Source organism: Dipodomys spectabilis, unplaced genomic scaffold, assembly GCF_019054845.1.
Source record: "Dipodomys spectabilis isolate Male_0828 unplaced genomic scaffold, ASM1905484v1 ptg000032l, whole genome shotgun sequence".
NCBI lineage: Eukaryota > Metazoa > Chordata > Mammalia > Rodentia > Heteromyidae > Dipodomys > Dipodomys spectabilis.
The window spans coordinates 31,822,775-31,966,953 of NW_024870709.1; the positions used below are offsets into that span (position 1 = coordinate 31,822,775).

A 144,179-nucleotide genomic window follows, 5' to 3' on the forward strand; every position below is an offset into this window, starting at 1 on the left:
CACTGCCATTGGAAAGAAAATAAATTACCACTTTGATTAGAAAAGAGAAAGACAATGCAGCTAAGGAAACATATTCCCTTAACATAAATCTATACAAGCTACGTGAAAAGAAAAAAAGTAGTTTTGTTGTGATATTTTAATATGTTAACAAATACACATATATCTAATCTCTGTCCCTTTTTCTGGCACAGAATTATTGAAGTGATGTGTCTGTGTGAATACTAATGAGCTGACTGATGGCTGTACACTCTTTGATACCCTCAGGATGGTTACCAGTTGCCAGGGAAACCAACTCTGTGAGTGGCATGTTAGAACTTAGCACCTCACCTCACCTCTCAGCTTCTGTGAAGAGGGAGTGGGACTAAAGGTTGAATTGACCAGTTCTAGCTAACAACCTATTCAATCATGCCCCATATAGAAATCCAAAAGGACAGTTTAGGAAACCTTTTAGGTTGGAGAACATGTGGAGGTCAGAAAGTCCTATGCCCAGAGAGGGCATGAACACTTCCCTCCCCTTTCACTACATCTTAACCTATGTATCTCTTCTGTCTGGCTCTTCTTGAGGTGTACCCCTTTATAATAAAGAAGTAAAAGTAAGGAAAGTGTTTGCCTGAATTCTTATAAATAGAAAAAATGTCTTTTTAAAAATTTCCTGTCTGGGAAATTTCCCTGGGTCTGGGAAGGTTGCTCAGTGGTAAAGCGCTTGCCTTGCATGCCTGAGGCCCTGGGTTCGATTCCTCAGCACCACATAAGCAAAAAGAAAAAAGCCAGAAGTGGCGCTGTGGCTCAAGTGGTAAAGCGCTAGCCTTGAGCTGAAGAGCTGAGGGACAGCGCCCAGGCCCAGAGTTCAGACTCCACGACCGGACCAAAAATAAATAAATAAATAAATAAAAATAAAAATCTCCTTTCTTCCTCTTTAGTAAATAGCCTTAGCTTTAAAAAAAAATCTAAAGGTCAGATACAGAAATGAGCACACTTACTAACTGATATTCTACTTGGAATGATAAATCATAAAAAATACATAAAATAAATAGCATATCGGGTGTCAAAATCTGTTAAGATGAAAAATAAAGTCAGTTAAAGGGATGTAAAGAAAATGTGATATGGACAAAGAAAAATATATTTTTATGCAGGGTGGATAGATAAGGAGAGCAGGAAATATTGTAAGACAAGCAGCTTTATGAAGAGAGGGTTTGGTAGTGAGTGATAGGAGTTAAAGGTAGCCAAAAATTAAATCATTAGGCCAGTTCAAAACAAGTATAACCTTTTGCATTTCATCCCAAGTGACACAGACAACATTGAAGTGTTTAGAGCAGAAGGGTAACATAGATTTTTAAGTGATCAGTTTTCTGTATTAGTGGCAAAGTTGGAGAAAACATCAGTTAGGTGAGAAATTTCTTCCACTATTGCCATTTTCATTAGTGGAATATTTTTGCTCCAAAGTGGCACAATGGTATTTAAAGAAGAAGAAAATTAAATCACATCAGGAAAATGGATAAAATTTGAAATCATTATGTTAAACAAATAAGCTGGAGTTGAGAAGGACAAAAATCACATGTTTTCTCTCAAAAAAGACACAAATACAAAAACGTTACTGTTTTGGCAGGGGAAGGGGAAAAAATCAAGCTGAAGGAGAAAGGATAAAAGAAAAAGGGTCATGAAGAGGTGAATATAACAGAAGGACTTTCTATGGAGGTATGAAAGTAGAATAATAAATCCCGTTAAAATTGCTTTTAAAGAGAGAATAAGAAAGAATAACAGAGGGTGGATTTGATCAATGTACATTATATATGTATAATGGAAATATTGCCACAAAGCCTTTCCATAGTTATTTTGCACTAATAAAAATATTTAAAACCTTTCTATATGATTTTTATCAATAAATGATGTATAAATGTCATCTATATATATTTCAATACTACCGGGAAACTAATTGACTTCTGTTTGATTTTACTTATTTTAATATTTCTTATATGTTATTACCTTCTAGAATCATATCATAGGCTACCAACAGCCTCATTTGAGATAGTTATGGTTTAAGATGTTACATCCATGTGTATACAAATAGTATTTACAAATAATAAATTTTAAATCACTACAAATATGGTGAAGAAGACAGAAGAGGCTTTAGATATCTCAGAATATAAACACATTTTCTCTGAACATATATACATATATATATTTCATCCCATTAACTGTGAACAAGAACTGATGTTTATTTACATAATAAAAATGTGCATTTTGGTTTTCACACAGCTATTTTTCCTCAATTATTCATGCCATTTCAGCTATCATAGCATGACCTACTTCAGAGTTAAGAAACAATGGCCATTTTCTTCCAGCAACAAAGTGAGAATTACATTGTTTCATGATGTGATTTTTCTTTCAAAGTTCTAAAAGCCTTGTTGGTATGGATGAATTATTTCTTAAAACCTTCACAGTAAAGACAGAATGAAAAGGGAAAGAAAGCCCATCAATATTGTGCTCTTTTCATATAGTATAAGAACAATGAAAAGAAATTATGTTCCAAATGTTTAAGACAAACTTTATATAATAAGTGGTAGAGCCACATTAATTCACTCTCATAAAAGAAAGTGAGTCCCATGTGTTAGGTGAAGGAGTATGGATGAATGTTATAAAACCTTGTTCATTTGAACCATCATATGACAATTAGGAACCACAGGATATTATAAACAACTGCTTATGTGTTCATCCTGGATGATATGCCAGTGAGCTTGTCATAGTGAAAAGGAATAGAAAGAACTACTTTCACAAAATCTATAAATAACCCAAAGGACTTCACACTGAATTTATAGCTTAGCAAGGATTCTAGATGGATTTACAAAGTAGATGAATGTAGCTAGTGAATTTTCATGAATAACTCTCAAGACTGCTATTGATATGAAATAACGATATCAGTTTCCATCCTTTCCAAATACTAGTAGTTTCTGAGATGTGGGCAGAATTTCACTTAGATCCACGTAGCAGATTCCTTGAGTATGTAGCTTATTGGTCTTGTTCATCAGTATATCACTAACTTCCTGCAGACAAATATATTCAACACATGATTTATTCTACTTGAGAAAAGCAATGATGCTATAGCTCCATAGCTTTCAATGCATAATGGGTGCAATCATGAACCCAGTATGCATGGGAGTGAGCCAAGGGAAAGATTATGTGGAAGTGTTGAAGTTACTCTCTCTAGGATCAATTAAGGAACTTCCTATGGTTGTATTTGCAAGCTGAAATATATAAAAACCGATGTTAATAATTCAAATCTTTGAACCTGACCATGCACAGTTGGTGTCCCATTCATATTGCCGTAGATGTTTTTTTGCCTAGTGAGTCTTGAACTCAGGCTTTAGGTGCTATCCTTCGTTATTTTTGCTCAAGACTGGTGCTTTACCACTTGAGCCACAGCTCCATTTCTGGCTTTTTTTGAATACCTAGGATTAAAAGACTAGCCCATCAATGTCCAACTTTCCTTGGATTTTTATCACCCTAGTTCTCTGCAGTCTCTAGCTACCATGATCTTTATCTCTTTGCATGAAGGCTTATCTGGCTAGCAACACCAAGATTGGCTTCATGGGTATATGACCACTTTAGTGCTTAGTTTCAGATAATCTATGTTTGAGGTTTAATTTCTTCAGGTACTGTACTGAAATCCTTCATGCTTATCTTCAACTCTTCATTCTGTGAATAAAATCCAGGAAGGCACTAGGGCAAGAGGCAAGAGACTTAGTCACTTCCTCTTGCTGCCTTCCTATCTCTCCTATCACCCTAACCTAGTGCCTTCTTATTCCCTCTGTCTGTCCTCCAGAGGAAATCTAGCACAATGTGGGATGAGCCTGGGTCATACGTACCTAGCACGTGGTATGTGCCCATTTTTGGAGCAAGTTAGTTTAGAGACCCATCAACTTTATGAATGTAAAAACTGCACTTGCCTATGAGTATCACTGTGGTGGAGGGACTGTGACTCTAAAGAGCAAACATAAACATACACCATGAGATGGGAGTGGGGTGGGGTAAAGGAGAGAGGAGGAAAATGTAAAAAAATCCTTTTGCCATGGGTATCTCACAGTCTCATTTTGATTTTTCTCAGCCTCCAAACAAAAGTTAGCATGGTAGACCAATAGTAGCAGCATATAAATTTGTACCTTCCTCACTTATATCTGATGATGTGCGTTCGTCAGTATTCTAAGACATAGTTACACTGCTTCCCGAGTTATCAAACAACATAAATACTTTTATCTTTGGTGATCACTAGCTTACTAAGGTAGCCTTCTTCCTTTCTCTCTGACTCCCTTGCTTTTCTACTGGTGTTTCCTGTCAGCAACTCCAAATAAACTACTTGGGTTCAAATCCTTACCACAGGGTCTGTTTTTGAAAAAAAAAAAAAAAAAAAAGTAAGAGGAAATTTATAAGCCAACGTTCAAAAGCATCTTTAATACCCTTGATCATTGAAAAATAAACACTTCCAGCAGAATGGGGTGCTTTCTCCAGGCTTCTCTGTAATTCAGAGTCTTGGAGTTAGGTTTTTTGTTTATCTTTTACTATCATACATGCACAGTCAACCAACTTAATTTCTTCCTGTGTTTACTTTTTCCTTCTCTGATCTGAATAAATAGGATTTGAGTGTCCAAAAGGCCTCCTCTACTTTAGAATTGTACATATTTTCTGAATCCGTCCAGAAAGAAGAAAAAAGTTGTGTTATGCCCAAAACTATACAATAACACACTAAAAATAGTATAATATAGTATAAAGTGGAGAACGATGAAAGGCATGCATGATCAAGATGCATTGTAACTCATAAACTGATTTGTTGAATTGAAACAATTTTATACAATTCTCAAAGATAATTAAACATATATAATCATAGTATGATAAACAATTGCCTCTGAATTTCTGAATTCTTGTATGAATTTTTTTGTAAAATATTCTCAAGTCACAAAGAATGTAATGTATGTTTCATGTTGTCTGTAAAATAAACAGGTTAAAAATGCATCTGAAATGTGACCGTGATGTGATTCTTCCAAATAGAATTGGAAATGGTGGAAAGATGATGAAAGGAGTAGGTGGGTATGGGGAATCTTTAATGATAAAATCACGTTTTATAACTATAGGTTTTTTTCTTATTTAAATCTTTATCCAGAAGTTTAATATTTGTACTATGAAATTCTATTTTTATTTAAAATTCTATGCTCATGGGCTTTGTTGTTCACTGCTGTGTGTGAGTATGTGTGTATGTGTAAGAGAGAAGGAGAGAGAGAGGAAGAAAGAGAGATGAGAAAGTCCAGAGGGTCTTGGTCAATTTTCCCATGTAGGGAATTGCTTTAGAGGAAAAAAGGTATAATGCTAAAAATTTGCAATTAATTTCCACTTGCAGTTTCCTTTCCTTGTAATACTTATAGTCACCTTCCTTACCACAGTCCTAATAAAACCAAGCTTGGGCTGCTAAAGAAAGGTAATCATCTAATGTTAGTACTTATTGAAACATCAGCCCTTCTAGGTACAACACTGACTACTAGGCCTCTTAAATTTCACCTATCTGCTCTACCTAACCTCTTGATTCTTCAGGGACTCTAGGTTTGGTTTGGTTTGGTTTTGTAACACAGCTTTTTACTGTTCAGCCCAAGCTGGCCTTGAGCTTACTACATCCCCAGGCTGTCTTCAAACTCACAACTTTCCTACCTTAACCTCAACCATGCTGGGATCACAAGTACATAGCACCATACTAAGTCTGATTCTGCAGTTCTAACCACCCTCTCTACTTATCACACTATTCTATTCCAAGTCCCTATTCTGAAGAAAGTTCATTCGCTCATTCATTTGTTCATTCTTTGAACAAAAATGAATTGAAAACCTTCTCCCTCTCAAATTGAAGTTCAATTTCAGTTTGTGGAATGTTAGCACCATTATTACCCTGGAATTTGTTAGAAATACAAATTCCTGGTCCTCACTATATGACAACTCAAAATCTCTGAGGGAAAGATTCAGGAATCTTGGCTATAACTATGTGTCCAGGAAATTGCTGCTCACTTAAAGCTTGAGCAGTTGGTATTGTTATTTGAAAGATTGCTGTTCACCTAAAACTTGGGAAGTCAGCATCCATTATTATCTTCATTTTTGTTTCATATGTTTTATTAGAAAATCTGGGTACAAACTTAGAATTAAAAAATCTTCCAGGGATTTAACTATTAATTTACCACAATAACTGTATAATTTTGGATAAGTCACTTAACATATCTGAAACTATTTTCCTTATCTGCACAATAGAAATGAGATTGTTTAAAAGAAATTTATATGTTTGAAAGATGCTAGCAACATGATCCGGCATATAGTAGGTATTTAGTAAACAGCATTTAAATGTTTATACTGTAATATTCATTTCCACCTTTAATACTATTTGATACCAGACAATGACAAGAGATATTCTCAAAATGGTTAGCTTTTCAATCTTTGTCTTTATATGTATGCCAGTATTGGTGTTTGAATTCAGAGTCTTGTATTGTCACTCAACTATTCTGCTCATGGCTAGTACTCTACTACTTGAGTTATGTCTCCAGTCTGGCTTTATTTTCTCTTTAGTGGTTAATGGGAGATAGAGTTTTATAGATTTTTCTTCTATGTCTTCCTCAAAAAGCATCCTCAGATCTCAGCCTCCTAAGTAATCAGGATTTCAAAAATGAGCCCCAGCCATTTGGTTTGCTTTTGAATCTTGTATATGCCTATAGAGAACGTTTCCATTATAATTAAAATTTGATTTAACTTTGTTGTCTATATTTTATTATGCCTTCATGTTGATGATTTCTACAAAGTGCACAAATGCTAATTTCATTTGGATTTAAAAATATCTAAAGTTTTGAAAGTTGAGATAGACTATAATAGAATGTCACAGTGGTAGTTTTAATATGAGGTTTTCTATACTTCTTATTGCCCAGTGTCAAATACAAATCATAATTAAATGTACCATAAACATCTCATTAGAAAAGAAATGCTTCAACACAAAATCTTTTTATCCATGTACATGAATCCATTTAAAGGCATTAGCTAATAATTCAAAAAAAACCTACTATCAGGAAAGTGAAAATTAGAACACAGATTAAACCACACAAGCTAGTTTAAAAAATAAGGGCTAATCCTCTATCCATCTGTTTTGTTCCTGGAATCCCTAATTATTTTATTTTGTTTATAAAGTATAATACTTTATTGGATTTCTTGCTGTAGAAGAAATTTATATGTGAAAAAATATTTAAAAAACCTTTATAAACATTTTCAATTTATTTTGCTGAATTGCACCATATGAAGTATTTTTTAAGTATTTTTCTCTTCTACCCAAATCACAGGATGTCTCTTACTCCACTGTCTCTTCCCTGGGGCTGATGCTCTCCACCCAGCCACAGAGCTGTTCTGAAACTACTTTTCTTGGCAGCAACCACTATTTTGGGGGCTTCATGTCTTTCTATTACTGATTGTTATTCCCTATATTAGATTGGCATGTGCTTCACTCTATCCTCTTGTAATGGTTGAACTTCAAATATGTATTTTGGCATTACTTTAATACTACTGTTTAATATAAAAGAAGTCATATGTCATTATTGATCATCATAACCTGACACTCTAAGATAATAGACTTATTATTGAAGTTTTATAAATCTTCACCGTACAAATAACAGACTAGGCAACACTTCAATATGGGCCTTACAATGTAAAAGATGAGTAGTAACTAAGTATGATTTACTGTAATTGGGCTGTTTTTTTAAATGACTGGTCTTTACCAGTCTCAAGCTCTATTTATCCTAAGTGTGTGCAGATACTCTATTTTAGTGGTTGGATCCTGGATTAGTTGCTAACGTCCTCACTTCCTATTAGTAATTGTAGTTCAAATGTGGTCTGTGGAATGTTAGAATCTATATCACCCTGGAATTTGTTAGAAATAAAAATTTCTGGTCCTAACTATATGATGACTAACTGATTCAGAATCTCTGAGGATGGGATCCAGGAATCTTTGCTGTAACTAGCTGTTCAGGAGCTTGCTATGTGCCTAAAATTGGAAAAGCATGGGTGTGAACATGGGTCTGGATGGAGGCCCATGAATTTGCATTTCTAAGAAATCACTTGAAACTCAATACAAATAAAATAAATGTTAAAAGGATTACTTGAAAGTAATATGCAGCTTTTTAGTGACTCCTGTTGAACTTGACCTGTGGAGCATTGTTATTATGACCAACAAATCTGGGCCTTTGCATCTGGCAGAGGTTTGACACTGTAACATGGACTATAACAAGCACTCCCTGATTCTGTGGTTAAAAATCTGGACAACTTATGTACAAGCCTGCTGTAACTAGCTGTGTCACCACCAGCTTGAATGTTCCAATCCCTGAGTAAAAAATCTAAAGCTACACTGATTAGCTGTGGGTCATTTGGGTCATTATGGTCAGAGTAATTAAATTAACCTAGGTTGAATGATATTTCATAATAATGTGATCTCATTTTCATGATATTATAGCAAGAAGATGGACTTGTCACTCAGGTGTGCTGTCCACTGACACTCCAAAATTTGTTGTCTTTCTTGCTTATGGTTTTTAAATAATGTTTCTGAGTCACAAGGAAGTGAATGAGAGCATATTTAGATACTGTTGTGCTACACATTTAGAATATTGGAGTATTCAAACTTCAAAGAAGTGATTTAGTTATTCTATTCCAGTAGATCTTGACTGAGAAATTTGTACCATCAAACCATTTTTAAGAGTCAGTGCTACAATCCAATTTTTTCATTTTTAAGATGAAGACACTCTTGTTCAAAGAGATTGATTGATTGGTCAAGCTCTTTAAATGTAGTTCTTTTTTTTTTTTTTTTTCGGTCGTGGGGCCTAAACTCTGGGCCTGGGCGCTGTCCCTCAGCTCTTTAGCTCAAGGCTAGCGCTCTACCACTTGAGCCACAGCACCACTTCCGGCTTTTTTCTTTTTGCTTATGTGGTGCTGAGGAATCGAACCCAGGGCCTTGAGCATGCTAAGGCAAGCGCTCTACCACTGAGCCACCTTCCCAGCCCTTTAAGTTAGTTCTATAATTGACCTCAGTTATACTCTTTTATTTTTATTATTTTTGTCTTGGACTCAGAGCCTAGGCACTATCCATGAACCTCTTTGTGCTTAAGGCTAGTGCTCTACCACTTGAGCCATAGCACCACTTCTGGTTTTTGAGTCAGCCTGTGCTGGCTTCAAACCACAATCTTTAGATCTCAGCCTCCTGAATAGCTAGGATTACCGGTGTGAGCCACCAATGTCTAGTTCCTCAGTTATACTATTATGTGTGGCAATCTTCCTTTCATATTACCTTTCCCAATGGTCAGCTGATTTAGCTCTGTTTATTCTTGGACTATATCAATCAAAGCTATGTTAAAATATGAAGATCTCTATGGTTCTTTACAGATCCTAAGATTATACAATTAATCAGTGAAAGTGTATGGGTAGATCTGGGGTTGGTGTGAGGTGGATGTGGTAGTATTTGGTCTCAGTCTTTCTTTATTTCTCCTTCCCCTTAACTCTAAAGCAAACAAAAGAACAGAATATATTTTTCTTGCATGCCTGTAGTTGTTTCAGAAGATGACTTCTAGAGTCACCCTGTGTATCACTGTGACATCATGAAGCTGTCCTGAAGTCTTAGGTTTTTCAGGTAGATCAGCCTTAACTTCTTACTTTCCATCCAACTACTCCCCTGAAATTTCAGTTAACAAGATGAATTTCAGTTAAGAAAATGAATATGAAGTCTTAAAGTTCTGTTTCCGGTGTACTCAGGTTGTAAGCAGCTGATTGAGCCAATCTAGCCTCCTTTACATGACAATGATTTTAAATAATTATCATTGTACAAATGAAATGTTGTATGGCAGTATCATCTCTTTCTTTTTTAAAAAATAAGTTTTTTATTGTAAAAATGTTGTACAGAGGAAGGGTTACAGTTACATGAGCGAGGTAATGAGTACATTTCTTATCAAGCATTGTTGTCTCCTCCTTTGTTTTTCACCTACCATCCCTTCCCTCCCATCTCCACACAATACAATTTAATTTTCCTTTCTGCCTCATCAGGTTTAGAGGAGTTTTGGGATCACCTAAATTGCTCTGAGTTTTTCACTACATGTTCAGCCACATGGTTTATATTCCTAGTCATAGAAAGGAGATTGTACTTCCAATGTTGAGAAAAATGAACTGCTAATGACTGAACTAATGCTGTCACCAAAGACAATTCCTGACTTCAGTCCTAACTTCTCTCTGCAGCTCTTAGAACTATGACAGTTAGTAGCACACAAGATCACTACAGGCTGTCTTGCCTTGTGAAAAGGCCTTTGAGAAGATATATTTTCCTACTAAACCCCTGAGTTAGAGAGTATGGCAGGAATTCTTACAAAATAAAGCATGTTTCAAATGCCAAGTTTTATAATATTTGTGTACTATTACAAGAAATCTAATGTTCTAATGGGAGGTGAAACCTTTGACTATTTAGAAATTATTCTTTAAAGAGGATCTCCTTAATGATCAACGTATCAGAAGTTGATTATTTTATAAACATAGGAAAGTGACTCAGTTATGATTCATATCATTAGAAATCAATTTTGAAGAACTATTACTAATTCCATTTAAGCCACAACGTTTAACACATATGTACAAGAACATTCACTTTAAAAGAAAAAAGAAAGAAAACATTTCAGACACACAGACACAGACACATCAATAATAATAACTAGCAAGACAGTCTTGTTGGAAGTTTCAAAAGAATCAATTTTGCAGTTAACAGCATCACCTTTCTTTGGGGAACTCTTTGTTTGAGGTACAATGTGCTCCTGTTCTCACCAGGGCAGACAAAGGAAGCTGAACAGAGAGAACGAAAGCAATGCCTGTCTGATGGCCTGATCTCCATGGAAGGGAAGGGGAGTGTAGAATTAGCGAGCATTTACACCCCACCTGCTCCCAGATACCCTTTACAGTTTTGCCTTCTTTGCTTTTTTCCTTTTGGACATTCACATAGTTTGGCACAAAGGTATGTCTAATCCACAAACACTGGATAATAAAATTTGACTTTTCAGAACCGCTTAACACTACTTTCTTCGGACTAGATTTTCAGGTTTCGGATCTGCGACTTGAAATTTAAAGGAAATCTCAAGCAAGAAAACCTTTTAAATTGTTCCTTATTTTCTCTTCTTTTCTTTCTTTCTACCTCTCATTTTATGGAAGGGAAACATATAGTAGTGAACATAGAATGTATCCATCAAACAATATCATTTTCTATTATTTGCTTTGACAATTTATTAGCAGTTGAGTCATTATATGTGGCTATATATGTATTAGGTAAGTGCTCTCTTTATATATACTGGTCAACAAAATACACAATGCCTTAATAAGTCTATCATCTTCTTCAAAAGATATGAAATCAAATTTGTTATTTAAAGAAATAATCATTTAAACGGGGGAGCCAGGGAAGTCTTCCCAAAGGGAATAATATACTAGTATCTGAGAAATAACTGAGGATGCTTCTATGTATTCTGGATAAATTGTTCTTTAAAATTTTTTAATACAGAAATATCTCTGAGTATATCCACATATCTGGAAAATAAGTGTAATTGGCAATTGTGAACACTTATTTCAAAGTACAGATATTCATTTTTTCTAAGACTGAGTTTTATTTCATCCAGAGAACTTGCATTTCTAGCACTCAAAGAGGAGATTCCTCACAAAATGCTTTACTATTTGATGTTAATGAGACTTGCTAAATTAACACCATAAAGACAACAGCAATAGCCAGATACACCTTCTTGTATATAAAGGAAAGGAATTTTTTTTAACATGGAATAGTTCAACATTTAGTTAAAATTTTGATTTCATCTGAGTTTGTGATTTTCTTCTGAGTGGATTTCCTTCCTATGGATCTAGTTTATATTTTTTATTTTTTTATTGTGAAAATACTGTACAGAAGGGTTACAATTACATGGGCAAGATAATGAGTACATTTCTTATCAAGCATTGACGCCCCCTCCTTTGTTTCCACTTCCATTCCCTTCCCATCCTTCGCCCCCCCACCTAATCATCCTCCCTCACACCATCAAAGTTGTAAAGTTCATTTTTCCATGTAACGATTTGTACATTTCATTGTTGCAATGGATCCACCTGTATCCCTATGTAAACGATTTGTTTTTTTCCCTTCCCCTCCACAAATTATACAACCTCAAATACAGTGAAAGCAAAGGTTATACCATGGAGGAGGGACATACAAAGCAACAAAGAAATAATCTTATAAATGTGTTGGAAACAATCACCTGAAAGAAAAAAACATTTGAATATATATCTTAGGGTTCATTTCACCTAACATCAACTTATCTGACCTTTTCTGCTTGACTCAGACATATACTAGATATTGCAAATAAGGGAAACCATAGACCTAAGTTTCTTTGGTCCTGGCTTACTTCACTTAATATAATTTTTTCCAAGTCTTTCCATTTCCTAACAAATGGGGCAATGCCATTCTTTCTGATGGAGGCATAGAATTCCATTGTGTATATATATATACCACATTTTCTTGATCAATTCATCTACTGAGGGGCATCTAGGTTGGTTCCATATCTTAGCCATGGTAAATAATGCTGCAATAAACATAGTCGTGCTGGTAGCTTTAGTGTGGCCTTGTTTGTGATCATTTGGGTAAATGTCTAAAAGTGGGATTGCTGGGTCATAGGAGAGCTCTATGTGGAGTCTTTTGAGGCACCTCTATACTGCTTTCCAAAGTGGTTGAACAAATTTACACTCCCACCAACAATGCAGTAAGGTTCCCTTCTGTCCATCCCCTCCAGCATCTATTGTTATTAGAGTTCTTGATTAAAGCCATTCTATCAGGTTAAGGTGGTTTCTCAATATTGTTTTGATTTGCATTTCTTTTATGGCTAGGGAGGTTGACCATTTCTTCATGTGTCTATTGGCCATCCTTCTTTCCTCTTCAGAAAAGTTTCTCTTTAAGTCTTTAGCCCACTTATTTATTGGGCAGTTGTTTCTTTGAAGATTTGTTGTTGGAGGATTTAATTTTTTGAGTTCCAGGTATATTTTAGATATGAGACCCTTGTCTGTTGTAAGGCTAGTGAAGATCGTCTCCCAATCCGTGGGCTTTCTATTAATCTTGCTAGCTATGTCCTTTGCCATACAGCTCTGCAATTTCATGCAATCCCATTTGTCCAAACAGGAAAAAAAATTTATGTGAAAGAAATTTCAAATTGCAACATGAATGAAACATAATAATAATTAACATATCCTTAGTACATTAAAAGGAATGCAAAGGAGACAACAAAATGGAGTAATTTCGCCAATCACTATCATGCTTAGACTTTAGAGCTTTGTTATAAATCTATAAAGTACTATATCTCAAAGGACAGCCATGTTGACTCTACTTCTGACATTTCTGAATTAACCAGGTAATGTTTATAATTTTCTTTTACATTTTTACAGTTGTTATAATACATACATTAATATATCACATTATTATCAAACTAAATCCTTGATGCAAATATTAAAACCTCCATTCATTTTTTTTTGGGGGGGGGTCCGGTCATGGGGCCTGAACTCTGGGCCTGGGCGCTGTCCCTCGGCTCTTCAGCTCAAGGCTAGCGCTCTACCACTTGAGCCACAGGGCCACTTCCGACTTTTTTCTTTTTGCTTATGTGGTGCTGAGGAATCGAACCCAGGGCCTCATGCATGCAAGGCAAGTGCTCTACCACTGAGCCACTTTCCCAGCTGCCCCCATTCATTTTTAAAATAAGAAGCATTTAAGTGATTTGCTCATAGACAAATAATGAGTATGGAAAATCCATTTTCTGATAGCAAATATATGGTGATCCTTTTGTACCACACTGTCAGCCCTCACTATGAGTCAGAGACCATGAAACTGTCCCAAGAAGAGTGACTGACTAAGGTTGCATGCAATCAAATGTCATGACTTTTTGCCATGTTGCCTCCAGGAGCCCAGTGAGTCACAACCATATCTTATCCTTGTTTTCATCAGAGCCATCATATAGAAACTCATCTTTTGAAGTAAAAGGGCAGGTAACCTTTGGTTTTCAATATAGTTTTGAAATACTTTGTGACTTGCACCTAGAGAGGTAAATCTGAACCAAGTGAAACCAACAGCCCCTATAGGTGCATTTCTGCTAGTGGTATTCATCATAAAGAGACACACAAAGTGGTCCCTGAAGAATATGAGAAATAGCTGTTACTTGTTTACATCTTAAAGGGTTATACAGTTTTAAGGCAAAATGCTTTGTGTCACCATAATTCCTTACTAGGGTGAGTCTATCAATACAATGGGACTTTTGTATTGTACCATGTAGAAAGTCAGAAGTTTTGGTATTATAAGAATGTACAATTTATATTCTCCCATTTGAACATATATAGAACTATTGGCCCATCACTGAAGAGTATCTATTTTAAGAGAACTAAAACTTAATTACAAAGGGCCTATCAATCAAGTCCTTACTCTGAGCCCAGCGCAAGGAAAATGCCTTTTCCAGTGACAACTATGAAGAAAAAGCCTTTTTACTGTTGCTATTTAAAGATCACTATGGGAAGTAATGCTTGGCACTGACAAAGAACTACTTCCAAAGGCATGAGTATGGATAGAAAGGCTTTTTTTTAAAGCACTTTTTAAGTAGATTTGTAACAACAGACTTTCAGGAAATGAATATTACCTTCATTTTCAATGGGAGGCTATGCTATCATAATAAAATGACTATTGTGTCTTCTTACACATAATTTTAAGAATTCTAAGTAATGGAAGGGCCTTAGCTATATCTAAAGATTAATTTCTTGAAAAATTATATTTCTTTTTAATTTTAAAAGGTGAGATTAAAAAACAGCTCTAGTGAGCAGAATCAAAGTGGTATACTTTGAGTTTAAAAGCTTAAAAATAACATGTTAGTCTATGTACTTCAATTTCTTAAGAGTTACTATGCCAAGAATAGTAGATACATGCAGCCTTCTACACTTAACACTTTAATCATTGTAAATCAGCATGATTCAAGACCTAGTTCTACTTTTACAAGTTACTTAAATGGTTGATGTTTAAATCCTATTAAAGTTCAGTTTAATATGCAGGTGTACTGTTCTTTTTAAAGTTGTTCTTTTCTTCTCTTCTCTTCTATTATCTTTTTTTTCTGTGTTGGTGCTGGGCTTGAACTCAGGTCCTGAGCAGTCACTGAGCTTTTTGGTTCAGGGCTAAGCACTCTACCACTTGAGTCACAGCTCTACTTCTGGATTTTGGGTGGTTAATTGGAGATAAAGAATCTCATGGCCTCAGCCATGAGATTCTTTCTGGCCTGAGCTGGCTTTGAACAGTGATCCTCAGATCTCAGCTTCCTCAGTAGTTAGTATTACAGCTGTGGCCCATCAGTACCCAGATTAAAGTTCCTTTTCTCACCTCTTAAAACAGAAATCATAATGTCAAATTTAATATGAATAACAAGTAAAAAAAAAAAAAGAGTTTGTACTGAGTTGACAGCTTGTTTATGATTTTTGTATATGGAGTTTAAACTTTTTGTGAGGATCCAAAAACAGCTTCTGAGAAGTTAAGAAAATCAGTTACATTCTTTGTCACTTCTGTGTAAGCAAATCCCTATTTGTTCTTGTCTGTGACAGATGGTGGCAAACTCTTAAAATGGTTTTTTTCTCCACCAGTGTGACGTTGCTTGACAGTTTAATCACTCATTTGGGGGTATCTTTCCACTCACAAAGATCATCCTGTCTTCAGCCCTCCTTTTAGCAAGAAAAGTGAAAAGTTAAACATCTTTCTTTCACTAATCCAACCAGCTAAAGGTTGGTGGGACAATATGAGAAAACAGAGCAGATAGGAATGTTTAACTTCTACTGCAGAGTGCCTTGCAAATTTACACATCCATAGTTAATCCACTCTTCTGTAGTCAGGTGATGTTTTTACCCCAACTCTTCTCAGAATCCATCCTTGCAATACACACCCTCCCGATATTGCAGCCTCCTGGAGGGAAAACAAGGATTTTTTTTTTTAATGCCACATGTTTCCTCTGTTCTTTCCTGCCTGTAAAAATGGAGGAAAAGTTTTTTGTTGTTTTTCAAAGGCAATCTCTTCACATATTCTGTGCACTCTATTTGCTTATATAGTCCTGAGAAACTCACATGCTTCTCTTCTTAAATTTCTTTCTTCTTCTGAAGTTTTAATTGTTTTGTAAACAAGATATATTGAAATGGTTCGAAGTTCAAGTGTTATAAAGGAGAATTTTCTTGTAGGAATAGGTGCTGCTAGAGATATTCTATACAGACACCAATAACTGTATGCAAACGTTCTTTTCTGAGTACTAAAAAAAAAGCAATATACTTTAAGCAGAAACATCTTGGTTTTCTCATTTAAATCTTTATATTAAAGACAATACTAATTATAGACCATTAGTTCAATCTTTTTCAACAACACTGCATAAATTATGAATCTTTACTAATTTAAACTAACTGTGGTAGACTTTTTAAAAATAGTAAAAGTTGTGCGCCGGTGGCTCACGCCTGTAATCCTAGCTACTCAGGAGGCTGAGATCTGAGGATCACAGTTCAAAGTCTCCATGAGACTCTTATCTCCAAGAAACCACTAGAAAACCAGAAGTGGTGCTGTCGCTTAAGTGGTAAAGGGCTTGCCTTGAGCTGAAGAGCGCAGGGACAGGGCCCAAGCTCCTAGTTCGAGCCCCACAACTGACAAAAAGAAAAAAAAGAAGTAAAATTCTCCAACTTTCTTCTATTTAAATATCATAATTAATAACTTTATATATTATTTCAAATATATAAATTTATGCCTATAAATTTCTTACTAGTGGGATTATAGGGCTAAAAGTTAACTGCAATTGTAAGTTCGATAGTCACAATATTTTATAGAAAATCATAACAAAGCTTTTTCTGATCTTGTAACTTTTATTATTATTTTACTTAGAAAATTAGACAGCTTCAAATAATTAGAAACTTTGTAATTCTTTTTCTATGAACTGTGTTTATAGCCTTCTATTATAAAATGTCATCTAAAATTAATTCTTTCAACTTGTTTATATATACAGATAATTATAATGTGTTTTGACACTTTATATTGACCATTTAATTAAATAGCTTCTAGTTTTCATAAAATGCCTGGAAATTCTTTTCCACTGTTTGAAGTTTTCTTCATAGAGAATTTACATACTTAGAGATTGTTCCTACATATTTATTATTTCATTGTATTTTAGTGCCTATACTTACTGTTTATATATATCAGGCTTAGTTCTTTTGTAATACTAATTTTTTAGTCAGTCACTGAATTCTCTGATTGGGTTTTAATTAATTACTTTGGGATTTTCACATATACAATTATATAAGTTAGGTGTAACATCAATTTATCCCCTTTCTTATATTTAAACCACTAAAATTCTTTATTTTTTCATTGTAGTCCCAGAATAATGTTAGACATTAATGTGTTAATAGGTGTTTTTGTCTTTTTTATCAGTTAATATTGTACTTTCTAATGTTTTCAGCTTCATACTTGTTCAATTCTTCTGCTCTCAAAAGAACTTTTGGGGCACCACATTGCCTTATAACTTCTACAGTTTTCTTGCTTTCTCTTCATAGCCAAATGCTTTGACAAAGTTTTCTATACTTGTTCTTTTTTTTGTGGGGGGGAGGGGGTCCGGTTGTGGGGCCTGAACTCTGGGCCTGGGCGCTGTCCCTCAGCTCTTCAGCTCAAGGCTAGCGCTCTACTACTTGAGCCACAGCACCACTTCCGGCTTTTTTCTTTATGCTTATGTGGTGCTGAGGAATCGAACCCAGGGCCTGATGCCTGCAAGGCAAGCGCTCTACCACTGAGCCACCTTCCCAGCCCCTCTATACTTGTTCTTTCCATACCCTCACTTTCCATTTATTTCACAAGCACTTCCAGCCTAGCTTCTGTGTCTAGCACTAGGCAAGTTATATGCCTTGGTTAATGAGTCACATGATGGTGATAGTGGCAGCCATGTACCAAGAGAGGATTAATGTACAGCTTAAGTCTTCTCTTTGGTGCCAAGTATGGCAGTGTCCAGTGCCTGCATCAATAGTATCTTCCCCTGATTGCCTCTATTGTGTGATTTTGGGGAACTGATTTTGGCTGGGGCACTCCCCTACTCTGGTTTGCCAGGGACTATTCATTATCTTAAATTCACTGTCTATTTTATTACTTGGTCTTGGTGTTGGGTTTTGGTACTTGGTCATGCTGAGATTATCAGTAATCATAGCAACCAACTCAATTTGTTATTTTCACTTTCTAGCAACATTGTCATCCTTCAGTTTCTAACATTACAATATGTTTCCTTTTTCCTTCTTTGACAACTTCTCATACTCTTGTTGGCACTGTTTTTTCTTTGAGGTGATATTTAAATATTCAGAATAAAGTTTTATCTTTGCATGATATAGTGAAGGGATCTTATATTTCTCCATAGTTTAAAATACAATGTGTCAATTGCTTCTAAACTTATTTTCCCACCATACATTAATCCTAAGAGTTCTATAACTGCATATTTAACTGTGTCTCACATGGAACTCAAAATCAAAGTTATGGTATATGTCCCTAAAATGGTCCTATCTCAGAAAATAAAAGGTCCTATCTATGATCTAACTAATGCTAATGTTAGAAGCCTTAGGATTGTTCTTGATTTTTTTCTCTTACAGCGTAACTCAAAACAAGTCCCACTAATTATTCTTTTTAACTATGTCAACTTCTCTATTTTTAAAATGTTAGCTATAGTACCATTACTTTGTACTTAGATTACTCTATTTATTTATTTAGCCAGTCCTGGAGCTTGAACTTTGGGCCGGGGCGCTGTCCCTGAGTTCCTTTTCGCTCAAGGTGAGCACTACCACTTGAGCCAGAGCACCACTTCCAGTTTTTCTGTGATTTATTGGAGGTGAGAGTCTCAGGGACTTTCTTGCTTAGGCTGGCTTCAAATCATGATCCTTAGATATCAGCCTACTGAATAGTTGGTGTAACAGGCATGAGCCACTGGCACCCAGCTAGTAAGGCATTTTTTAACTTTTCATATAATTTATATCTCTCAATATATATGCTCTGGTATACATCTTCTTTCATACCACTAATAAAATGAACTAAACAGTTGATTTCATTTAGTTAATTTAATTTAATATTTGCCTCCTTTGCTAAACTAAAAACTCACAGAGAAGACCTTTTTCCTTATTCTTTGCTACATCTTCACTGAATAGAAGTCCAGGAACAAATGGTGGCTGAGTAAATGAAGTGTGTCTTTAATAATACCATTCAAAAGGGTAGTTTCTTCATAAATTGTCAATGATGTCTCCAGGAATAAAACATTTATTAGTTCTGAATGCTGATTTTATCGTTAGGTGAAAGGGTCAGTTTCTCAGGGATTTCTTTCCTATAAATACAGAAACTGACAGAAATGACATATTAGTTTCTCTGGTAAGTTGTGTTGGAAGTATAAATGCCTAGACAGTTTCCAATGATCAAAAATGCATATACTTCACAGAAATTTAAGTTACCAGAGCAAGGGTTATGGAAACAAGAGAAGACATTCAAAGAGTTCAATGTATGAGGTGTGTGTGTGTGTGTGTGTGTGTGTGTGTGTGTGTGTGTATGTGTGTGTGTGTGTGCCCATACTGGGACTTGAACTCAAGATAAGCTTCCTTTTTGAAAGATCAGCTGAATAGTACCCTTAGACCCACTTACATACTTAATTTGCCTTTGTCCTGTATCCTAATGTGTTCATAGGTTTGGAAAATTATGATGTGGCCATCTGTGCACCTCCAGAAGTAAACTGCAGATGTTAACAAAGAATCCTAAATATAATCTGATTAGTGGAATGCAGTTTATTGGAACTGGCTTCAAGATTTCAGTTGGATTGTTGGGGATAAGAGCCTTATCAAAATCTACTCCCTGTCTGCTCCAATTAATATGCAATTTCCTGGATGTATATATAAAACACTAAGTATTCTAACAATAATAGAAGTACCATAATTAATCTCTCTCGGGTTTTATGTTTACGGTCTGTTCTTAAGTTATAAGGTTGCTTAAATTTAAGATTGGGAGGAAGGAATTATCATTTACCCATTTTTACATGAAGAAACTAACCAGTAACTTGGACGGTAACAAAGTGAAGGATTTGAACTGAAACACAAGCAGAGTGCTTTTAATATTACATTATCCATCCTTCTTATATCCATTTCTCTGAGTTGAGGGACATGCGGCTGAGTATCATGAGTCAGATACCAAAGGCTAAGTTGGAAAAATGCTTTAGGCACACAGGTCAGGAACTGCTGAAACATGTCTGTAGTACAAAAGTTGAACCTACACAGGTACAGACATCAGGCTTCCTTATGTCAGTATGATATAAATACAAAAGCGATTCTATCTTATTTTTTCCTTTTCATTTAAAAATGCTCATTGCTGGTAATATAAAAGAAATCATACTGTACATTATGTTAACCTGGTTAATTGAGACACTAGATACCAATAGTGAAATATCATTATAAAGGTTTTCCTCAATGATTTATAGAATCAATTGCATTCATACAGTTTGACATTAGTTCTCCCCTTTTTTTCCCCATGTTCTTTCTTTTTTTAATTCCTTTACCTCTATCTAAATTTTGTTACCTTCTTTAAAAGTTTCTCTTTTTACTCTTCCTAGAAAAATTTTCATTCCTTTCTTTTCACTTTTTGCCATCTCTCAGTTGTTTCTATTAATATCTCCTATCTATCCACACCATTATTCAACTGACTCTTGTTGAATTTCTTTAAAAATATTAGAATTCTCCTGTATTCACTCTCCACATTACATTTACTTTATTGCTTCATTCCATTTAAAAATGGAAACTCAGATCTTCATTTGCTCTGTTCCCTACAATTTTCTAAATTCCTGTTTATAATTCTCCCAAATCTCCTGACAATTCACTTTCACACTTTTCTGACTTTTCTAGAAATTCTAGCTTTGTCATTCCTCTGCTGAGATTTTTAAATTCTTTTCATGGTCTACCTGATAAAATCTAAACTTCTTTGTAAAGGTCAAAATATCCACACCTACCCATCTAACTTCATTTTTACCTTTTCCTCTAGTTCCCTTTTGCATACTATCCTTTACCAATATGAAAATACTTGAGGTTTCCAGAATATATATGTATTGTGTCATTCTTCTGCAATCTCCCACAAGTCATTCCCCTGTTTCTCTTACTCTGTTGCTTTTCCTCATCCAAAGGAAAACTTGTCAGTCTTTAAGACTGTTCAAATGCCTCTGATGCGAATTCTTCCCAGTCCTTTGTAGGCAGGCCCACAACTCCTTCCCTGCTGTTCTCTTTATACTGTATACTTTGTGAAAATATTGTCATTTGTATTTGTGATCAGGATGTGAGCTTTCATTCTTAGTACCTACATAGAATCTAACACACAGTAACTGAATGATATTTGTATATTTAACCTTCCTTATTATTTATCTGATCCAAATACTTTATTATAGCTCTTCTTTCTTCCTAAACATCAGTTTTTTCCCCAACCTATATTCTTAGGAACTCTGACATTCCTTCAAGAAAGCTGTATATCATAAACAAAGTTTTGTTTTAGATGGTTATATGAAAGGTATGTTTGTTCACATGGGGTTTGAGAGAGAAGTCCAATTCTGCTTTTCCAAATAAAAGTACCTTACCTTCTGGCTCCATAATAATTCTCAAGTATAGCTAAGCTATAAAAAATAAATGTCATCTAAACCAACTAAATTGAGAAATAACATAACCATCTCCAAACCTAATTTTGTTTAGCCCACACTGTTGGCTAGGAAATAGGCTTTGCTCATTTGACTTAGAGCTTCTATGTATATTAACTGATAGATTGGTGATATATGATTTTAAATAGCTCAAAGTAGCAGCTTTTATAGAAGAAGTTTGTGGGGAAATAAGCAGTGAGAAAAAGAGCTTCAACTGAGCTCTCATGAAGAAAACAGAAACTACACCATCTGAGATTGGACCTCTAAGAAATGGGAATATCTTAGCTGGACTGGTATCTTTCAAGGGTTGTGATGTGATGAGTCTGTGATGAGTATAAAAGAAGGAGGCTGGAAGCCACTGCTAAAGACAGGGTGACAGGCTATTACTGCAGAGGTGATGCTGGCAGCAGCTAAAACAAACGGAAAGGGACAAGTCCCTTCTCCCCTACTTCAAGAGAACTTATAAAAGAGATATGTAGTTTGCAGAGTCCCAGACCTAGTCTTACAAAACCAGAGTATAGAATTATGAACACCAAGCTGACTGACAAGACTTAAAAAAAAAAACAGCACAAATTAGCAAATTAAATTAGTCTTAAGCAATGGACAAAGTAACCATCTTCTGGCTTAAAAACTCAATATGATCAATCATATGCTGAAGATCTTAAAATATACTCCTTTTGAATTTGTCATTAGATAGGCATATATGTCACAAGAGCTATCACTTCATCATAATTTGGAATCCATATGGCATTACTTTAGGCTCTTGTATTTTGTCAGTGTAAAAATAGATACCCACTTGTCTTTATAGACCCTCCAGTCTAGTGAGTGAAAAATACAATAAATATAGAGATGACATGTCAGATGGCAAGTGCAATGAGCAAAACGGGATAGAGTCTGGAACAGGGTTAGCTCTTTCACAAGGGGCAATTCTATGAGAACTCAATGAAAGAAATTTGAGCAGAAACCCAAAGAAAATATGAGGGAAAAGTAGTATGATTTTATGGGGAAAACATCTTCTTAGAAAGAAACAGGTGCATCTAAGTGTAAGGATAAACATTTCATTAAGTGGAAGGTGTGGGGTTGGGGAAGGTTTGTAGTTTTTCACTATTTGCATCATTCTCTTTTAGAATTCTGTCAACTATAGTACCAAATTGAACATTCCACAAGTATGGTTCCTTTCTTCCACTATGGAGAAGCTTTTTTTCTTTTCTTTCTTTCTTTCTTTCTTTTTTAATTCCACAGGACAGAAAAACTTACTGGTAGTAATGGGAATTAACTGAAGTATAAACTGTCTAACCTGAACTTCATTTGTTTCAGCCAACTATGAAATTCGAACAATACTTTCCAACTTTCAACTTAAGTAAATGGAAAATGTCCAGTACTGTGCATGATTCTTCTTTGTTAAGATGACAACTTTTGTTTTTGAGGTAAGGGTTAATGAAACTTGACAAGTGGTAGTTCTTATAGCTGAAAGTGGGGCAGACACTATCAATACTCTTAGTCTAGAACAAAGAAAGTATTGTTGGCATGAAGAACACATAGCTTTGTATTCAGACTATTTCTGAAAAATAAATGTATACTGCATTATTCAAAGTGTCAGAAATATTAATTTTTATTAAATTAGCGATAAATTCAAATTTTAATATTAACAAATACTAATACATTAGCCATACTCATTCCTTCACCAGATATTCAAACAGATAAATGTCAATTTATCTGTAAAGTTAAAAAATCAAAATTGGTAGAATATCAGTATTGCTCTTAGGTCTACAAGATCACCAGGAGCCAGTGGCTTATAACTGTAATCTCAGCTATTCAGAAGGCTGAGATCTGAGAATCACAGTTTGCATTCAGCCGGGCGTTAAGGACCAGGACACTCTTTATCTCTAACCACCACTATCTCTAACAACAACAAAAGCCAGAATCAGAGCTGTGGCTTAAGTTGTAGCATGCTAGCCTTGAGCAAAAAAGCTCAGGGACAGTACTCAGGCCCTGAATACAAGCCCGAGGACAGGGACATACAAAAAGTTTAAATGATTAACATGAATTCAGAGTTCAAAAAGGAGTTATACTATGTAAAGTTAGATTTTATTTTATTTTTGGTACCTAGTAATAATTTCCAACAGAAATATTTAAGTTGGTTGGTTGAGTTTCATTCATCCAAGGCAAATGTAATTTAAGACTTTCTACTTACTTTCGTAAGTAGAAACGAGATAATTCAGTAAAAATTTCTTTACAATTCATTGTTTCACTACGTATCTCAGGCTGGTCTTTGGCTCCTGAATACTGACTACATGTTGGTGACCCAAACCTTGCTCTATATTTCAAGACAAATCTGGAGTGATCAGTGGTGTTTTTTGGGAGGTATGACTTTGGTTCTGTTAGGAAAACCTCTGCACATGGCTAGCAGTATTTGCAAAGCACTTAACCTCTTTGTCTAGGCTCCTCTAGCTGTCAAATGGATAATAGTAATTGTTTCCTTGCATGGAAAATACGCTTTGTGCTTTGACATGTGTGGTTGAAGATGCCATTTCAACACAAATCATTACTATTATCATAGAATGCATGTATGCATGTAAAACTCTAGCATAGTGTTCTTTTAATTATATCACATCTATAAACACTAGTATTCCATGCCTGGCCCTTTTTTTTTTTTCACTTGAGGTGTGAGAATATAATTATAGCATGCCACCACTCAATTTCTTCAGATATGGAAGCAAAAACTTTAAAGCTGCATATCATTCTCTCAAGAAGTACTAAAACTGCTAATTCCTTATAGACTCTGTAGCAAATTGCACAATAGACCCGATATTAAGCCTTTGGCACCTTTAAAAAGACTAACTATATTACTTTTCCTGGAGGCTGGAATCACCAGGGAAAGTCTAGGGAAATAAAATTGGCTACCAATATTAGAATTTTGGTTGTTTAACATTTCTGAGTCTCAGCAAAGTGTTAAAGTGCTATCTAAACAGATAATTAGCTAGTAGTTGCATGCACAGTGGGCTCTGTCTAAATTTAGCAGTGAAATTAGGTTTAGGGAATGTGAAAATAGAAGCATTTTTTTTTTCCTCAAGGGAAACGGTGGTGTCAGCGCAGCCCCGGCATGTCACAACAGTGGAATGTCACAATAGCTACATTTCGTCAATTATTATCATCATCAGGGGATTTCCCTGAGCGGCAGAGGACAAGGTTTATTCATAAGTGCATCCTGAGGATAGGAGATAGAAAGCAGTGCCTGTCAGGAGACAGGTTTCCCAGAAAGCCAGACTGGGAGGCAAAGGGAGGATGAGAGAACACCAAGGGGATGAAGAAAAAGAGGTCCTAGACCCAGAGCTCGGAGACAGAAAAAAAAAAAATGATATGCATTCGAGAGGGGTAGAATGCCATGGCACTTGGGAGGTGAGTCAAACCTTGGAGCCCAGTGGATGGGAAGACCGGAGGACTAGAAATTAAAAGCAGAGGACTGCGTGGTCTTGGCTTTGGGCAAGCTGTAGCGTAGCTGCAACAGGCTCATCTCTGCGTGGCTGAGCCTCGTTCGTCGCACGGAGCACAGACTGTGGCTATGCCAGGGAGTTGGGCCAGGACCTCCATACAGTGAATAGTGTCAGGCCTCGGGACTGGACTTCGTCCTCCTCTGCCACATGCGCCCCCCACGGACAGTTCAAGCTGTCCTTTCCCCGGACCCCCGCAGAATAGCGAGTGGGGGCTTCAAGGTCAAGCCACGTGGGCGACGTCACGGGACAGGTGGACGGTGTAGTGGACAAGGTAGTGGCGAGGTGAGGAGGGTGGCGGTCACACACACACACACACACAGAAACATTCCTCTTTTACAAATGTTTAAATCCTTCCCCGAGATCGCTTTTCTGCAAGAAAGAAAATGACACGTGGGCGAACATGCAAATGACCAAAAAAAAGAAATCCAAGAACAAAACAACCCATCACCACCACGCTGGAAGCCCTCGGAGAGGCGTCGGCATGGGGATCGGGGCTGGGGTGGACACCCGCGGCCTCTGGGGGCCGGGTGTCCGGCGCGGGACGTGGACAAGCCCGGCAGCCCGCCCGGGAGAAGTGAACGCCAGGGCAGGGCGAACTCCTCACCCGGCTTCGCCGACCCTTCCAACAGCTGCTGCCCTCCAAGAGAGGAGGAGCAGGAAAAAGACCCGTTGCAGACCTCGGTAAACAGGGGAGAAATAGGGGAAGGACAAACAAAACAAAACACAAAAAAGGAGGGATCGGGGTGCACGGCGGCGCCGGGAGCTGCCAGGAGAAAGTGGCTGCCCTGGGTCCCCCAGCGCCCCGGCGGGCGAGGAGCGAGGCGACGGGTCCGGCCGCGGGCTGCGCGCGCCCAGCTCCCCGAGCCTGGAACCTTTAGCCTGGCCCCACGGAGGAGCAGCCTCCTCCGGCCTTCCCCTAGCTCCCCACACCGCCTCCGGGAAGCCCCGCCACCGGGAGAAGCCGCTCCGCTCCGGAGAGACCCGCGTCGAGCCCTCGCGTCCCACCGCCCTGGCGGCTCCGTCTGCGCCCCGGCCACGCCGGGGACCCGCGAGGGGCGGAGTGGGCGAGACCATTGGAAACGCCGGGAGGGGGGGGAGGCGCGAAGCCGGAGTGAGGGGCGGGGCCAGCTAACCTATTCCAGATTGTCCTGTCCTTCCCGAACCTCTTCTGGGGGGGAGAAACCCCCGGTATCAAAGTGGATGAAGGGGTTTTATTTTTTTATTTTTTGCAGCGGGGAGGAGCGTCTGTAGGAAGGGATTCGGCTCGCACCCCGGGATCAGAAGGGGTTGCCCGAGTTGCCGGGGAGGGCGGGCGAGTCCCAGCGCCGGCTCCGAGGGTCGGCTCTCTTTCCCTGCCCCCCCCTCCCGCGAGGGCGGGGTGGTGCGTTCCGAGTTCCCAGGAGTTGGAGGCGGGCGGGTGCCGCGGGGGGAGGGGAGTGGCAGCGGCGGCGGCGGCAGCGGCGGCGGCGGGCGGCTCCCGCCTCAGCTTCGGCAGTGGCGTCGGCGGCGGCGGCGGAGTCGAAGCATCCGCGAGCGCTCGGCAGAGTGTCAGCCGGCGGCGACGGCGCAAGAGCTGGGAGTTAGGGGACACGCGCGCCGGACCTTCCACCGCCGCCGCGCAGCGGCCGCTGCTGCTGCCGCCACCCAGAGCCGGAGGCGCCGGGGCCGGGGCGGCCGGGGGGCGGGTGGGCGAGCCGGGGGGAGGGTGGGGGATGGCGCGGACTCCGGGGCCGGCCCCGCTGTGTCCCGGAGGCGGCAAAGCACAACTTTCCTCCGCCTCTCCCCCCGGGGCCGGGCTCCTGCTGCCAGCCCCGACGCCACCGCCGCTGCTGCTGCTGCTCTTCCCGCTGCTGCTCTTCTCTCGGCTCTGCGGTAGGTGAACGGCGGAGGCCGGCGCGGGCGAGGGGAAGGCGAGACCCCGGGTCCGGGTGCGGCGGCCGGGCCGGGCCGGGCCGGGCGGGATGGCGCGGGCCGCCGTCCGGGCGCGGAGGCAGTTAGGTTCGGCAGTTGGCTGAACCCGCGGGTGCCGCGGACTTTGGCTGGAAACTTTTCGCCGCGCCCCGGGGCGAGGCCGGGGAAAGGGGGCCGAGCCGGCGAGCGCCGCGCCGGACGCCGGCGTCCCGCTTCCCCCACCCCGGGCCCCGGGCCCCGGGCCGCGCGGGTCTCCGCGGTGGGGGGCTCCCGGGGCGGGGTGGTGGGGCGGGGGGTGCGCGGAGCTCGGCGCCGGCTCCCCGGGACCGTTACTTCCCCGGTGGAGTGAGCGGGAGCCGGGGCGCGGACTCGGGCTTGGAGTTGAGATGCCGGGATGCACGTTTGCCGCCTCTTTTTCCTCTCTTTCTTTTAATTTTCCTTTCCGTTCCCTTCACTCCCGCGAATCTTGAGCTGTGAACCTGGGGACCTGAAGAATCCGAGCCCCCGGGAGCGCAGCCTCAGGGGCCAGCCCTCATGGCCTTCCACCCGAGGGGAGGCTCCATCTTAACCCACCCTCTGCAGCATCCTCTACTGCCCGGCTGGCTGGCTGGCTTTCTCTTCCTTTCTTCCTTTCCTTTCCTTTCTTCTCTTTCCTTTCCTTCGTCCTCTGGCCACATTTTTTGGATCTCTCTGGATCAAGCCCTGAGGTGCTGGGTTCCAATTGTGGGACATCTCTACCTACCTTTGCTTATTTTTTTAACAAGCTCTGTTTTGTCCCTAAGACCGAGATTTATCTTTTAAATACTTGGTTGTGAAGGCACCAGTCGGGTCCTGACGGTTCTTAGCCAAATAGCCATGGGCTGCTTTCCCCAAGTCTGTCTTTTTCCTTTTTTTTTTTAAATTTAAATTACTGGATGGGAGGGGGAGGGAGATAGTTTTCTTGTCCTGTCTAGGAGGTAGTCTCTTGTTAAGTTCTGTTCCCGAGAGCTGAGGCCTACCTTTTAAAGAGCACGTAAAAGGGTCGGGTTGGGGGGGCGGCGGGGGGGGGGGGGGAACTCCTTTTCGTGAAAGAGAAATATAGGTGATAATCAGTGGACAGGGTGGTGATTTGGGAAAAGAAGACCAAGTCTTTGGTGACTTAAATATCTGGGTAATAGCAAAATTCTGCAGAACATTATTCATTCAAGATATCTTACTTGGTGAGAAAGGTGGGCTTGCTCAAAGACTGATCATGAAATCTTAGACTAAAAGGAGAGATGTGTGCAAATTTATTGGCTAGAGAGATTCAGAAGATAGGCTCCTCTTATTGGTGAGTCAGGGTAGTTGGTTATGAAGGAGGCAGAGGTAAGAGACCCAGTGAGTGAGTGCCCCTTATGGGCAGATAATTTCCTGTTCCAATTCACCACCACGTTTTCAGAACTATAATGAAAGTTTCTGATTTACTTGGAGTGTAGTATTATAAAGGGCATGTTATTTAAAGTACACCACATCTCTGATGTTTGGTCCTACGACAAGGTTCTTAATCTATTACTCCTTGGATAAAAGATTCTAGATTGAATTTGTGTGCTGTTCTTAGGTTCCATTAAGATTGTAGATCTGCTCACAGTTGAATTGGAGGGTAGTTGGAGGAAGTGTTAACACTTTACTATCCTTACAGTTTATGTTAAGAAACTCCACAGAGTTGCACTTGTGTAGTTGGACAAAAGCCATGGGAGACAAGGTAGGTGACAACTGTGGTGGAAGATAGAATTTGCAGTAGATTTCATAGTGGCTGTGTAAATGAGCATTGGTTACTATTTGAAGAAATACATGGTTTCACATGGAAGAAAGATTTTTGGAATCCTAAAAGTGTGATATTAGAGAAGGTGGATGTATTATTTTACAAAGCCTAAAATCTTAAGCAGTTGTAGTCAAGTGGACTTTGATTGGGAGAAGGTGTTAGAGTTTAGAGTCAACCCCTGGGTAGTTGTAGACATAGACACTAGCTTGTGTTGCTGTGCCCTGCTCATTTAAAGAGTTTCCTTATTTGGCTCATAGTGTTATAACACCCTAATTTGTGAACACTTATGGCAAGTTCCTTTTTTTTTTCCATCAACTTCTATTTTAGAATTCAGTAGGGCACACTTGTGATTTAGGGAGGCTTAGGGAAAATGGAAATAGAATTTGCTTCATCTTATTGCCCTAACCACTTGTTGATCTAACCATTAATATTAGTAATATTAACATTCATAGTACTATTTACTGCATGTGGTATGTACTCATGTTCGAGTAGACACAATTTTAGAGTTGAAAACATTTTTAGTCTCTAAAAAGACTACTCTGGTGGCTTATTAATCAGAATACTTATTTTTTCATATAACATTTTTGCTACTATTTTTTAATAAGTGTTTTACACTTGGCTTCACTGTAACTATGGTTTATTTTTTATCATGTTATTTTGTTGTATTATTCATACTGGTAGACCTCATTGTGAAAGCTATGTACAGTTCATGTCAGATTTGGTGTTGAGCATATGAGTATACACTGTCTTATTTGAAGAACTTTTCTTTTTTGGCAGTATTTGGTTTGAACTCAAGGTGTTGCACTTGCTAAGCACGTAAGCAGATGCTTCACAAGTCAAGCCCACACCCTGAGTCCTTTTCGTGCTAGTTATTTTTTGAGATAGAGTCTCACTTTTTGCTCAGCTTGGTCTGAACCACAGTCTTTCCTATTTACACTTCCTGACACAGCTGTGAGGACAGGTAGACACCAACATGCCTAGTGTTTTCTATTGAGATGGTGTTTTGATGGTGGCTTAGAAACTTGGTCCTCCTGATCTCACTCCCTGCGTACCTGGGATGATAGACACTCTTGTCACTGGTTGAGCCAGTCTCCCAACGTTTTTCCCTATCTAGTTTTGAAACTAGATCCTTCTGATCCTTGCCTTCCAAGCAGCCAGGGTTATAGGTGTTAGCCACCAGCACCTAGCACCTACATGATAAGCTGAACTTTTTGGAAACAGTATCTTACTACATAGCCCAGGCAGGCCTTTCTGCATCAGCGTCCTAAGTGTTGGTAGTATAGCCAAGTATCACCGTTCTAGTTTAAGATTAAATTTTTATTTATTTATTTAATTTTTTGGTGCCAGTCCTGTGGTTGTAACTTAGGATCTGGGCATTGCCGCTGAGCTTTTTGTGCTCAAGGCTCTACCACTTCAGCCACAATTCTGCTTCTGACCCTTTTGATGGTCAACTGGAGATAAGAGTCTCATGGACTTTCCTGCTTAGACTGGCTTCAAACCATGATCCTCAGATCTCAGCCTCCTGAGTAGCGGTGATTACAGGAGAGAACCACCAGTGCCTAGTAAACTGAACTTTCGAAAGGACAGTTTTACAGATTGACAAACTGCCAGTCTTTTTAAGTTTAAAATTCCTTGATATTTGGTTAAAGAGGCTAAGTAATTTCATACAGTCTTTAATAATGTTGTCTGTGAAGTAATTCATATAGTGTGTGATTTTCTATTTGTGGTATTGTATTGCCAAAGCTTTTGATTTTTGCAGCATTTAGTATTTTGGATTAGACACATTACCTATTCTTAGGTGTATTTATATATTTGTAATTTTAGTGACTCAACAGCTGATATGCATCTTGCTTCTGAATAGCTAAGAAATATAATTTGTCAGGTGTTGCAGTTATTTGACAGTCAATGAAAAAGAGGCAGTGACATCCTTGCTAAAAATAGTTTTTCATATTCTTTTGTTTACTTGTCAGTAAATAATGTTTCTGTAGTATATTTTGTAATCTGTTAAAGTCTTCATAAAAGTTATCACTAAGTAATATATGACTTGGGGAACATGTGCATTAGTATATAAACGTAGGCACAAATAAAATAACATATCAGATGGAACTGTGAAGATAATCTTGTGTGTTAATCATTCAGATCCAAAAATTGACCATTGTTTGCAGTGAATTTTACTATTTAATATATTTTTGTTTAAACTTTCCTTTAGAAGTTTTGAGGCATTCTTTCTTGAAATTCATTTAGCTTATGATTTTTATGTTTGTAATAAGCTCTGACATAGTTGAATCAATACTGTATTTTCCATCATTTTTATTTTGGTGTTACTAAGGGTTGAATGGAAAACTTCCAACTTGCTAGGCAAGTGCTGTGTCAGTTGAGCTATACCCCTAGTCTTTCCACTTTTAATATTTTCTTTTCTTTTTTAGGTACTGTGTAGATCTTTTGCCTGGGCCTTTAATCCTTCTACCTCTACTTTTCCTAGGATAAGAGGCATATATTTTGCCCTACTTGGCTTATTTTGAATACAGCTCACTAACTTTTTGCCTGGACTAACTTCAAACTGATATTCTGTCAACTCAGCTTCCCTAGTAACTGGAATTGCAGAAGTTTACTACCACACTAGGTCATAATTATTATTTTAAATAAAGTTTGTATCAAGTCTTTTTCAAGGGTAGACTTCAAATTTTTTTCCCTAAGTGGCTCATTTACAATGTAGGTCTTCAGTTTAAAATTTAGTGAGTCTATGTATTACCCATATTGCAGTTACTGTTATTTATTTTAGTAACGTTAATTTATACTAGATTTTAATTTTTACTTGTTTTATACACCCTAGGTGTATGAAGTATTTTGTACAAACCTGTTAATCAATAGCCATTCATTATACTAAGTAAAAGAAGGAAGAACTCTTTCATTATGTGTAGATGTTCATAAACTAGAATTTGATCCATGATGCTGTGAATAGCTAAGAAATGACAGTATGGTTTTAGCACTTCATAATTTGTAGGTTTATACATCCTATGTATGCATGAGACTGTAGATAGAAGTTATAATAATTGTATTTTTATCTTACTTTTTTTTTTTTTTGGGTCCGGTTGTGGGGCCTGAACTGTGGGCCTGGGCGCTGTCCCTCAGCTCTTAGCTCAAGGCTAGCACTCTAGCCACTGCGCCACTTCTGGCTTTTTTCTTTTTGCTTATGTGGTGCTGAGGATTGGAACCCAGGGCCTCATGCATGCAAGGCAAGCGCTCTACCACTGAGCTACCTTCCCAGCCCCTTAGTTTTTTTTTAATAGTTGAAAACTAATCAGTCTTGTTCTTATTTTAAATAGGCTACTAAAACCAATAGAGATTTTATTACATTCACAGCCCAGGTTTCCTTAGAAGCAGTAAATTAACAAAGAATGGATAATCACAATTCTAAGATAGTTAAAAAAAGCAGAGTGTACTAGTTTTGAATCATAGTTACCAGGGAATCTTTTTTAAAACAACGGAGTCCTTTTTGTGTTTACCAGTTTAACAGTTTTTGCATTTGTATTTTGAGAAACAACTTCATATAATTTTCTTTTTCTTGATGAGTCCTTTATAGCATTTTTAATGTATGATTTACCAGATGTGACCACTTACACTCTTAACTCCGCCCCTCACGCCCCATATCTGTCCTCATATGCTTGGCATGTAGAACACTGATTTATTTATTGATTTTGTGGACTGGAGTTTGAGCTTAGGGTATAGGCATGCTAGGTTTGTGTGGTAAGCTTGCTTGCTTGCTTGCTAGTGCTCTACGAGTTGAGCCACTCCTCCAGTTCTGCTTTTTGCAAGTTATATTGGAGCTAGAGTGTCTTGGGTTTTGTTTTTTGTTGTGGTTTTTTTTTTGGGCTAGCTTGGAACTGCCATTCTCCAGTCTAAGCTTTCTGAATAGTGAGGATTATAGATATGAGAGCCACTGATGCCTGGCTCAGATTTCTTTATTTCAGAGTTTAACAGCAAAATTGTTTAGATTAAACCAGCCTTGTATGATAGGAATATAATTCAAGCTACATAGTTTTGTTTTTCTAATGTTACATTAAAATGTAAAAGTGAAATTTTAACATGTGGATAACCAAATTTACATTTTATTTTTTTAGTACATTTTTCAAGTGATGTTGATGTTTTACACTTGTTGAGATGATTGTAGTTTAGACTAGGCACACCTAAGCACTTGATAGTCAAGTGCATTGTGGCTGGTGGCTACCTCTGAAAGTAGGCTACATTGCTCTTTTTACCTAGTAAGTCCTGAAGTGCTTGGTGAAGAATGACTTTATCCTTGAAGGCTTACCTTCCTACTTGTAAAAAGTAAGCACATTTTATGCTTTTAGTTTTAGAACAGTATTTGTCAAAGTGTTTCTATACACACTAAGAAGGTATATTGTTGGAAGGAAGTACCATGATTAAATACATTTGGGAATGGGAAAAATGAAATATAATGAAAAGTCACAGTGTGCCTAGTTTACTATGGTCTAAGAAATTCTTTAACAAATTTTTCACTTGAAGGATTTTTTTTTTAATTTTGCACTTACCATGTTGCAGAAATTCTGTTGTGCAAAACATATTATGGGAAATATATCCTCAGGAGGTATGTTTTGATAATATTCCTTTCTTGAAAGACATACATATTTTTAAAAGTTGAGGTAGAAGCTCAAGAAGATTAATAGACCTAAAGATGTTACCTGAACTAGTTTGTATATGATTTTTATTGTTTACAGAAATTTTTATTCTTTATTCCCTATTTTCATACCCAATTTTAATCTGAAGTTTTTATCAATAGACCTTTCAGGAAGAATGCAAGTCTTTTTTGTTATTGCAAAATTACTGGTATCTAAACCATCATATAGAGTATATGAGTACTTCTGTGATATATATCTTAACCTAATATATTATGCACCTTACTGTGGGCTTGAGTTTTAGAAATGAGTGAGTTAATCTAAGATAGCTAGTTTGTTTTGTGGTGAAAATAAGCCTGTGGTGCTTATTGAGACAAAACACATGAACACACAAGGGGCAAAGAGTTAGGGCTTCAACTCTGTGTGTTTGAAAACATTAGATATGTTTTCTAACATTACCATGTTAGAGTCTTTTGAAGATAATAAAAATTTAAATTTAGTTATACTTACTTTGATCTAGTTTAAAATTCATTTTTCCAAAGTCCCATCAGTATGAACTCAATCTTACTAATTTGATTTAAATTAATGATAACCACTCATGACTGTAAAGTTCAATTTAATGCTAAGATCATAAACTGCTTAGTTTTAAAACTGGCTTAGAATTATGCTAACTCCTTTAAGTGCAAAATTATAAAAATGGTTCTTAATTTCTCTTATTTGTTTTGGAAGACATTCAGGTGGGAGATGGTACCTGGATAATACTTCTTTCCTTGTTAAGTTTATGGAGCTAGAACATTGTCATTTTTCACTACTCATGTTTATGTTAATGAAGCCATTCTTAAATCTGCAGTTCTACTTTGTTCAACTTTTATAGTAGCATTCTTATTCCTGGAAGCAGTGTTATGATAATGAATTATGTTAATAATACAGTTTGCTTAGGTTTTTAGACACATTGAACTTCAATATTAAAATAGCAGTAAAGAACCTGCTACTTATTACCTTCTGCTTTTTTGTTATTAATATATTGTCCAGAAAATTTTTTTTTTTAAATTTGGTTGTAGATTTGTAATTGATTGGCACTTTTAAATCACAGTAAAACATCATGACTAGAATTAGTAATACTAATGAAAACATCTATTTTTCTTAGCAGGAGACAATACTAATTATTAGGCTATCAACTTTCTTTTCTGTATTTAAGAAAATAAAATTAGAAAGGATTGTTTTAAGTTTTCTGAGAGAAAACATTTTCAAATTTAAGATTGTTGAAGAGTGAACAATTATGATGGCTATTTTGAAGCCAGGCATCACTTCTCCAACTTAGTTTTTAACCTGTATTTGTCTGTCTATATCTATATGGATTTGGGTGTGATATATTTTTGGTATCTTTACAGTTGAGAGTGAAAATGCATGTATAGAGTGTGAAGTTTGTTACATTCCAAAAAAATCTCCTGTCCTCAAAAAGCTTTAATCCTGACTTAAAATACGAAAATAAATCTGAAGTAAACTAAGACAAGTACTTGGTTTTCTTTGTGGATACTACTGTTGCTTTGCTGCCCTCTACAGTCATCTTAAATAGTCATTCTGTATGTAGATTTTTCTCCTGTGAAAGGTTAGAATACTTGACCTGTGAACTTAAATTTCAGGAATGGGTCAAGAAATGTTTATTATTAAAATATGGTAAAGTTTAGTTAATCACAACAATTGACCTCTCATCTAAAAATAAAATACTTAGAAAATGGAACTGAGAATAAATTGAAGATAACTGAACATTAATCAAAACATAGATGATTGAGTTCCAGCCATATATATGCTAGGTAATATAGCAAATACCACGGTAGACAAAGGCATGAGGGCTACATTAAAGCTTGTAAGTAGCGTAGACTACTAGCATACAAATCAAAATACGTGTGCAAATACATAGATACATATATGTGCATACATGATGTATATATGTGTGTGTGTGTATATATATATATATATATATATATATATATACACACACATAGACGTGTGGCATTTGTAACATCAGTATGATATAGCTTTAAAAAAAAGATCACTAAGTTCTGGAAAAGTCAAGGAAAGCTAATGAGAAGAGATGAAATTTGGAACTTCTATCTTTTAAGACCAGAATCCAGTTGGATTATACATGGTTATTTCAAATAGGAAAGAGACTTTTTTTAAAACACTAAGTACTTACATTCAAAGGTCTGTGATAGATTTCCTGGAATTTTGCCTTTAAGAAATTCAGACTTTCTTCTTCTTTTTTTTTTATACTCTAAACCCCAAGAAATGTGAAATTTAATTGTCAGGAGATCTGAATTAGCATGTATTTCCCTCTCTTTTTATATGGTAGATCCATTTTTTTCTTCAGTCTTTTTTATTGGCTAAACTATTTCTTTCATAGAGTTGCTGTGAAAATTAAATCACAGTATATAGGACTCTCTATAAAAATTCTATGAAAATGTCCCATGAGATCATTGAAGAGAGAACAGTTTCTCTAGGGATAGAGACTGACTTAAAGAGGTGAAAATTTTCTGTCTTAATTTTGAAGGAAAATTTAGGTTTCCATATGTGAGGGAAAATTAAGAAGGATCATTATAAGATATAATGACTACTAGATGAGGACTCTGTAGAAGGAATTAGTGTTCAAGCATAAGTTTCATAAGTTTTACACAGGGAAGTCATGTTTTTGTTTTATTTGTTTATGCTATTTTCTCAGTAGGTGGGCACATGGCCTATCCCCAGTTTTGATTTGAGCTGGACCTCCTTTATTAAAGGCCTCTTAAGGGTACTGGGATTATAGGTATGTACTACCACATACCAAGTCCACAGCAGTGAGAAGCTTTGAAACTTAAAGCAAGCTTTTTAATTTTTTTTTTTTTTTATATTAGAGCTTGAACTCAGAGCTTCATACACTCACTTGGACTTCTTGCTCATGGCTGGTGCTCTACCACATTTCTAGTCTGGCATTTTGTTGTTTGATTAGAATGAAATCTTACAGACTTTTCTGCCTGAGTGAACTTGAAATCTTGATCCTTTAGGTCTCATCTTCCTAAGTAGCTTATTCGATAGATGTGAGCCAGTGGAGGCAGCTTGAAGCAAGCTTTTGTGTCCACTTTGTGATCTGAGAATATTGTATAGCTCTTGTAGCTAAGTATGGCATGTATTTAATTAAGCATTGAATACTAGCCAGAGGCAAAAAGGGGTTCATAAGGAGAGAATTTCAGGGCAAATGACAGCTAGGTTAAGGGAGGAATAGAGCTGAGAAGTAGATTACATGTTTAGATACTGTGAATGAGAAAGAGTAAGTTAGATATGAATGAATTCAGATTTCTTGAATGAATGAATAGGAAAGGAATAGTGAAGTGATTGATCAACCAAATCGTTTTTTGGAGGCATTTTAATTGTGATGCCTCTCAAGCATCTTGATCTGTAATTGGAAATGAGAGAGAGGGGGAGCGATGTGAAATTGGTAACTATCAAGACTGTGGTATTTAGATTGGATGAGATGAATTGTTTGAGAGGAAAAGGAACAGAAAGGGAGGAGAAACAACAGGAGAAGAAAAAGATTGGGATATTTTAAATCAACTGGTAAAAGGAGGAAAATATACTTGAAAAGTAGACATATGCACATGTTGAGAAGAAAAAGTCAAATCCCAAGGAATTAACAATTGAGGAAATTGTGAAGCATTAAATTGAAGAATTTTTATGAGACTGTTACGTATCTTTGTGAAATAAATACATTAACATGAAAAAGTCCAGGAACAGGAAGTAAATAGAAACAGTTAAAAACAAAGGGAGGCTAGACTTTTAGTAGAGAAAGACTTTTTTGCCGGTCCTAGGGCTTGAACTCTGGGCCTGGGTGTTGTCTCTCAGCTCATCAGCTCAAGGCTAGCGCTCTACCACTTGAGCCACAGTGCCACTTCTGGTTTTCTGGTGTTTAATTGGAGATAAGTTCCTGCCTCGGCTGGCTTTGAACTGAGATTATCAGATCTCAGCCTTCTGAGTAGGATTACAGGTTTGAGTCACTGGCACCTGGCTCTTGAGAGACATTTCTTAAGAAAACTAAAAAGAGAAATATAAGAGAGGAGAGTTACAGAGAGGCCTTGATCTTTAATGACTTAAGTGATATATTTTGAGAATAAATGAATGTGGATGTTGTTGGGGCTTAGGCTAGAACTTTGCAGGGAAATGAAATATAACATCCGCTAATAATGAATTAAATGATAGCCTCACATCCAATCTGACCTTTTGCTGGATACATGGAAATGAGTTTCTCATACTTTTCTGCCTAAGGGTGGCTTTGAACTGTGGTCCTCTGTGTCCCAGCTTCCTGTGTAACTGTGGATTACCCTACTGACATAAAGTGTTGAAATTGGGAAGTATTAGTTCACTGACCTTGTTTTTGTTGTATTTTGAAGTTGGCTGCTTTTAATCCCTTTCCATATACTTTTAAGGTTCGTAGATACTGTATTGAATTGAATTTTTTTTGTAGCTAAGTAGAAAACTCAGTTAATTAGTCATATATAGCGCTTCGCTGGAATAGTGCTTTCTAAGAAATGCTAAACTGTGTAAGACTAATTAGAAGACTTCATTTCTAGTTTAGTTTTTCAGTTCTATTGCTATTCTTTCCTTAATTTTGATTCAGTTTTCTTTCCCAGTTTTCTTTATATTTTTATATTCTCATACAAGATCTTTGGTTAGCTTGGAGTAGTCTTAGCCTGTGAAAATTTTAGCTTTCAAGGCTAAATACCTAACATGCTATCAATTGCCAAGCTTTTCTTGATTCTCTGGATTATTATGTCTGTTGTTATTTATATGACCTAGAACAAATCTTGATTCTTAACCTCTCACATGGAATAAATAACCTGTGTATCCCACAGGGTGAAGTGATAAGAGGTGAGGATGAAATGTATGTGTGTAAATGCTTTTTGAGTTTTAAGAAAGTATACTTTTAAGATAAGACATTTTATACATGTGAAGATTGAGTTCCAGAAAAATTGACTCTCATCACCCAGCCATCATTATGTATCTGCTTTACATAGAACCTCAGCTCCAATAGTTCTTTTAAAATACTGGTTTCTATAATCTTTACATTCTACTTCCTTTTCTTTCCTCCTTTACCTACTTACATGCTGTAGTCTATCATTAAAACTACTTTTTTGCCTACACCAATTCCCTTGGTTATTTCTCTTATAATTGTGTTTGCCTTGTGTAACTCCCAACACAGCTTATATCTTGTTCTTTGTCAACTTCATGCCTACACTCAGGCAGCTGAACATGGATTGATATTGCTGTAAATCAGAATTAGTAACTTCATGTGGCTGTAAGTACCACCTTGAAATCCTACATTTTTTTAGCCAGCAAGTCTCAAACTCTAGTCCCAGGATCTTTTTTACACTGAAAAATTGTTGAAGACTATACCGAGTGAGCCTTCATTAAAGTAGATCTTATCTCTCAGAATTTACTTGGTTAAAAATTAAAGCTAAGAAATTAAAGGAGGAAGTAACAATGCTTGATAGGAAATGTACTCATTACCTTGCTCACATAACTATAACCCCTCTGTACAATATTTTTACAATAAAAAACATATAATAAAAAAATCAAAGGATGTAAAACTTCTAATCCTAGCTACTCAGGAGGCTAAGATATAAGGATTGAAGCTCGAAGCATCCTGGGCAGTTCATGAGATTTTTATCACCAGTTAACCATCAAAAAGCTAAAAATGCAACAGTGGCTCAAGTGGTTGAGCACTCACTGTCTTTGAACTGAAAAGCTCAGGGACAGAATCCAGGTCCTGAGTTCAAGCACGCACACACACACACATGCACACGCACGCACACGCATACGCACACGCCCGTACGTCACCATTATCATCATCAAAAAAAATCTAAAGATGTTTGCCTAATCATTCAGAAGCACTAATAAATCTATTACATGCTAACTGTTATTTCTATAGGAAGTAATGTTTCCTAGAAAACTAGTAGCATTATTTTATACTTCGCAAATCTCTTTAATGTCTATTTTTTCTAGAAAACAGCTGACTTTTCATGCTTCTTCCATATTCAGTCTATTGCATTATTATGTAGCTCCTAGAAAATTTATGATATACTTATGGCAGAATGAGATCTAAAAGGACAAATAACATTTCAATATGACTGTGAAAGTAGTTTAGTTCATTGAATACTGAAATATTTTGGAGATCCTCAAGTGATCCACATGTACTTTGATTACTGTAGGTTGAATGTCTCTAATGTGAAACTACATCTGAAACTCTTAAACACGTAATTAAAATTTTTGTCAGATTAGTGGTGGTCAACTGACAAATATTCAAAATTCTGAAAAACTGAATTTTGATGTATTACTGGTTCTATGCATTTTGAACCATGAATAAAAACTACATGACATCATCAGACCATTTACTCTTTCCCACAACTGCTGCTCACCTCGTTTCCTTTTAAGACTCTAGAACCTTTTCATTCTTAGATGACATTTTGATGTACTATTTCTGAGAGCAAATAGTAATAAGAACATTTGCTGCCGTTTGTCTACCTGTCTGTACTGCTTCAGTCACTCTTCTGTAATGAATATACAGTGGATGACTATCCCCTCTGTATGGTATTATATACTGCTTCAATACATCATTTCAGTATTTAGCCTATCTTTTATAGCATAAGGTTTCCTTTCAGTCATCTGGTTCAGCATTCAAATGTACTATGTAGCTTTCATTAAAAAGAAAAAAACACGTATCTTGTCCCATAGCCTTCTTTGAGCTATGTTTAATCTCTTTGCTTTCTTTCACAGTAAAAGTCTTCACAACTTCATTAGGGTGGAAGATAGACTATTTCTGAGTTTTGACATAAGTATGTACCAGTAAAACTTTCAGCACATTCACCATGGTGAGTGTTATCCATCATCCCAAAGTTTATGGATGCCTTCTGATCCACAAAGCTAACACATTTCAATACCACTTCTTCCAAGCAAACACTGTTTTGTGTTACTGTAGTTTACATTTTCCAGAGATTGATGTAAATGAAATTATACCATACCTAGTTTTTCTATCTGCTTTCAACATATTTTTGAAATTAATCTTTATTGTGACATGTTACCAACTTATTGTTATGTGGTATTTTGTTATGTGGTATTTCTTATTTTCTTCTAAATGGTCTGTGTTTTTAACAGTTTTATTTTTTGTATGGAAGATTCAGTGTTCCCATATTGTTTTCCCTCCCCCAGCACCACAACATTCCTTACTATCTGAGGGTTAGAGCAGAGTGTTAAATTTGTTATAATTGAGGAGCCTAAATTGATACTTCATTATTATAATCCATAGATTAGATTAGGGCTGACTTCGGGAGGCATACATTGGTGAGTTTTAGCAAATGTATAATGACATGTATTCACCATTAGAATATCAAACAGAATAAATTTCACTGTCCTAAAATTTTTGGTCTTCTACCTATTTATCCCTACTTTCTGCTTAACCACTGAAAACAATTGATCTTTTAATTCTTCGAAAAGTTTTGCTTTTTTCCCAAAAAATGTCATAGGATATATAACATGTATTCAAATTGGATTCTTTTACTTAGTTTTATGAATTTGAATTTTCTCCATGTCTTGTCCTTTGATAGCTATTTAATTTTAGTTCTGAATAATACCTATTGTCTAGCTGTACCATGTTTTATGCATTCACCTACTGAAAGATGTATTGGTTGATTGCAAGCTTTAGATGTTGTGAATAAAGTTACTATTTTACATCTACATAGATGTTTCTGTCTGGACCTAAGTTTTTAACTTGTTAAATACCAATGCAATTGCTAGTTTATGTGGTAATAGTATGTTTTATTTTATTTTTTTTAAGAAACTGCAACTATCTTCAGAAGCAGATGAGTCATTTTGCTCTCTCACAGCTATGCGTGAATGTTACTGTTGTACCAAACCTTGTTAGCAATTGGTGCTTCAGTGATCCCAGTTTGGTGATTCTACTGGGTGTGTGCAGTGGTATCACATGGTTTTAATTTGCAGTTCTCTAGTGATGGAGAGTGTTGAATATCTTTCCATATGCTTATTTTATCTTTATATATTCTTTGTGAGATGTCTATTCAGGTGTTTCATAAATTAAAAAAAATGATTTTCTTTTTCTTTAGGTTTTTTTTGAGGGTGGGGAGAGGGCAGTACTGTGGTTTGAATTCAGGGCCTTCCACTTGTTTGGCAAGTACCCAGCCACTACTTGTATATTAGAAAATAAACAAGTTTATTGAGTTATAAGAGGTCTTTCTATGTGTTAACAGTTATCAGATATATTTTTTTGTGAACTTTTTCTCCCAGTTTTTGGATATACTTTATAAAGCAGAAAGTTTCAGTTTTGATGACATTTAATTTTAACATCAGTTGTTGCTCTTATATATCATGCCATTGTCATATCCCCATTGTCATGTAGTTTTTTAGATTTTGTCTCATCAGTTTTTTATTCTTATTTTGTTTTATTTTATTTTTTGTTGTTCGTGGGGCCTGAACTCTGGGCCTGCGCACTGTCCCTCAGCTCTTCAGCTGAAGGCTAGTGCTCTACCACAAGCCACAGTGCCTCTTCCGGCTTTTTCTACTTATGTGATGCTGAGGAATTAAACCCAGGGCCTCATGCATCCAAGGCAAGCACTCTATACTGAGCCACCTTCCCAGCCCCTCAGCAGTTTTTTAGTGTTGACTGTTATATTTAAGCTTAATGATAGATTTTAAGTTTATTTTTGTGTAGGGTTATTTCTAACTTTATATCTTTGCATGCAGGTATCTAATTCTAACACCATTTGTGAATATATTTTTTTCTGTTGTGTTTATTACCTTCACCCCTTTATAAAAGATTGACTGTATTTGTGTGGATCTACTTTTAGGTCCTCTACTAATCTGTCATTGTTTTGCCAATGCACAATGTCTTAATTATTGTATCTTTATAGTGTAGCTTGAGGTTAGATAGTGCCAGTTCTGAGTCTTTTGCCTTCCTCTCCTTTCCCCCAATATAAACTTTAGAATCAGTTTGTTAATATCTGTAATAAAAGTTACAGAGATCTTGATGGGATCTATATACCAATTTAAGAAGAACTGACATCTGATTGTCAGTATTATGTCTTCCTATTCATTAACATTTGTTTAGTTCTTTATTTCTCATCATAGTTTTATATTTTTCTGCAGATAGGTCTTGTATGTGTGTATTTTACTGGCTTTATACCTGGGTATTTCATTTTTAAGGTATCAATGTAAGTGATACTATTTTCAAATTCTATACATTCATAAATATTATTTTGAAAAGTGATGAAAGTACTATTAAGTTTGTATCCTGTAATATTGGTATAAGTGAATATATTAGCTCAGAAGATATTATTTGTCCTCTTCTAATTAATATACACCAAATGGTGATCTTCTTAATATATTAGTGAGGACTTTGAGTAAGATGTTGAAAAGGAGAGGTGAGAGCAAACCTCTTTGCCTCATTCTTGATCTCTTAGGGGTAGTATGTAGATGGTTCTTGTCAAATTAAGTTGTTGACAGTCAGCTTTCTATTCCTTTTTGTTACTGAGTGATAAATCATTGTATGCAGATATTATAGTTTATTTGTTAATGAGATATTTCTAGTTTGAGGTTATTAGGAAAAAGCTACTGTGAACACTTGTATTATTTGTGTTGGTATATGGACAATGCTTTCCTTTCAAATGGGCTAACAGGGTAATGTGGCCAAATCCTAATACTTGTTTAACTTTACAAAACTGCTTACTGACTTTCAGTGCAGTTACATAGTCCAACCAACATTTCAAAAAGCTTCCAACTCACCTGTGATTTTTATAACATTTAGTGTGGTGAGTCTTTTAATTTTAGTTGAGTATTTAGTAGTGGCTTATTTTGGTTTGAATTTGTTACCCTAAAGATGTTGAGCATATTTTTGTGTACTTATTTTCTTTGTTTCTGTTCAGCTTTTGCTCACTTAAAAAAAAAGATTCCTTTTTTTTATTATGAAGTTTTTGTGGTCTTTTATGCAGATACATGTTTTGCACATACTCTCTTAGTAGTTTATCTTCTTTAACTTGCAGATTTTGAAAAAAAAACTATAAAATTTATGATGCTTTTAGTAACATATCTAAAAAAATAACTACATGACCAGTATCACACAGATTGGTGTTTGTATGTAAGTTTTAGAAACATTGTCAATTTCTGTTAAAAATCAGATGGAATTTTGATAGCATTGTACTTATGATGTACACCTTAGATAGTGTACAGGATATTTTCCTGGTTCTTTCCTTCTCCCTGGTCACTTTTTTGTTATCTCTGTTGAATTTTATCTACTTCGAACCTTTAAGATGTTTTAATGCATCACAGATGCTTGATCTTCATATAAATCTTTGCTATCAATACTCTTGATTTCATGCAGTCTCATAACTGTGTGTTGATTACTCTAAATTTATATACTAGCCCATCACTTTCTCCAGAAGCAGCATACTTTTATATAATCCTACTGCTTATTCAGCACACACCCATTTGGCTGTGAAGTAGCCATGTTAAGTGTAAGATTTGAACTTTTTTCTACCTCTAACTCTTAAAAGTCCTACATACTAGTTCTCACTTTGGTAAATGGAACTCCGTTATACATTTTCAGACTAAAATCCATGGCTGCTCTGTTTCTTACATTCCTTCACCAAATCTTGTTTGCTGTACCCTCAAACTATATAGCATAATGTGTCCATAATCTAACTTCTGTTTTAAGATTTTCATTGTGATAAATTTGGTTCAAACTTCACCTTCTTTGTTCCATATTAACATTATAAATCCTAGCTGATACCTGTGGTTTAGTCTTTGCTTTCTTGCTGTTGTTTCCCAACATGAGAGTGATCTTTTTTGGTTGTTATTAAAAGTTTATAATTTTTTTATTATCCTGTGTAGCTGTACAGAAGAGTTTCAATTCAACATGTCAGTGAGTGAGTATAATACATCTTGTTCAATGTCACCTCTTTCTTCATTCTCCCCATCTCACCCAGAGTGATCATTTAGAATATGTCATGTTTCTGCTAAAAATTCTCCTGTGGTTTCCCACCTTCTGCAGAATGGAAGCCAGTGTTTAAAATGTCCTCAGTTTGTGGTGCCTGCTGCCCTTGTAGCATCATCTCCGGTTGTTCCTCCTCTCTTTTCACTCCAGGGACACGCAGAAGTCTTTATTCTCCCATACTTTTGTAGTTTTCCAGTGTCCTCTTAAAAAGACCTTTTGGAACTCATCCTTATTTCAAAACACTTGCTGCATCTACCCTAAAGCAATACCTCTTAACTTGGTTTTATTTTCCTCCAGAATTCTTACTATTTGATAAATAATATTTTATTTTATTAACACTGTTAGAATGCAAAGCCCATAAAGACAGAGACATTTGTTCAATACCATTACCAGCACCTTCAACAAGTCTAGTATAAAGTATGCACTTTGTAGATACTAGTGAATGAATGAAGGAATAACTGCTTCTTTTTGGCATTGGACTGATTGGCTTAGAATATGGAACAAAATCTTCTATAATCCAAGAGTTATATTTTCTAGTGACCTGAGAGAAAATTAGAGAGTCTTCAATATGCTAATACTACTTAAGCTTCTAGTTTATAAATAATTTCACAAGTTATTGAACTTACTTGGTTGTTCTTTATGCTTATTTCTATTTGAACGTTTTGTTGGGAAGCACTTTTAAAACTTAAGTTTTGAGCTTAACATGACAACTATTTATCAATTTATAACATGGATAATGAATTTGACTTACCAAAATGTGTGTTGATCTATACAGAAATAATTTGTGGATAGCTGGATGCTGTTATTGTATTGTGTTCTCTTAAAAAACTGTCCTAAATTCTGAGAATTCTAAGGATCCATACCTTTAAAGATCTTTGAATCTTTTTTCAAAATAATCCATAGTAGCTGGGTGCTTGGGGCTCATGCCTACAATCTAGTAATAGCTGCTTAGGAGGCTGAGATATGAGGACCAAGGTTTGATGCCAACCTGGGCAGGAGGAAAGTCCAATAGACTTTATCTCCAGTTAACTACCAAAAAGCCAGAAATGGAGCCATGGTTCAAAGTGGTAGAATGCTAACCTTGAGGACAAAAGCTCAGGGACAGCATCCAGGCCCTGAGTTCAAACTCTCCCCCCCTCCAAAAAAAAATCCATAGTAGTAATAATATATTAGATATTACATTTTCTTTTCTTTCACAATTATTTTCTTAAACATACTTTGAAATGCTTTGTGTCATCTAGGCTTTCTGTAATACTTACTGAATGACTACTAAAATACAGTTGAAGACTCCAGAAAGTTGTTTTTTTGTGGTTGAGTATTTTCATGGAATGCTAGTATTTCTTTTTTTTGTTTGTTTTTTATTTTTATTTTTTTTATTTTTTACTTTATTTTTGTTTGTTTTTTTTTTGGGTCCGGTCATGGGGCCTGAACTCTGGGCCTGGGTGCTGTCCCTCAGCTCTTCAGCTCAAGGCTAGCGCTCTCCCACTTGAGCCACAGCGCCACTTCTGGCTTTTTTCTTTTTGCTTATGTGGTGCTGAAGAATCGAACCCAGGGCCTCTGGCATGCAAGGCATGCGCTCTACCACTGAGCCACCTTCCCAGCCACGGAATGCTAGTATTTCTATGTCTGTCTCTTAAAGAACAATAAGTTCAGCTCAATTAATTAAATAAAATGACATAAAACTTAATTGTAATTTAGGTAGACTCAGAAAAGAAACATTTTAGCATGGTTTTCCTTGACTCCCATAGTGAGCAGAAATCTCTCATGACTGGGTTAGAGTTCTTAGTGGATATATGGAAGATCCATTTCTTTACTGTTTGTTAGCCTCTGTATTGCAGACTTACAAATGATAAGCTTACTTTAAATACGTTAGTTATTTTGCAATAAACATTTATGTGCGTCAAGGACCCTTAAGCTCTGCAGTGAAGCTCTATGTGTGTGTATGTGTGTGCGTGTGTGCACGCATGCGTGTTCATGTGTGTGTCTGTCCATTTGTCCATGCCTGTTTGTGCCTGTCTGTACCTGTCCATGCCTGGCCTGGGGCTTGGGTGTTGTTCCTAAGCTTTTTTGCTTCAGGATAGTGCTCGACTGCTTGCACCACAACTCCATTTTGGCTCTTTTGGTAGTTATTGGATATGAGAGTCTCAAGGACCTTCCTACCCTGTCTGGCCTCAAACTGTGATCCTCAGACCTCAGCCTCCTGAGTAGCTAGAATTACAGGCATGAGCTACCAGTGTCAAGTGTGGAGAAAAGGAAACTTGCACTGAAATTAAGGTTTAAACCCAAGGTTTGGGTGTGGTGGGTGGGGGTGAGGTAAATATGTAGTCCCTAACTGTTCTCTTATCCCATCTTTTCTCCCACCTCTGTCTGTGATTTTGTTAATCTTTGTCCTTCATTTGTTTTTAAAATTCTTTTTTAGGGATTTAATATAGGGATATTCCCAAAGAAATTTCTATGGTATTAAAATTTGTTTGAAAGATATTACATGGATGTTACCTTTTTCTATATAAAGTTATCCTAAAACTTGATAACTTTTTTGTTGCTGCTGTTGGTTGGGGGGCTTGAACTCTGGGCTTGGGTGCTGTCCTGTGCTCTTCAGCTCAAGGCCAGCACTCTACCACTTGAACCACAGTGTCCCTTCCGGTTTTCTAGTGGTTTATTGGAGATTAAGAGTCTCATGCCTTTCCTGCCCAGCCTTTCTTGCCCAGTCTGCCTTTAAACTGTGATCCTCAGATCTCAACCTCCTGAGTAACTAGGATTACAGGTGTGAGCCACTGGCACCGGGCCTAAAACTTGGTAACTTTTAACATCTACGTACTGTTTCAATTTCTGTGGGTCAAGAATCTAGGCATGGCTTACCTGTATCTTCAGCTTTCGATCTTCACTAAAATGCTTTTTCCTTTGTTTTTCCATTGCAACATACATTGGCATAAACTTTTTGTACCTCACATCCAACCTAGATGACATTCATCCTCTTTTTTGTTCCGTTATGAGAAAGGAGGGAAGAAGTGTGTGTGTGTGTGTGTGTGTGTGTGTGTGTGTGTGTGTGTGTGTGTGTGTGTGTGTGTGTGTGTTACACCTATGGGGAGGAAAGGGAAGAAGAGAGACCATATGTAGCATAACGTTTCCATTTTAACAATTATACTATGTATTTTCCCCATAGGTGCCTTAGCTGGACCGATTATTGTGGAGCCACATGTCACAGCAGTATGGGGAAAGAATGTTTCATTGAAGTGTTTAATTGAAGTAAATGAAACCATAACACAAATTTCATGGGAGAAGATACGTGGCAAAAATACACAGACTGTTGCAGTCCATCATCCTCAATATGGATTCTCTGTTCAAGGAGAGTATCAGGGAAGAGTCCTGTTTAAAAACTATTCACTAAATGATGCAACAATTACTCTACATAACATAGGATTCTCTGATTCTGGAAAATATATATGTAAAGCTGTTACATTCCCACTTGGAAATGCCCAGTCTTCTACAACTGTAACTGTGTTAGGTAAGTGTGTTTGAATTATATATTTGGTGATGGTAATGAGGATCATAGGAGAAGTATTTTCAAGCATTTAAAATGAAAGTTTTCTTTAGGTTTAAATAATTCAAATATGAATTCTATCTTATAGTTTTATAAGTCCAATAATAAACAATCTTATCTATGTCTGCCTGATTATATGTTACATAATTTTGCTCTTAACTTTTTTCACAAGAGTTTTAATTATAATAGTAATGCTGTGACATATTTTTACTAATTTCCCTCAAATTTTTAACCTTAAATTATTTCATGTTAGACTTAAGTTTTTCCTTTTCATTTCTTTTTTTTGGGGGGTGGCAATAACATGTTTCAATTTGGCACATCAAATTTATAACTCTATTGTAGATTTGTGTAAACATTTCATAATTATTTTCTGCTTTTTCATAAATGCTGTAGTTTAAGGTGAAATATTGGATAAGCTTATAAACTTTAAGATAACTATCTGGAATGTAAATCAATTTGAAAACGTTGATGAATACTTTTCCAGAGTGATACAGTAAGAATTCAGATGTAATACCAACTGTGGCTAACATGAATATATACTGCCTAGATGCTCTTTGAAAAGGACCACTGCTCAGCTACTGGGAAATAGAGTTCACTAATAGCTTTGCAGAAAGCCTGTGAGAGTTCTGAGTAGAATATAGGAATGAGTCCTAGTGAACATGGTAGAAATCCTTGTGTTAGTTCATGAATGATGGTAGGGTTGGAGTAAGCACAAATGCAAGATGATTTCAGGAAATGTTCTAGAATTGAGGGTTAGTGAATCCAGATCAGGAGGCAGAACAGAATGTCCATTCAAGCAATCCTCACTTGTTGAATTTTTAGGGCCAAAATTATGTGTTGTGACAAGCTGTCTTTTCTATTGTAGACTTTGGTGACATCCATGGCATCTAACCCATCCTCAGTAATTGCCAGGTGTCCTTGTGAAAGGCTTTTAGGATGATGGGTATCATCTGTTCAGAACTTTGCACAGTGGAAAACTTGATTTTGAAGAATTTATATAAAGTACAAGGATTTTTAAGTTTAGTAAATTGAATATTGACATAGGAAATTTGAGATTGATATCATATGAATTTAATAGCTAATGATTGTACCATTTCTTCCCTGTTTTACTCTCAGACCCTTGGTGTTTAAAATCGTCCAGCAGAATTAGTATTATTCTGAGATTTTATTAGAAATTCTGAATTTTGTTTTTTTTCCAAAACTGAACAGTAATAAGTTTAAGAAAGATGATCTGTTGACTTGCATCCACAATATAGTTTTGGAAACATTTCTGTAATTAGCTTCTCAATTACGTAGAGGTATGCCTTACTTTTGGTAGACTTGGCATAGAGTAGGTGTAGTGAGTTACGATTTAAGAAGATTAGCTTGGTGTTTTTGACAGATTGCTTATTATAGGGTATTTAGTTACTCATATTCATATTATACCCAAGGACTTCTATTTTCAGAATAGTTATAATAGTAAGTAGTGGTAAACTAGAAGTGAGAAAGTTAATTAGAAGTGAGAAATAATACAGACTTCTAGATTTGGTTTATATCACTTGCATTATAGTCTGAGTGGAAAATCTTGGCCTATTTAGTGTTTTCAAGTGGTACAAGAAAACAAAGATTCAAATAGAGTTAAATAGTCTCCTTGAATATTTAGGTGTACAACTAAGTCCCATAAGCAGGAACCTATATGAATAAGGAAACAAAAAATAGACCTGAAACAATATAAGTGGTTGGAATTACCAAAGATTTTAAAATGTACTTATACCACTCGGAAAAATCTATAAATTTTCTATGGAGAATGAGAAACAAATCACTAGTGGTTGGCCTCAAAGTAGAGAAGTACAGAATTTCTTAGGACATAAAGCAACTACAAAACAAAACAAAGCTGATAACTGTTAGTACATTTGAATTAACATGTTTATCAAAACATCCACTTGCCTAGCACACAAGAGGCCCTGGGTTTGATCTCTAATAATCCCAACTCCCTTCTCCACTTGTATCAGAAAAACTAAAAACATAAGACCTAAACTTATAATATATATAATTTTTTAAAAAGACTTTACAAAATTTAATAAAACTATATATTTATAAGAAAAAAACCAGGCACCTACTTTTAATTTGTATTCCTCCGCTAAAGAAATTCCACATGACCCTAAGACACATAAATTCTCACTCTCCTTCACAATCTGAGGTAACAATAAAATGTTATCCATATGTTCTTACATTACCCCTGGGACTGACAGATACTAAGAATTGACTGTAGTGAGCATATGATCCAAGAAATCCTCTGATGATTGTGAGTAAATTGATAACTTTAGAAAAGGTTTTAGCATTGTTTGAAAAAATAGAAGTAAATGTAATAATTCTTTTTTGGTTTTTTCAGTCATGGATCTTGAACTCAGGTCCTGGGCATTTTCCCTGAGTTTTTTCAGTCAAGACTAGTGCTCTACCAGTTGGAGCCACAGTGCCATTTTTGGTTTTCAGTCTTGCCTGGGCTGACTTAATTGAGATCTTCATCTCAACCTCCTGAGTAGCTAGGGATATAGTCATCAGCTACTGGTGCTTCCCAGTAGTAACAGTTCTAATACCAAGGACAAACTTAAGAAGAGACTTGTACAAAAAAAGAAAAAAAATCCAACATATAGGAGTGATAATGTATCTTGTAAAACAGATTAGAACACAGAAGAAACAATCCTAGTGTTCACCAGTAAATACATGGTACAGCAGTTAAAACTGATAATCTTTGCAATTCCATATTTACCTAAGTAATTTAAAAACACGAAGTTAAGTTGAATTCCAAAGAAGATAATTGCTCCAATATGCCCAGAACAGAAAGTTGAGTCAGAGAAAAACCATACAAATAGGTATAATCCAATTATAAAGTTCAGGAATAGATGCAATGAGATTATTTGTTTAAATTTGTACTTACTGGTTGTAAAGCTATGATTGATAAGTTTTTAATCAATAAAATTTTCAGCTGAGCTCTGGTGGTTCACACCTTTAATCATAGCTAGTCAGGAGGCTGAGTTCTGAGGATCATGGTTCAAAGCCAGCCCAGGTAGAAAAAGTTGTGAGATTCTTTCTTTTTTTTTTTTTTTTTTTTTTGGTCAGTTGTGGGGCTTGAACTCTGGGCCTGAGCGCTGTCCCTCAGCTCTTCAGCTCAAGGCTAGTGCTCTACCACTTGAGCTACAGTGCCACTTCTGGTTTTCTGGTGGTTTATTGAAGAGAAGAGTTTCATGGACTTTCCTTCCCGGGCTGGCTTTGAACTGCGATCCTCAGATCTCGCCTCCTGAGTAGCTAGGATTAAGGTGTGAGCCACAGGTGCCTGGCTGTGAGATTCTTATCTCCAAGTAAGCACAAAAAGCTGCACGTGGAAAAGACACAAGGACTATGCCCAGGTCAGGAGTTAAAAGCCTCATTACTGACACCAAAAAAAAAAGCCCAAAACAAAAAATTCACCAAATTTGGCACTCCACTAGTAGCTCATTCCTGTAATCCTAGCTATTATTGAAGAGGCTGAGATCTAAGAATTATAGTTGTAAGCCTATCTGGGCAAAAAAGTATGTCAGACTCTTACCTCTAGTTCACCACCACTTGAACACTATCCTTGAGCAAAAAAGTTCAAGGACAGTTCCCAGGCTTGTGTCTAAGCTTCAGTATCTACACACACACACACACGCACGCACGCACGCACGCACGCGCACACACACACACACACACACACACACAGATTATTTTGAATATAATGGTCGATTGAAAGAAAAGATGATCGAGAAAAGGCTTGAAGAATTTCAAGATGTTGCTGTTATTTGTTATGATGTGTGGTGTAGTTACATAAATGTTATAAAATTATTCATTATATCGCAAATACTGGACAGGATATGGGGACTTAATGCAACTGCTATGGAATGAAGTTTAGAAATTCCTTAAAAACTAAACATGTAACTGCTTTATGATCCAGTAATTCTTGTCCATTTATTCAAAAGATAAGTCAGGATAATTTGCACACATATATTCACCATAACCATATGATGGAAACAGCTTAGATGGCTTACAGTAGATGAGTAAATAAAGAAAATGTAGTATATATATATATATATATATATATATATATATATATACAATGGAATTTTATTCATCAGGAAAAATAATATGTCATTTGCAGAGAAATGGATGGACTAGGAAAAATTACGTTGTGATTTCTAGCTCAGGAAGACAGAGCATATATTTTCCCTCATATATAGATGTTAGATCTAAATTGTAAAACATGAATATATATATATATATATACACACATACACATATAGCTATATATACATAAACACAAGTAAATAGGATACAGTATAGGTAGAGGAGGGGGGATTCCAATAGTGTAACTCCTTTGAACAATGAATTTACAGTCTTAACTTAGCAGTAAGTTGAAATATGTAAGGTCAGCAGGGATGGAGGTCAAGGGGAAGAGGCGGTATAGACAAAAGGAGACAGAAATGGTGGAAAATACAGTCATATTCAATATACATATGTGAAAATGGAACCTGGTGACTTGGGATAAGTGGATTTGGGATAGATGTGGAGGAGAATGAAGGAAGGGGTATCGTTGATCAAGACACATTGTACTAATAAATTGACATATCAAAGCGAAACGTGTTTGTACAACTAGTTAATGATAATAGTAAAAAAAGAACCTAACATTAAAAATTTAAAATAAATTTTTTACATGTGTTTCACATTTTTTTGTTATTTTACACCAATATCTTACAAAGATAAAGCCTATAGGGAGAATATTAATCTTAAAATAGGAAACAATTGGCAACTATTTTAAATCAAGAAGACTGCACAATTGTTAGTATAATTAAAAGTGTTTGCTTTACATTTTTTTGCTACAAAATGAAATGCTATATATTTGAACTAGTTTTTTTTTTTTTTTTTTCTTCAAGAATAACATCCTTAACCTCAAAGGGCATTGTGGTCAAGGTGACATTTTTATATATACTAAATCTGAGAGAGCTCAACTGACCCCATAATGTAATGTATATCTGTGTCAAAGAAAACCATCGTAGTGAGAATATAAAATTTTGACCTTGTTTTTGTCCTAACTAAATGTTTCTGTTGTTCTAAGAATGAAGTTGATGTTGGCATTGAATGAAGTTGGCATTACCTAAAAAGTGTGTGGGTAGATATTATATGCAAGTGTCCCTAAGCTTATGAAATATGTCTAGATATGACTGTGTGACTTTACGTATTTTCTTAATTGAGATATAACTTTTTTATTTAAACAGTTGAACCTACTGTGAGCCTGATAAAAGGGCCAGATTCTTTAATTGATGGAGGAAATGAAACAGTAGCAGCCATTTGTATAGCAGCCACAGGAAAACCAGTTGCACACATTGAATGGGAAGGTGATCTTGGTGAAATGGAATCTACTACAACTACTTTTCCAAATGAAACAGCAACAATTGTCAGCCAGTACAAGCTGTTCCCAACCAGATTTGCTAGAGGAAGACGAATTACTTGTGTTGTAAAACATCCAGCCTTGGAAAAGGACATCCGATATTCTTTCATACTAGATATACAGTGTAAGTAATTTACTTTTCAACTTGTGATGTATTTTTATTTCATATTTCATCTTTTGGAATATATCTTTATCAAACTATTTTTGGTTTGATAAACCCTATAGCTTTTTTTTTGCTTTTTTGTCTTTATTTTTGTTCATATTTTCATAGAAATTTGATCTAATTAGAGCATTTTTTTAAACAGTAAATTTTCCCTTCAACTTAAAAATATTTTAATTGCCCTTTAAATACTGTAGACTGAAAGGAGATGTGAAAATTTGTGCCTTAAAATCTGGAACACGTAGAGCCAGATGCATTAATAAGCTCAAGCCTGTCATTTTAGCTTTTGAGAGAAAGAGATTGGGAGGATCTTGTTTTGAGGACATCCTGGACAAAAATTTAGCAAGGCTCTGTAAACATGTTAGACATAGTGAGTTATTCATTCCTGTAATACTAGCTGTAGGAGAATTACAAACTTAGGCTGATCTTAGACAAAAACCACAAGACCTTAGCGGAAAAATAACCTAATTTTAAAAGAGTATAATGGAGGGAGGGGAGTGGGCAAAAGCACACTTTACATGGAAAACATTTGCCTAGCAAGGTTAAGGGTCTAATTTTTATTCCTGAATGTGAAGGGGTGGATGTATAATACTTAGAAACAAGTAGCTCCAATCTTTTTAATTTTGCTGTTTTTCATTTTTATTTTTTTTACCCATGTTTTATTTCCCTAGATATATTTTACCTAATTTGAAAGTCTCTCTTCAGTCTTATTTCGAATCTGGTATTATAAATAAGATTGTATAACTCTTATGTAAGTAAAACAGTACTTTTAAGACATCATTAGGATAAAGTCAATTGTAGATAAAGTTCAAAGCTAGATCCACTTTGACAGTGGATCCTGCCCTAAACATATGATTATATTTTCATGTGTATCTACTCTGTCCTGTTCAATAAAGTTACTCAGTCTTTGGTACATTCTGATATTTTTACTTTAATTTTTGAGTAATAGCTAGGTTGATGGTTGCTTATGTTTTATAGCAAAGTAAGTTTATGCAGATTTAGCTGGGTACTAGTAAAATATGGCCTATAATCCTAGCTATTCCAGAAAGATGAGATCACAAGGATCATGGTTTGAAGCCAGCAGGGGCAGAAAAATGTGTAATACTCAATTTCCCAAATAAACAGCAAAAACACAGGTGGGATTAGCATGGGACAGCATATCAAAGAGAGCAAGCCAAACTGAGTTCAAACCTCAATGCAAGGAGGGAGGATGGAAGAGAGGGGAAGGGAGGGAAGTAAAGAAGGAAGAACAGGGAAGGGAATGGGGAAGGGATGGAAAGGAGAAAGATTGGGCAGACTAAACTGGGTGTGGTGTCTCTGCTTCACTCTAATCTCATTTACTTGGGAAATAGAGATGGGGAGGATGTGATTCACAGCCAGCCCATTCAAAAACCTCCTGAGAGCTCATATGAACAAAAAAGCCAGGCAATTCTGTCATTCCAGCTACACAAGAGGTAAACGTTATTGGATTGTCTGTGTGCAAACATGATCTCTGGATATATTTTTTTGAAGCAGTTGCTGTGTTTTCACTATTTTTTTCTATTCCATGTATGATTTTTAATTATACGTTGATATTACACGAGGATCTTTTTCAGCACTTACCAAGGTTAAGCTTGGAAAGTTATGGATATATAATTTCTAGAGCACAGTAGTTTGAACTCATGGTCTCATACTTGCTAAGAAAGTATTGCTCTACCATTGGAGCTATAGCCTCAGACCTTTTTGCTGCTAGGTTAGTTATCTTTTGGATAACATTTGTCATAAGGCTGACCTTGACCCTAATTTTCCTACTTTTCCCTCATGGCTGTTTTTTTCTTTTCTTTTCTTTTCTTTCTCTTTTGTTTTGTATATTTTTTATTGTAAAAATACAGAGGGGTTATAGTTGCATGAGTAAGGTAATGAGTACATTTCCTATTGAGCATTGTTACCTCCTTTGTTTTTCCCCTACCATCCTTCCCTTCCCACCTCCCTGACTCCCCCCTTCCCCTCCCAAGTTGTAAAGTTGGTTTTCTTTCACTACATAATTTCACCACTATGATACTATACCATTACATTCTTAAGTGATCTCATCTTTTCTCATTTGATTGGAGTATCCAGTTTTGTCAATTTCCCCTTGCCTTCCCAGACTTTTACTTTTTTTTTTTAAACATTCAGATTCCAAAGATACATACCTTTGTTTCTCATATGTGTGTTTCCTTATGTGTCTAAGAATGAGTGAATTTCATCAGTTTTTCAGTATAGACTTTTAAAATTGCTTGAATGCAGTTTCACAAATACAAAAGTATTTCTTTTAATGTGTAAAGTTTTATAATTAGAATATTTTCTTACTAGTTTGCTTCTAAAATATTAAGGGGTTGGAGGCATGGCTTTGTTGGTAGAGTGCTAGCCAGTGAGTAAAAGTGTCAGGCACTGAGTTTGAATCCTAGTCCCAGGCCAAAAAATAAAATAAAATGTTAAAATAGTCATGTTTTTGTCCTTTTTTTAAATAGGAAAAGTATAAAACATTTGAAAAAAAATAAAAAAACGAAGTCTTATATTCCTCATTCAAACTCTAAAATTTGGAGGATATGTTAATGTCTAACCTTTATCCCTAAAGAGAGATTAAGCTCAAGGAGACATTAATCATTTTTAATACTAATTTTGTATTAAAAAGGCATTTGTTAATTCTTAGTATTTATGAGGTAGGTGCTTTATAGTTAACTGTTAAGTTTAATCTTTTCTAACTTTTTAGTAAAATGTTTTTTAGTAGTTTAAATTGTTCTGACACAGGTCTAACACCGGTAAAAGTTGACCTTGTTCCTTCCTAACGTCCTCTCTTCCCTTTGCTGTGACTTGGTTTTCTGTGTAGCTCACAGAAAATTGGAAGGTCTCTGCACTACGTATAAGAAATACTTAAGGAAGCTTTCATGATCTCTACCATCCTCACCTGGGCCTACACTAGCTCTTAGCTCTGGCTTAGTATTCTGTTCTACCTTGGTCCTCCTAGTAGATTTTGGCTAATATTTTTAAATGTCATTCTCTTTATTATTATTAGAATGTAAGTTTCGTGAATATAATTTTTTTTCTTTTTTTTCAAAGTTAATATTTAAACAACTGAAACTGCCTGGCACTTATTATAAGGAGATAATAAAATGATGGTTGAGTAAATGTTAGATGTTTGAGTTTATAGTTTATAGACTACCTGTATTTTGCAGGTAGATATGAATAATTGCCTATTTATATATATTGTACATATATAAAAAAGACCTATGGTGTGCTGAGTTGGTAATGTTTATGTTTTGGTATTGTTGAAGCCCTAGTTAATTTTCTGCAATTGTGTGTAGTCTCAGTGTCATATCTCTAATGCCCGTAGAATATTGTAACATAGGGAATCTCTGATTGACTTCATGTTTCTTACAGAATATTTCCTTTTAGAGTGAACATCTTTTATTAATCTGTTAAGCCTTGGGATTACTTGGCTTACTTGCTCACGTAGCATTCTTACCACCTGACCCATGCCTCCAACCCTGTTTTTGCTAGGTAGTTTGCAGGTGGAAATTAACTGCATGAACTCTCCAGATTTCTGTCTCCTTAATGGCTAAGATTGCATGTGTTAGCCATTGGTACCCTGCAGAACATCTTTTTTAGGACAGTTTTATATAGTTATTTGGCACAATGTGTACTACAGTACATGTCTTATTTAACTGTGAGCTATATGTTTTGTTCTGTGTCTCAAATCTTTTAAAATAGGACTTATGTTCTGCTTTTAGTAATTACATGTTTATGATTATTCTTACATTCTGTATTCCTAGTAACTGGAATAATATGAGTTTATTAATTCATTTGTTTATTCCTTTAGTGAGGTAGTTGTACTTTTATTGAGTGCTGTCTTCCACGTTGATTAAATATGTTGAGTAAAAAATTTAACATGTTTTTTTAAAGCTTAGATGTGGCCAAATCTTTATTCTGCTTGCTTTGACTATTACTTAAAAAATTATTGTCAAGGTGATGTACAAAGGGGTTACAGTTACATATGTAAAATAGGGAGTACATTTTTGTTGAACTTGTTATCCCCTCCCTCATTTTTCTCCCACTTTGCCTTCCACCAATGCCCTCCCCAAGTTGTACAGTTCATTTCCAATGTATTGTCTTATGAATATCACTGTTGCATTGGTTCACGATTTGTCCTTTGTCTCACCATTTTGTCATTCCCCTTCCCTTCCCTAATTCAGATAAACATTGATACAATACCTAGGGTACTAAAATCAAATACGGTGACAACAGGGAATAAACAATAGGAAAAAGAAAAAAAAAGCACAAAAGACAGAAGAAAACACATAATACATTAAAAACAACAACAAAAGAAACAAAAGAAAACCTTATGTTTCCATGTCTTGGGCTTAATTTCACTTAGCATCATCTTAAATTTAATATAACTTATATCCTTAATAAAAGATGACTTTTTTTTCCTGCTGTTTGTTGATTTTGTAGATGCTCCTGAAGTTTCAGTAACAGGATATGATGGAAATTGGTTTGTAGGAAGAAAAGGTGTAAACCTCAAATGTAATGCTGATGCAAATCCACCACCCTTCAAATCTGTGTGGAGCAGGTAATGTTATACTTAAAAGTAACAGTTACCAGTGTATTTTTAAAAGCCTATTTAAGACTGTTTTTATTGCTATACTGCATGATTATAGTAATAGCTAAAGAATTTAAATGAATAGTTTCATAAATGCTCTGCACCACCCTTTCTGACCTTCCTACCTCCTCAAGCTGTGTTTCTTAGAAGTGTCTATGTTAGTGATTTTGACGATTTTTTTTCTGGTAGGTAACATCACAGATACTATTACACTGCTATTTGTTCTTCATCAGTTGTTAACACTGTTTACTTTTTCGTGAGTTAATTATTTTAAAAAATGTTAATTTTATGTCTGTTTCTTTACCCACAGTCATTATATACCTCCTATCCTTCATTGCCAGAATAAGATTAAGTTACTTTTAGTTAAGCTCTGTAATTAGTGTTCACTTCTCTGTGGCAGGTAAATATATTATTTACCAAGAGCTAAGTAGTTCTGCAGCTATATTTGCTTTCCTTGTGGCTGATTGCCTCCTTTTAGTATGTAGCTTCCCTTCTGAGTCTCCTTAGTTTTTTTACTTCTAAATTTTCAAACTGTTACACTAAAGTTTTCATTAATATTGTCAGTATTTGAACCCTGTTTCAGTCTTGAAACTTTTATCTGTCAACTTTGATAATTTTCTGTATTTTATTTTGTTGTTTTACCTTTTTTCTGTTTATTGCACAAATGCATTGCATAAATTTCTTGGTTTTCACACACCTATATTTTTTTTAGAATATTTTCTATTGACTTGATGATTTAGAAAATTAGCAAACTTATTTTCTAATAATATTTTCTCATTTCTTAGCCATTATCGTAGCATCATTTATTTTTTGTAGATGTACTTATTTCTTCCAAGAGATACTAATTTCCACCTTTGATGGTTAGTCTTGATTGCCACCTTGGTTAGATTGAGAAGTCCTGAGGAGGATACTTCTGGGTTTATCTGAGAGGGCCTTTTCAGAGAGGATTGATTTACTAGATGAAGGTGGAACCATCCCATAGGTTGGGACCCTTCTGGAATAAAAGGAAGAAGAAAGAGAATGCCAGGTAACACAGTTATTCTGTCTCTGCTTCCTGGCCTCATAATACTAACTGTCCTGCTGCACCATGCCCTGCCTGCCATGACAGATTGAAACTTCTGAAATTGTGAGCCCAGTTAAATTCTTTTTTCCTATAAAATTCTTTCTCTAGGGTATTTGATGACATCAATGAAAAGCTAACTTTCTTGTTTCCCAATTATTTCTTTTTACTCCAGTTTAGTTTTTTGTTGTAGTCTTTGATTTTGTTAATATTCCTTATTCTTCTTGGTTTTATAGTCATTTTATAGTAAGGCATTAACATGCTTTTGGAAACTTGATAGTATGAATTGTTTATTATTTTCTACTTGGAATAATCATGTAGACAAGTGGTTAATTTCAGAGAAGTCCTAGATTTCACCCCACAAAGATAGGAAATCTTTCTTCACAACAAATTCAGTTTCTTTTTTTCCCTAAGAAATAAAAATCTAGTATCTAAACAGAGTTGGAAGAAGTATGTTGGTTTTTGTTTGATTTTGTAACTTCAACTAATCTCTTATTTCCAGTCTCCTGTTTATGTCAAACTCTGAATTTCTCTGTTCTTTAAACCACAGTTTTAACAGTGGGTTACATCAGTGTATATACTAGACAGAGAGACTTTTAGCCAAATTACCACAAACACTGTTAGAAAGTTACATTAAATTGTGCTTTGATTTTTGTGATAGATACAAATAAAATTATAAGTAGATTTTTCCTTTTTTAATTGTAACTTTTATTGTAAAAGTGATGTACAGAGGGGTTACAGCTAATGAATACATGTTTTTTAAATTTTTTTATTGTAAAGATACTATACAGAGGGTTACAGTTACATGAGCAAGGTAATGAGTACACTTCCTATTGAGCATTGTTACTCCCTCCATTGTTTTCCCCCTACCATCCAGTAGATTTGATTTTTTTCTTGATACGTTAGAAACTGTCTTTGGATGGGGCATAATATAGATTTAAATTAGTATTAAGTGATACTCTTTAAAAGATGCCAAACTATTAAATTACGTGACTTCTCTAAGATAATGGAAGATATAAACCATTTGTATCTTCATAATTCACTGAGAATTTTAATACTGTATGTCATCAAGTAATTTTTATAATTTCCAGTAACCCAAGTATAATTTTATTTATTAATTTATCTTTTGATGCTATTACTGAGGCTTCAACTCAAGGCCCAGCCTCTGTCCTTGTTTTGTTCAAGGCTGAGCTGAAGTTCTACTTCCAGCATTTTGGTTGTTAATTAGAGATAGATTCTTACATAGACTTACTTATTCTGAGCTGGCTTCTAACCATTGATCCTGAGATCTTAGCCTCTGAGTGCTAGAATGTCAGCTGTGGGCCACTGGCATCCACCATGAATATAAAAAATTTTTCTCTACTTCTCTCCCATTCTATTATGTTGGCCTATCTATACTTACAAATTAAGATTTGGAAAGAATGGGTATACCTAGTAGATTTGTTGTTGTTGTTGTTGTTGTTTTTTGTTGTTGTTAGTCGTGGGACTGAACTCTGGGCCTGGGCCTGGGCCCTGTCCCTCAGCTCTTCAGCTCAAGGCTAGCACTCTACCACTTGAGCCACAGTGCCATTTCCGGCTTTTTCTGCTTCTGTGGTGCTGAGGAATCAAACCCAGGGCTTCATGCATGCAAGGCAAGCACTCTACCACTGAGCCACCTTCCCAGCCCCTACCTAGTAGATTTTAATACTTTCATAAAATGAAAGTGTTTTCAGTTCATAGTTAATTATATCTCAAAGATACTGCTATTTTGCTAAAATCTCCAAAGTGATTCTCTTATTTTAAATAATAATTAATAATAAAGATTGTTTAATTTGTGTGCTTCTAAAATCTAGGTTGGATGGACAATGGCCTGATGGTTTATTGGCTTCAGACAATACTCTTCATTTTGTCTACCCACTGAATTACAATTATACTGGTGTTTATGTATGCCAAGTAACCAACTCCCTTGGTCAAAGAAGTGATCAAAAGGTCATCTACATTTCTGGTAAGTCACTATATATGTTTCCAAAATGAGTTATTTAAATCATTCCTGTAATAACAAAATAATATGAACCTAGGCAGTAGTCTATATATATAATAAAGATTTATCAGTTTAAACTTTTTCTGCAAAATTTACAAAGAATATGATAAAGTAAGCTTGGCTGAAAAACATATATAATACAGTAGATCTTAAAGGTTGAAATGTCTATGCAACAAGTTTTGGGCATTTCTTTTACTGGTAATATGTCTCTCTAACTCATTTTATCTTTAACCAAAGAAACATTTTTCTTCCTGTTTGGTAGTTACTCTGAATACAATTGTCTGAAAAGTAATATGGGATATTAACTTTGTTAACTTGGCTTATTACACATTGCATTATTTGCCATTCAGAGTGAGACTATTCCACTTTAGGTTACTGATAGGTGAAACAGGAATACTACTGAAAATGTTTTAATGAGATAAACTTTGGTAAGTTCCTTATTGCCAATTCTTCAACTGTTAAGACAGGTTTTTAGTGTATTCTTTTCTTTATTGTAAATAATGTTTTGGGAATTTGTGTCAATACAAATTAGGCATTTATAAAATGTAAAATCTGAAAAAAAATTTCCTGATGAATAGCTATAAGTTATCCATGGGATACTTAGAAAAAATAAACAATATTTTTAGTATCTATTGATATAGCGGTCCTCATATTTAACATATTGAAAATTAAGGTGAAGGAGAAGCTTGCTTGCTGAGGTGACTCATTCCTGTATTCCTAGCTACTCGGGAGGCTAAGATCTGAGGATCCTGGTTTGAAGCCAGTCCAGGCACACAAACCCAGAAGTCTCTTATTCTAAAGAACCACCAAAAAGCCAGAAATGAAGCTTTGACTCAAATTGTAGAGCATGAGCCTTGAGCAGAAAAGCTAATAGATGGTACTCAGACACTAATTTCAAGTCCCAGTATCAGCACAAAAGAGTAGGGAGAAGGGGGAGGTTTATATGGTAATTATGTAATGGCTAAGAAAAAAATTAAAGAGATTTTTAGCTTGCTAAATGTTACATCCTTGTTTGATCATTTGGAGAATAAATCCACCCCTCCCCCTTATTTATTTTCTCCTGATGCTCACCACAATTTATACTTGTATACTCATTTGTTTACTTATCTATCCTCAAATGAAGCAGTTTATCTGTGTTTTATTCACTCCTATATACTTAGCAGTTTGCATGGTGCCTGGCATATAGTAGAGATGGAAATACTTTTTATGATTCAAGCCAAAAAGCATAGAGCTTCTAGTAGCAGCAGTGCTTTGGTGAAAATCTAAGGAAGATTACATTTTGGTATTTAAGTCTCTTTCTTCCCTTAGAGAATGGATGAGTAAAATCTGGACCCCTTTGGGTGTTTAAGGACTGAGAAATCATTTGGTACTTGGAAAGATAAACATGCACCCTTCCCATCCACTGCCTGTAGCTGTCTTCCTGTATCGATAATTTTGTATGGCCTATGACTGATGTTACAAATATCCAAAAGACCCTTGGTAGAAAAAGATTCCCTACTTCAGCTTAGAGGATAAGCAGTAGAAAATGCATATCTAAACTTTAGTTATTTTCCAGAGACCACTTTACTTTGTAGTGCTCCTATTGTGCACTTAGTATGGGATATTTTTAAGATCAATATGTGATAGCTACATAATCTTTAGATGTCAGCATTTCATTGGGGCACTCATATATACTGATTCCATTGCGGATAGGCTAAATTTATATCTTGTGGCATTCCAGGTCTACTTCCATCCCAATACTCCTGAACTCTGCCTATTAATAATCATTAACTATGTGGAAGATGACTAGACATTTATGGGGAAACATATTCAAAGCTGAGGTCATGATCTTTTTTCTGTTCCTTGACACCATATCTATTTCTTGGCTTCCTCTCTTTAGCTATTTATAATCCATTCTTACCTTCGCTCCTTTATAGTATTCCTTATTTTATTTTTTTTCATACCCATCCCAATCCATCAACAAATCAATATTGTTCATTTTCCAAATCTGCTATAGCAGATCTAGGCCAACAACCACTCTTACTTCACTATTACCTGAGTCACTTCATCTCCCACTTTCAGTCTATTTCATTTCAATCTGTCATCAACTAAACAGCTAAATCATCCTTCTAAAGGGAATATCGTATGATACTCTTCTCATTGTAATCTCCATGGATTTCCCATCTTCTTCATGGGAAACTAAATCTTCACAGAGACTTATAGACTCTTGGCATGCCCTTTTTCATATCACTTCACGTTATATATTTCTTGCTCACCTGTTGATCCATGCTGGCTTTTTGTTTTCTTGGAACACAAGTGATTCAGTGTTTTGACTGTCTGGGTGTTTTTGTTTTTGTTTTTTTAACAAGTTATTTCTTTGATTTCATTCAGATCTTTGCTCAAATACCACGTTTTTCTGTTAAATTTTTCTTTTTCATGACAATAGTAAATTCCTTTCTTTTACTACTTTCTGTTTTCTTCTGCATTGTTTTTTCTCTTTAATACTTGTTATGTAACATAATACATGGTTTATTTAAATGCTTATTTAGAGTAATAAAATGGAAAATCACATTATGAGTAAGTATGAAAAATCACAGTTTAATTTTCTCTAAATACTTGAACAGAAGATAGTTTTTTCAGAGGTAGTTTTGTTCAATTAATTAAAACTCAAACTGTCTACCTAGAGCCTATAGTATACTATATTGGGACAGTTAACTCCTTTAAGAGTTTTTTGAGGATATGCTGAACTCACTAGAGGTGATGCTTTCCAAAGGAACTATTTAAATTTTTATCAAAACTAGAGGCCATAATTCATAAAAGCAGTCATTCATTAATGTCTTTAAAAAAATCTATTGTTATTGAAAAAGTGATGTACCGTAGAGGTTATGGTTACCTAAGTCAGAAAATGAGAACATTTCTTTTTGAGCAGTGTCAGCCCTTCACTCTCTCTGTTTTTTCCTTCCGTTCCCACCCCGAGTTAAGTATTCTGTTCCTTTTTTCTTCCTTTAGGAATTTCTTTTAATCTCTGCTAAATTAACATTTAAAATTTTCAGAAATTTTATTTTAAATATATATATTAGAAGAAATAAGTTTTTTGACAGGAGTCACATTGGCAAACATAAAATTTTAGACAAAAGGCTACTGGTTCATGAAAGTAATACTCAGCATGAGTATTTAGATTGTGTGATAGCATAATGCCACTTTTAGGGACTACATTGGTTCATCATCAAATACTGACTGTTAGAAATTGTGTTTTTTCAGGTTTGCTTTTAGTATGTGTTTTTCCCTGATCACTTTCACGTCTTTGAAAATAGAAAACAGCAACCTAGAAAATAGGTACCCCCTTGTTTAAAATAGTTTTTCCTATGCAAAATAATAGTTTCCTATGTCAAATAATTGATTTTATGATCTAGACATAGCATCAAACTGAAGAATACTCAGCAATTTTCAACTTGATTTTCCCTATTTAATTGAAATAAAGTAAAAGAAATGGAAATCAATACATTTAATTTTTAAAGTAATATATATATGCCTTATAACTATAGAATCTTCTAGTTGAAATTGTTTCTCCTTATTTTTCTTTATCTTTTGCTTTTTACTTTCCTCCCTGCCTCCCATTCCTTTTTCTTTCTTTTGCCAGTATATAAGTTGAACTCAGAACCTTAGTGCTTTCACTTTTCTTGCTTGTCTACTGTGTTGTCCAGCATTACCTTTGCTGTTCTCTCTCCCCTTCTCTGGAGGTGAGGAGTTGGAACGTTGGATCCTAGGGCTTTCTAGATAGTTGCTTTATGCCTCCAGTCTTTTATTTTCTTGTTTGACAGAAGTCATTAGTTAGAAAAGAAACTTCTAAAGTTTTTATTTGGTAAAATCCTAGTCTGAATTCATTATATCTATTACATTTTCACTTATCATATTTCAACTAAAATATTTTTTAAAATATTCGACTAAAAATATTGTTGGGAAGAATTTTAAATCACTGTAGATAAGTAACTACTAACAGTTATAAAATAGTCTTGCATCCTTACAGAAATTGTTATTTCCATTATTAAAAAAGCAGGTATCTTATATACATTGTTATATAGAAAAGTGTGCTTAAAAATACAAAATAATCGGCACTGGTGGTTCATGCCTACAATCACAGCTACTCAGGACACTGAAATCTGAGAATTATAGTTTGAAGCCAGCCCAGGCAACAAAGTGCATGAGACTCTTCACTGAATTACTCAGATAAAGCCAGAAGTGGCTGTGGTTCAAGTGGTAGAGCACTATTGACCACAGAGAGACTTAGCGACAGAGCCCAGGCCATGAGTTCAAGCCCTGGGATCTGAAAAAACAAAAAAAAACAGTGAGTGTTAATAATTCATATGGAGTGATAGTAGGAAAGTTATGCTACTTTTAAAGAAGAGGATAGTGGATCAGAGGTTAGTTGTAAAGCAAACATATTAATATGTTTATCAAAATTAACAAGTTATAAACAATTTACTTAGATGAGTAATAATATTTTAAATGTCCTGGTGCAAGTTTATTTTAATAATTCCTTTGGAGAATAATTGCAAAGATGACATTTCAGTACTTCAAACTTGACTATCTTGTTATTCCTTCCCCCTTCAAGAAACACATGAATTGCCTCACTAATGATTGAAGTTTTAGTCTGTTTCTTCAGTATGTTAGTTTGTGAAATTGAATTATATGTAGTTTATCACTTTCAAACCAGAAATAATCCTTCAATTTCACAATTGTTTCCTTCAGGTTAGATTTGTTCAGCAAGTGCATATATTCTTATAAATTAAAACTGCCTATATTCCCTTACATATACTATAATTAAAATTTTTCTTTAACATACTTTATAAGATTACCTGCTATATTAGTTTAAGCTCATAGGAAATTAGTTTTACTGTATTTGCCACATTTTATACTGTACTTGCTAAATTTTTACCAAATTCTATACATATGGCATTCCGTGATGAAACCTGTTTCAGTAAGTATTTTTCTTTAGCTTGTAATATTAGAATAACTTACCCCATGTAGATTTAGTATTTTTCTAACAATCATTGTTTAAAAGCTCTGTCAATACCACTCATTTAAAAATTAATTATAGGAGATTACCATTTGGGTCATTTATTTTTGCCTATGAAAAAAAATTCACAATTTTTAAACTCATCTTTTCTTTAGATTCTAGAGTTTTGCATAACAGACCTACAAATACTACTTAATTGATAATTAACCAAGCTTTAATTTTTACTATTTGTTTAGTTGCTTTTTTAATATTAATAGCTATTCTGTTATCTAATGTCAATACATAGGTTCATTTGCATCTAATATTTAAGTATTACTGGAATGTTCTCTCTAAAATATTAGCTGCTCTTTCTGAGACATCATCTTAAAGCAGTGACATTAAATTTTCATATATAGTTGAAAATGCTTAATTTTCTAAATGTTCCAATATCTTACCCATGGGATATTAGATGTGATGATTTTTATTACAACATTTTTTACTTCATCTTTGTCTATTAGTCTCCTTTGATGAAGCCCATTTGTCTAACACATTTTAAGCATAATTTTTAAAACCAGCAAATAATGGGCTTTACTTCATATTTGTGTAATAAAATTTTAGAGTACTTTTTATTAAAGGTAAATATTTTTGAGAGAATTATTAAACCAACTGCTTATATATATGTCCACTTAACAAGATTCTATAGTTTTTCATTCTTTTAAAGATAAGTTCAGATCTTACATGTTAGGTAACGGTGCATATTAAGAAAACTTACTTTAATTTTTTTCATCTGTCATTTTATTTCTTTTGCTAATGGCTAAGAAAATGTACATTTGAATTATTTGATTTAATTTTAATTTTTGTCTGATAATTCTTAAGCCGACTGTGTATAGAACACCATAGCAATAATCTACCCTAAAAAAGTAAATAACTCATTCTCTCAAATACAATATCACTGAAACTTGGAATAAAATGATGATTTGCATCATAGGTTTTATTCTTTGACTTCATTGGTAACTGACTATGGTCAGTTTTGTTAATTTTTTATTAATACCTTCTAATCTTAATCAAATTAAGAATGAAAAACTATTGTTACTATGAATATATATTCATTAACTGTGCTGTCTTTTCAGCTTGCTGCTGAATTAGCCTGCATTGACATTCTCTGCTTTCTGTGTCTTGTCTATCTTTACTGTTCCCATTAGATCCTCCTACTACTACCACCCTTCAGCCTACAGTTCAGTGGCATCCTTCAACTTCTGACATCGAGGATCTGGCAACAGAACCTAAAAAATTGCCCTTCCCATTGTCAACTTTGGCAACAATTAAGGATGACACAATTGGCACAATCATTGCTAGTGTAGTGGGTGGGGCTCTCTTCATAGTACTTGTGAGTGTTCTGGCTGGGATATTCTGCTATAGGAGAAGACGGACGTTTCGTGGAGACTACTTTGCCAAAAACTACATTCCACCCTCAGACATGCAGAAAGAATCACAAATAGATGTTCTTCAACAAGATGAGCTTGATTCTTACCCAGACAGTGTAAAAAAAGAAAACAAAAATCCAGTGAACAATCTAATACGTAAAGACTATTTAGAAGAGCCTGAAAAAACTCAGTGGAACAATGTAGAAAATCTCAATAGGTTTGAAAGACCGATGGATTATTACGAAGATCTAAAAATGGGAATGAAGTTCGTCAATGATGAACGTTATGAGGAGAACGAAGATGACTTAGTCTCACATGTAGATGGTTCTGTAATTTCCAGGAGGGAGTGGTATGTTTAGCAACCACTAAATGTGACTTAACTATGTACAAGGTTTCATTCATACTAGTTGATCATTTTCAGATTGCTCATACTTTTTCTTGAGGAGGAATAATCTTTTTCAAGTTGATTTCCGAGCTTACTTTTTATATTCTGATCTGACAAATGAAAATGTAAAATCTGGGTTCAATGTATTTGAGCTGCTTTTCAATTTTTTTTCAATGCTGTACTACTGTCTCAAGATTTAAATTTTAATGCAGAGTACTTTATTGGTCTGAGGCACACAGGTAAGAAGACATGTCAATGTTAAATGTATGACTTTTTTGGTACAAAAATTAAAAAAGGAAACTACCTTGGCATTGTGTATTAAATGTTTACCTAAGACTATTATCTCAAGTATAATGTTTGTGATACATATACCTCTCTCAATTTATCACCACTAAATGATACCACATCAAAATTGATGAGAAAACTAATTAAAAAATGTTTATATATATTTTTAAGATACTAAAAATATTCAACCTGATGGAACATTTTTCCTTTTCAAACATTTTTTTTAAATTTCCATACAAATGGAATCTTTACCTCGCATTTTAATGAGCCTTGCCATAATTACTGTAGAGTGGCTTTTCAAAGATATTTGTTGCACTAAAACTATGGTAGTAAACTCAGTGAACATGATGTGTGAAAGAGCATAATTAGCTGGTCAGGAATTTTGCCCCAAATACATTACAAGAGTAATAAAATACATGCCTTCTAAACATGATAATTATTATAATTTTTTCATCACCAGAGGACAGTTTGTATATTGTCTTATGGACATGGATTTTTGTACATTATGCATTGACCTTATTTTAATGCCTGATTTCCTAAATATATGAACAATAATAAAAATATGGTACAGAGCAGAGAGGGCATTTCAGTATGTTGGCTTACCAGTTTCATAAATAGCTTCTATAAACCATCTCATTTGAGTTATTTAATATTGATATTGTTTAAACGGGTAAATGTACAAGAAAAAATAAACTTGGAAAGTTGGGATTGAACTAGAAAAACCCGAATTATAGAATCATTCGGGTGGCACTTGCTGATGAATATTGGCAACCCATCTCCTTTTTCTCCATTTTCTCCTAAATGTATGTATGTGTTTCAAATTTTTTTTGTTTTTCCAATTAAAACTGGAAACATACCATAAGGTTTTTTTGTTTTCTTTTACATAATTCATTAAGGATATCTTTCCAAAATTATGTAACTTTTGAAAAAGAAATGTTTTCTAAGTATTCAAATGTGAGTCTTCTTTGTAAGATAATTACTTCTACAGTGCAATTCTACAAAATTGTAATAATGACATTTGTTTTGAAGCTCAAAGAATGTTTATTGGTGATTCATTAGCATAAAGGACTGTGTAGAATAAGTATTTTGCCAGGACAATGGAGTAGAACTTCTTAATAATTGTAAAAAATATTTTTAATGAAAAAGAAAAATTAGATATATGACTCAGCTACTCCTCCTGATTTATGGAATCGGGGGAAAAAAAGATTATAGAAGGCAAATAAATTGTAACATTGATAGAACATTGCAGGTAGTAAAAGTTTTATTCTTAAAAATGATAGTTTTCTCTAGCAGCACTCTTTGAAAATTAGAAATTCTTCCCTAATGTGTTACATCAGATTAAGGAATACAGTTAAACTCACTGATTCCTTGTTTAAAAAAAATTTTTGGTTTTACTATAGCTAACCACAGATATTAATATTTTAGTCCAAGTCATTAGTAGAAAACTTTTTGATAATATACTGTGATTGAAATAACTTTAATTTTAACTTAAGTATCAGCATTGATATCAGCCACAAGAAAGATAGGTCTAAAATTTCTTTCCATGAAAGATGTAAGTTAGTGGGGTTTTTTGACCAAAACTTTTATCTCTAAGAACAAGATTTTGAAGTGCTACATGAATCAAAGCAGAATAGTTACATTTATGATTCTATATAAATCTCAACCTGAACATAATTCTGAAAGAAATTAGCATTGTATTTCAACTTCCTTTCACATTCTGGCCATTGTATGTTTAGTTTTTGGTGGTTTGTTTTGCTTGGGAAAGGGCAAAGCTGGAAACCTATAAGTCATTATTTAATATATTCTGTATTATTTCAAATCATTTGGTACACTGAAGGGTTTCCAAGGTTAGGAATCTTAACTAACACATAAGATTTTTGGAAGTATTGCACTGTTGTTTATTAGAGCTTTATATATGTATACTGTACATAGGACATTGTTTGTAAACATGAATAGTCAAATAAACATTTTTGTTAAATTAATTTTGAATACTAATGATGTACATAGCTAATTATTAGGTATATATGAAGATACTAGTATCTTTAAAAAGACAAGAGATTATTTTTACTATTTAGGTACATTTATTTCATATACTTTGAATTATTTTTTCATTTCTCTATTTTATGATTTCTACTGTTGCCTACTGGTCAGTAATAGAGTGAAGATAAGTGCAATTTATTTTTTTCTGCCACTAAAAAAATAAGTTGGAACTTTAGTAGGCTGGTAAACTTTAAAAGTGAAACTTGACTCTGTAGTTGATTGATAATATGTTGTGTGCTTAATAAATCAAATATTAAACAGTAAGGTTTTCATTAGTAGATAGCCATGTACAAGATAGTTATGTAAAGCAAATATGGCTGCATGTTTTTTTGTTAAGGGATTATAGGAAGTACAATGTTTAAAGAGTAAAATTTGAGAGAATTGTAACCCTTGCATATGTGGTTACCTTAAATTTAAAACACCAGATTTTAGTTTGATTTTGGTAATACTGCTAACAGAAATTATATGAACAAGCAAAGTATTATTAATATAGGGAAATAATGTAGAATGTAGCAAAAGAATAACTTGTACCCACATTGAATTTTAAATTCTGGTAGAGGAATCCTATACATTTTTGAATATTTCCTGATTGCTTGTTAGAAATATACTATATACATAACTTTTTTTTCCTCTTTTTAAAAAAAATATGTGGGTTTTAGGGTTTTTATTACTACATTTTTAACCAAACCATTAGAGCCTAAAAATACTCTCCGGAGTTGTATTTCTTTAGCAAACGATTCTATATTAACCTTCTGTGTCCTCATCATATTTGTTTAATATAAGCTTGTATGTGCATGTGTTCAACATTTTTTTTGGGGGGGTCCGGTCATGGTGCCTGAACTCTGGGCCTGGGCGCTGTCCCTCAGCTCTTCAGCTCAAGTCTAGCGTCCTACCACTTGTGCCACAGCATCACTTCTGGCTTTTTTCTTTTTTGCTTATGTGGTGCTGAGGAATCGAACCCAGGGCCTCATGCATGCAAGGCAAGTGCTCTACCACTGAGCCACCTTCCCAGCCCGTGTTCAACTTTTAATTAGCAGTTAATACAGTATTAAATCTACATTATAAAATTGTAGATATGAGAACTGCTGCATTTCCATTTCTAAATAGGACTAATTTTCAGGTTAAGGAAAAATTTAAATAAAGTTTGCTAAGACTTGTTTAGGTTGACGTTATCAAATTTGATTTCAATTTTTAATTCCTATTTCATGTTTGCATCATGAATAACATTCAGTTACTTCTATACTAAACATGTACAGTTTTTTTCTTGATATTATTTCCTAAATGTAAAATGCAACTAGTAATGGCATTTAAATTTCATTAGGTATTTATAAGTAATCTAGCAATGGCTTAAAGTATACAGGGTGATGCACTACATATAGATAGGAAATAGCAAGGAATTTAAATTTTTCCTGAGTTCCAGAGATCCTGGAAATAATCCTAAGTGAATATCAAAGTCAGTTATTTCCAAAAAAAGTCTAAATTATTTTCAAAGAAGCAAACATTTTTTTTTAATTCATGCAATTTGTCTTGATTCATTTCCTTTGTTGGTATGCCAATGTACTTAATTTGAGAATAATGTTCACAGTATACCAACTTTCATCTTTTTTAAACATACTTTAATTTGTGTTCTGTTTTAATCCAGCCATGTACATATCCACCTTGACCTCAGTAGTGATGTGTGTCCATTAAAATTTGAAAACCTCTTTTTCTTGAATTTTAGTACTGATTTTTAATATCTCATTTTGAGCATATATTTTATTTCATTTTCCTTTTAGTAAAAGCACTTTTCATTCTGGCTGGGCTGTATGGATGAAGCAGACTACGTGAGTTTTAAAATAGTAAGGTTAAAATAGAAATGATCTTCAAAACTTGAGAATAAGTTGAAGCCTCATTGCCTTACACATATAATATTTCTGTGTAGAAATATATAATTATCATCTCAGTTATGAGAAATATCTCAGGGACAAGACATGAAGGGACAAGTTAATATAGAAGCTGTGGCCTCCGTTTTTTTTTTTTAAATGAGGAATTAGAAATTACCAAAATTAATGAATCACCATGTATTAGCTTCAATTACTGTCAGTTCATCAATCTTATTTAAGCTCTTACTCAAATAATCCTTCTTGCCATTATTGCATTTGTAAATATGTCAGTAATTCTCAAAAACAATGATTAAAACTTACCCTAGTAATCTTGACACTAAAAGTATTCCCCTAATATCAAGTAGTGCCTGTTCAAATTTTTCATATATTTTATTGTAGATTAATCAGAATTCCAGTATGACCCATGTATTGTAATTGCTAGGAATATCTTTTCATTTGTTCCTTTGCAATGCCCCTCATTTTCTCTTTGCAATTTATTTCTTGGAGAAACTGTGTAATTGTTTTTTCTATAATTTCCCAGTTTGGATTGTTCTGTTTTTCTGAAATTGATTGTGAGATCAAAAGCCTTAGTGATTTGTGTTTAACTTTTTAAAGACTACTTCGTAAGTGGTATGTGTTCTATCATCAGGAAGTGTGAAATACTTGGTTTTTCTGCTTTGAATCTAACAACCATTTATTGGTACTCAATGCCTAGATATGAACAGAACCTATTCAGTGCCTAGTTCATTATAACCATTCTCTTGCCACATGATATTCTTTGACATTAATTATATACATATTTTTTCTACTCAACCTAAAATTTTCATTTCCTCTTTTCCACATCAGGAGGCCAAAGTCTAGTTCAAGTGACAGATTTGTGAAATTTACAAACTTACTCAAAATAAGTTATTGCTGCCCATAGTATCAATTTATATCTATACAACTTTATGTTTTATAATAGTTTTTTCCTGTTTTTTTTTTCCCTAAATGAATGGAAAAGGGTATCAGTTAAAAATAATTATGTAAAAATAATTATGTAGTCTTGTACTAGTAAAGTGATCACTTTAGTACTTTCTAAAATACTCAAAATGGAAAATTTAACTGATAAAACTATTTTTGGGAAACAATATGATTGTATTTCATTTTAAAAACTAGATGGACTTCTCACTAAATTCTTTTGAAAATATAATTGAATGTGTTTCAGTTGCTTTTTAATCTTAGTTCTATACCGTCTGATTTAGTGATTCAAGAAATTTTACTCAGAGTCAGTATATGTTGATATTTGATAACTGTGAGAGCTAAAATGCAACCATCTAGATGCAAATGGAAGTTGGGGTACATTGTTAGGAACTTAAACAATCTCACTCAAACATTATTTTTAGACCTTTTTTGTATGAAGTGTTTGGTTTTCATTGTCTTGCTGATCATGATTACCGCATCACAATAGCTACTTTGAGTTTATGTGAATTAGTTAAATGAGTGAATGCAAATCTGTCTTCTGATATATTTGAATTTTCTTTTGGTTGCTTTGTCATGTCACATTAAATTGTCATGGTTTTACTTTATGATGTAACTAAATAATGTGCATTGTTAGTAAGATGTTTGCATTGATTTTTGTTGTCACTTGTACCTACATTATGTTTGTATCTTCTTTATACCAATTCTTTTGCTTTAATGACATTTACTAGGAATAAATACTTATCTAGTGTTTAACAGAGTAGCATCAATACTCCCAAATGGTTCATGTGTCATGTGCTCACTTCTCACGTGGAGCATCCATGCAATTCCTCCTCTACATTTTGGTTGTTAAGTTTAGATATTAATTTACTTAACTAAGTAGCCCTTGATTACAGGTTGATGAATATGCTGAGAAGAAAAACCTAAAAGAAGTTATAACTCAATTTCATTTTAGAACTCTCTCATTTCTCCCATACCATTCTGTAGATACCCTGTGTAGAGGGTAAACAATATGCTGACCAAGTAGAAGTATTATTGCCAATTTATGGTTTATACACTATTAAACATTTTCTTTACTAATTTTTAAGATAAGTTGTGATTTCTATATATACTATATATTTCATGAGTTCTGTAAAATGGCTTGGGGATTTTTTTTTTTTATTTTTTACGTTTTGGTAAACTGCATCCTTCTATTCCTAGACTTGGCACAATGTACGGTATGTCTTAGGTACTGGGTAAGTTGTTAAATTTGGAGCTGAGGAGACTGAGCTATTACATGTTTCTTATTAAACATTAGGGATAAGTATTTTCCACAGAAATTCTAAGAAGATAAAGGTATGGATGTTGTTTAAAAAAAAAAAGTCTGTGTTCTAACTCCTTTGGTGGAAAAGCACTTAATTGGTATATATAAAGATCTGAGTTGGGTCCTCAGCCCTGAAAAGAATAATGGGGGAAATGTTGGCAATACAATGATGGAGTATGGGATTAAATTAATATCTCTAAACTCTTGGTAAAGAGACTGAAAAGAAGAAAGTGTAGTTTTGGAAATGGATTAGATACACACATATGCCTGATTGGCTTTCAGATTTTTTATTGGATTCTATCAGAATAACTAAGATTAAAATTTTAATTATTTTAATACTTTACATTTACCAAATATCCAAAAATCAAAGTTTCTATTTGTATTAAGTTAGAGGAGGTAAGTTTGTAACTGATACTTGAGCATATGCACTTTTGTTGTACTGGAGAGTGCTTGTTATTTTTCACTTTGAGGTGTTTCCAATGAATGTGAGTTATGATATCTAAACAGCAAGCTATTTTTAGGCATGCATACAAACTTTTTGTTGTGACACTGTCTTTTTTTTCTGCCACTTATAAAAATTAGACCTTTGTTGGATGGTGGTAGTGTTGCTTTGTCACCAAACTAGCTTCACATTGAAAAATGCCAAGTTTTTATACATTGGCATTTTTTTTCCTCTGATAGTTTTTTTTTTTTTTTTCTGGAATAAAGTATAGAGCTAAGTGCTAATAATAGGTATGGCATATATGTTATTTATGGGCTTACATCTGAGGAAATTTAATCCTAAATTTTTGTCTAAATACTCAGGTTTGAATGCAAAAGAATTTGCATGTTTTTAATTCATATGGGTATTCATAATTTATTAATATCATCTACCACATTCTTTTTTCCCATTAGAAGAAAAGCAATAATACAATATATATATTGTATATTGTATCATTGTGTATATATACAATATATTGTGTATATATACAATATATACAATACAGTTTGACTATGTAGAGTAGATTATCTAGTTGATAATGGATCATACTCTGTTTCTCTTTTTCCCAGATACTCACTTCAAGACTTAGTAGCTTATTCTGTTACTAAGAAAAGATGTGGGGGAAAAAAAAGAATATAAAATAAGTGGAATCAGGTGAAATAAAGCTGCCAAATTTAGGGAAGGAAAGTGGTATACATAGTCAATTTTCAGCTATAAACACCTAAGCTAGAAGTTATAAGACAGAACTGAATAACTAAAATGCTTTTAAAACTGTTAGACCTGAAAATTTCTGTAGGATGTTAAAAATGTGACATGGTTTATTGCTTTAAAATCGCCATCAAATTTCAGGTTATTGCTGAGATTAAATGAAGGGCTTTGAGGGAATGTGAGATTTAAGGAATTTATAATGTGTAGTTTTAAAATCTTAACCGGGGCTCATATGCAAAAGTTTTCTTGAATATTACTATATAGATGATGTTAACTTCATTGTTACATATAACTTCATTGGTTATAAATTATTAACTCATAAATTTAAAATCTGTATACTTGGGGGAAATGATAAGCTACTTTACTCATGAACAAATGTAAAAAGTATTCATTAAAGGGAAATATTTAAGGAACTAATGTGAAATGAGTAGCAAATTTGACTATTGGAATTTTATTTGTGTTACTGCACAAGATAAGGGACCCTGTTCCAATCACCTTAATAGGTTTCAACTGGCATAGTATTGAAGTAGGAGTATAGTCCTCTATAACTTTGTCCAATGGTCAGACTTACAAATTACATGTTTGGGAAAATGGTAACAAATTATTGATGAGTCATTCCAAATCTCACATTTATAAGTGCGTGAGTAAATTTGCACTGGATCTCGAGTCTTTCTCTCATTCAGCACATACTCAAATTGAGATAGACTAATGAGCAATTATGGATCATATGAACTGCATTGACATGTAAAAGTTACATAGTTTGAGGATGATTATAAATACTTTTAGATTGTGCTCATTGAAAGATTTTGGAACACATGTAGAAGTTACAGTCTTAAAACGAGGCTAAGAAAACAAATCAGTAATCTGGTGGTGTTAGTTTATTAAAGAAAAAATTTACTTTTGGAAGGAAAATACTCAGCCGTCTAAACACCATATCACATCTGAAAAAGTTGGCAAAAAAAATCGAGGTGAGTACAAGAAACATTTCAAAGGTGATAGTGCTTTAATTCTATTTCAGTTTTCCATGTCTGGATCCTAAGAGTAATGGCAATTATTTAAGAGGTATGTGAATAAGCCTGTTTTAGTGAAATGTAGAACTTTGTATGATGAACAGCGCACCCCGAATGTAAGTCTACCTTATAAAACTTACAAAACCTAACTTTAGCCTTTGTTTTGTACTGTTGATTGGCTGACCTTTGCCAGACTATTCAACTTTGGAGTCACAGTGTCTTCATTTACAAAATGTTATCTTTGATATCTTTCTTATTGGCTTAGAGGCATGAAACAATTCCATGGTTGAAGAAACTTTGTAACATATGAATCACCCCAAAATTTGTACTGGGTTTAATCTGACTAGAATTGTTAAAATACACACATGATACACACATGGATAGTTTTGTCCTGTCAATACTTAACATTTATGAAAATGCATGGCACATTACAGTAATATTAATAGATTAGGTGTTTACCTTTGCACAGTGTTCAAAATTAAGGTGCGCAATTTTAAGAACCTTTTAAAATTACTTGAATGACCTAATGTTTCTTGCTTTACAGAGATTCCATTTAAACAGACCTCTTCCATAGCCGTAGCTGGAGCTGTGATTGGGGCTGTCCTTGCCATTTTCATCATTGCTGTCTTTGTGACTGTGCTGCTTACTCCCCGGAAAAAGAGACCATCCTATCTTGACAAAGTGTAGGTATCTTTGTTGTCTATGTCCAACAGTGAATGCTTACTAGGCATCAGTTATATTTGAAGTGTCCAAAAGGAGGAAGCAAGGGAAGTGTTTGCCTTTGTTAGAACACTGTGATTTCCTCATTGTATTACTATTATTAACTTCAAATAGTTGTATAAAAGGGTTTCAATTCAACATGTCTGTGTGTGCAGTATATCTTGATCCAGTGTCACCCTCTCCCTCATCCTCCACACTCATTTGTTTCATCTCCACCTGTTTCCTAGTTCCACTTTTACGTATACATTGTGTATTATAACTCTTTTCATTATGATTGTATCCATTTTCTGCCCAAATGCTTTTACTCTTTTACTCTACAGTACAAGACATGTATTAGCTTCCTGTCATTCATTTTTGTTAACAGCTGATTGTTTGATCAGAATATCTTAGAATTAGTTTTTACTAACTGAGCAATGTCAAAGGGCTACTAGGGGCAAATTAGTTAGATGAGTTTTTATTGACAGTATATTAGATATATTACCACCTGGCCATGAAACGATAATTTATATTCAAAATATTTATGCATTTGAATTGCTTCTTTAACTCAATATATAAACTAAATGTATTGGTCCTTAGCATTAGAATCAATGTTTACTTTTATTTTCTGTTTGACTGGTCATAAAGGGGACTTAAAACAATCAGATGTGTAGGATAGAATAGTACATTTTGTTTCATGAGAAAAATATCCCCAAACTTGAGAATGTTGAATTTTTTGAAGTTTTAATTGGTATTCTCATTTTAGTTGTACAAAGTGGTTTAAGTTTCTCCTTTTTAAAAATAAATAACAGTCACCTCTTAAAACTGTTCAATGCAGGATCGACCTTCCACCCACCCATAAACCACCTCCCGCTTATGAAGAACAGTCCCCTCCTTTGCCTCAAAAAGACCTTCTATATCAGGTATGTACTCATACATGTACTTTAAAAAATCTAAAATATAGTCTTTCATTGTACTTTTTTTGGAAATTATTTTTGTTTAAGAAGACTTTCTTCTATTCCCCTTTCTCTCACTGATCCAGACCATTTGTTGTTGTTTTTAAATTTTTTATGCTAGTTACTCGGGCTTGAACTCAGGACCTGGGCACTTCTCTTGGGTTTTTGTGCTCAAAACTAGTGTTATAGCCACAGTTCTACTTTCTGCTTTGGGGTAGTTTTGTTTCTTTTTTTTTTCCTTTTTTTTTTTTAACTGTCAAGGTAATATACAGAGGGGTTACAGTTACATAATTTTCTTTCTGTTTTAATTGGAGATAAGAGTCTCACAGACTTTCCTGCGTGGGCTGGCTTTGAAGTATGTACCTCAGACATCAGCCTCCTGAGTACCTAGGATTATAAGTGTGAGTGCTTGGCCACTTAAAAATTTATAGAAGAATTTTGCCTAGTCTGGCTTGGAGCTATGATTGTCTGGAACTCCTATGAATCTGGGTTTCTGGGTTTATAGGTCTGTACTTGTCTTTTTATTTATTGGAAAGAATGATGGTGGACCTTTAAACATTTTTGGGGGGGGGTCCGGTCGTGGGCCTGAACTCTGGGCCTGTGCTGTCCCCTAGCTCTTCAACTCAAGGCTAGCGCTCTACCACTTGAGCCACAGCGCCACTCTGGCTGTTTTTTTTTCTGCTTATGTAGTTCTAAGGAATCGAACCCATGGCCCTCATGCATGCAAGGCAAGCGCTCTACCACTGAGCCACCTTCCCAGCCCCCTTTAAACATTTTATTGACATACATGAGAGTTTTTTTTTGTTTTGATTCCAATGAACAGTATGTACTTTTGGTATCTGTATTTATAGTAAAGTTTAATAAGATAAATCAACTCATTGGACACTTGAAAATGAACTATATAACTTATACATGGGGATGGGACTGAAAAACTGGGAGAGAGTGAGGGAAAGGGTGACATTGTCCAAGAAGAAATATACTCTATATGACTTATGTAGCTGTAACACTTCTGTATATCACTTTTATAATACCAATTTAAAAAGAATAAATTGTTTAAAGAAAATAAAACAAGAATCAGATTCCTATTGATTTATGTTCTAAGAAGATAAAATTGCAAGAATGTTAGAACTGGAGCTCAGATGTTACATGAAAAATTCAATTGGCAAGTTAGAGATATATCTTCCAAATGTCTTTCAGTTACCAATTAGTGCCTATTTCATTTATGCCTTTCTTGAATCTTTTCACCTTTCTATACTTCATAGTTGCATAGATTTCCACTGTGAATATTTTCATCACTCATATTCCAATGCGTGACCATGATCCTACAATAATTTTTTTAGATACCTTGCTTTTGTTATGAATCATTGGTAGCTGGTTTTTCCCAAGAACAACCTATTGTAACAAGTAGATACTACAGTTAGAGTCTTTTGGTTGGAGGAAGAAAGGAAGGAAGATGTTAGAACAGTTAATTTTACCATTCATCTTAGAGGAAAATATATCATTGAGTGTAGGATGAAAAAAAAATGTACAAAGCTACATTACCAGTGTGGGTTTGCCCTCCCATAGCAATTAGAATTTCCAAATGTCTTACAGAACAAAAATAGGAAAAATAGGACTTGAATATCTGAAAACGTTTGTAAGAGTTCAAATTAAAATTCATGCAACTGAGATGTAGATGCAACAGTTGAAGTATGAAGGTTGTTACCTTTACCTTAACAAAGCTCACACAAAACTTAAAAATGAGAAAAAGGAAAAATGATCAAATTGGTGGAAACAAACAAAAATGGGGAAGATAAACCTTCTTAAGTTATATAGGAACTGATGGACTAATATATGTGACACCTTTAAAGCAGTGTGTAACACAATAGTACCATGTGGTTTTTATTAAAATTGCTAAATAATTTTATTGGAAGATTCAACAACAAAATTATTTCAGTAAAAGATGACATGATGGTATTCTCCCTTGATCTTTTGTAAATGAGTACTTTTTTTTTGCTTTTTTTTTTTGTTATGGTTTATTTTGAAACAATCACAATATATAGCCCATGTCTTGAACTTGTGATCTTCCCTCTGCTGAGATTCTAGGTGTGTGCCATTATGTCTGACTTCAGATGTTTATTTCTTTTTGGTGGTAGTGGTGGTGGTTGTGGGGCTTGATCAGAGCCTGGCCACTGCCCCTGAGCTTTTGTGCTCAAAATCTAATTAGTACTCTACCACTTTGAACCACAGCTCCACTACTGGTTAATTGGATTTTCTTGTCCAGGTTGGCCTTTTGAACCATGATCCTCAGATCTCAGTCTCCTGAGTGGCTAGGATTGCAGGAATGAGCCACCAGCACCCAGCTAGATGTTTATTTCTTAAGCAACTGTAAGGCACTAGTACTGAATGAAAACTTTCTTCCTTTTTCAAAATCAACTTTATTAAATTATATTGGCATAAAATAACCTACCCATATTAAAAGTGTGAATTAGATGTTGTACATAATACACAGATAATTTTTTTTTGTGGGGGGGTCCGGTCGTGGGGCCTGAACTCCGGGCCTGGGCGCTGTCCCTCAGCTCTTCAGCTCCAGGCTAGCACGCTACCACTTGAGCCATAGCACCACTTCTGGCTTTTTTTTTTTTCTGCTTATGTGGTGCTGAGGAATCGAACCCGGGGCCTCATGAATGCAAGGCAAGCGATCTACCACTGAGCCACCTTCTCAGCCCCATATTACACACATAATATTCATAACCAGGACACACTCATGCACATGTTCATTGCCAGTAGTTTCCTAAGTGCCTTTTGTAATCTCAGTCCTTCACTGGCTTCCATTTCACATTCTCAGAAAATGTGAAACACACAGCCAAACACATGATTATCTTCTGTCCAAGAATGTGTTCCAACACTTCTACTGAGTCCCTGAACCTGCAAATAGTACCACATTATCTATATATTATATATTTAGTACACACATATATACAACTATCCTAGAGTATTACTTTATAATTTAGCATAGTAAGAGATTAACAAACGATGGAACAGTTTTAGCAAGATATTGTAAAGTTGCCTGAATGTGGTATCTCTTGGAAGAAATCAGACAAATATTAATATTTTTAACCCCTTATACGTATATAAGTGAATCTATAGGAAGTGAAACTGTTAAGAGAACAAGACTATGTATGTTTCTATGTTCTCACATTTTATGCAAGGAGATTGGTCTTGGTACTCGCACTTGCATAATTTTGAGAGATTATCAGTACAACTATTGTATGTTCAATAGTTTGTTTTAAAATAGATATACCTTGTTGATGTGCTGTGTTCTGTTTATACATTTACTTGTTGATTGACATTTTCCTTGTTTCCAGTTTGAGACTATTACAGACATTTATGTTTGAACTATGAACATTTATGTGTGAGTCTTTTTGTAAATATGTCTTCTCATTTTTCTTGGAATAAATGTGTATGACTAGAATGGCTGAGTCATGTGATTAAATGTATTTAACTTTTTAAATATAGAACTGAGTCATATGATAATTATATGTTCAGCTTTTTAAGGCAACACAAAACTTTGTTTTTTAACCACCATGTTTCTAGTATTTCATAAATGTATGAATTACTTGTGGCTCTTACCAGTTTTAGATTTGCTAATAGGTATGTAGTTGTATTTCATCTTGGTTTTGATTTGCATCTATAATTGTTTCAATGAGAAATAGTTTTTCATATATTGAATTACCTTTCTTTGGTGAAGAACTTATTCAAATAGTTGCTTAGTTGGTTGCTGAATTGTTTCTTATTGTTGCTTTTGGAGCATTCTTTATATTTGGAATATATTGAATTAATATTTTCTCTTATCCACTTTTTTTTTTTTTTTGGTCGGTCATGGGCCCTGAACTCTAGGCCTGAGTGCTGCTCCTCAGCTCTTCAGCTCAAGGCGAGCGCTCTACCATTTGAGCTATAGTGCCACTTCGGCTTTTTCTGTTTATGTGGTGCTGAGAAATTGAACTCAGGGCCTCAAGCATTCAAGGCAAGCCCTCTACCACTGAGCCACCTTCCCAGCCCCTCCTACCCACTTTCTTGTCATTCTTATACAGTGCTTTCACTCTTGGAGGAAGGTGTGGCGAATTCATTTTGTTAGTTGGTCTTTTATTTAATTAAAACAGTATTGTTAGTATAGTTTGGAATATATCATTTTTCATTATAAGCTATATTACTGATTAGGAAATTTAATGAATTAATTCAAACATAGTTTAAATGTTTTCACTTATTATCATAATTCATAATTAATTTCCTGTCTTCACTAAAATACAATTTTGAAAGATTTAGCTTCTATAATGTTATTTTGTAGCTTATGTTGAAGTCATTGTCAAACACTAAAGTTAGTACAAGTACAAGCTTAATAAAACCTTTAAAATCAGACATAAATCTGAAACATGAAGTAAAAACATTTGATTCATGCTCTTTTTTTTTTTTAGTAGTATCACATAGTATGCAACAGTATAATTACTAAGTAAGAATGAGAGGCACTCACAGTGGCTCAAGTCTATAATCATAGCTACTCAGGAGGCAAAGATCTGGAGAATCGTTGTGTGAGGCTCACTCCCAGAAAATATGTAAGATCCTAGTGAAAAAAGGCAAAAAAGGGCTAAAATGTGGCTTAGAGTGGCAGAGCACAAGGTCCTGAATTCAAATCTAGCCAAAGGGAAAAAAAATTGAAACTTAGTTATTTTGACCTATTGTAAATTGTAAGAATACAGTAAAAAAAACTTTATTCAAGACTTACTATATATATATGAACCAGGTCTAATCTGGGAAGTATAGAGTGTAGTTTTCTAAGCAAAGAATCTTGAGTTTGTTATATTTCATTATTTTTATTAGAATAAAATGTTAAAAATATTGCCAACATCAGCACATTAAATACATGAATTTTTAGTTGTTGTTGTCTGTGTGTGTGTGTGTGCATGTGCATGTGCATGCTGAGCAAGCACTGTACCACTGATCTGTTTGTCATCTCAGTGACAAAGAAAAGCACAAATTGGAAGATTACAGTACAAGCTGGATTAGACATGAAGCAAGAAACCATTTTGAAAATAAAATAAAAATGGTCTTAAGAATGGTTCAAGTGGTAGATTGCCTACTTAGCAATCATGAAGCCATGAGTTCAAATCAGTACCGTAAAAGACTGAACAGTCCAAATTGGAGAGACATTCACATGTTTCAATAAGACTTTGTAGGATAACTCCACTTGGTTTCGTCTACATCATAAATTTCTCATTTTCTTTCTTCATTTCACATTCTTAACTCTTGAGATTTAGAAACTGATCTGCTATAAAAATTATACACTCACTGCATTCATGTGTTTGGTTGGCCTGTTCTTATTTCTTTAATTATGGCTACTAATTCCTTTGTAGCCTTTTCATATCTAGTAAATTCCTCTGTGCAAAGCTAGTCAACGTTTACTGCCTTGCAATGATAGTGAAATTCATTATTCAGAAAATGAGTTTTATAAATAAGCCAAGGATAGTATCAGAAATTTGTGGGGGACAGGGAAGGCATGAAAATGTCACTTTACACCTAACACCTAAAAAAATTGATTTTAAACTTGGAAAATTAATACTTCATTACTTGGAAATTGTGTACTTCATCATTTTTGAACAAGGTAATGTAACTTTCAGAAAAAGTGTAAATCTTTATTATATTAAACTTCTATCACTGTCAGCTCATTATAAGTACAAATTAACCTCTGGTTTTTAACATTAGTATTTAAAGTACTTCATAAACTATATTAAAGGCTTGACATATTAACTTAAATGCAGTGTCAAAACTTTTTAAAGGTAGACCTTTTAATGGCCCAGTGCTACTAACCATTAATTTACTTAATTTGTGTTTTTTGCCTTGTTTTTTTTTATATTTTAAAAGTTTAATATGGAGATATACATTCCAATCAGACCTTAGGACTGGGTCATACGAAACTTCAATGTCACCTAAAGAATTAGGTCAGTGGAAATACACATTGACTCTGCATTTCAGTCACTAATTTGAAGGGAAAAAAATAGATAATTGCAAAAGATCTGCAAGTAGTGAAGTGAGTTCTTATTTCCATACATATTAGTCTCAGAAGAAAATAATGTTTCTTGTCTGGTCAAATCTACATGGTTAACCTCAGAAATTTATATCATCGGATTATATTCATATTGCTTTTTTACCTAAGCAATTTTTAATAAGTTTTTTAATTGTGAAAATAACGTACAGAGGGGTTACAATTACATGAGCAAGGTAATAAGTACATTTCTTATCAAGCATTGTAGCCTCTTCCTTTGTTTCCCCTTCCCATCCCTTCCCATCCTCCCCCTGCCCCCCCAGCCAATCCTCCCAGCTCCGCGCGCCCCCTTCCCCCCCCCCCCCCACCAAAGTTGTACAGTTAAGTGAAGTAAGCCAGGCCCAAAGAAACATAGGTCCCATGGTTTCCCTTATTTGCAATTAATAGTATATGTCTGAGTCAAGCAGAAAAGGACAGGTAAGGTGATGTTAGGGAAATGAACCCTAAGAGATGTATTCAAATTTTTTTTTCTTTCATGTGATTGTTTGTAACACATTTATAAGATGATTTCTTTGTTGCTTTGTATGTCCCTCCCCCACAGTATAACTCCTGCTTTCACTGTATTTGATGTCGGTATAATTTGTGGAGGGGAAGGGGAAAAACAAATTGTTTAAATAGGGATACAGGTGGGCCCATTGCAACAATGAGATGTACAAGTCGTTATGTCGGAAACGAACTTTGCCTTAATTTTTAAAGAATTAAATTTAAACATTTTTCTTGAAATACAGTCAGAATATTTGTATATTTGTTTATTTTAGACTTGTTTTAAGTTCACGCTGTCATCAGGGAGTGGTGAATCTTAATTAAAATATAAATGACTATTGACTCAGATTAGTAGAAATACAAGAACAATTGACTAAAGTTCTGGATCCTTTTGTCTATTATGGGGCTTTTGAGCTGATTTCATACTTTGGCTATAGTGAATAGTGCTGCAATGAACATTGTTGTGCTGGTAACTTTACCATATCAGTTTGTGATTTCTTTTGGATAAATGTCCAGGAGTGGAGTTGCTGAATCATAGGGTAGTTTTTTGTTTGATTTGTTTTGAACAACCTCCATATTGCTTTTCAGAGCTGTTGTACTAGTTTTCATTCCAATCAATAGTGTATTAGGGTGGCATCCTCCCCAGTATCTGTTACTGTTTATTTTCTTGATAATGGGCATTTTAACTAGAATCTCAATGGTATATTGAGTGAAGCTAGGCCCAGAGATAAAAAGGACTCCTTATATGTGGAAGCTAAATGTAGCTTACAAACTCATAAGTAAATATGTCAGGTGGTATGCAAGTATATACAAATGTATTAATTGAAATACAGTAGATTCAGGGGAAATTTCAAATAGTATAATTCCTTAGCAAAGCAAAATTGAAGCTGAGCAAGATAAAACACTAGAAAGGGTAATCAAAGGGGTAGAGTGGGGCCAAGGAGAAAAGGATAGATTAATGAAGAAGATAAGAAGAGGAAAATGTAGACAAGAATTCAGTGTGAATACTACAAAATTAAGAAAAGCAAGGGAAGGGTGGGGAAAGGATGGGTGTGAATGTTGAAAGGAGTGGTAATGATCAAGATATATTGTGTTCATAAACGGCTTTGCTGAATGGCAACTCCTATATAAGTTACTTAAAAATAATTTTTAAAAAATTAGAAAAAATAATTGAACTTGAATTCAGTCAGATAAGTCCAATGATATATCCTCTGAAATTTCAGTGGACTTAATAGAATCTAACTTTAGAGCACTTGTAGTATTTTAAAAATTAGGAACAGTTATATGGTCAGAGACATATGGACACAACTGAAAATTTTTAAATGGTAAAAACAAAATAGTTTCCAGAAATGAATTTGTTACTTAAATTTCATGTACATATTAGTCTGATTTACTTTAAATTTGGCTACTTAGCCTTATTTTAGTCTAAACAAATTGCTGAACTTCAACATACCAACAATTAGAAATATAATAAAGGTCACATAAATTGTTTAAAGAAAACCGTAAACATAGATTAAATATATCTTATCAGAAATGCTTGAAAACAAAGGTGCTTCAGGTTTGAGAGCTATTTTGGGATTTTTAGAATCTTGTATTTTTGATCATGTTACTGTTTTGTTTATCCCTAACCCCTAAATCAGAAAATGCTCTAAAATTCCAAATATCTTTAATGTTTTTGCATCATATACCCTTAATGCTTAAAATCAGTCGTCTCAAAAACATAACATCTAAAAACATAGTTGAAGGAATTTGTTTTTAACGTTACTAGATTTTTTTTAAAGACCTGTATGATAAAACATAATTTTTGACAAAGCCACATGTTAAAAACAAATTTGCATTATAATTGTCCATTAGTACCTGAGAGATAGTGACTCCAGGTGCCCTGCAAATTATCTTTCAGTGAGTTGACCTTAGTCACTTTGACCTACAGCCTCTAAATTCTGTTTTCTTTTACTTGGTCTGCCATGGCAGCCTGTCAGCAGAATTTTCAAGATTACTAAGTTAGCATACTTCACTATAGCATAGGGAGCCACAGTTACCAGTCTTTCTTCAAGTATTTTACCACTGCTTTGGTTTGGCGGTAGCATCTTTGTTATATTCTTAAACCAAGGTGTTTCTCCACTAAGTTTAACATACACAAATCTCCCTTTATTGATAGTTATTGATAGTTTCTTAATTAGGAATATGTTCAAGGAAAGCAATTAGCCAATTAGTGATTTAGTATTTTTTAATTTCATTCTAAACAAAAAAATAATCCCCATGTGAGCTAAAGTTAATTTTTCAAGTCAGACCTGAGCAGTATTTTACTAATGAGAAGTTAATAGACCTACTAGATAAGGAGGAAAAAAAATCTCTGGAGTGGCTGTTAATTTTAAATTATTGATGATTCCATACAAATATTTTAAAAACTATTTGGCCCTCACAAGGGAAACAGGGAGCTACCAATCAGAAAGCCACCCAATTTTCAGTATTAACCTAAGGCCTAGGTCTGTAAGGAAGAAGACAGATGACAGACAGACAGATGGTGGAGACAGGCTAAACTGTCTTCCCTCTGACACGTCTATGCCATGTGGTCTTTTTCTCTGCCAAAGTTCTCTTTCAGTAAACTTTCTTTTTTCTATCATCCAAATCTTTTTGGTGTGTTCAAATAATTTTCAGATTTACCATTGTGTCACAACTCATTTTCCTTACTGTTGTGTGCTGATTACTAGAAAACACATATGTAACACATTCATATTCAAGATCATCCTTTATGATGATTTCTGTGACAACCAAACAAAAGCTGTAGAGTTTATATGAAATATTTTTAGATCTACTTATGTAATTTTTCAAGAGATCCAGCTTGAGTTCATTTAGCATTTCTAATAACTATATAGTTGGGTATACCTTCTTTTCCACTGAGCAAAATCCTGATAATTCATTATTCCATTGAATTGGGGGGAATGTAATTTTTCTTTACAGATAAGTTCTTCTTAGATACCATTATATGATTCTAATTTCGTCCATTAACTGTATAATTAGTTTGTGTGCTAATCAGCTTTCAGTCACTTAAGCAAAAGTACCTGAGATAATTAAGTTACAAAGTCAAAAGGTTAATTTTAGCTCACAGTTTCAGAGGTTGTGGCCCATGATTTGAGCTCATAATGAGTATAACAGTGCAAAACCGTTCACCTCCTGCCCAGGAAGCAAAGAAATGAGGGAGTATAATGGGCAACAATGTCCTGTAATACATTTTAGGGCAAACGTTCATTGTCTCACTTCCTTCTACCAGGCCCCACCTCTTACGGGCTATACCAACTTCCAATAACACCATATTGGGGACCAATCCTTTAACACATGGGGCTTGGGGAGCATTTTAGATCCAAACAATGATAGATAGCTAATGAGTTGATAACTACATTGTTCTATGTATGTTTTAATTAAGTTTAATTTCAAGAGTTTACTAATTCCAGATATTGTCAGATTTTCCTAGAAAGTAGCTCTAATGTAAATAAAAGCTTGAAGGGTTTTTCCCCCCCCCATTTATATTTTCTCCTGTGGAGCACTGACGACTCAAACCTTACAATCCTAGCTACTCAGGAGGCTCAGATCTGAGGATTGTGACTCAAAGACAGCATGTACAGGAAAGTCTGTGATACTCTAATCTCCAATTAACCATGAAAAAAGCTGGAAGTGAAGTTGCGGCTCACGTGGTAGAGTGCCATGCTTGAGCAAAATAGCTGAGACAGTGCAGAGGCCTTGAGTTCAAGCCCTAAAGCACACACACACACACACACGCACATGCACATAAAGATTTTTCTCCTTAAAAATAAAAGTTATATTCTATTTTATACCTTTTTATAGTTGGTTTACAATTTGTGACTGTGATTCTGCACATAGATACCTAGACTTAAGATGCACTTTGGATGATAACATTTATGGTAGCTTTATCCACAATCAATATTAAAAGAGAGATGATACCACCTCTTTATAAGTTTGAGAAAATCGCTATAGTTAAAGGTTTCTAAGTGCTTAGCACTTAGTGATTTCTATTCTAAATTTATTAGCAATTTACTGCAGGTAATCTCGATTTCAGGTGTGTGGTAGGCCATCACTCTTGTTTATTACAATAAATAACATGTAAATGGAGTTGTTTGAAACAATTTAAAAAAATTAAATGCTTTATTATTGATGTATGTGTTCCTATAGAAACCACAAGTGTTCCTTTAGAAAAAACAATACAAATTAGTAGCTTTACTTTCTTAAAGAAGCTGAGAATTGCAGGCTATATTCAAGCAAAGGCAGCCTGTTTCTCAGTGAGATATGACTGCATGTAAAACTGTAATACTGTGGGTACACACACATACATACTAAACAAATTGATTGTACTAGAACTTAAAAACATTAAAAATGGTAATTTATACTTCACTAAAATTAAAAACAACTGCTTTTTTAAAAAAAATTAGTTTTACAAAGGGGCTATCATTCAACTTATCAATTTGTAAGTACAATGCCTCTTGATCAATATTACCAGTTTCATAATTCTTCCCCATTCCTCCAAACCCTACCCCTTTTCTCAGTTTTCCCAGTTTCACACAATATGCAGTGTACCTCCCTCTCTTTATTCATTGTTATGTGTGATCAGACATTGAGGGTTGGGGATTTTACTAAACTTTCTTAGTTAAGCAGGTACTGATAAACTGGATATCACAAGACAGGACACAGATAGGCTTCAGAAATCTGACCAAAGTTTGGTCAAGGTGGAATCTTAGTCAAGGGTTAATTTTTCTCAAGGTTGTCTCAGACAGTTTCTAAGTTTGGGTTCTTCTATTCTTTACTGCCTTTCAACTGAGAGAACATATGTTAATCCTAATTATAGTTTACATTTATTCAGCATTTTTAAATGTAAGGCATTGTTATAAGTGCTTTATATGCATTAACTCATAATCTTCATAACCATCTCGTGAGGCAAGGCTGTTATTATCCTTATTTTCAGATGAGCAAACTGAAACTCAGAGAATTAAGTTACTTTACCAACTATGCCAGGTAAGATTAGAAACCAACCAAGTAATCCCATCCAAGAGCTCACTCTATATTTTAAATACAGGACATATTACTGGCCTGTGTGTCAGGGAACATGGGATTGGATTTGTGCTTCAGCTCTTCTACAAGTAATGCTTCCACGTCTCTGGAACTTGGGAACTTTATTCCAAAAGGCATCAGTATCTGGGTAATTCCTAAGGGCCTACATGCACAAAATTTTAGAATTCCTCAGATGAAAAAAAAAAGAACAATCATGTTCCTTCTAATTTATTAATTGTTGAATACCATCTTAGGATTTATCAGCTTTGATTCCCATCCCCTCTGTACTTATACATACAGATGCTCAATTTAACACCATTTTCCCCAACACACAGGTTATCATTGCACCTCCATAGGACAGCACTCCACCTGCCTATGTATGTTGGTATCTGAAAGCTATTTATATGGGGAATCATGGTCCTACTGCTCATATAGTAGAACCTCAAAAGAAAAACAATCTATTCCAATAAAAACAGTTCATACTCATACACATAAACACATTAAATATATATGTATGTACATGCATATATATGTAGGTATACGATTATACATATATATGTATGTCCTTTAGTAAGTTTTAAGAAAAAAAAATCATTAAAATGTAAGCACATGTTTTCTGAGAACAATTACGTTGTCATCCACTTTGCCTTTGCTACACATTTGTAGCCCAGTGCTTGAGACTTTTCTTTTGGAACATTTCATGAAATCAGGAAACATTTATTCATTTTGCTGACATCATAACATTCTTTATTGTCTCTTCTTGATTTGAACTGAATATATATTCAACTAAAATGATACTTTTAAATAAAGATATTAAGGCTTTCATTACACCTCCTGTTTTCCTCTGATACTTACCATACTTCAAGACTTTTCCCCATCTACATGCTCTGTCTTGTGCTCACAGGTGGTCCCACAAGCCAGGTACTGCCCAGGGTCCTTGTAACTTTGATGCAGTAGCCAAAATGTTACTAACTTAAGTATGCAGGAAATGTCATAACATGGAAGTTTTACATGAACAATGATGGAAATAAACAATTTTTCCATTCATTTCTACACAATTAAGTCTCAGGTTAGACTGGATTTTACTTTACAGAAAAGAAATTTCGATTACCTACTCTTCATTCTTATTGATACCATATTTGTTACAGAATTCTTCACCCACCAATTGTTATCAGACATGTATTCTTTTCTGACAGCTTGTTCCCTTCATCTGCCATTTGTCCTGCACATTTGTTGTCTGTCTCACTTTTCTGTGAACGTGGTTAGGTTACCTAGACTTACCTGAAAAATCTCAAACTAGTCTCTCAGAGAGCCTTTGTTTCATCCTTTACAGTACTGTTAAGGTTCACAAATCCCTGCAAATGAGGTTACAGAAAAGCACACCATGTTGCTTTGGAGGAAAAGAGGTAGATGATTTTTGTAGATTTTGAAGCCACTGGCTTTGGCAGCGCCTGGCTGCTTCTCCTCCAAGCAGCTTACATTAAAATATCACATTCTTTGAGAAAACAGGCAAAAGGCAAACATTTGTGCCCTTTAATACACAGATGGTGCTCATTTTCTTTGATATGCCACTCATTCTGAGACTTCAAGGAAACCAACCCACCTCTTCCACATGTATGTTCCTCTTCTTTAACATGAGATGCTTCTCCATAAACAAGGAAGGTGTCTTTCTACATCTGCAGCCTCTCCTCATCTGCACACAGGCAGAGCTCTTCTCCATATGATAACGTTTAGATCTTCTCATCTTGTATGTTGTCATTTTCAGCCTGTGAGCAGCTCTCACCTCTTTTGGATCTTTCACCTGTAATCACGCATGATCTTTCTCCATCAAGAGCTTCTGTGGGGACCCATAGAGTCTTTTTTTTTTTTTATAAAGATGTTGTACAGAGGGATTGCAGTTAGTAAGTCAATGAGTACATTTTTTTTTTGGGGGGGGGGGGTGTCTGGTCATGGGGCCTGAACTCTGGGCCTGCGCGCTGTCCCTCAGCTCTTCAGCTCAAGGCTAGTCCTCTACCACTTGAGCCACAGTGCCACTTCGGGCTTTTTTCTTATTTCTTATGTGGTGCTGAGGAATCAAACCCAGGGCCTCAGGCATGCAAGGCAAATGCTTTACCACTGAGCCACCTTCCCACCCTCGTACATTTCTTTTTGAACAAGGTTACCCCATCCCTTATTTTCTCCCATTTCCCCTGCAAAGCCCCCTCCCCTCCAAGTTGTAAAGTTCATTTCACATCTAGTGAGTATCACTGTTGAATTTGTCCCACTGTTTCTGTGATTCTCTTTCCCTGGCCCAAATCAGAAAGCTTATATACAAGACTAAGGGTTCTAAAATAAAAAAACAGTGACCACCGAGAATAAACCAAAGGAAAAAGAAAAAAGAATTGCAAACAGTACACACAAAAAAACAAGAAACAATAAAAAACCCTCTTGTTTCCATATCTTGGAGTTCATTTTGATTAGCATCATTTTATATGGTCGTATGTACATAGCTATTGAACTTTTGTAATCTCTGCTAGAACTATCCTAGGCATATACTAATGAACAGGCCTGAAGACCAGTGGAATAGAATTGAAGATCTGGAAATGAACCTACAGACCTATGGCCACCTAATCTTTGATAAGGGAGTTAAAAACATTAGATGGAAGAAAGACAGCCTCTTCAACAAGTGGTGCTGGCAGAATTGGCTATACATGTGTAGTAACTGAAGTTAGATCCTTATATATCACCCTGTACCAGAATCAATTCTAAATGGATCAGAGACCTCAATGTATGATCAGATATCCTGAAAATATTACAGGGATAAGGGAAACACGAGAGCTTCTTCGTACAGGTCAAAACTTCATTTCTTTAGATGTATCTTTTAAACCTTCTACTTCTTTCAGAGAGGAAAGGATGTTTGTAACATGGCCTGTTCTCCTAACCTGAGAATTTAACATATCTTTGTCCTCTTCTATTAGACCTTGTTAGAAAGAGCTAGCACATTTCTTTCCTCTTCCAGTGTGTGTGTGTGTGTGTGTGTGTGTGTGTGTGTGTGTGTGTGTGTGTGTGTGTGTGTGTTTCCCTGAGTGTGTGTGTGTGTGTGTGTTTCCCTGAATGGAATTTAATCATTCTGGCTCCTAGACTCAAACTCTTATAGTATTCTCTTCTGTTACCCATACTGATATTCCTTTCACAGACAAAAATGGTCTTTTTTCCCCAAACTTTATTTAATAAAGTATACAGCCTGTATTTGCACATGTCTGTAGCTTCTCCATACTTATATTAAGTCCATTAGTGTGTTTTCTCTGCTTCCTACTACTAGTAATAAAATCCCAGCCACCATCCCCTCCTGCATCATCATCATTTGCAGGCTAATGGTTCCCAGGTCCTACTCACTGTCTTGCCTTATCTTGCTATCTGAGTAACTCGAGACTTGAGGCTCTCAGTCTGGCCCTTAATGATCTAACTTCTCATGCTCCCAGATTAACCAAGTGAATCCTCCTTTCCTATCAATAAGATCTGAATTTTCACATCATTAACTTCATTAACTTCTTTAGTTTGGCCTCTGGATACCTGTCGTAACTATGTTCTAAATAATTGACCTAGTCTGTTACCTTATTTTTTGATAGATTCTAAGTATTTTGAAATTTTAATCCAATTTATAGCAAAATCTGGTGTGAATTACTGATTTTTACAGTGTATGGTCATCATTACCTCACTTAATATGAATATTCATATTTCTCAATAAATAATGATACAGTTGATTTGATAAGATACATAATGAGAGCAATTTGACAGTTCTTAACACAAATATAATTGCCATGATTTGATCATTATATGTTGTATACATTTATCTACTCATTATACGCAATAAGGTATAATCATAATGTCTTAGTTAAAATTTAAAGCCTGCATTTCAAAACAAATGTGTTCCTAATAATTTTAAATGAGACATTTTTGTACACTTGTGATTTGACCATTTGATGTTACTAGGCTAGCAGGTGGTTACGTGCTACAGCAAAATGGTAGGTAAGAAAAAGTACAAGCGTAACACATACATCTCTGTTGTTTCTATACTATCTGTTTGAAAGATATCCACATGAAAGAAGATCGTTAATTTCTGGAGAGCAGAGAACATAAGTTCCTTTACACATAATCAGTAGAGTATTATTAATGATGTGGTTGTTATAGAAGACTAGTAACTAATTTCCAGTGTATCCACCTCTCTATAGTTCAATTGTCAGAGTAGCAGAACCAAAATTTCCATCAGTTCTCAAGCCAAATACCCTAAACATGACAACTCTTGCTATTAACATTGTGTCTAAAATAACTGTATTTAGCATATTGACGGTTGTTTCAGGTCCTTAAATATTCAAGGTTTTAGGAGATTGTTTCTAGCTTTTTTTTTTTTTTTTTTTTGCCAGTCATGGGGCCTGAACTCTGGGCCTGGGCGCTGTCCCTTAGCTCTTCAGCTCAAGGCTAGCACTCTACCACTTGAGCCACAGTGCCACTTCTGGCTTTTTCTGTTTATGTGGTGCTGAGGAATCGAACCCAGTGCCTCATGCATGCAAGGCAAGCACTCTACCACTGAACCCTCTTCCAAAATCCCTCTAGTTTCTTTTTAATTTTTTTTTTATTATTATTTAAAGAATGGTAGAGAGCCAGATGCCAATGGCTTACACCTACAATCCTAGCTATTCAGGAGACAGTGGTTAGGAAGATCACAGTTTGAAGCCAGGTTCGGCAAAAAGTTACCAGGACCACATCTCACCCAATAATTGGGCATGGTAGTGTGCATCTGTAATTCCATATACTCGAGAGGCATACATAGGATGATCACACTACAGGCTAACCATAGGCCAAAACATGAAACCCTATCTGCAGGTCTAACTAACGCAAAATGTGCTGGAATTGTGACTCAAGTGTTAAAACACTTGCTTACCAAGCTCAAGGCCCTGAGTTCAAACACCAGTACCAACAAAATCCACAAAAATGGCATAATTAGCCGCCCAGACATTCTTAACAGATTTATCTTTTTTTCAGTGTTAGAAGTTAAGAGTTGACAGTTTGAATTGGAATTGCCTGAGGTTATTTCAAAAGGACACAAAAATGAAATTTCTGAAAAAACATAATTACTCTGAAATTATTTATTTCATAAAACAAACATCTAATTATATAAGTATAGATCTAGAATACTTGACTATAAAAAGGAACTTAGATTTTAGATTAAATATTAGTTTGGGGAAAGCCAATACTAAGGATATCCAGAGAATAAATTGATTTTAATTCTTATTTTAGCATGATTGTACCATTATTTCTCTGCCATCAGTGAGATAGCACAAGGCATATTTCATCACAGAACATTTCCTTAAACAACATAGTATAATGTATAATATTCTTCACTTAGGGTATGGAGATGCAAAACTGCCTAGTACAGAAAAGGCAGTTACCATCTTTTAAGGACTTTTTGAAGATACAGCAACAAGTAAACCTTGAAAAATTGAAGGTTTTCCCTCTGGGAACATTTGTAGATCTAATAGTATGAGTGGATCAGGTATAATATTAAAATGAAGAGCAAAGATACCCAGAGTGATAATAGTACAACATTCTGATGCTAAAATATCAGTTATTTATTAGTAACATAAGATAATACAAATATACATAATCTATTTAATTTGTGATCAGGAAATAGCTAGGATTTATAATTGTGGGAACATCTTAGAATTGAATGTGGTCTGTCTTGTTTGTTTGTAAATAATTTTCCATAACTTTTATCATCCATCTGCTTTAATTAGAAAGCATTGCTTTGTATACATATTGAAATTTAAGAGAAGTAATACTGTCTTGCATATGTTAATGTAAGAATTAAGATTAGAAGCCAAGATAAGAAATTTGATTAAAACATATCAAATTTCACTTTGAAAATTAAAACCTACAATGTGTACTTCAGTAAGAGTAATGAATTTATTTGCTACTAATGAGAAGAAGTACTGCCTTCATTTTGGATGAGAAATTTGAGAAAAATCTAGTGCTACCTTGTGGGATAAAGTATCTACTACTCTATCCTGCCTCATCACTTTGGAAGTTTTCCCAAAGGTTATTTCCTCTTTAACTACCTCTTTACAATCTTTAGTATTGTAACGTATGCACTGGGCATTACATTGTAAGACACTATCTCCTCTCGGCAAGATAAGAGTAAACAGTCTAACAGGAAAGAGAAAATGCCTTCTAAACTGTTTATGCCCATATAGATCAAATAACTGCTATGTGTTCAGCTTGGGGCTGGGGTAGATGAAAAACTCCAAGAGAGTCATTCTCCTTAAAAAGCCTTTTTTATGGAAGATGAAGCCCAAGCAGGGGAAGTCACACAGATAGGGGCTTCTATTTGAGCAAATGAGGATAAACCAGAGCAGATGGGGAGGATGGCCAATGCTGAGCATCACCAGTATTTCCTCTCAGTATGGTGCCATGATGCCTCTGTCAAAATGTTCATTTCTTCCTGAACAATGCCTGCTTATGAATCTTGGCTGTAGTTGTGTTTCAGAAAAGTGCAGTCATGTTGACATGCCAAATCTCTGGGTCATCTTCAGTTGAATCCTTACTTTGAAAGTGTATAATAAAAATATTTAGAAAGGAATATTAGCTAACAAAAAGGGGAAGGAGTAGAGGCAGAATCTTTGGTGGATCTTTACAAATTGCAAATGTTCTTCTCTTAATGCTGCCTGTCTTAACTATGATGGCCTTATGGAGCCAATCTTTGTGTTCCCTTTTCTTCCCTCTTTAATACCAAATGCTCTCCTCCAGCCGTTTTTATGATCTCTGAGTACAAATGATCTAGAACTTGTTTTTGTGTGTTCACTTCCTTTTCATGACTGTTCCAAATCTATCTCCTCTCTGTTTTTCACAGAGAATAATCTACAGCTCAGGCTTATCACTTTAACTAGCATAGGCCTCCCAACAATCTAGTACCCAGGTCTTCTCTGAGAACTCCTGACTAAATGTAGGAATCAGAGCAGATCGTGGTTTTGTGTATCTACTCTGTGATTGCTCCATGCAAATCATAATAATAATTATGAAAAATTAGATGCTTGTTTTATGAGATAAACTTTTTTTCTCTCTCTCTCTAGGATTCCTGGAATACACAGATAGAAAAAAACATAAATGAATCTCCAACTATAAGACTTTAAGAAAGAAAAACTGAAGCAAATAAACTTCAAACTTTAGGGAATGATAATCAGACAGACTTTGCAAATTTTATTTGTATGGTGGCAATATTTTGTGATTATGATTGATTACAGAAACTAGAAAACTAAGAATTAACTGAAATAGAACTAGGAAGCAGTCAGATTTAAAAGAAAAAGTCTGATTAATAATACAGCCACCCTCTTGGCATTCAGAAAGGATACTTGTAGACTTTTCAGAAAAAAGAAAAAAAATCCTAAATACCTCTGTCTTTTATGAAAAGCATGTGAGCTGAAAACACACAATTGGAAAAGGCTATTGAGTGATCCCTAAGCTTATTAACTAGCTACATGATTAGCTCCAAACATTAAAAAAAAAAAACAAAACACCTCCCAGGTCTTGATTCCAATTTGCACCTCAACAAATTACAAATTACTGCCTGTCGTAAAACTTTAAGATCACTCTTTGAATGCTTGAAACCAGCAGTGTTAATCTGTAAAGGCTGAGTACTATAATAAAGAGAGACATTTTTTCTGAATAGGTTGCTCATATGTGTAATTATCACAAAGAACATAACAGTTACATATCTCATTAAACAAGTACCTGATTAATGGTGTCAATTTGCTCAGTTAGGACACATTCTTTGTAGTTGTTGCTCCTGCAGTATGGTTGACTTCTCTCCTATTAAAAAGGGAAAGGGAAATCAACTTTTGGTTAACAGTTTTATTGTATTTTGGGGTTTTGTTTATTTGAAATGGACTGGCAATGTTCTCCAAGCTAGCCATGAAATCCTTGGCTCAAGTAAACCTCTTGCTTAACTTTACAGAGTAGTTGGGATTCTGGAATTCCGCATGCATCCTACCACACCCATCTGGCCTTCAGTTTTAATGTTGAATTTAATGAATAGATAGGAATATAATACATACGCCTTGAAGAATTTGTGTTTTGTGAATTATAGCCAATTCTTTATTTTATTTCACCACTAACCTAGTGAAAGCATCTCTACAGATTAATAACTCAGTATTTAGAATACAAATAGGCAAATAGGTACTTCAGCAGAAAAATTTCTGTATCAGAGACCATACTTATAAAGTAAATATTGAGAACATACATAATAGTTCATACTGTATGGTGACTTCTCATTCCACTTCATTTCCTGTAGTAGAGTAACAGTATTAATATGGAAAAATACAGTTTCTAAAGAGCTCACCTTTATTGATGTGTAATTTATATTAGCATACTGCCATATTTTATTCCATTTTTCTCTTTCCATTCCATATTATGTATTTTATTTTCCCATGTGATATAGACTTGACAATACTCACATTATTTTTGTCCTAAATCATAATGAATCTTTGCAAATGTAAAAATTGATAGTTAGATTTGGAATAAATTTTCTTCAGCATGAGGAGCTTTGTAAATGTACAGACAACAAATTCTTAGCTTTTGTTTTTCTGGACATCTTTTCTGTGACTTTTTTATTTTTTAATTTAAGGAATTGCCTAAAGGAATTGCCACTTAACAAAGCAGTTTGTAAATACAATCCATCTTGATCAGTACCACCCCTTTGAAATTCTCACTCATCCCTTCATAGCCCACACCTTTCCTTTTCTTAATTTTATAATGTATACATTGAATTCTTGATTGCATTCCTCCAATTTCTACTTTATTCATCTACCCTTGCCCCCCCACCTTGCAAGTACCTATTTCCTGGTGCTTATTTTGTTGGTTTTTTTACTTTGCTTTTCTAAGGAGTTATACTCTTTGAATCTACATTTGTAACCACTTGCATACACCTAATGTGTTTAGCTTTTCTGTATACCAACAATGAGAAGATAGAGACTGAAATCAGGAAAGCAACTCCATTTGCAATAGCCTCAAAAAAATTAACCAAGACATCTATAGGGAAAACTTTAAAAGTTTGGAGAAAGCAATTGGAGATTTTATTTTTTTAGGTATTTTCCATGGCACATAAAAATTCTACTCTCCATGCCCCTTCACCTTTTTTTTTTTTTTTAGCTGATCCTGCTTCTTGAACGGAGGTCTTGGGCATGGTCCCTGCGCCTCTAGTACTCTATCACTTGAGCCACCAGCTCAAGTGACTTCCAGCTTTTTCTGAATAATTTATTGGAGATAAGTCTCATAGACTTTCCTTCCTGGACTGACTTTGAACCATAATCCTCAAATTTCAGCCTCCTTAGTAGCACGCATTATAGCACAAGCCAATTTTTTGTTTTTCATTGACCACTTAACACTGTAGTTATACTGTCTTCTCTCTCTTCCATCTTTGTCCATTCTCACTAGAAGCCACTTCTCTGCACATGCTTTATGTTATTTTTATTTCTGGCAATATTTTTTATTCTTAATAGTGGTTATCAGCAATTTATGAAATTCCTTTCTGTAGTTCTGATTACACAATTGGTGAAATTCTTGATATATTTATTCCACAGGTCACCAGCCATTTCCCTTCTCTTTATATTGATAGTTTCTTCCTTCATGTGTACTGATCTTTTCATTGGCTGTGTCTAATCTCTTATTACGATATACAATGACAGTTTACAATTTCTACATTATAATTTTTCAGGTCTAGAAATTCTGTATGTGTGTGTGTGTGTGTGTGTGTGTGTGTGTGTGTGTAGTGCTAGGGAATAAACTGAGGGCCTTATACATGCTAGGTAGGTACTCTATCATTGAGCAACAATCTCAACCTTCTCTTTGGTTCTTTTCTGTCATTGTTAATTCCCATGTTATGATTGTAATTAAATGTTTTCGCCTCACATTTGCTAAGCAGATGCTCTACCATTTACAGTATGCTTCTCTGTTTTTTTGTAACCTTAAACTAATTTATGACAGCTGTGTTTTTGAGACTACTATATATCCCAGGCTTATCTTGAACCTGCAATCCTTTCTCTACCTCCCAAATGCTGGGATTACATCCTTTTTTTCTTGTTGGTTCCCAAAAGTTACCTCTGGCATAATTTCTACTGGTTATTTACATTTGCTTTTTTCCTCAGGAAAATAAATGATAATTGGATGCTAGACATTATGGAATATTACAATATCACTTTCAAGTTTTTTCCATCATCCTTAAATAAGAAATAAACTAGTTTTCTGTCAGTTAACTTAAAAATCAGCTTCATCTTCTAGAAACCTGATTTAAACTGTGTTAGGCTGTTTGTAATTTATCCTCTTTTAGCTGTGTTAGCCTTAGTTCTAAGGTGGAACCCTGAATCTCTACTGAATGTCATACCAATGTGTGAGTATGAGTTCAGTGTCCATCAAAGCTCTCTGTGTTGAAATTCATTCCTCATCATGAAATTCTAAGAATGTGCAAACTTATCCACTTACAGTGTTCAAAGGTGAGCTTTGGGGACATAATTATTATTAGATAAGATGCTTAGAATGGAGCCCTAATACTTAAATCCTGGGGAGTTTGCAGAAGTGAGAGTGACTAGACATAGAAATATGTTCAGTCCTTGACTGTTTCCATGTGTTGATCTGAGTTATCTAAGGATTCTGCCAGCAAAGGAAGCCATCATCATACCCAAGTATAATCAAACTTCCTTCATGGCTAAGATAAGAGCTCCCTGGTAATTCCTCCTCCAATACTTGTTTTCTGTCTGCTCTGTATGTGTATATATATTTGTCAAGGCAACTTATATTCAAGTTTCTGGAACTTTTTCTGTGTGAGTCTCCCTTTTTAATCCCATCCCACAGATTCTAGCCATCGCAACTTATCTATAGATTGAATTTTGGCTCAGAGCACATCAAAATCTTATGATCTTGAATTTTCGAAGTTAGGGCTATCCGAGGATGTGTGTGTGTGTGTGTGTGTGTGTGTGTGTGTGTGTGTGTGTGCGTGTGTCTCTGTGTGTCTGTGTGTCTGTGTCTGTGTCTGTGTATCTTGGGGTCCCAGTTCTGTGCAGCACAGTTGTCTAGTATTTCCCCGTAACTGGAAGCAGAAGTAAAACTGTGCCCCTTGTCAGCATAATAAGTATTAGATCAATAGTAATGTCTCACAGAAGCATTACCAGAGAAGACAGAGAATGTCAAAAGACAAGACAACATCTTAGAAAGGATAAATCTTACCAGAAGAATACTGGTCATGGAGCAAAGACTTAGTTCAAAGAAAATAGATTTTCTATGACCAAGTAATACCTAAAACCTCTGTTTGACTCCATTAGAAAGTGATTTCAACATGAATCCTAAGTATTAAACTAAAACTCTGAACAGGAAAGAAAAAAAAAGAGACCCAATTCCTTTGTTCATCAATAATTAGGGGGTAGCAAAAAGCACAAAAAAAATCAGCTAAAAAGGAGAGTATTACAATATATGATATGTTATTAAGGATTCCAAGTTTCTTTAACAAGTAAGAGAAGGCAGTATAGAGTAATTCGTTCCATTTTTCTAAGAGACTGGACAAGATTTTATGAAAAAGTGGTTATATATTCACACAATTTATACTTTTTCCATAAAAAGTAGAGCAGTGCACAGTAAAATATTTAGTTATGTTTGGTGAGCTATAAGTAACAATGGAAAGATGTCAATGATGGGATGGGATATGGCTTAGCAAATGCTTGCGTTGAGAAGGCAGCATGAGTGCAGACCAGTTCCCACCCTACCAGTGTGAGGCTGTATATCTCCCTGTATAGTCTTGACAAGTGAAAGCAGATGCATGATCCTCCATAGGAAGTAAGCATTCACAATATCTTTTTTAAACACTCTGCATTTCTTTATTTGAGGAAATCAATACATATAAAGGGTAAATGCAGTTTGCTCACATCATTGAATTAATGGTAGAGCCAAGACTAGAAAGGACCTTCTGGCTTTTAATGACATTGACAGAATGGACAAAGACCCATCATTTTGGTTTTCTTTTTGTTTTGTTTGTGTTTTTAATTTATTTTTACTGTAAAGTGGATGTGTAGTGGGGTTACAGTTACCAAGTTGGGTGATGAGTACATTTCTTTTTGAACAGTGTCACTTCTTCCCTTGTTTTCTCCCAGTTTTTTCCTTCCCACTCCCCCTCTAGTACAAGTTGTATAGTTCATTTTCAACAAAGTGTTCTAGTATCACTGATGAATCAGAGTCTTTAAAGGTGAATTAAGGTCCTTTGAGGATTTAGGAAGTTGCAGTTTCAGAACATTATCTTTCATTTCTCTATTAAAATAGGAGACACTTAAACAGGTGTATATGCCTAGGAGATGGAATTGGTTACAAGAAGTGTGGGAGAGCAGGAGAGCGGAGATGGTATTGGAGTAATTTGCTAAAGTGGAGAGAAAAGCCAAAAAGTGAGGTCGGTCAAGATGATGGCATGAACAGAAGGAAGAACATAGTCATCTAGGTGCCCGAGTTCTTAGTGGGAAAACTGCTCAACATATAGATAGGATGATTATAAGTTACAGTATATTAGGGATAAAGAGAAGTGTAGTTCACCATGAGGAAATGCAGAACTGTGAGAGATGACATTGTGAAAGAAGCTTTTTTTTAAAAAAAAGACAAATTTGACAGCTGGGGCAGCAGTCCCAAATGGAACTCTAGTTTGCAGATTTTCTGGTGTCTGAACAGAATGTCCAGAGTTATCATTGGCCTCATGACAATAGGAGATGAAATCTTACTTGTCATCACTAAAAATAAGCCTTAACAGTTCTGAAAGCTCTGCTTCTGGGATTTTAAAACATTGTCTTACACAAAAGTTGAGTGAAGTACAATGCATGTGGTAAAGGGTAATGGTTTATTTATTGAGTCAGAGAAGGTAAAATGTTTACTAAGATAACAAAATCTGAAAAGCTACTGTCACTAGCACCTTGAAAGCTAGAAATGAATGGCTGCATGATTTTAGTAAATCAGGGAAGTGAATTATGGATTGCCATTCAGTAGAAATTGCAGCAACGTAGTACATGTAAGTGAGAAAATTGATTAGATTCATTGTAGCCTGAGGCTTTCTATGAATATGTACAAGAATAATAGAATAATCTATACTGTGGATCCAACAGTTAAAATATTGGTTTTATCTAGTACATAAATATTAAACAGCAAACACATGTAAGGTCTTAGGCAAGACACTTTATATACTATAGTTATTAGTTTTTTTAAAGCACTCAATATTCACATGGGGATGCAATAACAGAACTCCCATTCATTGCTAGTAGGAATACAAAATGATGGATTCCTTACTAAGGATACTCTTACTCTAAAATCCAGCAATCATACTGGATTTACTCATGAAATTTACTCAAATAAAAAGTCTTTCCACACCCAAAACCTTCATATAGAAGTTTGTGGTATATACCTCCTTAATCATAACTGCCAAATCTTGGAAGCAACTAATGTAAGAAGTCCTTCAGTAGATGAATGGACAAAAACATTGTGATACATCCAGACTGTGAATTACTATTCAGTGTTAAAAAGGCATGAGCTATCTGCCATGAAAAGACATGAAAGAAGTTTAAATATATATGACTTAAGTTGAATTTGCAGAGTAGTCTGAAAAGGTTTTGTAATGAATGATTCTAACTGCATGACAATGTAGAAATGGCAAGATAATAGTAAAAAAAAAAAAAGCAATGTCTGAGAAGTGGATAAATGGGAAGGGATAAAGAAGTACATCACAGGACATTTTAAAGGCAAGAAAGCTATTATTCTAAGTGATGCTACAGTAGTGGATCATGTTATTGTGTGTACTTAAACCATAAAAGACCCAGCCACAATGCAAACTGTGACTTTTAGGTTATGATGACATATATGAAGATTCCTCATTATAACTAGTGGACTACTGTGATACCGGATGTTGATGGGTTCGGGGGTACCTCTGAGAATGTAGACAGGAAGGGTTCATGATAACCATATTTTCCACTCAACTTTTCTATGCACTTATAACTTGCACTAAAAAAGTTTATTAATGAAAAAGAAAAGTGTGTTTCAACATTGCAAAATTTTGAGGCTCCTCTCAGATGTAGTGATTGACTGATGAAGATATAGAATATGGGATGGAGATAAAAAACTTACCTAATCAGTGAATATGAAAATTACAGGATCTAAGAACTTTTTCTTGTTCACATTGAGAAATGATGTGTCCTTCATTGCCAAATGTACCATTCTGGATAATTTTGTTATCTCTAGCTATGATATAAAGGTAGAAATCCCATTAATGCTCACAAAGGCAGTGGCTTGTTGAAATCTGTATTGAAAGTAGTTTTTTGTGGCATCTCTGGGCCCTTTTGTTAATTCACTAGTGGTTATATTGTACTCCTAGTGCTTCTAGGATGTAGAGGTTGTTATTGTGCTTCAGAGGTGTGACAAAATGGAACTCTTACTGGAATCATCAGGAATATGTGTTTATTTTGTAGCCAAGTTAAATTTGACATTTGGAATCTGGTAGGAGATAAATGTGCAACAGCATATTTTCAATCATTTTCTCCAAACACTTGAGGCCATAAACACAAGGCTTCTAGAATATGCTTCTATGCCTCCATTTTCCACATGTGGTTACCAATTAAACCAAGAGATAAGGCCATATTGCTGTACACCTTTTATTGTTGCCACCAAAACTGTGGTCAGGGTTTCTTTTCCATTTTCATTTTTATATTACGGGACTTATTAAATAAGAACAGAAGTAACTGCCAGAATCTTTGGTTATCCTCCATTTGGTAAATGTTATTTGTGCCTACCTATAAGCCGAGGTTGCTTAGGACATTACTTCATTTGCTTTACCTTCTACAACAGTGTCAGAATTGGAATCAAGACTGTTTATTAGACAAGGAGAACTACTAAAGATCACAATATGAACAGACTGGCAGGACTTTTCAGTGGATGCCAATAAAAGTGGTAGTCAGTTAAAGTGGCTATTACTGGGTTGTTCTTCTAAAATTCGATACAAATAGATTTAACTTTTATTATTGTAAAAGGGATACTTAAAGTTAAAGAAATGTGTTTCTAACTAAGAGATCTTTTATAAAGGCATCCAGATACATCTTCAGGAAGAAAAGATTTGTCTTTGGTGGTTTCAAAACCAAACCCACTCTATGGAAGTTTCTAACTGCCTACCTCTGATCAAATTAGATGCAACTACAAGTGATGTATAATCATTTCTTAATTACTTACATTAAAATGAAAGAGAGACAACAATAGGAATCGTTTAAAACAAAAAAAGCAAAGGAAAATGCTGATCTTATTTGTTTGTTTTCCAAGTCTATTTCCCTTGGATCAGAAGTGGCTACAAAATTTGTGAGGCCTTATGGGGAGTGCACATGCAAGAACTCTTGCTTATGATTAAGAATGTCATGATTATATTAGGTCACTAAATTTGTATTTTATTTTTTTTCTCTCATTTTTTATTTTATTTTATTTTTTGTGAACACACTGTACAGAGGGGTTACAATTACATGGGCAGGATAATGCATACATTTCTTATCAAGTATTACAGCCTCCTCCTTTGTTTACCCTTCACATCCCTTCCCAGCCTCCCCCCTCCCACCCAATCCTCCCGCCTTCCCCCCACCCCCCAACGTTGTAAAGCTCGTTTTTGACATGACAACTTGTACTTCTCATTGTTGCAACAGGTCCACATGTATCCTTAAACGACTTGTTTTTCCCCATCTCCTTTACAAGTTATACTGACATCAAATATAGTGAAAGCAGGGGTTATACTGTGGGGGAGGGACATACAAAGCAACAAAGAGATAATCTTATAAATGCATTAGAAACAAATGCATGAAAAAAACATTAAAATACATATGTAAGGGTTCATTTTCCTAACATCACATTATCTGACCTTTTCCGCTTGACTCATACATATACTAGATATTGCAAATAAGGGAAACCATGGGACCTATGTTTCTTTCGGCCTGGCTTACTTCACTTAATATAATTTTTTCCAAGTTTTTCCATTTCCTAACAAATGGGGCAATGTCATTCTTTCTGATGGAGGCATAGAATTCCATTGTGTATATATACCACATTTTCTTGATCCATTCATCTACTGAGGGGCATCTGGGCTGGTTCCATATCTTAGCTATGGTAAATAATGCTGCAATAAACACTAAATTTGTATTTATAAGAGTCTTGCCATTGCTTTGATGTAGTTCCCAGAAACATACACAATGTCCACGACACTGGTAGGACATGCACTTCTGTCCCTGAACAAGTGCTCTGACCCCTTCCAGGATGAAGGCAACAGCCATATCTGGAGGAAGGTGTCAGGATAGAAGAATAATGACCAAGAACCAATAGAAGCCAAGCATCCAGAGACAAGATACCCCTGAGCCTAGGCTACATATCCATGAAGCATGCTAATTTGTCCCATTAGGCCACTTACACAATACAAATTCATAATAAAATTATGAAGAAATTGAAGATGACAATAACAGACTATCTGATTAACCACATGTCCATAATACACATGGCTGGGAAAAATCACATCCTCCTGCACCCTTCATAGAGTCCCAATCCCATTCACAGAGTCCCTAGCTTTTGGCCTAATCACCTCTCAAAGGCCCCACCTCCTTGTGCCATAGCACTGAAGATTAGGTATCAGCAGATAGATGGGAGGATGGGATGGGCAGAACATTTGGGCTTTAGCCAGGCTCAGTATTTACTGGAGTTGATAGACACTAGGCATTAAAGACGATAAAGACAAATCACATTTGTGCTATAATAGGAAATAAAGGCACGAACAAGAACAGTATAGGAACGCAGATTTAAAAGATTAATTTTGAGGGGCTGGGAAGGTGGCTCAGTGGTAGAGCGCTTGCCTTGCATGCCTGAGGCCCTGGGTTTGATTCCTCAGCACTACATAAGCAAGAAGAAAAAAGCCAGAAGTGGCGCTGTGGTTCAAGTGGTAGAGCGCTAGCCTTGAGCTGAAGAGCTGAGGGACAGCGCCCAGGTCCAGAGTTCAGGCCCCATGACCTGACCCCCCCCAAAAAAATAAATAAATAAATAAAAGATTAATTTTGATGAGAAATATAGAAAGGTTTTATAGGTTAAAAAAAAGGATTACTTGTCAGGCAGTGATGAATGGTTGTTCTAACTACCAGAGTTTAAGGGGAAAATATTCCAGACCAAAGGGACATTTGAACAAAAACAGTGAATACAGAGCATGGGGATAGCTGCACCTACGTGCTGTGACATTCAGTCATGATTTAGTATATTCACCGAAATCTGTTTTCCATTCACTGAGCTAGAAGCGGGAGATTCAAGACTGTAGGATTTGGAATTGGACAAAGCCATGTTTGAATCATAATCTGCTACTTACCAGCTGTGTGACTAGAGACAACTTACTTAACTACTCTTGAGCTTTAGGTTATACCAGTTTTATAGAATTATTTATAAGGACTTGGTGAGATAATGTTTATAAACTTTTGAACCAGCACTCTCAATATAGCAAAGGAGATAAGTAAACAGTTGTTCTAAGAGTTGCAATAAAAGCTGTCTCTACCTGTGGATGCCATTCAGGACTTCACAAAAGATGTGCTATTTGAAACTGAGGCCTCAAGCATCTGAAGAATGTATTTGGATGACAGTGGTTAGCTGAGAAAGAGCATTTTTTAGGGTGAAATTAATTCTGGAAGTGATGAAACCCCTTTGGGAGTAAGAGTAACAAAAGGAAGAGGACAGATAAAGACAGACTGATGTCTCATTGCCTCACCAAACTACACTAACCTGATTTGTAACATCAGACTGTTCCATTGGGAAATGGCAAATGACTTCATGTGCTACACTCTCAAGTAAGAATACACAAGCTTGCCTAACAACTTCTGTAACAGGTATTCTGGATATTGTCTTTCTAAGTGAAATCTGTAGTCAGGAGAGAGAAAGAAAGACAAGAGGTCTTCACAGTGTTGGCTGTTAATATTTTACCATGTGCATGATGCTTAAAAGAACATTTTATATTTTCCTCTAGACTGAACAATTGCCCTTGCAGGCTCAGTTCCAAGAGAGAGAAGTTGGCAATCTTCAACCCTCTGTAAGTAAGATGGTCGTGCTGTATCAGCTTAGGTAGAGCTGGTGGCTCACATACTCAGTTAATTGTCATTGGAGGTTTATAAAAGTTCATTTTATTCATCTTTCTCCTATATGAGTCTTTTACTAGGAATTGGTAAAGAGCTTGAGCTTGCCTTTTCTTAGAAATAGTCTTAAGATTGCATAGGAAATAATCAAGTTTTATGAAACCAATAACCAGGCAGACATCATAAAGCATCATGGGAAATTCATGTTCGAGAAAGTATCAGCTGTAGCCCACCCCTGGTCAAGCCAGAAGGAAAGGTTAAGACACAAGAATATTTTTGGCAGCATTTCTCATTCTCAGTTTTGTCAGGCATATGATCAAATGCCAGTTCCTTTTACTGTCCTCTTTCTCCAGTTCCCTATTTCTAGGTCTTAAGATTTATTTTCATTTTGTTTGACTTAATTCTCCTCATACCCATATTCATTCTAGGCTTAAGCCTTGCTGCAGGTACTCCTGAAGTACACAATTGTATCTTTCTCCAGTTTACTGACAACAAATTCCAAATTTCAAAACCTGAACCAGATCATAGTACTCATTCCTTGAAATCTTGCATTTAGGAGTTACTAAAATATTTATTTTAGTCGTCAAGAACAACAGATAACTGGAATATCCTTAGTAGTTGAACTTTTTACCTTGCTACCCAATTCTTTGTGGTATAATGAATTGGGGATATGAGCTTTAATTAATTTTATTTTTCCTATTCTTACCAAAGTGCTAAAAAAGAGGGGGGGGGGAAGGAAAAATACAAACAGCTGCTCTGCTAATGTAACCAATGTTTGAATTTTTCAGAATGGACTGAATAGCAGGAGATTTATGTGTGAGGATGAGCACCCAGTAGGAGAAGATGGCATTCAGCAGAGGCACCCCATTTATAGTCACGTGTGCTACCAAGACCGGAGCCCAAGCAAACATTATCAAAACAGTGATCCAGAGAGAATCTACATCAATCCACGAGAACATTATGTGTGATTTTTCTCTCTTTATCCAAATGGCCATTGGAACAAATGTTGAAAACTGAGGTTGTAGTTACTATATTCTCTCTCGTCTAAACAATCCCAGCCTTAATGTACTGGAAATCTTGACACGTGAATTGAAGCTAATCGTGGAATTCTTTTTTTTTCACTTAGGGTTTCTTAAACACCAGCTGTGTTTGTGAACTTGACTGTAGCTCTGTGTTTCTGATACTGGTGTTTAACTACTAACATTTGGCCTATGGTGGTATGTTCATTTGAAAGTACATCTGCTGGTGATAGCTGTAGTGACTCTTCAGAAAGAAAGGCCCAGTCATTAGTAACAACCTCACCAGGCTTCAGGCAGGCCAGCATGCTTATCTATGATTCAAACAAGTGGAAAAATGAGTTTAGGATCCATTTCACAAATTATTTAGCTGGGATTTAGATTTCCTGACATGTGTATACAAACAGAAGCCTGAAGAAAGGCAATTTTTTCTCTTTATCCTAAAAGAACACCAACAAAGGGCACTTTGCAGTTCCTTTTAAACCCTTGTGTTACTGTGATCTGTGTTCCTTCCTGATCACTAAAGTTCCTGAAGGGTCCCTTAATCCCTGCTGTGATCTGCCACCTCATGACTATCTTCTCTTACTCTGTCCTTCTGTCCTCCTTGCTACCATCCTGCTCTTCACTTGGTCAGATTAACCCATTTCCCACCTATTTAAACCTGGAAGCCCTGCCTACATGGTGCACAGCCATTCCTCTTGTTCCTCTTTTCTCCTGCTCATGACAAGTGGAGCTTTCGCTTCAGAAATTTCTCTCTAGTGAATCCCAATCCACTGAGGCTCAAACAGCTTGCCTTCATTCTGCAGACTACATATATTCCATGTTTTATCTACCTCAGAAAAAACACTGAAAATCACCATGAAATAACCTCTGATCTTAAAAATCAGGTGGAATATTTGGAAACTTTGTTAAGCTACTTCAGTACAATCTGTGCACTGAACTCACATGTCTTCTACCCCCTTTCCCCTACTTGTCAAAGAGATTAGTGATGCTAAAATGTAAATAGCATAGACACTTACGTGCCAGGGTAGCCTATGACACTTCGATGCCTATAAATATCTGCCTTGAATTTTCTCATATCCCCTTTGCTGGCTTTCCATCACTGTAATTCCTCAAGTCTTAAGGAAAATGCAGCTTTTCTGTGTGTTCTGGGAGATTAGAAGTGTGTCACCAGCACAAGAAAATACACACACTTGTCATATATTGGGAAAGAGTAGCATAAACACCAAAAGAAGCCATATATATTGCCAGCCTATACTACAAAGGGAGAGGAGGATATTAACAGATTTCTAATGAGATCCCAAAGATACTTTATGAATCATGATATGATTTACGTGCGTTTCCTTTTTTAGTTGCTATGCTTTGTCAGACAAATTATCCAGGTGGTTCTACAGTAGTAATCATCCCCACACCCCCATGCCTGGGTGATCAAAGGTCCTGAGAGATAGGATGTTCCAATTCCACCTCCGTGCCTTAACTAGATGAGTAGCACTTTTAAAAGTTAGAGCTGTTGAGCATCAAAGGGTAAATTTTAATGATCTTTATTGCACTGCTTTGGAATAATAGTGTGATTCCCATATAGCAAAGAAGATGGCCTGGAATGCCATCACTTAGGAATGTAACTAAAGATATAGAAATTCTTGCAACTATGTTCTAACAGCAAGATGACTGCTCATAGCTCTGTGTGTGTGTGTGTGTGTGAGTGTGTGTGTGTGTGTGTGTGTGTGTATGTGTGTGTGTGTGAAGGGGGATGTAAGTGTGGGTATGGATGTGCCGGGCTCTTGCTCTCATTTAGCTTTTTTTTTTCTTTGGTGGGGTATGGGGGAATGGCTAGAACTCTTACCACTTGAGCCATACCACTACTTTGGCTTTTTTGCTGATTAATTGGAGTCCTTTCTGCCCAGGCTGGCTTCAGATCTCAATCTGTTGGAGTAGCTAGAATTATAGGTATGAGCCACTGGTACCTAGGCTCAGAGCTGATCATAATAAAGCGCTTAATAAATATTAGATGTAATGGAGACAATACAATGGGCAGTGCCTCCTTTAGAAAGCTTTAAATGTGTCTTAAAGCTAGAGATGGTTTTTAGGGTTCTGCTTGGAAGCAGGAAGTTGAATTGGTTTCACCAAAGCAACTGTGGGCCTTGGGGCAGGAGAACTGTCTCTATAAGAGAAAAGAATTTGGAAGTTGGAAGTTTTAAGAATTCTTTGTCCTATCTTTAGAACTGTCCCATGTGGAACCCACTGTCTACCTTTTAACATTCTGCATGACACCTCTTTTGTAGCCAGCCCAGTTTGGTATTCTCCTTGCCTTTCTGCCAGCTATATTTCTTGAACAGACTGGTAGATTTTACAGTTCTTGGTCCTTTGCATGGGTCACACAAGTTCTGTAATAGTTTGTTCTGGTATTTTTCATCTGTTCTCCCTGAAAACTTAGTGAAATAAAGAGGGGCTTTAATCAGCTCCCTCTACCCCAAAAAAATATACCATGTAAATTTAGCCTACTGTTTTCTATAAATTTGGAGAGTGGACTACTGGATGAAGTCATTTAGATTTGGACATTTGACTCTGAAAGGTCAAGGAGTGAGTTTGAAGGATATGATTCACAACTGGTGTTTTGTACTCTTCGTATAACTTGTTAACTCAAACATCATATTAGAAATAAGTCCTATAGTATTCCCCACTTTTTTGCATCTTTACATTTCAAGGAGCCATGGAAGCATGCTCACCTTACACACAGCCTTTCCTGCCTATTTGATATGCAGCCCATCTCCTAAAGTGTTCATTATTGATACAAAAGCAGACCACAGCAAATCTGATCAAACACCAGGTCTATGCAGATCACACTTAAATGAAGCACCTGAACCTCCAAACATAATGGAATATGAATCTGAACTGATGGTGGTTTATTATCTCTTCTAAGAGAGCTCTCCTTATACTTCTTATCTATTCTAAATTTGAAGTGTGTGCTCACTGGAAATCATTAATGAAATACTTATCCATAGTAGGCCTTCCTGTAATATGCACCTGGCAGAGAAAACACCATAAACTAAACAAACTCCATCCTTATTTTCTATGTCCATATTTTCCCACAGAAACAGCAGTTCCCTCATCCATCTTTGAAAATAATTTCCTAAGCCTTCCTTCGTAGTAGTCTGAAACTCACAATTGTGTTTGTTGATGTTTATAGTCTTCCCCTCACTGTGCTCTCCTTTCTATATAATTGAACTCAACATCAAGCCTCTTATTCCCTGCAGTGTAGAAAATAGACCAATATTTCAAGAACCAAAGTATAAGTTCTACTCCCAGTTTTACCCCTTTCTCAGCATGAAAACTTAGAAGAGTCACTTCAACTGTCTGGGGTATTGTTGCCCATCTTATAAGGGAGAGTGAAACTTTCAGAACTGTAGTGAGAATTAAGGTAATAGTAGATGAGAAATTCTAAGTTCTCTCCAAGCTGCCAAGTGCCTATGCCTCTTGTTAGTGTTGCATATTGAACCTAAACTTTTGTGCATTTGTCAACATTTAGTGTACCAGATGATCTCCAGAGAGAATCAAGAAGCAATATGGAAATTTCTATTTCATCTGATTCCTTTCTAACCTGGTACAAGTAGCAGACATTCATTCCCTATCTACAGCTTTCCATGGGAATGTCTTAATCTTAGCCTCTCTAACTTTAGCTAGAATTGAAAATCCATATTGTTACAACTCAGGCTTGCTTTTATTTTACAAACTGTTAACAGCTGTCATTGAGTGAGTAGTATGAACTGGGTTCTAGGACAAGCCCCTTATATGACCAGACCCTTGGTTTTTTCCTCTTTCCAAGAGCCCCTATGGGGACAAACAGACAGACCACCCATCATAGGTTGTACTGATCATCAACCAGTTGTTACTTTTTTCAAATCTGTTTCAGTGATTACAAATGATAATTGTCTTGGCTCATTGTGTTGTTGTTTTTTTTAAAGCAGGGGTAGAAGACATCAAGTGTAAAGCCTTTATTTCTCCCCCCCGCCCCTAAATAGAAGGTAAGGATTTCAAAAGACAGGGCATTTTTTTAAGCACAAATTAACTGGGACCATATTGTAGAAATTCCTTCTGCTGTCGGGGAGAATGTAAACTACCATGGATGATTAAGATTATTTTCCATTCCATTTGTTAGGAATAAATTATTCCATTGATCTTAATTAGGATATCCTAATCAGAAAGCAGAGGGTTAGCTTGAATGGTAGGGCACCAGCCATAAGTGAAAAAGCTGAACAAGAGCTTGAGGCCGGAGTTAATGCTTTAGTGGTGGTATACATGTGTACGCATGTGCACGCATGTGCACGCATGTGCACTGACAACGCGCGCACGCACACGCACACACCCCTCCTTAAAAAGCTAGTTACATTCTTATCCTGTGGCTGTGAGGTTGAGGGTTAAATGCCTGTGTTTCAGAGGAACAGATGTTGGGGGAAAAAGTCTCCATGAATTGACAGTAGGCAGGTTTCTGCCCTCTACATACATAGTCATTCCACAGCTATATACTGTTGTCACCAGCACGTAAATTATACAGGAAACAAACACATCAGTCGGACCAGAGGTGATGCACTTTTGGAATTAAAGTGATTAACAAATTATAATTGCTATCCCAAACTATCTTCAATAAACAATAAACAGCTTTCTGAGCTATTTCAGCCTCTGCCTTGTGGAAAGGTAGAAGACCAAACAGACAGTTGCCCTCGTGTGATTGCTCCCAGCATGTAAAGTTTCTCCAAGTTCCCCATGGCCCAGCAGGCTGATTGGTATCATGACCTTTCCTGGCTTTATTTATTTCCATTGCATGGAATTTAACTGTGAAAGTTGATTATAGGAGACCTTGAGGGGAAACCTCCCTGAGAATCCAGAACATCAGATTTGCAACACTGGCTTAGAACTTTGACCTGATATGCATGGATATAGCTGACAACAATAAAGAGATATGTTTCCTGCAGGGGTTAATTTCTCTCAACTCATGCAGGGTCTATATAACCAATAGTTGAATGTGATTTTCTGAGTAGGTACTATTGTTTCCAATACCCTTTCCAGAAAAGCCCAAGAGTTTTCAAAAAAATAAAATATCCTCCCTCACTTTAATTAGGACAAAATAATACTTATCTCAGATTTTGTCTGGATGTACATTTTATTTATATGATGACAGCAGCAGTTTGTCCCAAATGCATAATTTGTACTTGTACACACCCTGGCTCATTTATGTCTCTGCCTCTTATGGTCTTATGAGAACTTATTGTATATGTTTCCTTCAGCTGAACATTTCAATACCCAGATGAGTGTTTGTCATCTTATGTTTCATTGAATATTTGAAATTCCAAGTCCTTTATAAAAAAAAAATAACTGGTATTGCTGGATTATTCCACTTGTCCATCCATAAAAGTTCCTGTTTATCTTCTACCTTCTGTGGCTATTTTCTAGGCTAGTACTTTTAAGATATAACATCTGCTCCTGCCTATTTACTCGCCATGTGAACTTAACCTTTTCTTGTCTTTATCTTAGCTCTGTCCATGTGTATGAGTTCTAGCTACCTCATAGGAGTCTTTTTTAGGAGGGTAGGGCCAAGACATTTTAAGGGCTATTTTCAAGAGAAATCTTTCTTTCAAAGTAATTTTACAAAGGCCCCTTGGCTTAGAAATGAGAAACTCAATAGCTACTTTCCCTCCTATTCTTGTTTTGCTATTTTTACTTCTGAAAAGTGACCTCTGTCTGAATAGTCTTTATTCTGATTTTAACTTTATTCCCATTAACCCTTTTGACACTGAAATCCCTGCCTTATCCATGCTCTGAATGTTTTATACATGGAGCCAAAACTAATTCTTCCACAACAAATCCTAATATTTCTATTATTAGACAAATGAATGCCTTCTGCAACAAAAATCCAGAAGCCATAGAGGCCTCAATGTGATACTGGGCAAAATTTCATGTATGCTTTCTCCCTATGTAAACTGAAGCAAATCCAGCTGTTCCATAGCAAGTATTGTGAGTCTTGACTAATGAATAGTAAAAGGCATTTTGTAAATGTCCTATACTATGTAAACACAGTGAATAATGAGAGTCTACAAGTAGAAATACATGTATACGTATTTTAGTTCAGAATACTAAACTGTACTGTTTTCAAAAGAAATGTTTTCCTAACTTGTGTTTCTAGTTATTTGAACCATTTTTATTTGGGTGTATAGGGAGGATCAATCTGTGTTTTCTTGCTTGTTAGGAAATGCCCAAGTTGTACTTTTCAGTGTTAGAACTGAAACAGTTATATAACAGTGTAGCTGGGCAAAGCAGAAAGCAACTAGCTCGGATGTTGAAAATTACAGAAATACAAAGATTAGCTTTGAATTTGGATTTGTATTCTAAATAGTTCATATGAAATTGTTTATAGATGCTTGATTATTTTTAAGTTACCAGAAATTGTCTTTTATTTTTGTAGTTTTGAACTATGTGGCTCTTTACATGTTTTGAATAAAGTTTTTATTATCTAAGGTTTATCATTTAGTTTATTATCAATAAATCAGTTACATATACAAACACAACATACACTATTTCCTGTTTACATAACCTTCTGAATTATTTGAGATCTTTTTAAAAAAGATTTTCAAAAACTAATAATTTTCATTTTAGGCTCATTATAAAAATGTTTAAAATAATTTGGTAAGTTCTATATTATAGTTACTTCTGCATCTTATATAATACATTTAAGAATGAAGCTACAATCAGTCTTTTCTTAAAATTTATTTAATGGAATTTTATCAATACTGAAGGTCACTAAAGGTTCACAATTTACAAGAAACAAACAAAGTGGGTGACTAGGAGATTTCAGAGGAATCTCAAGAATGCCTTGCTAGCCTGAAATCCAAAATTTAGGGACTCTAAATAAACATTTTATTGAGGTACAGAAATGTCACCTTTGTAGAAAGTGTGAAATACAGAGGGTTTTACAATAGTCACAGATCTGTACACATACCATAATAAATTGTAAAATATTTTCATCATTCCCCAAAGAAACCATGCACATTAGCAGTCACTCCCTAGCATACCCCTCCCTCGAGTCCTTTGCAATCACCATTCTAACTTTCTTCTGTGGATTTGTCTATTTCTAGTCATGATATTATAAAAAACATGGTCTTCTGTGAGTGACTGACTCCTTAGTGACATGACACAATGTTTAAGAAATTGGTTTCCATTGCCAAAATACTTCTTTGTACAAATATTCCACGTTCATGGGCCAGGGCACACTAAGATTGTTTGCCCTTATTAGAAATCATTATTAATTTATTGTGGATAATACTGCTATGAATATTTTATATTCAAGTTTTTATGTTTCCTCCCCCAACGAAGTAAAAAAGGTTTTGATTTCTCCATCTCCTTACCAATACTTTCTAATTTCTGTAATTTTGATTCTAGTTGTCCTAAATGTGTAAATGTGAAGTGTTATGTCTGTTACTTGAATTTTCTTGGTAGCCAGTGATGTTTGTTCATTGTCTATGATCTTCAAAGAAGGTGAAACTCTTCTTAGCTCATTGACCATAAAAGCAAAAGGGGAAAAAGTTTGCAGCCAACCTCTGACCTTCTGACCTCAAGGATAGAATTAGTCAGATACACTGAAATAGGTATTATGAATATACTCCATGGGACAGAACACAGAGGAAACCTAAACATGGAAAATGTGGACGTAGGAGAGTGTATAAGATAGAACACTAGTAAATCCTCTCTCTGGATTGAAGGAGGACAATCCTACATGCATGAACTGCTGACTTGCAAGGCATACAATAGAAGTTCCACTAGGGCCAACTTTAAGCTATCAAAATGATAATACTACACCTAAAGTTGGGAAATAATGTGTACATCAGGAAGCTATGCCAATTGGCTATCTACCACCTCTAAGTGCACATGACCTTTGCTAGTTAGTAACTATAGCTAACATCTGCAAGACTATGATGCATCTGCTACATTGTATTGCTAGACTCTCAAAAAGCCTTGTGCTGTTTTTTCAGTCTTCATTACTCCAAAATCACAGTCATGTGTCCAGTGGTTAAAAAAGAAAGCATTGGAATAAATTCAAAACAACAAAGGCAAAGAAACATGTTCTGATCCAGAAATTTCCTGGAAAAATGTATCTTAGATTAGTGTTACATAGATTTAAAAAATGGCCACATAAACACAGACGCAGACATATTCCACACATATGGGTGATTTGTGAAACTTGAAAATTGAGCATCAAATAAAACCCAAAAATTTGACTCAGTAGTTAGATATGCAGTATGTGATCAGATGTTTTGCCTGTGAGTATCTTCTCTCCAGAAGTTCCAAGAAAAGCCTCAAATTTAGGTTTCTGTTTTCTCCACAAGGGGAAAAAAAAACTGTCTCTACCTTCTGAAATTGCTGCATAAATCTCTAGAGAAATTAGATGGTGAATCATTTAGAAAATAAGCAGTGCGTATCTCAGCCTTTAAATAGCTCATTGCAGTTCGGGTCTGTTTCCAAGTTTGTATTGGTTTATGCCATGCATTTGAATAACTGGGTCCTTTTTTACTTCTGGGTCTCCCTTACCTTTTCTAATTACTTCCTACTGCTGGTAGTAAGGCTCAAAGCTCAGCGACAGATCAATCCTTTCTTTTGACCTGTACTTGTCGGTTCAGAATGAAGCACTGAAAGAAGCAGCTTTGCTGTGGTCATGATGTTACTTATTCAAGGTACCAAGAGGTTGTCCTAGTAATTGCAAAGAGACCTAATATTTCATTCACAGCTCCTAAAATCATTCCTCAAACTGGAGATTCTCCCATGTACGATCTGTAGAGCTGAGGGACTTGGTTTCTCTCGGAGTGCTCATTTCTTGGCTCAAGGAAAAGCAAAGCCTTTCCTGACGTGCAAAGAACATTCTGGCACAGATGTCCTCTGCTGTGATTCAGCCAAACTTCCTGGGTTTCCTGGAATAGTCATGCTTTGCAACATCAGCCTTGTTACCCTGTGGAAACCTGTCAGACCCACTACCATGATGGTGGCTGCACCACCTGTGCCCTTTTGTCCTCATCCAAGCCTCCCCACTGTGACTAGTGTAGTGTAAAGGCAAGCTGTAGGATAAGGTGGTCTGTAGCTCCTCTTATTTTCTTCTGTATTTGGACTACAGAAACATCCCATCCCTGATTGTATTTCCTGAATGCAAAGAATACTAGTTTCCAGGAATGGGGGAAGGGAGTAGGGGGAGGAGGCTGTTGAGACAGAGCAAGGCAGGCCTTCTTTGCTGTGCAGAGAACAGATTCCTGAGCAGGATTACAGGACATACCCCATCAAACACCAGGTGGGAAACAGCTGGACTGCTGCTCACCAGGATGGATGATATGCAGTGGAAACAATGTGCCTGATGAGAGAAATGCAGAATCTGTGTACACCAAATTCAAAGGAATATTCTCTAGACACACTGGTTGAGATATCTAACAGCAAATAATGCAAACGAGAATGAGTAAGCAAACTGATGCAGACCTAAGAAAACTTCAGCCGACCCTATGGAGGAAGCTACACCACAGATGGCTTATCAGAGTGGATACTAATAACTCTACCTTTATATATTGGCTATGGGCCACACAGGAAAGAGGTACAACTGGCAGGGCGTCTGTCTGCAGCTAAGTGAAGTCCTAAGAGAGCTGATAGCTAGGTTTATGAGACTTTTGTGAAAAGAGAATCTCTTTAATGCTTCACATCCACCAGTTTATACCTGAACATTGTCATATTTACTCTTGATTCATTCCAGGGCCACTTACTCTAGGATTTTGATGGAATTCTCTTCTTTATTAGGAAAAGGCTATTAGGATGAATAGTCTCCCTTCACCACTATCCATTCTAGGTTGGCCTTCAGGCCATGCTGATGGCCTTTTCTAGTCTCAGTAACATACCAGTGACGTACATCAGATCCTCAGCCCCTATTCACCGTATTGGTTCTGAAACCTAGAGTGGTGACTTTATAATCACACTTGAGCGAAGAAATAGCAAGAGATACCAAAGTAGATGTTGTGGGAACTCAGATTTCTCCTTGCTCACCCAGGTAGCAGCAGCCCTGAAGCTTCTTGATCTTCACCGATGCCAGTTTCTTATCCCCTGGTTCCTGGACACAACTCAGTTTCCAGGAGGTAGGTATGTCTTATGCTCCTGTAGCATTCTGTTAGGTCTCTTGGTGAAAATGTGTCCCCTTCGAAGACAGAGACCTCTAACCCTTCCGTGTAGAGTCTTAATGGAAGGTACAAAGACTCTCTGAATCAAAGGGAGTGATGGTAGGTAGAGTCATGCCTGTTCCCACACCCTGATGTTTGTACATGTGTAATCCTCCTGTTTGGAACATGGGACTGTGTAAAGTTCTTGAATTCAATGTATATATTCCATCTTGAAGTAGAGTACCTTATCCTTGTAGATTACAGTTTTAAGCAGAAGGATGAACAGAGAAAGATCAGTGCTTAACAAGCAGGACAGGGCAGGGCAGGGCAAGGGACAGGGTACTATATGTACTCTTGCTTTCAAAAACTGCAGCAAATGGCCTAACATTCCTCAGGCATAAGGGCTATCTCCTGTAACATGGCCAGCTGCATTCTTCCAGACAATTAGGTAGCAGGCTGCCTTCTCTCATTCCTTCCCTCACTCCCCTGCCCCACACCCGCCACTTTCTTCCATGCTATAGACTATGTCTAAGAATCCTCTTTAAAGATGAATCTCATCAAGAGCAGCTGAGATGCATATTTCTACAGGCTTCAACTTTTTCTTACCAGCTATGGACATTATTGCAAACTCTACATTACCACCTAATTGAAATGGCAGCTTGGTTCCATTTCTCTTATTAAAGATAGATTAAAGAGAGCAGTCATCATTAATCTCATGCCCTTGATTTACTAGCAGCCTGTAACAAAATGTATCCCTACAAGTATATCTCCTACTTCTAGTCTCTCTTGCTGGCATCAAAGCATACTTCATTTTGACCATTTTCATTTCCTCTTTGCGTACGTCCATAGATACAGATTTGTTCATTCCCTACCAAATATCTTGTAATACCAGTTCCTTTTCCTAACTTATAAATCTATTGCAACCTGAACTTCAGAGTATCCATTTCTTCCTTCCCCATGAGGTCCATGAGGTGTCTGCAAGCCTACTCTTAGCAGCCAAGGGAATGGTCTTGAAAACTTGTTGCCAGATAATGGCCTGTTTAAAATATGTGGGGAAAATGATGTTTATCGAAATGAATGCCAAAAAATGAAAGCAAGAAGGCTTTTTTTGTTATTTTGCTTTTGTTTTTGTTTTCCTCTGTCGTTGTGTTTGATTTCTGTATCTTTTGTCTTGTATATAAGTTTATCTGTTTGGGGAAAGGTAAAGGGATAGATAGAACAAAGGGTAAAGAATTGCAACAGTGACACTAGGTACTATGTTGAAAATGAACTGTACTAATTGGGGGGAACAGGCGGTTGGAAGGAAAAATAACTAGGAGAAAATGAGGGAAGAGGTGGCACTGTTTAAAAAAAAAAAGAAATGTACCCATTACCTGACTTATGTAACTCTAACCCCTCTGTACATCACTTTTACAAAAATAAATAAATGGAGAAAGAAAGAAAAAAAATACTTAGGAAGGCCCTATGCCTAGACTTGAAGATAGTGTGAAGAAAATAGAATGTGTATTCAGTCATCATATTCTTTAAAATATACTGTGAATTCAATATTCTTTTAAAACTATGAGGCCTTAAACAATTACTAAATACTCATTTTTCAATACTGATAGTAATATTTAATGTTTAACATATTCAGTATTGGAAAGAAATAATAGAATAATATTCTCGGGTACTGCTTCTAAGAAGTCTTTCTAAAAAGAAAAGCCCACATAGTACATGGAGGTGTAGCTCAAGTGGTAGAGAGCCAGCCTTGAGTGAAAAAGCCAAGATACAGTCTGGGACCCTGAGTTCAAGCCCCACTATCAGCATACACACAAAAAGAAAGCCTACAAAGTTTTACCCAGTAATTTCTCAGTTGGCATTCAACCTATGCATATAATAAAATGATTAGACAAAAATTCATATACAGAGGTGTTTATTGAATTATTATAGCTTCTTTTCAGGATCCATAGGGTACTGGACCCAGGAGTCCTGCAGGTACCAAAATCCATGGATACTCATCATTTAAAAAAATTAGCACACACTTGTAGGTACACATGGCTACACCTTCCCCTGCATGCTTTAATTCATCACTAGATTATTTGTAATACCTAATAAAGGATAAACGACATGTCAGTAGTTCTTAGACTATACTACACAGGGAATAATGACAAAAAATGTACAGACACACCTTTCCCAAACTATTTTTGATGCTCCGTTGGGTTGAGTCTGCAGATATGGACCCCATAGCCAGGGAAGGCTAACTGTATTTAAAATAGCAGCAAAAGCCGGGTGCCGGTGGCTCACACTGTAATCCTACCTACTCAGGAGGCTAAAATCTGAGGATCACGGTTCAAAGCCAGCCCGAGGAAGGAAAGGCCGTGAGACTCTTGTCTCCAATAAACCATTAGAAAACCGAAAGAAGTGGTGCTGTGGCTCACGCAGTAGAGCTTTCGCCTTGAGCAGGGACAGGGCCCAAGCCCAGAGTTCAAGCTCCACAACCAACCTAAATAAATAAATAAAATAGCACCAATTGGAAAACAAAATGTACCAAATGGAGAATGGTTAATGTAGAATAATTCATTCTTACTGTCGGATTATTCATCCACTGGAATGTTTTTGAAGGATGTTTTACTGCATTGTGTGTGGAGGGGAAATATTAATAAACCATTATTAAGTAAACATAGTAAGATCCAAAGTTCTGTCTTCTGTTGATTATGTCAGGTAGTATGCTGTATGTATTTGCTGTGCATGTGTCAGATGTAAAATATAAAGGTAGGATACTACATTAAAATGCTAGTGATGTTGTTTTATAGGTTAGAATAGATATTTGTGCTTGTGTGTGTTCTCAGATTTGTTTTGCCTAATATACATCTATAGAACTAAAACATGATGTAAATGTTTTAGCATCAGAGAGGCCCCAGCAATTTAGAGACAGAGATTCAAATGCAAAATGAAGTGTAACTGTCAATGACTTTTCCTGTTCCATTGCTTGAATGTGTGTGTTCCTTTTACATCTTGGCTACCAGGTGTAACCCTTATTTTGTCACATTCATGGGAGCTAGCCTGACACAAGTTGTAACTTGTCTTTGCTGTGCTGAATGACCTCCTAAAGCCAAAATGCTCAGGCTAAATTGAGTAGCTAATTTGGACCATAAAGTCCTCATGACTCCTGTCTGCGTTGCAGAGAGGTACCCTTTGGGGAGCAAGACAGGCACCCTCTTCTTGGTGCCCCCTAAATCCGAGCTTGAAGATCATCTGCACGAATCTTTACAGAAGGATGAACAGACAAGAAGCTTGAAAGTCACTGTAAACTCTGAGAGCAAAGGGTGTCATCTTATTTTGAAACCATTGCACTTTCCTTGAAACTTGCTTTGAATAACTTCTTGGAACTGTCCTGAAGGCTTTTGCACAAGAAAGAAGGGTTAGACAGCTGCAGGGGGGAATCCAGACAAGCAGCCAACAAGGAAGGAGGAAAAACCTCAACACCTTCCTGGGGCTGGACCACTTGTGGTTGAGCTCTTCAGCTCAAAGCTAGCTAGCGCTCTGCCACTTGAACCACAGCACCACTTCCGGTTTTCTGAGTGGTTTATGGGAGATTAGAGTCTCATGGCCTTTCCTGCCTTGGCTGGCTTTGAACTGTGATCCTCAGATCTCAGTCTCCTGAGATCTCAGTCTCCTGAGTAGCTAGGATTACAGGCGTGAGCCACCAGCGCCCGGCCTATGAGACATGGTTTTATGAGAGCTGTTCATCTGCAGTACAAACCGTTGCTTCAGATCACTGCTTCTCTGGCCTCAGCTGCACTCCTCCAGGTGGATAGTGGGTTTCCCACGCTTTCCTCTCTCCCCTGGGCTGCTGCTGGGTAAAGGGTGATTCTGACCAGGCTCCCACCAGCCTCCCTCCAGTGGCTCAGTAGCATCTCTACCCTCTGGTCCAGAGCTGAGTGGCCCAGCCCTGACTTATACATTCCTTACAGCAAAGGCTCTATTTTTCTAACCTCAGACCAGACTATACATGAGAGAAGGATACCTCCTTCCATATGAAAGTTAGATCATATTCATTTATTTAGTAAATAAAATAAAAATCATAGTTATTTAGTAAAGTGATTTGGGGGAGGAAAACCAATGCATAAGAAAGCTGAGGCAACCCAGTGGGTAATCATGGTGACCTTATTACAGATGACCTTATTACAGGAGAAAACTAGTGAAGGATCTCAGAACCCAGGTGACCTCATTCACCATCAGCACGGCTGTACCTCTTCTGTGCCTCCTGCTCCCAGGGGAGCTGTGTGAGAACAAAGGGGGACATCCATTCCAGCCACCTCCCCGCCACCTTGTAATGGAGCTGTCACTTCTTAGCTTGGAAAACATTTTCTGATTTGACGAGCAGGTTTTAAAAATAAGGTTTGGGAGCCAGGCGCCAGTGGCTCACGCCTGTAATCCTAGCTACTCAGGAGGCTGAGATCTGAGGATTGCTGTTCAAAGCCACCCCCAGCAGGAAAGTCCGTGAGATTCATCTCCAATAAACCACTAGAAAACTGGAAGTGGCGCTGTAGCTCAAGTGGTAGAGCGCTAGCCTTGTGCTGAAGAGCTGAGGGACAGTGCCCAGGCCCTGAGTTCAAGCCCCATGACCAACAAAACAACAACAACAAAAGATTTGGCCTCTCTCATTTTTTTTCCATTTTTTTTTTCTTTTTTCAAAGGGAACAAAAAACAGAAGTTCATCGTGAATTAATTATTGCTTGTGGCAAATAGAATGATCAAATCAGATGAGGGGGTGGGCTAAAAAGGAACAATTTCAGCAGGCTTCCTCAGCCCCCTGAGCCTCACTAGATGGGTAAAACTCTTTTCTCTGGTTTATGAGGTGAGTCTCAGTCTGTGGCCTCAGTCTGATTTCCTGGATTCCAGGGGAGTGTGGAGAATCTTCATCGATTCGGAAGTTACAGGAGAATTCAGGAATTTTTCTTAAGGAATTAAAGACAAATGTCAGGATGTTCCTCTTAAGGTAACTCCTTTTCATGATCTCTATTGCTTTAGACAATAATCTGAAGATGTCTCGTTGGCCACAGGTATGGAAGCCATCCCAAGCCCATGTCTTCTGGGCTCATGCCGTTCTTGAGCTGGTCAGTACAGCACAGAACTGTCCCTGCAGCTGCGGGTGGTTTAGACTGGCTGCAGAGTCATGTGTAGGAGCACAGCCACATGCCTCTGCTCCCAGCCTGCGGCCACCAGGGACAAGGCAAGAGTGTCCTCCTGGGAAAACCACACCTCACAGAGCTGCTGCCACATTTCTCTTCACACAAAGAGAAACAGTTGTTAGTACATGGGCTTTAATTGTGTTTGTTTCATCTCCTTCAAAACCTGATTTCAGAAAATGAAAAGCTAGGCAAACTCTACTCTAGCCCTTCTCATTAGATTCTTCGGAGAAAGGCATTGTTGAATGGTCCAGACTTTCCACATGAGGACCCCAATTCATGGAGAGATGGAATAACTCACCCACAGTTCCACAGGGAGAGAGCTGGTGTGTCCACAGCCACTCATCGTGTGGCAGGATCTGTCCTGTTTACCACAGTGTGCACTGCCCAATGCTTCCACCTCATCACTAGAGAAAACCTCAATGAAAGACTAGAATAAGCATCTGTAGCACTAAGTGTGTGTCAGTTTGGAGCAGTCTTGAGGGGCAGATCTCTTTAACCCTGTTTTACAAATGAAGACACAGATTTAGGAAGGTGGTGAGGGTCAGAAAAATGAAGTGCCTTTCACAAGGCAACATAGCTGGTCAAAAAAAGACTGGCTATTTGAAAGGTTTGAGACATAATCCCTACAGACACAATCCCACATGCCAAACTGGAAATCCCTAAAAGATCAAAATCCTTAGATTAAAATCTCCAAAGCCTAAATCCTCCCACAATATCAGTTCCCATTGAAGGAGCACATTCTCTAAGGGTTGGAAAGCTGAATTCTAGGGAAGAAATTGGCACATGTTCTGAGTAAGAGATTAGCGTGTAGTGAGTTGCGTATGGAAGCTAGATGTAGCTTACAAACACAAGTAAATATGTGGGGTGGTATATAAGAGTATACAAATGCATTAAGTGAAATAAAACACCAGAAAGCAGGTACTCTAAAGGGATGAGGTAGGGTCAAGAGGAAGGGGGTAAACAAATGAAGAGGTGAAGAGGAAGGTAGGGGAAAATGCAGACAAGAATTTTGTATAACCTACAACATTAAGAAGAGCGAGGGAAGGGATGGGTAGAGGAGAAGGGATGGGCTAGAATGTTGAAAAGGGTGACACTGAGCAAGAAGCATTGTATTATAAACTGCTTTGTTAAATGGCAATTCCTCGGTGTAATTACTTATAGGTAATTTTATGAAGAGGAAGAAACGCTTCAAAAGGTGAACTTCAAGGTGCTCCCAATACAGTCCGTTTGTTCTGTTGTCTGTATGTATTGAGTGGAAGATTCAGAGGATTGGATGGGCCATACCACAGAGTAAGAAGAAGCACTCTAGTGTAAATGCATTGGCATTCTTTCCAGCTGGTGAAACTTCAGCAGCTTGCCATGAGTTAAAGCCACATGTCTCTGAAAAGGCTAGCATAGTTACCCCGGCTGATTCAAAAACAGTTAGGAGTGAGATCTCGCCTATGACAACAAGCTTATCCTGGGATTTGGGTCTGTGTGAGAGAATGTGGAATATTTGCTGGGGGGTAAAGGCACCCCCCCCACAGCTGACTGGAGATTTGGCAACCTTCCAACATGCCACCCAAATCACTCTGATTGTCTCTTCTTCAGAATGTGGCTTCCTAGCTTTCATACTTTGCCTCAGGTTTTCAGTGAGAACTGCTGGTTTGGAGATTTGGCCCTTAGGATTTCAACATTCAGGAATTTAACCTTAGGATTTTTGAGAGTTTGATTTTTAGTAATTTTAGACGTTAGAACTGTGGATCTCTTAAAATTTAAACATTCAGGATTCTAGCCTTCAGGATTGTGTCTTACTGGGTTATGACACTTTTGTCTGATCTGAAATTTGTATTCCTCCCACTGTCCTACAGTAAGATGATTGACTGAATGGCCTAATATCTGAATTAGATTGGCTTTTTATATTTCTAGTACCTATTACATTGTATGATGCAGGATGTTTATTGTATAGGACAATAATAATCAGCTAACACTCCTCTCTTATAAACTAAGATTTTAAGCATTTTTGCTCTGAAGCAATAACATGAAAAATAAATAGCTGAAGACCCAAGATAATTGACATCTCAACAAAATACCTGGCCAGCTCATACAAGCATCAGATACACACATAGAGTTGTATGTCCTGTCTCACTTGAAAGACCCTGAGGAGAAGAGATTTCAGAACCTGCTGTTTCTAGACAGTACATTCCCATTACCTCTGATTAGGGCTTCTTGCTTGACTAGTGATGAGCAGAATTTGAAGCATAGACTTTGGCCTTCTCAGCAGGCCCCTGCTGATGCCAAAAAGCAGCTGATTTTTCCATCAGATCTGTGTGCTAGATGAAAGAAGTGTGCAGATAAACAGATGGCCTGGGCAGGGTAGCATTTCATGGCAACATGTGTTTGTTTGAATAACATGCCCATAAACTTTTCACTCTGAGTGTAAAAATTAAGTTGTGGCTTTTGGGGCTTTTGAATGTTACCTGGAGTTCTTTATAGGAGAACATATTCAGAGGCCAAATTTATGGCCTGATTTCACCAGCAAGTTCTATATTTATTGAAGAAAACTTGGCACATTTATTTATTTTAGATGTGTCAGTAACAAATGGCACATTATAAATAAAGTCTAAACTGGCCACTGATGGCTCATGACTTTAATCCTAGCTGCTCAGGAGGCTGAGATTTGAGAATTGTGGTTCCTTTGAACCAGCTTAGGCCAGAAAGTCCATGAGACTCTTATCTCCTAATAACCACCAAAAAGCCAGAAGTGGAGCTGTGGCTGAAGTGGTAGAGCACTAGCCTTGAACAAAAACACTACAGGACAGTGCTCAGGCTGAGTTCAAACCTCAAGACTGGAACACACAAAAAAAATAAACAAAAAAACGAAAGTCCAACTTTCACATTTCTTAATTACAGCTAATCACCCAGATTAATACAGAGATTTAATTGTACATTATTAATAGTGTACATTATTTATATACACTATGTTCATTATTGAGCGCCTTTCAGAGACTAAAATTTTACAGTTTGGCAAAAAAAGTAGTACAGAACTTTAGGATTCACTCTGTTATCTTTACTTGTTGCCACTGTATCCTAAAAACAAAAGAGATAGGGAGAGACACGTTTTGTCCTGCATAACAATCTGATGTTGGTGTAATCAACCCTAAATTTGTGCTCAAAAGACCTAGGAATGATGGGGTCAGATGAAATCCTCATCCAGGGTGGAGTAAGATGAATACAAATGGAAACTAGGTTAGTCATAAGATTCTGCCTAATTTTCAGAGTATAAGATTGAAATGTTTGCCTTGTCAAAATCACTGTTATTGTCACTATTATTTGAGATGGTCTCATAAACCTCATCCTGGTGGATTTTTTTAATTGATGCTCTACTATTTGAGCCACATCTCCAGACCAGTCTAGCATTTTGCTGGTTATTTTAGAAACAAGACTTTGGTGCGCCTTTCTACTCAAGCTGTCTTTGAGACTCAATCCAATGAATCTCAACCTGCTGAGTAGCTGGGATTCAGGTATCCATCATCTGGGACTCATTCTGTCCTTTGGCCCCATCAAAGTACTGCCCATAAAAATGAAGCAATAGCTTACTAGCTGACATTATGACAATTGTCTATGGTATGACTTTTTAAAAATTAAACCCAGTGCTTGGAGGTATTTCTACATCCATATATAATTTTGGGGGGGAAGGGTCCGGTCGTGGGGCCTGAACTCTGGGCCTGGGCACTGTCCCTCAGCTCTTCAGCTCAAGGCTAGCATTCTAGCCACAGTCCCACTCCCAGCTTTTTTCTTTTTGCTTATGTGGTGCTGAGGAATCGAACCCAGGGCCTCAGGCATGCAAGGCAAACGCTCTACCACTGAGCCACTTTCCCAGCCCCTAGATCCATATATAATTAAAAGAAACACTACATAGGATTTCGGTGCCTTTCCCTTTCATACAATTTCCCCAGTGAGGATACTGTGATTAAAACAAGCAGACAAAACAGTGATACTTTGTCCCAAACAAGAGAATGCCTTCTGCAAATTGCATGGAACTTATTACATAAATTTTGTCAAGATAAATATTTTTCTGACATGTATAAGTGTGTGTAAGTTTGTATTTCATTCTATGCATTTTTTAACTCACATCTATAGATGCCTGAGACCAACTCAGGCAAATGCAACAGGTTCCTAAGGATTCTTTTTTTTGTTTGTTTGTTTGTTTGTTTGTTTTGGGGGTCCGGTCATGGGGCCTGAACTTTGGGCCTGGGCGCTGTCCCTCAGCTCTTCAGCTCAAGGCTAGCGCTCTACCACTTGAGTCACAGCACCACTTCCGGCTTTTTTCTTTTTGCTTATGTGGTGCTGAGGAATCGAACCCAGGGCCTCTGGCATGCAAGGCATGCGTTCTACCACTGAGCCACCTTCCCAGCCCCTCCTAAGGATTCTTGAAGGCTATCATCTTGTTCTCACAGCCCTGGGCACTTCGCTTCTTTGCTCTTCTCTGGCTCTGATAGCCACTCATCTGTTGTCAATGTGTGTACTTTGGCTATTTCAAGAATGCTATAAAAGAATCATTTTTACAGTATGTAATCTATAAAAATACAGAATACAGTATGTAATCTTTTGAGCTTGACTTTTTTTTTTTTTAACTCAGCCTAATTCCCTTGAGATCTCAACCTGTCTTATTCCTCTGGACAACAGGACATAGGTTGTCATCATTTTGTCTATGAAAGGGAAAGTGGGGACACAAGCTGGGGCTTGTTTCCACTGTGGAGGTTAAATATGACTAAAGCTGCCATGAACAAGTTTCTTTTCTCTGGGATAAACACCCAAGGGTACAATTTCTGGATTTGACAGTAAATGCATATTTAACATTACTAGTAATTCCCATACACTTTCCCAGAACAGATGCATCACTGTACATTCCCACCAGCAATATGTAATGTTGATTTGTGTGTGAGTGTGCATGCACATGTGTGTGTGTGAGCAATACTGCACTCAGGCCCTTACACCTACTCAAGGGTCGCTACCACATAAGCCACACTTCCAATCCCTTTTAATTTGTTTTCCAGATAGGGTCTCACACTGATACCAAAGATGATTGGTTATGATCCTCCTATCTCTGCCTCCTGAGTAACTAGGATTGCAGGAGCACAACACCATGTCTGTCAGTGACCCTGATTTTATAGTAATAAAATGAAATCCTGCCTGTCTTTGATAACGCAGCTCAACTCAAGTTGTCAGTGGCATCTAATGTTCCTTGCCAGTTTTATTACTTTGCCCTCTTTTTTTACAGCCCTGAGCTATATGCTCATCTTGGTAATCAATAGTCAAATATTTCTTTTTTTTAAAATCTTCTTTCAACTGAACTCAAATTATTTGCCTTTAGCAAGTTCCTGACCAAACTTGGCATATGAATTAGTGGTCCAAAAATAGCTTTTGAATAAGTAAAGAGCAATCTGAGTTGATGAAATATGTGGGTATTTTTTCCTTTGGAAATGAAGTTCTTAGTTTGGGGCAGATCTTTGAGCCATTGCTAATTTTTTAAAAACTCACTGCAGATATGGTAAATCAAATGTGTGACTATTATACTTTGTTCCCAAAATAACCTTGATATTTTCTCTGTGAACATGGTCAACCACTATATATATGTGTGTATATATATATATATAATATTGCATTAGGTTTTTAATTAGAACTGTTTAATTAAATTATTATTTTTAACTTTTATTTTTTTCCCATTACATTTCCTGAGTTACCATCCCAGCCATAGTGAACATTATAGTGACCCTGAGCTTGGTAAAGAAAACCTTTACCTGTTTTCTTAATGTAAATACTTTCAAGATTACATTTTAAGGATACTGCATGTAGTGTTAGGAAGACGGTTAAGATCGGCTGTTGTAAGCCTCAGGAGCTGCTTCCACTGCCCCAGTGTAAGACATACACTGAATTTAGCTGTGGTGGCTGAGGTAGAGCTCCATGGTTAGCACACTCCAGCACCAAACCCAAACATATTCTGTTCTCTCATCAGTCACTCGTGATTACTTATTGCTTTCCTGGAAGTGGTCCTGTCTTTTTTCATTAACACCTTGTCTTCCTTCTTACCCATGCATGCTCAGATAACTACCCTCCAGCCCAGTTAAATTCACCAACACTGTCCCAACTACACATCAGTCCTCAATTTCTTTCAGAGTACCACCCTATTTATTTTTGGTTCTTATTCAAGGTTTCCAACCCTTATAGACTAGAAAAGACATAGAGGACATGTCTCAGCCCCAACAGCACAATGACTGAACAAATCAATGGATGACAAAATGTCATTAATGGGAAATTCCCAGTGGGCTCTGGCTTAGAGGGTGCCGCCTCTGCTTAGCCTGCCTACTCATCCTATGGACGTTTTAATGTTAGATTATCACTGGAGTAAAAGCTAAGGTCATTATCGCCATTACCACCTCATACTCAGATCAGTGGACACAAGCTAGGTAAATTACTTGTTCCATAAATGTTTCCCAGCTTTACTTTCTTTCTCTGCTGTTTTTCATGTCTTTACCGCCAAGTCACTTATGTCTCATTCAGCTCTACAAATGGTGCCTCTCTGTCTATGAATCCTATATGTTATGGTCAGGTTATATTTATTATTTCTGAGGTAAAAGGACACCAAATACCTTTTGTGTGTTGGGTGGGGTTTTTATTTTTCATTCACAATGCAAGTCAAAACAAAAAGGATTCTCTTTGCTCTTTTTTTATCACCTGCCTCATTAGAATATAATCGCTGTGAATATGTGTGTAGATAGATGATAGATGGATGGATGGATAGATAGACACAGACAGACAGACAGACAGACAGACAGATCGATAATATTACATACTGAACACCACCTCGGATCTAGGACAAACAGACAGACAGACAGACAGACAGATCAATAGTATTCCATACTGAACACTACCTTGGATCTAGGACAGTACCTGCATAATAAGAGTATGCATATGATAAATGTGTATTGAAATGTGTGAATGAATGACATTTTTTACTAGGAATTGAACTAAGGGTCTCATGTTCTAATTTGCTTGGCTTGCTTACTCAGGGCTGGGGGCTCTGTCATTTGAGCCACACCTTGAATCCAGAAATTTTCTGGATTTTTTGGAGATGGAATCCCACAGACTTTTCTGCCTATGCTCAACCTCCTAAGTAGCTGGGATTGATAGTGTTAGGCACCCGTGCCTGCCCTGAATAATTGTTCATATAAGGACAGTACACAGTGTATTCTAAAAAGAAACCTCAAAGTCAGAGATTTTATGCAAGAACAATATGAAAATAGTTTAGAGGAAAACAATCTGTTAATTAAAACAAGTTTACAAGCAGCAACCATGTAAACTTGAAGTTGAAATATCCTAATTTAACAGAAAATAAGTCACTATATCATGAGATTAATCTAGGAACGTTCCTGTACACCTTTCAGAGTCTGGATGTTAGAAATATCAGTTTTCTAAATTACCAGCAAATAGATTCTTTTTCATCTGTAATAATCATCTTTAATAATAATATTTTATAGATGACAAGACTGTTCCTCATGTTGTCACAATTATTATAGAAATTAGTGTTCTCTGTGCTTGATGAAGGCTATAAGCTATTGAATACAAAAAATCCTATGTCAAAGTGTACTACTTGACTTCAAGATCTATTTCTCCTTCTTTCAAGAAATTATCATGCTAATTTTTAAGTGGACATAGACCACAGAACTAAAAAGCTATTTTCCTTAGCTCCCTTATAACTTAAAATGAATAGATAAATTTTAGTCAATGAGTTTTATGTAGATAACTCCTTCTTTAAAAATATTGACATCTAGTTCTCTTTTTCTCTTTTTTTTAAATTTTTTGTGCAACTCCTGGGGCTTGAACTCAGGGACTAGGTGCTGTCCCTGAGCTATATTGCTTAAGACTAATGTTCTACCACTTGAGCCATAGGTTCACTTCTTGATTTTAAAAAAAGTAATTATTGGGGCTGAGAAGGTGGCTCAGTGGTAGAGCGCTTGCCTTGCATGCCTGAGGCCCTGGGTTCGATTCCTCAGCATCACATAAGCAGAAAAAAAAAGCCGGAAGTGGCGCTGTGGCTCAAGTGGTAGAGCCCTAGCCTTGAGCTGAAGAGCTGAGGGACAGCGCCCAGGCCCAGAGTTCAGGCCCCATGACCGGACCCCCCCACAAAAGGTAATTATTGTTATTGCAAAGGTGATACACAGAGGGGTTACAGTTGCATAAGTCAACTAAGGAGTTCATTTCTTTTTGGACAATGCCACCCCTTCCTTCCCTCTCTCCCAGATGTTCCCTCCTGTTCCCATCCACAAGTTGTATAGTTCATTTTTAACATAGTGTCTAATGAATATCATTTCTCCACACTTTGTGCTACTTCTGGATTTTTGATGGTTAATTGAAAAGAAAGGCATCATGGACTTTCCTAATCTGGCTAGCTTTGAACTATAGTCCTTAGGTATCAGCCTCCTGAGTAGGAGCGATTGCAGATGTGAGCCAATGGCACCCATCCTGCATTCGGTTGTTTTTAACATGGCTGCTTGGCATTTGTTTGTGATAGCAGTTGTTTTAGGTGATGAGGAAAAGGGCTACAATCATATCCATTTTATACTCCATTGCATTTCCAACACTCGGCATGTGAAACGACATGTAGTATATATGCAATCTATATTGGTTGAATAAACATGATGTCTCTGCTCATTTTATGTCTCCTGATTTCTCCTTGGGAAAGCATGGACAACTGTGTTTTAAGGAAGTAGTTATGATGATAGAGATCATAGGGGTCTATAACTGCTTTGCTACAAATCCTCTCCAGCTACTTGCACAGCAAACTACCTTTATAAAGCTGTAGCATTATTTTGAGGTGTTCATTCATTCTTGGGAGAGTATAAAAGTATACGCCTTCATTACAGTGTGAGGAATTCAGGTAAGAGAATCCGTATTACGAGATCAAAAGCAAATGAGAGGGAAAGAAAGATTAGAGTGTAAAAGTCTCCAATAACTTTTAATAATCTAGGTTGGGAAAAAGAAGCAGAGGACCCAAGGGAACATCTGGAAGGTGAGAAATAGATTGATATCGTGAGGGAACAGAGGTCATCATTAGGACAGGATTTTAGCCTTCGAAACTATGGGTGGCAAAGAAGCACTGTGACAGACTTGCTGCTGTTCAGGCAGTGACTCTTCCCCTGAGAGTTCTTACAGTTTCCTTCTGGCCTGGCAAACTTGCCAGCTCATGAATGCTTTCACTTAAAAGTTTATTTATGCAGGAGCTGCCTGAGATTGTTGAATAGCGTCTTAACTTGTGTACTATACTATGGCTTTTGAGAAAAACATATAAATACATCACAGAGCTAGTCAGTATTCTCCCAAATGACAGAATACCTGAAGCCCACACACTGCCAGAATTCCTTCATAAATGACATTAGCGAATCAAAATGGTCCAAGGCATCTTGGTGTATAGCTCCTGTGCTGGGTGAAAGAGGATGCCAAGCACCGTCCAATAAAGTAGCTCTACATATTATACACACTAGTTTTCTAAGAGACTCCCAGATAAACTCATAGTCTAATCTTTATAGATCTCTTCATAGAACATGGGTGTGTGTGTGTGTGTGAAATGTTGATTTTTTTTGCAGAGCTGATGTTAAAATTTCAGGAGAGAAATTTGTTGCTAGAAATATTTACTATCACGCTGGCACATAAACCAAGAGAGCGAGTAGACTTTAATGTTTCCCCCCCCCTAAACTTTTTATAGCCTTTCATTTTTAATCGCTGCCAATCTGCTGATTTTACTTCAAATAGATACTTCAAGAATGTGCTTTGTCAAAACAGACAGATGTATCATTAAATTCCCTCCCAAATTTCATATTAGGCACTGCCTTTGTTTTGTGTGCTACAGAGGTATTTGAATTTGTTATAATTTGGAGAAATGAAGGGCTAGGATATGGATTTACAGAGTATAAAGCTGTATAATTGGGAATTAGTTGTTCTGATTCTGTATAACGTTGTGACACACACCAAGGCCAAAGTTCTGGATGCTCATCCTCAAGGATCAATTTGTGTTGGAGGTCAGTAAAAGATGCCATGCACGAAACTGCTAAAGTTGTGTTCATCATCTCTTTAAAAGAAGGAATGAGGGATAAGTTCATCAAGTAATTATTAAATATTTCTTTCCAATGGGGCTATGTCATAGCTTCCAATTCCTGCTGTAACAAATTACTGCATATTTACTAGCTTAAAATAACACAATAGTTCTGGAGTCAGAAGTCTGAAAGGGGATTTAGTGAGCTGGAATTAAGGTATCAGCAGGGCTGCATTTGTTCTGGGGATTTGAAGGGAAATTGCATTGCCTCACTCTGTCTAGCTCTTGAGGATGCCTGCATACCTTGGCTTGCAGCCTGACCTCTGACTGGAGGTGGCAGTGTACAGGGGCCAATGCTTCTATTCTGCCCTCTCCTCTGTTGTTCACTGGGAAAGACCTTTCTGAGGACATGGACCCCACCCAGAAAATACCACATAAGCTCCTCATTTCAAGAACCTTAACAATCACATTCGCAACGTCCCTTTTGCCATGCAAGGTTCCACTTGCATGTGTCACCAAGAATGAAGACATGGACGTTTTGTTGGGATGACTACGATACAATCCATAGGTGGCATGCTCAATCAATTCATATCCCTTTGTCCTAAAGGAAGAAGCCTATTTTAGATTTCCTTCTGGCCCAGACAAGTCTGCAAAGCCACCTTGTAGCAAGCAAGCCCAGTCCATGTTCATCCAGAACTGTCACTTCTACAGCTGCAGTGTCCTAGGTGTGGCCTCTGATCACCTCATGGGACGTGGCCGTGCCTGATAGGGAAAGCCACACACAGCGGGGTCTGAAGGGTAGAAGAAAAGCACAACCCATATTTGAAGAAGCTGTCACCTGAGAAGCCCGCCGTGTTATCTATCACTAAACTTCCTCAGGCATGTAAATGTCCTCTTTAGTTCTCAAATTGTCACTAGTTATTGTGCTAAATGTTCTTTTTGTTCCTCTACTGTACCTAGGATTCCTTTTTTATTTGTACAATATTCACATTTTTAATGTTATTGTAAACATGATGTACAGAAGGGTTATAGTTATATAAGTCACGTATTGAGTACATTTCCTTTTTGAAAAGTAATTTTATTGTTAAGGTGATGTACAAAGGGGTTACAGTTGTGTACATAAGGTAGTGAATACATCTCTTGTTGAACTTGTTCACCTCTTCCCTCCAAGTTTTTCCCTCCCAGCCCCCTGTTGTATAGCTCATTTTCAACATGGTGTCTAATGAGTATCATTGCTGAATTTATTCATCCTTCTTCCCATCATTTCTGTGCTCCCTCCCTTACCCTCTCTCAAAAAGATAAACTTATAAACAAGATAAAATGTACAGAAAACAAAAACAGCAACAAAGGAAAAAAAAAACTTGTGCCCATTTCTTGGAGTTCATTTCAACAAATATAATCTTATATGATTATATGCACCTAGCCATCGAACCTTTGTGATCCTCTCCTGAGAATATCCTTCTTTGGTCTCACTGTGTGAATGTCTAGAGATCTGTATAACCTATCATGTCCAAGAGTATTTTTTTTTGGTCTTTTACCATCCAGTGCGTTTATTCGTAGACTTATAGGCACATTCTAGTTATGATAAATGAGGGAAACCATGCAATCTATGTTTCTTTGGGTCTGCCTTACTTAATATACTTTTTTATTTGGGTCTGCCTTACTTAATATACTTTTTTCCCAAGTAAGAAAATTTGGAATATATACAAAGAGAATTTTACTCTTCCAGCAGTGTTCCTTATTTGGCTACTGGAAGCTTGTAGTGTCTTGGCCACTTTGGTTTTGTTGCTGAGTGGAGCAGTATCCTCTGAACTCAAGGAGGGAGAAGCCTGGATCAATTCCTCACTGGTAGTCCCTGTGGCTAATCAAGGTTTTTCTCTGCTCTTAGGAAGAGACAGCCGCACTTTCACATTGGCTCTAAATGCTCTGGACCCCATGCAAGCCAAGAAAGATCCATGTGGGCTTCCAATGCACTTCCATGCTCTGAGGCACATGCCTGCTGCCCTGCAGACTGCCCTGCATCTACCATCAAAGTGTGCTACCTAGCAGTATCCTGTTCTTTAAAGGTAGATTTCTGTCTGAGAAGGAAAAGAGATTGGTGTTTATCTACAGAGTCTCTTTTTAATTATGCATAGTTCCTGATCACAACTATTCAAAATGTTTAAAAGTCATTGTATCTATTCGTTATTCATTTATTGACTTGGAATTTGTTTAGGATTTTATTTCTGAGTTGGAAGGACACACATCTGATCACAAAGGAAGGAAGAGGAGAAGGCTGCTTCCACTGGGACTGTAGACCTGGCCATGTTCAGATGTCACCACCATAATGAAACATCTCTAAGGAGCTTATTTGCTTGCCACGCACAAGAGTGGCACTGGCTAGAATCAGAGGTCCACTGCAGACTCACATTCAATGAGAGAAAACAGAGGAGGATGGAGCTCCACACCTGCTCTGTTTCAATCAGAAACAGGGAGCGCCAAGGGGAGAAGAGAGGGCTATTTCCTCAAACTTGCCCCTCCTGTCAGGCACCGCAATCCTAGCTACTCAGGAGCCTGAGATCTGAGGATTGTGGCTCAAAGCCAGCCCAGACAGGAAAGACTGTGAGACTCTGATCTCCAAATTAACACCAAAAACCTGGAACAGAATTGTGGCTCAAAGGTAGAACACTAGTCTAAAGCACAAAAAGCTCAGGAACAGCACCCAGGCCCTGACTTCAAGCCTCAGCACTAGTATTCACACACACACACACACACACACACACACACACACACACACACACACACACATACCCCTCACAAACTTCCCCTCCTTTTTAATACGATGCTGCTAGATAAACTTATTATGCTGAATTAACAAATCATTTTTAAATGACGACACTCCATCCTTGGTGTTTAATATATAGAGAATTACAAGAAACAGAGGCAAAACAGAATGAAATTTAGCAACAACCCCACTGTCCAGAAATAGTCACTTCATGTTTTAGGGTGTTTGCTTGTATTCATGCTTACTGAGTGTTCTACCACTTGAACCAGGCCTCCAGCCTGACATTTTGTTGACTATTTTGGAGATGGAGACTTGCAGAGTTTTTTGCCTGGGCTAGCTTGGAACTGTTGTCCTCTTGATCTCAGCGTCCTGAGTAGCTCAGATTATAAGCTGAGCCACAGATGCCTGAAATTTTTTTATACACTTCACAGTTCTTTAAGTCCACTAAAACTGAGAATACGCTCCATATGCCTTTGTTTGTTTTGTGTTCTATCATTTTGCCAATAGTTAGAAAATAACATATACTTACTGTAATTTTGGAAACTAGGCTAAAATGTAAAGAAGAGAATCAAACTTAGTCTTTGCCTTCCTTTTGAGATACTGGTGAGCTTCCCTCTATTTCTCCCAAAGACCTCATTGTAAGCTAGGGGCTGTGTTTCCTTGCAGCTTGCTTCTCCAGAGACGTGTGACATTTTCCTGTAGAAGCACAGAGAATAGCCACATGGGGCTCCAGCCCTGTGGATCCTTCTCCTGGCTGGCACAGTGATTAACCTGGTGCCAATTACAGTAAGTGCTATTTAAGGAGGGGGGACGCGTGCAACGTTCAAATTAAACCAGCAGCACTAAACGAAGGCCACCAGGAAGCAGTCAATACAGCTGTTAAAACACAAGCCCTCCTTCTTCCTGCTTTTCTGTGCTGCTTTGAGGTTTTGAAGCCCCCACGCCCATCCTGCAGAGGTACACAGGTAAAGATCTGAGCAGGTGTGGTCTCCATGCCCTGATTTCCTCCACAGAAGAGTTCTCTCCTCCTCCTTCTAAGGCATTGTAGCCTAGCTGTGTGCAGATTGCAGGAGAATTTACTCCAAAAACAATTACCCCAGTGCAAATACCAGTGCTGCATAGTAAGCTCTCTGTGTGCCTATTAGGGTGTGCCTGTATACACATAAGAATCATAAGCGTTTAGGTATTTTAAATATTTGACCTCCACTGATAAGCACTACAGAAGGAATTCATAAAGAGATGGGATGTCAGAGTACATTTTCTTTTTGGAGTTAATGTGGATATTAATGCAGCTATCTGTGATTATCTTCTTTACAAAGTTTTTCCAGGCACTGGTGGTTTGTGCCTACAATCCTAGCAACTCAGGAGGCTGAGATCTAGGGCCAAGATTTGAAGCCAAACCACCAAAAAAAAAAAAATCAATGAGACTCTTAGCTCCAATTAACCATCAGAAAGCTAGAAGTGGATGTGTGGCTGAAGTAGTGTAGTGCTAGCTTTGAGCTGGTGAGAGCATGAAAGCTCTGAGTTCAAGCCCCAGATTGTGTGCTGGTACACACAAAAAAGAAAATCAACTTGCAACATTGATCTTTGTGCTTATAGTCACTAAGGGAGTCATTCCTGCCAGACACTGTATAGGTCATTGGAGATCAAGCAGAGAGCTAGAAGATAAAATTCTTGCATGTTGTAGGAAGCAAGCAAAAAAGCAAATAAAAGGCAGAGAGAGACTGAAGAAGAAGAGAGAGCAAGCATATGGAATTAGGAGGAGGGTTTTGAAGAGCTAAATCCCAAGCAGCCTGGACAATTGCGTTCATGCTCAAGGTCAATGGGACAATGGTTAAGAGGGAGTTGAGGACATCAGGAAAGAGGTGGAGCCAGGTGCCAGCCTGGGACTTTAGAAAGCTTCAGGTGTGCTCCCTGCAACAATGGCTCATTAATATGCATCGGTGTCAATGTTGCCCGGAAGTCTGTAGACATGTCACTCTTCAGTCACAATTAACATCAAGAGTTTCAGGGACCCCTCATGCACATGAAAGTTTGGGAAGCACTGTGGATTCTACTATCCCTGGCATTCTGGGAAACCTCTAAGTCCTGCACAAACCACATTGGGAGGACATCCAACCTTTCATAATCGAGAACATATTTATTTCTTGGGTTGATATTTCTTGGCAGTAACTTGCTAGGTAGGTATTGTACAATGTGAGCCCCAGCCCCAGTTCTCTTTGCTTTAGTCTGTCTTTGGACAAAGTCTCACATTCGTGTCTGAGATCAGCCTCAGACTTATATCCTTATACCTCTGGCCTCTTATGTAGCTGGGATTAGAGCTCCATGACCACAAATCAGCCTATTTGCTGAAATGAGATCTCATTGACTTTTTCCTAGGCTTGTCTCAAACTATGCCCTTCTGATCTCCACTTCCTGAGTAGCCGGAACAATGGTCATTTACCAATGCATGCAGCATAGCTGAGTGACATTACAAGCACCTGCTAAGTGCTACCAATTCCTTCTAGTGCTCCCACTGCCCGCTCAGGGCTGGCATCTCACTAGAGACAGGCTAACATGGAAGTCATTTGAGATCCACTGGGATAAAGAAGTTCCTCTAGACAAGGTTGCAGAGTGCAAGCCAGTGTGGGAAACCCTGAGCACGACTCTGTCTGCTGGAGTCGGTCAAGCAGAAAAGTTTGAGCAGAGAAGTTGATCACTGCCAGGGAAGTGGCGAGGGAGGCCCCTGCGGTACCGTCTAGACGGGAACCATTAATCTTGTGAGCTGCTTCTCCAGCTCTTCAGAAATAACGAGCGTGTCCAGCAGAATGTCACCTAGTGGTTAGAAGTTATACAGCCTGCTGGTGACTGAGGGCCTGTCCCCACTAAACTCACCTGCCAATAGCTTCTACACACAGACTCAAACCAGATGGATGTCTAGGCTGCCCTGGAATCAAACCCCCTTCTCCCCAAAGGATGCTTCAGGCAACTGTCATAGTGAGATGATGGTACAAACTGCTCCAGTTAGCTGAGGGCAGACTTTGGGCCAGGGCTAGCACAAAAAGCATCTTCTTCTTCCTATCATGAGCTTCACAGAAGAGACAGGGAGGAGTCTGGTTCACAGATGGGGAAACTGGGGTTCTAAAAGGAAAATAATTACAGCCGAAGTCACAGCCCTCACATTCTCACCTGGCTAGGGCTCCCAACTCACATGGTCAACAATATTTTAGTCTGAATTTGCCTCAGCCTCACCCCACCTCCTCCAATCACTGCAAAAGTCATCTCCCCCAAACTTCATCCTTAGCTAGAAGGAAAATAGATCGGTCTGAGAGCCCAGTCCAATTCAGCACACCTTTAAGGTAGTGCTGAAGTCGAAAACACAAAGAATAAGGAAAACATTAAAAAAATATTACAAGTATCTATGTGATGATACCCAATCCACCATATTATGTGAAGAAGTGCTAGGTGTATTGGATAAGAAGACAATATTCAGAATTTTATCTCACTGTATTGTATTGTTTTTGCTTCTACAACAATTTTGTATGTTACGTGGGAGAGACACATTGTGAGTGAACTGAGCTATACTGGACAGGTAGAGCTAGAATGTGATCAAGAACTGAGTCCCATATGTCCTAATGCTGAGTCCTCTCTCTCCACGAGAGCACAGTGCAGCAGCAGGTCCTGGTGCCAGGGGCCATATTCATCTGATGACTCTGAGCCAGGGAGGAATCTGCTGTCCGAAAGATGTTTGTGATAGTCGGCGTAAAATGCCAACTACCCAGCTATCCAACTATGAAGGAGATAAGGATCACTGGAGTTGTGGTTGCTCTACAGAGACAGGGAGATAGATTCACAGCAATCATCTCATCATCCACAGCATTACCAGGAGACACGAAGGGAAAGACGGCATCGCTAGTCACAGATGTCTATGGAGCACTTGAACATAGCTGTGCTACTCAAGGCAGAAGTCCTTAGTGCCTCTCAAAGTACATCATGAGCAGAATAGCTGAGGCACAGGATATACCCCAACGTTGAACAGAGCCACTCACCATGTACCCAGTATTGGGGTAGATGAGGGAACAAGCCTGTGTGCGCACATGTGCAACCATGTGACCCTAAAGTGTGTGGGAACCAAGGAAAGAATATGGTAAGAGAGCCTTTATGAAAGTCAAGAGAGCCTCTGTTAAATACTAGATCACTCACTTGTTTGTCAACAGCCTTCCAAATTCAGCTTTATAATTAGTGGTGTGTGTGTGTGTGTGTGTGTGTGTGTGTGTGTGTGTGTGTGTGTGTGTGTGTGTGTGTGTGTGTGTGTGTGTGTGTGTTGATGCATGGGCTTGAACTCTTTCTCGGCTAATTTGCAGAGAGCGGCACTCTACCACTTGGGCCACTTTCCTGCCTGGGATGGCTTTGAACCTCCATCCTCAGATCTGAGCCTCCTGAGTAAGTAGGATCACCAGAGTCAGCAGCTAGAATCTAGACACAGCTGGCATTTTAAAGGATTTCCAGAATTCACTGAGCTGAATGAGTTTGGGTGTTTGAATGGCTATGTGCTGTTTTCTCAAATGAAGCTTTAGATGAAAACCTTACAGGGGAAAGACCCTGACTGAATCCAACAGCACATGGAAGCCATAACGACATCTTTCATCTTGAGGTTGAGAATGTTTTTAAATGGGTGCAACAGTGTATGTCTGTAGTCCTAATTACTTGGGAGGCTGAAGCAAGGGGATCACTTGAGCCTAGCAGTTGGGAGGCCAGCCTGGGCAACTTAGTGAGATCCTGAGTAGCAAGGATTACTATTATGAGCTACTGGCATCCTGCTATATGAAAATGCTATTCAAGCAAACCAGAAATGCTTTGTGTTCCTTCTAGGTAAGATTAGGAGATTCAGGTATCTTCCTTTCCTTCATTCGACAATATCTTATTGGGAATTTTTTCTCTATCAACAGCTTCTGATTCTAACATGAGTTGTACTTAGTCTCTTCTTTGTTCTCTCTCTTCCTTTTCATTTGTACGGGATTCTTTGGTTGTCAGTTGCTTTTTAGGGAGAGGCTGGGTGGAGTCTGTAAGCATGCACACGTCTTACCATATTTGTGTGTGACTCCTGAAGTTTGGAATCAATCCTCACAGACAGAGGGGCTTTTCATCTTGCTGTCTCCTTCAGCACACAGAAACAGAGAGTGAAGCAAGGAAGAGCCGTCATGGCATTGTGCTATCTCTCTCTCCAATGAGACAGCTTAAAGATCAAGTATAATTCCTCACTGTGAGGTCATGGCAGCCGAATTTCATGTGCTTCTCTCTTATCATTAGATGATGGTGATAATGATGATGACAATAATGATGATAACAATATAGCTGTGTCTTGCTTCTATAATCTAGCATTATCTTGTAGTCATTTAGCAACTTGAGACTTATTTAGTTTGCAGACAGTTATAGAAAGATTGATGTGGAATTCCCTATAATCACTTTATAAGTCACATTATTAGGATAGCAAAAACAAGTTTTTCAAATAAATATCAAGGTGCCAATAAGTTATGTTTGAGGAATGGTTGACCACTGGAAAGCAGGTTTTTGAGAACAGTGTGTTTGTGTTTTCTTAAGTTCCATCTTTTTTCTTTCTCTTCCTTTTTTGACTTTACTTTGTTATCAGTTGTACAGGGAGGGGGTTCATTCTGACCTGTCGATATATGCACACAGTGTACTTGGATCTGATTCATCTGTCACTCTTTCTCATCCCCTTCCTCCGTTCCCAAACCAATCTCAATTAAGCTTTTGTGTTCTATTTTCACATTTGTCTATAAAGAATTTGAGCATATTCACTCTCTTCAGACTAGTTGTGTTTTTCTGAAGGAAAGTTGTCTTTCTTTACTTCTAGTTAAAAAGGAAGTGGGTGCATAAAACCATCTAACATAGTCATTTCCATCTCTGTCAGAATAAATGCCAGCATCTTTCCCACGTTCTCTAATACCATATCCAATATGGCACCCTCTCACTTTTCTGAGTCCATCTTTTTCTCTTTCCCTGTGACTCACTCTGCTTCAGAAATACTATTTCTTCACTCAGTCTACACATGACTGTGCTCTAAGACTTTTTCCAGATTCCTAAATAAGGACTGCATAACTTTCAGATCCCTGCTCAAATACTGCCTTAGCACTGAGGTTCTTGACTGCCATGTATTTTAAATGTCCTTCCATGACATAGTCTCCTTTAACTTTTAAGTCTAGAGCAGTCATCACCACCTGACACTTTACAACCTTACAGGTTGCTGACTTTTCTTCTCTTACTGCAGTACAACCACTTTATACTGTGAAATAGCGCTGGCTCCAGCAAGTACTCAGTAAGTATTTCTTGCATGGATGAAGGCATAGTGCTCTTGGCTAGGATTTACATAAGGACATGACTTGCTGGCACTTAATTCAGATCAAGGAGTAGGATCTCTCCATATTTGTAAGCAGTTTAAAACTGGCATGTGACCTGTCTTTCAGTTAATTTTGGTTAATTTGGTGAATTTGAAGGGCAGAAAATTTAATAAGGGGAATCAGAATTTCACACCACTGGGATGGGTTACATGATGGAAGACTTAGGGCGCACAGGTGTCCAGGGCTGCTTTGTGGGAGCCTGAGAACATATGCTTAGTGTTTAAAAGAAGTCATCGCCAGTGGCCATAGCT

At 36.5% G+C, this 144,179-nt stretch overlaps 1 protein-coding gene across 2 annotated transcripts; it reads left to right on the plus strand.

The window, feature by feature from the left end:
• The first annotated feature begins 26,731 nt into the window (after nt 1-26,731).
• Nucleotides 26,732-109,735, plus strand: Nectin3 (nectin cell adhesion molecule 3). 2 transcript variants are annotated; one of them, XM_042676813.1, is made up of 9 exons: nt 26,732-27,136; nt 47,785-48,126; nt 53,430-53,726; nt 58,233-58,350; nt 61,273-61,424; nt 77,435-77,573; nt 78,425-78,509; nt 108,227-108,289; nt 109,121-109,735. In XM_042676813.1, the coding sequence occupies exons 1-9, from the start codon at nt 26,977-26,979 to the stop codon at nt 109,298-109,300; spliced, it is 1,536 nt and encodes a 511-aa protein (XP_042532747.1). In that variant the 5' UTR covers nt 26,732-26,976; the 3' UTR covers nt 109,301-109,735. The 2 variants fall into 2 exon arrangements, with proteins under 2 accessions (XP_042532747.1, XP_042532746.1); XM_042676812.1 differs by lacking the exons at nt 77,435-77,573; nt 78,425-78,509; nt 108,227-108,289; nt 109,121-109,735 and adding an exon at nt 67,638-70,511.
• Nucleotides 109,736-144,179: the final 34,444 nt, after the last annotated feature.

Bases quoted from the DNA above. Each gene is read 5' to 3' on its own strand.
- Nectin3 (XM_042676812.1), top strand. From the start codon at position 26,977: ATGGCGCGGACTCCGGGGCCGGCCCCGCTGTGTCCCGGAGGCGGCAAA. The intron at 53,727-58,232 runs GTAAGTAATTTA...TTGATTTTGTAG, and splicing joins TTTCATACTAGATATACAGT to ATGCTCCTGAAGTTTCAGTA. The intron at 58,351-61,272 runs GTAATGTTATAC...TCTAAAATCTAG, and splicing joins TTCAAATCTGTGTGGAGCAG to GTTGGATGGACAATGGCCTG.